Consider the following 144,179-nt stretch of genomic DNA (forward strand, 5'->3'; position numbering starts at 1 on the left):
ATATACAAACTTTGGCATACCTTTAATAAGTCATACATGGCCAAGAATTTCCATGCTATGACTACAACGTAGTAACGTAATAATGTACGTGTCTACAAAAATTGCTAATTGGAATCCTCCCAGTTTTTGCAGAGAAGGAGGCTCTGTTACCTCGTTGACAACGCCATTCAAACGCAGTAGCTCCCAGTTACATCTTGATTCGCCGCTGAGACAATATTTTGGGGCAGCATCATGTTATGTAACTCAGACCAAAGCAAAACAACAAGCTCTACATGTAAAATACAAAATTCTTACGCAAACATACTTAACTTAACATTACATTTTATTAGCTATCATGGAGTCACAGTGATGTAAGACCACTTTTACTGTTAGATGAATTTACCATTTGATTGTGAAAAATAGTAGGACGTAAGTTTTGCCGTTCTCATGCAAACACATCTTCATGTAACGTCATAACATCTCGATAAATAGGGGAAAACATTATTTTTATACTGTTACACTCTCAAACATGAGAAACACAAGTTGTAAGCCTAATTTTGTTTCTTGGTGTTGCAAATAAGAATTTTCGTTTAAATGATGTAAAATATTGTAATGTTCGTTTTCGCATCAATTTGACAAGGGTGGTCACTGATCCACAACACTTATATATCATATCTAAGTGGCCGGCCACGGTGGCCGTGCGGTTCTAGGCGCTTCATTCCGGAACAGCGGGACTCCTACGGTCTCAGGTTCGAATCCTGCCTCGGGCATGGATGTGTGTAATGTCCTTAGGTTAGTTATTTTTAAGTAGTTCTAAGTTCTAGGGGACTGATGACCTAAGATGTTAAGTCCCATAGTGCTCAGAGCCATTTGAACCATACCTAGATCTTTACATAATTCTTCAAACAGACTTCATAAAATTTTAATTCATTAACAATATGTCTATGAAACCAAGACTGCAGTGTCATTCCATGCTGAGAAATTAATCGGTTTCAATTTATTTTGTATGTGCGACGTAATTCTATGCGTACCTGTTGTTTCTGTTTTTTAAGTGCAATATCTGAGTTACTCTGATTATGTTCCTTGATAATATTCTGTTCGGGTGTGCATCCGGATCATAACGTCACCTTGGCACAATAATTCAGCGGTCCAACTGGCCGCCATCTTCAGGTCAGAGTGCTGGTACACGATCTCACCGGAACTGACTTCTCATCGGAAGCGGCAGCCCCTATACAGGCCGCAGAAGGCCCACAACGCGTGCGCGCGAAGTAGAGCCTGTATACAGAGAGAGTGGCCGAGGGTGAAGTTGCCCGTGATTTGTCGATTAGCTTTGGCGCCATTTTTCTGCCAAACGTCTGTCCCGCTTCCTATGTTCGCCGTGCTTTTGAGTTGAATTGAAGTTCAGAGAACTTTTGGAAACGATTAAAAGGTATCTGAATTATTGAGAGACTTGTTATGCGTTGTGCATGCATGTTTGATTTAGCTGTATACCGTTTTTAGTACGTAATTAGCGTTTGATATCTTAAATACGAGTTGAAATAATGATGCGTTTTGTGACGAATTCGGTAGGCCTACATGTTTGAAGTAAACACGTTAGTAATTGTACAGTATTGTTTTTGACATCTGTGATTCGTTCTGCAGACGTTCGTAATCGATGCCAGGTTGTGCTGCTTTTGGTTGTTCCAATAGAGGCGAAGGTGGATTTCGCATGTTAGCATTTCCACGCAATAAAGAAAGACGAAAGCAGTGGGCAGTCGCAGTCTACAGGGCTGACATAAATCAAACAAGAGCCTTGTGGAAGCCAACCAACTACTCTTATCTATGCGAAGTAAGTCGTTTTTGCTTTTTACTACATATAAAACTGTTGACACAGGCAAGTTGTAGGCACGTTTTCCGCAGTTGTCGTGGTTGCTGAAACATTATTCGTGGTAAATAATTGTAGGTCTTTTGAAGACAGTTTTTAATAAGCCTACTTACTGTGGGATAGAAGGAATACGGTAGTTTTCTTGCTACATTTGGTCGTTATTACAGTAGCCTACATTTAACATTACCTGATTTTTGTGATCTTTTTCGTTTGGTTACTTGTGACATGCAAATAGCTTGGTTTGAAGACGTGACAAGAAGTACTAATACGTCTCACACTTTTTGCATGTCACAAGTAAACAACTGCCTACGACTTTCATTCATCTGACGTAATACATGTGCGTTAAATCTTTAGCTTTATGCAATTCCGATACAAAACAAATGCTATACACTATTTTTTTAAAAATTTACGTTGCTTTCATTGCAATATGTCTAGTAAACGAACTTGAAAGGAGATAAACGCAAGTAATGAATAATTTTTACAGCCACTGTATCAAATTTTCCTGTGCTGTACGTAGTAGGCTACTATGAGTATATTATAACTGTAAAGAAAGGCATTTAACGAATGATTTCGCCATGTTTTGTGCTTTTGATTCGGTGAGTGTGTACTCCACTACTCCACTACTGCCCATTCAAAAGTCCCACCCACAGTTTGGCAGAAAAATGGAAGCTGTATCGTCCGGTTGGCCACTCTCTCCCTATACAGGCTCTCTAGCGAGAAGGTGCCGTAACTGCCCTCTGGCGCAAGTAAGCATAGCGTGCCGCCAGTGCTGGAAACAGGCGAAATTGAGATATCGCTATAAAAAATTAAAAATTACTCCGACGATAGAAACACAGACAGTTGTTTTTTAATGTCTGATAACACCGGGTTTCAAGTCTTCCTTAAAAGGTGATCCTTGACTCTATTAATAAGATTATCAGACAAACGAATCTCTATGGATTCATTTAAAACTCAATCCCAATAGCGAGATGCAGGGGTAACCATTTGTGTCTCGTCATACAGCATTCTATGTCTGTCGGTGAGACAGTGCTCCGCCACTGTGGATTTCTAACCATGTGTGCCGTTGGTGCTCAACACATCGGTCCTGAATGGTCCAGATTGTCTGACCAATATAAGCCTCGCCACAGTGGCAAGGGATCATGTACACACCGGGCTTCCTCAAACCCAAGTCATCCTTAATAGAGCCAAGAAGCGCTCTAATCTTGGCTGGCGGACGAAAAATACTTTTGATATGATATCTTTTTAGAATTCTTCCTATCTTCGAGGAAATGATCCCAGCAATAGGTAGAAAAGCCACCGATTTGGAGGTATCTTCTGGTGGTTCAGGCGAAGGTCCAAACTGGAAAGAACGACGAATCTGTTTATCTGTATAGCCATTCTGCTTGAACACAACCTTGAGATGGTCCAATTCTAATGTCCAGCTTTCTCCGTCTGAAATGGCTGCACCTGCATCTCGCTACTGGGACTGTGTTTTAAAAGAATCCATAGAGATTCGTTTATCTGATAATCTTATTAATAGAGACAAGGGTTACCTTTTAAGAAAGACTTGGAACCCAGTGATATCAGACATTAAAAAACAAAGGTCTGTGTTTCGATCGTCGGAATAATTTTTAATTTTTTATAGCGATTTCTCGATTTCTCCTGTTTCCACGACTGGTGGAGCGGTATGTTTACTAGCGCTAGAGGGCAGTTACGGGACCTCCTCGCGCATGCGTTGTGGGCCTTCTGTGGCCTATATAGGGGCCGCCGCTTGCGCTGAGAAGACAGTTCTGGCGAGATCGTGTACCAGCACTCTCACCTAGATATGGGGCCAGTTGGACCGCTGAAATACTGTGCAAAGGTGACGTTATGATCCGGCTGCACACCCGAGCAGAATATTATCAATTATTGCTCCGGGAAAGCCTTCGTAATCAAATTATGTTCCTTGTTACGTAAATGATGTAGTTAGACTCCTTGCCAGATCAAATACCTTTACTGTGCAAATGGTCCTTATCTCTACTTCATGTTAGATCTATCAGTCATTTTTTATCGACTTCGTGTTAGTTGTATCTGTTAGCTTTTTTTTCGAAGATGCCTAAGCGAAAGTCGAACGAATGTTGCTGTCTACGATGTGGCGTCACTGCTTTTTTTTCTTTACATGGACGAGAAAGTCGTGTAAAACGATTGTCAGATGTTACTTACGATTTAATTTCATCTCTGTTCAGTCACTCTGTACTTTATCATGTGAGTCAGGTACTTTTGCTGGGAGTGGAACGTTTTTCAAGCCCTGAGTGAGGCTGTATATCGGCGATTTACTGTTGTGTCAGCAGAAGACTTTCACAGTGCCTCAAAACCAGGGAACAGCAGCCGTTGGTTACCATTTTCACAGAAATGGTCTTGTTTCTTCTTATTTTTTCAGGTATTAGGGAAAATTGGTTGTTACAGTATAAGTCTTTGCTAACGTCTTCCTCTATCTCTTTTTCACAAGCCAACTCTTAGCCATTAAGAGGTGTCTCTTAGTCTTCATTCTTTCTAGGTATTACTTCTTTTTTCTTCCATAATCTAATGCTTTATCATTTAGACAAAACATTTTTAGTTCTTCTCTAACTTTTCGATTCCTGCGTCTGTCCTCTATCGTGCAGCCCTTAACTATTCTCAGGAATTTCAAATCTTGGGCCCGAATATGGCTTCATTGGTTTTTGATCATCACCCAGGCTTTGCTTCTCCAGGCCAGTGTGGACTAAAATAGACATCAATTTCAATATTTTTCGAAGTTTTCTCTTTAACTTTTCTGTTAATTGGTACACATATTTGGCTGAATTTACTGAGTTTAATTTCTATACCGTTGCTGTAGCCATGCGTCCTATCACACTGTATATAACTGAGATGACTTACTTGTTGTAAAATCTCCTGATCAATCACTATTTCGGTTCTAATGTGTTCTTTCCCCATGGAAGTCACTGTTTTAGTTTTTCCTGATGAGATATCCTTATCAAATTTAGCATTTCATTTCTTTCTTTCAGAAAGTAAATTCATTTCTGAAGATCCTTTTTTTTATCCTCCAGCATCACTGCACTGTCAGGATCTAGTAATTTATTTGAATGAATTCTCCTGCCTAGATATATACCTTTTTCAACTTCCGATTTCCATGTATGCATTATTCCATGTATGTAAACACCGAAAAAAGTTGTGGGGATACAGCAGCCTTGTCGTAATAACCTGTCAGTTGGCACTACATTAGTCATTTCTCGATTGAGGTCAAGAGTGAACATCGTGTTTTGATACAAGCAATGTATCGCATTTATTAGACGGTATTAATATCCGCGATTCGACATTATGTACTAAAATTTATGTCTATCGACATTCTCAAAAGCTTTTCCAAAATCAGTAAAAGCCTCGTATGTTTCTTTGTTACATTTCTGCGTTTTTGTATTAGCTGCTGTAGAGTAAGAACTCCCGTCTACCGTGGAGCGTCCTTCCTTAATATCCGTTTGCTCGCTGTGCAGTACTGCCTGCGTTATGTTTTTAAGTGATTGTTTAAAATCTTACCATGTATGTTGTATGATGAGTCCAGTAAACTTATTCTTCTGTAGTTACCGCAGAGACTCCTATCTCCTTTCTTAAAAACTGATACTATTCTATCAATCTTCCTGTGTTTGAGGATACTCTCACTCAACCAAAATTCGTTAAACCGATGTGACAATCATAGGTGTAGCATCATTTCTCCATATTTTAAGAATTCAGCATTCATATTCTCTCTTCCTGTCACTTTCCTGTACATAAGTGATTTTAATGCTGATGTTATCCGTTGGATTGTATATCATCCAATTCCTCGTAATGTATTGTTCAATTTCTGTTTCTTTGGCTGTATCATCATACCATATTCCTTTGAGCCCAATGTCACTCGTTAGTATTTTTTGTTATGTCGCCCCTTTATCATTTGTGTATAAGGGTTTTAAAGCGTTTCATTCTGTTTCCAGTCTCTCATGAACATCATTCTCGATATTACAAAACAAAGTTATCCCAATATTCCTGGTGTGCTTTTCTTACTACGTGTTTAGCGATATATCTTCTCCCTTCAAAATATTGCTGCCCACGAATAAGTATAGGCACAGTTTTCTGGAATCCTCGAAAAAATTGCGCAACTGTGATCAGAAGGTAGATGTTAAGAGACCGATGGACACATCGGATGGCTGGAGCTGGCGATGTTGATCTTAAGCCAACAATTCTGCGAAAGAGGTTTACGACACAACTTGCAGCTGAGGAATCACGGCGTGGTGGACTCTATTAACAAGTGTGGAGACCGAAGTAGAGTAATTGGGTGCAACAAGGGGCACTAATGTGCAATGGAAAGCCCGTACATGTCAGTTACAACAAACCTAGTAACCCGTAACTGAAGGAGACGGCGTAGCGGTTAGCACCATGGATTTACTTTCTGGAGAACTATGGGTCAGATCTGAATCCGGTCATCATGGTTTTCGTGACTTCCCTAAATCGTTCCAGGAAAATGCCCGGAATGTTCCTACGAAATGGCACGGCCGATTTCCTTCTCCCTTCTTGAAACAATCAGAGCTTGTACTCCATCTCTAACGATCTGGATGTCGGCGTTAAACTCAGACTTATCCCATTTCCTTTATTGACCTGTATGGACGTAACGTGAATCCAAAGGATATGTGGCCTGTAGTTGAAGAAGTGTCATCATGATCTCTCCATTGGCCAAAGATTCCGGAATAGTCCCCCATTCGGATCTCCGGGAGGAGACTGCCAAGGGCGAGGTTACCATGAGAAAAAGATTGAATAATCAACGAAAGGATAACGTTCTACGAGTCGGGGCGTGGAATGTCAGAAGCTTGAACGTGGTAGGGAAACTAGAAAATCTGAAAAGGGAAATGCAAAGGCTCAATCTAGATATAGTAGGGGTCAGTGAAGTGAAGTGGAAGGAAGACTAGGATTTCTGGTAAGATGAGTATCGGGTAATATCAACAGCAGCATAAAATGGCATAACAGGTGTAGGATTCGTTATGAATAGGAAGGTAGGGCAGGGGGTGTGTTACTGTGACCAGTTCAGTGACCGGGTTGTTCTAATCAGAATCGACAGCAAACCAACACCGACGTCGCAAGCTGAAGATGAACAGACAGAGAAAGTGTATGAGGATACTGAAAGGGTAATGCAGTATGTAAAGGGGGACGAAAATCTAATAGTCATGGGCGACTGGAATGCAGTTGTATGGAAGGAGTAGAAGAAAAGGTTACAGGAGAATATGGACTTGGGACAAGGATTGAAAGAGGAGAACGACTAATTGAGTTCTGTAACAAGTTTCAGCTAGTAACAGCGAATACCCTGTTCAAGAATCACAATAGGAGGAGGTATACTTGGAAAAGGCCGGGAGATACGGGAAGACTTCAATTAGATTACATCATGGTCAGACAGAGATTCCGAAATCAGATACTGGATTGTAAGACGTACCCAGGAGCAGATATAGACTCAGATCACAATATAGTAGTGATGAAGAGTAGGCTTAAATTCAAGACATTAGTCAGGAAGAATCAATTCGCAAAGAAGTGGGATACGGAAGTACTAAGGAATGACGAGATACGTTTGAAGTTCTCTAACGCTATAGATACAGCAATAAGGACTAGCGCAGTAGGCAGTACAGTTGAGGAGGAATGAACATCTCTAGAAAGGGCCATCACAGAAGTTGGGAAGGAAAACATAGGTACAAAGAAGGTGGCTGCGAAGAAACCGTGGGTAACAGAAGAAATACTTCACTTGATTGATGAAAGGAAGAAGTACAAACATGTTCCGGGAAAATCGGGAATACAGAAATACAAGTCGCTTAGGAATGAAATAAATACGAAGTGCAGGGACGCTAAGACGAAATGGCTGCAGGAAAAATGTGAAGACATCGAAAAAGATATGATTGTCGGAAGGACAGGCCCAGCATACAGGAAAGTCAAAACAACCTTTGGTGACATTAAAAGCAACGGTGGTAACATTAAGAGTGCAACGGGAATTCCACTATTAAATGCAGAGGAGAGAGCAGATAGGTGGAAAGAATACATTGAAAGCGTCTATGAGGGTGAAGATTTGTCTGATGTGATAGAAGAAGAAACAGGAGTCGATTTAGAAGAGATAGGGCATCCAGTATTAGAATCGGAATTTAAAAGAGCATTGGAGGACTTCCGGTCAAATAAGGCAGAAGGGATGGATAACATTCCATCAGAATTTCTAAAATCATTGGGGGAAGTGGCAACAAAACGACTATTCACATTGGTGTGTAGAATATATGAGTCTGGCGATATACCATCTGACTTTCGGAAAAGCATCATCCACACAATTCCGAAGACCGCAACAGCTGACAAGTGCGAGAATTATCGCACAATCAGCTTCACAGGTCATGGATCGAAGCTGCTTACAAGAATAATATACAGAAGAATGGGAAAGAAAATTGAGAATGCGCTAGGTGACGAACAGTTGGGCTTTAGGAAAAGTAAAGGGACGAGAGAGGCAATTCTGACGCTATGGCTAATAATGGAAGCAAGGCTAAAGAAAAATCAAGACACTTTCATAGGATTTGTTGACCTGGAAAAAGCGTTCGACCATATAAAATGGTGCAAGCTGTTCGAGATTCTGAAAAAAGTAGGGGTAAGCTATAGGGAGAGACGGGTCATATACAATATGTACAACAACCAAGAGGGAATAATAAGGGTGGACGATCAAGAACGAAGTGCTCGTATTAAGAAGGGTGTAAGACAAGGCTGTAGCCTTTCGCCCCTACTCTTCAATCTGTACATCGAGGAAGCAATGATGGAAATATAAGCAAGGTTCAGGAGTGGAATTAAAATACAAGGTGAAGGGATATCAATTATACGATTCGCTGATGACATTGCTATCCTGAGTGAAAGTGAAGAAGAATTAAATGATCTGCTGAACGAAATGAACAGTCTAATGAGTACACAGTATGGTTTGAGAGTAAATCGGAGAAAGACGAAGGTAATGAGAAGTAGTAGAAATGAGAACAGCGAGAAACTTAACATCAGGACTGATGGTCACGAAGTCAATGAAGTTAAGGAATTCTGCTACCTAGGCAGTAAAATAACCAATGACGTACGGAGCAAGGTGGACACCAAAAGCAGACTCGCTATGGCAAAAAAGGCATTTCTGGCCAAGAGAAGTCTACTAATATCAAATACCGGCCTTAATTTGAGGAAGAAATTTCTGAGGATGTACGTCTGGAGTACAGCATTGTATGGTAGTGAAACATGGACTGTGGGAAAACCAGAACAGAAGAGAATCGAAGCATTTGAGGTGTGGTGCTATAGACGAATGTTGAAAATTAGGTGGACTGATAAGGTAAGGAATGAGGCGGTTCTACGCATAATCGGAGAGGAAAGGAATATGTGGAAAACATTGATAAGGAGAAAGGACAGGATGATAGGACATCTGCAAAGACATGAGGGAATGACTTCCATGGTACTAGAGGGAGCTGTAGAGGGCAAAAACTGTAGAGGAAGACAGAGATTGGAATACGTCAAGCACATAATTGAGGACGTAGGTTGCAAGTGCTACTCTGAACTGAAGAGGTTAGCACAGGAAAGGAATTCGTGGCGGGCCGCATCAAACCCGTCAGTAGACTGATGACTAAAAAAAAAAAAAAGATGGAGGAGGGGGGGAAGGGCAAGCAGGCTATAGCTGACGCTATAATTATTAAGGAACTTCCATTCGTCCCTTTCAAGGGGTCTTCGTCAGAGGATTAGGAAAAGGGGTATACACTGATCAGCAAGAATGTAATGGCCACCTATCTAATACCCGTACCTATGGAAGAGATAATAGAGACGACGTGCTGTGGCATGAAAGCAATGAGGTCTCGGTAGGTCGCTTGAGGGAGTTGGCACCACATCTGCACACACAAGTCGCCTAATTTCCATAAATTCCGGGGAGGGGAAGCGATGAATGCTGACGTCCCGTTCACTCACATCAGAGATGTATTCTGTCGGATTCCGACCTTGCGAGTTGAAGCAGCCAACACATCAATTGTAACTAACCACTGCGTTTCCTCAAACACTCCATCACACTCCTGGCCTTGTGAATAGCGTGTTATCTTGCTGAAAAATGCCACTGCCGTCGGGAAACATGACTGTCATGAATGGGTGTTCGTTGTCTGCAAACAGTGTACGATATTTCTTGGCTGCCATGGTGCCTTACACGAAGTCCACTGGACCCATGGACGCCCACGTCAATGTTTCCCAAAGCGTATTGCGGCCGCCTCCAGCTTGTCTCTGTCCTGCAGTACAAGCGTCAGGGAACTGTACTTCTGGAAGACGACGGATTCGCGCCCTTCCTTAGGCAGGATGAAGAAGACATCGGGATTCATCAGACCATGCAACGCTCTGCCTCCATGCCAACGTCCGGTGCAGATTGTCACATGCCCATTTAAGTCGTAGTTGCCGATGTCATGGTGTTAACGTCGCCACATGCACAGTCGTTGGTTGCGGAGGCAGCTCCTAGATGTGTTCGGACACACTTGTACTCAGCCCAGCATTAGTCTGATGTTAGTACCAACAGAGCTCGCTGCCTGTCCTGGTTTACCAATCTGCCCAGCCTACGATGTCCGACATCTGTAATGAGGGGTGGCCGTCCAACCTCACGATGTCATGACACGGTTTCGCCACGTGTTGAAGACACTCACCACAGCACTTCTAGAATACCCGACAAGTCGTGGAGCTTCCGAAATGCTCGTGCTGAGCTTCCGGGCCACACAATCTGCTCTCTGTCCAACACAGATAGATCGCGCTTTCCGCATTCTACAGACGGATAACACGCTCACTGATACTACATGCGCCATGCGTTTATCTCATTAGTATGACGCTGTTGTCACCTGGACGGGTTTATGTCGATAGTAGGTCGATGGTCATAACGTTCAGTCCCAGATGCTCAAGGCAAGCATTTGTGTCGCCATTCTATCAGCGTCTGAAGCCTGAGACAATGACGATTGTTTAAATTGCACCCCTCTGAATCAACCGCTAGCTCTGCTGAACGGACGCGCTACAGCCCTGACGCAGCGGATGACAAATTTTCTCGCTGCGTGGATGCGGGCAGAAGGGGGACGGTCAGCTTGTGCTGTCTGGGTGCAAGATATCGTCTGCAAGGGCCAAGCCGGGACGCGATCTCGTGCCCTACCGGGTCCAAGCGTATCCTGAACAACCGACAGAGGCGCCATGGGGGTAACTGGAGCTGCTGAGGCTCTATTAAAAAAACGGTCGCTAATTGTTTCCCTTTGGCTCTCTTCTGAGTGACGACGTGCAGCGCCTGAGGAAATAGGCAGCCGCGCTACGGAGGGCAGGCGCACGGCTTCTGGCACGGACGGTACATGCTGTCGGCCACGCCTCCAGGCGAGAACAGGAGCCGTTACAGTCAGCAAAATTCTTCTGGGTTTGAGGCCGCATTGTCGACTATAAAATTCCGTCGCTTCGGTGGCTGTTGAAAGGCGCCTTCCTCATGGTATATTTTATAGTTGACAATGCGGCCTCAAATCCAGACTGTGCAGTAGTAGCGAATTCCCATGCTGGCGTTTGCGACGACATATACACACGTGCCGCGCCGCCGTCATCCGGATCAGCAGGGGCATTATGTACTCTTCGACGGAATAAAAAGTCAATGCCAAACTTACCTCTGTAACTCTGTACGCCCCGGCGTGATTCGTCACTCTCCCAAATCATGTCTGTCGGTCATCCTGGCGCATTACAACCACCGATGTCGGTGAGAGTGTGGGAACAACAACAACAACAACAACAACAACAACAACAATTTGGTACCAGAGTGGTCGTTTCACTTTCCAACACAAGTTGTGTCGAAATGTGTTCATCCACGTCCAGCACCACCGTTTGTAAGAGAACTGGTTTTGGTGAGTGCTGAGTGAGGCAGTGGCACATAGCGTCGGATCGGTTCTATCAGCTCAACACAATCTGGTGCGATGAGTCTAGTTTTATTTATGTTATTTTTGGTGTTTGCTCTCGGTTACACAGTTAATTGTGTGAGCTAGGATACGTGATGTTTAATGTTACTTTTGGAAGCCACAGGAACCCATGTAGTTATCTTTATTTAGAGGTAATGACGGACACGATAATTAAGTGCCACTGTGGGGTCCATTTTTTAATCAGTCTGGGCCACGATTTGCCGTGTAGCAGCTACTGGTGCCGTGCGTAAGCGAATTAGTCATGTAACTAGGAGCTGTAGATGGGCGATGATTCGCCAGAAGAATTAATTAATTGTTGGATTTTTGTGCGCTTGGGGTGGTTAAACGTGAGTTGCTGTTGTAAATCGGTTGAGTTAAGACAGAAGTAGAGCACCCAAAAAGGTACAAACACTTGCTAGTACTACCGCCGAAGCAGTTGTTGCTTTAACACAGTGAGTGCACGTGTTGAAAAAGGAACTGAAGTATGAGAGTCACAGAAATTTCATACTTAATCGTACTTTAGAAACTGGGAAAGCAAGTCAAATTCAGCTGCAATTGGAGTCACATGAGAATAAGTCAGGACTGAGAGTGCCTTCCGTTACGTACGACCTGACAGTGGTCACATTAATTCATCCCTTCTCCGACAAGGCAACGTAGGACGTGACAATTTTTATTTAGGATGTTTGCAGAAGCGCACGGGTGATCAGACGAGATAACCCTGCATGTTGCTAGTATGCGATTACCAGGCTACGGCAAAGCGTATTTTGTATACCATGATACCCAGAGTAAAGAACAAACGTTTCAGGAGGCGGCCGCTGCACTGTGCCGTCTGGGCTGTAGCGGAAGCAATATAGTGTGTGGTATTTTCTGAAGACACTAACTATTTGTACTTTGTCAATGCAGCGCAACGGTTCAGCGAAGCGTTCCGGAATAGAATCAGTAAACTGAATGTAGAGACACATATACAGGCCCAGAATGCTAAAGCTAATAAGGTGTTGCTGAAAGAGGCAGAAAATAGAGCAGTGGATGTTTTTCTGGGTGGTATGTTCTCAGAAATGTCACTGAGAAAAATCCAGAGGACTTAGCATCAGCTCTTAGGGTAGTAACACACGTAGAGGATGTGGATATTGCAACAAAGCAACGAGTTGATCACCGGATGTTCCTTTCTGAAATCAGCAGTTACAGATGTGGTCGGGAAGGGCACATAAGGAAGCAATGTTGACAACCAGAGAGCTACGTGTGTGGTGGAGTGAGTCACCGGGCAGCTGGCTGTAGTGGCAGGATAGGTGAGAAGCACCGACAAGAGTGCCAGCCTTTAAAGGCAAACGGGAAAGCTTCAACCGTCTGAAGGTATACCGACAGTTCGTAACACTGCACAAGTTAGTGCAGAGACGGAATGCTATCGAGTGCGCTTGGTGAGTGGCAGGAAACACAGACTTTTGGTGGACGCAGGGGCACATATATTCCTTATAAGTCCTAACAGTACTGCTTCTTCTCAGCTGTGGTGTTCTTTAAGTATTTTATACGTGCATCCTGTTTTTTTAACAGATTTCATTATATCCTTATGACAGCTTTTCTCTGAGAACTTCTGCTACTACCCTATATACCACAATAGTTAGATTTGGGAGCTCTGTGTTATCTTTGGTTCGAAAGTTTGCTACCTTTTTATATAATTTCCTTTACCAAAGAAGATCGATGTCCGTTTCAAGCAGCTGCACTTCGTAAACGCATTGAACTTGTAGATTATTTACATGTTTGCTCATTTTCTTCCACTTCGTGAAAGATTTAGTCTTAGAATGAATAAAAGATAATATGATCCTATATCTTGTTCTTTACAAACTATTGTGTTTCTTACTTGAGTAGCTATCTTCTCATGTACCAAGGTGTATTCAATTATAGACTTAAGAGCTCCATTGGCTCGCTCAGTAGAGAGAGACTGTTTAAAACTAGTACCAAACTCATTAATCCTTGCGCTGCATTATTTCTCAAAAAAAAAAAAAAAAGGTTGAAATGGCTCTGAGCACTATGGGACTTAACTTCTGAGGTCATCAGTCACCTAGAACTTAGAACTACTTAGACCTAACTAACCTACGGACATCACACACATCCATGCCTGAGGTAGAATTCGAACTTGCGACCAAAGCGGTCGCGCGGTTCCAGACTGAAGCGCCTAGAACCGCTTGGCCACACCAGCTGGCCATTTGTTTTAAGGTTTGGTGGAAGTATCTGTTATCTTCCCTGTCTTACATATAAAGGAGAGCATATTCTTTCGTCAGGTTGGCAGAAGCACCCGATCCCCTCTGCAAATGGAGCTTGGGAGTTGTGGCAGTTCCTGAAGGCGAACTTAGATTTTGCTGGAATTCGCTCCTGTTAATGCTGACGGATCCCCTTTTTCTGTACTTTAAGAATTTAAGCTCCGCTCAGGCAGTAGCGTGATCTATCTTCTGAGCAATCTGTAGTTAACTCAGGTGGCTATGCATCTCTAACACTCAGTTATCCATATGAAATAAATGTCAAATTCATCTAGTTTTTCCGAGCTGCACAAATATGGAAGTCTTATTAGTTTTTTCTGCCTACTGTCTTCAGTGGAGTTTATAGTCATTTTACAAGGGCTGTTCGGAAAGTAAGGTCAGATCGCTCGTAAAATGGAAACCACACAGCCGGCCGCTGTGGCCGAGTGGTTCTAGGCGCTTCAGTCGGGAACCGCGCGACTGCTACGGTCGCAGGTTCGATTCTTGCCTCGGGCATGGTTGTGTGTGATGTCCTTAGGTTTAAGTAGTTCTAAGTTCTAGGGGACTGATGACCTAAGATGTTAAGTCCCACAGTTCTCAGAGCCATTTGAACCATTTTGGAAACCACAGTGACAATCAGAATTTTTTTATTCGCAACAGTTAGCCACACATTCCAACTACCTCTCTAAATAGTCGCCGCCACGACGTAGACATTTGTCGTAGCGTTGTACAAACTTTCCAGTACCCTCGTCACAGATCGCAGACGCCTATGCTTTCCGCCAATTCTCTGTGCTGATCTGCCTTTCGTTGTTCATGACAAAATGTTGTCTTCAAAGCCAGTGGTTCATGTGAGCAGAGATGAACATCGGAGGACGCCAATTAGCGGCTGTATTCTGGGTGATCAAACACTTCCCATCGAAAACGCTACAGAAACTTCTTCATTGCCCATGCTGAATGCGGCTGAGAATTGTCTTGAAGAAAGAAATACATGATATATATGTTATATGGGCTGCATAGCTTCAGGCGAAATTTCTTAGATCCTCACATTAGCGGGAGACCCTGTTGTTTTCAGCTGAAAAGAGCGACGTGAATCGATCGACAGGCACTGTCCAACTTACGTGTGCAAAGATCCATCGGATTTTCACATTGGTTTCCATTTCAAACTAAATCAGACCTCACTTTCCGAATACGCCTCGCATTTTAGGTGCTACAGTCTTCAGAATATTTCTCAATATTATTCACGGTCATTAGATCCCTTAATTAGATTATATAATGATTTTGTGCTCCATCTGACATATTTTGAGATGCCATATGCCCTACAATTTTTATATTGTTAGGCAACCCTTAAATAGTGAACATAACCAATTGAATTAATGTGTGTGTTTGCTCCGTCGTGACGTGTTCTTTTGTGCGGAGTGGTCATGAACTCTTTTTAATGATATGATAGATGCATTGGTGTTAATTAGTGCTAAACGCTCATATAATATTAAGGCAGGCATAGTTGGCATACAGACTATTGTACCGTAGTTTTATTCTTAATCGTATAACCTTTACTTTTAATTTATACTTTAACTCACGAAGTGTGGTCTCTCAGACCGCGCGAAAATGTTAGAACTTGCTTTCCTGGGCCATTTGTAGTGGAATGCTTCTATACTCTCTGTACCATCCTTAAAATGCCAAATGTACGATCAGTGGTAACTATGGACTCTTTTGGACGTAATCAGAGGCTTTTTCCGAGACTGGTATCGTAACCAATAGCGTTCCTGAACCACAGAGAGCATGGCAGGTCACACACACACACACACACACACACACACACACACACACAGTATATACAGGGTGTTTCAAAAATTACCGGTATATTTGAAACGGCAATAAAAACTAAACGAGCAGCGATAGAAATACACCGTTTGTTGCAATATGCTTGGGACAACAGTACATTTTCAGGCGGACAAACTTTCGAAATTACAGTAGTTACAATTTTCAACAACCGATGGCGCTGCAAGTGATGTGAAAGATATAGAAGACAACGCAGTCTGTGGGTGCGCCATTCTGTACGTCGTCTTTCTGCTGTAAGCGTGTGATGTTCACAACGTGCAAGCGTGCTGTAGACAACATGGTTTATTCCTTAGAACAGAGGATTTTTCTGGTGTTGGAATTCCACCGCCTAGAACACAGTGTTGTTGCAACAAGACGAAGTTTTCAACGGAAGTCTAATGTAACCAAAGGACCGAAAAGCGATACAATAAAGGATCTGTTTGAAAAATTTCAACGGACTGGGAACGTGACGGATGAACGTGCTGGAAAGGTAGGGCGACCGCGTACGGCAACCACAGAGGGCAACGCGCAGCTAGCGCAGCAGGTGATCCAACAGCGGCCTCGGGTTTCCGTTCGCCGTGTTGCAGCTGCGGTCCAAATGACGCCAACGTCCACGTATCGTCTCATGCGCCAGAGTTTACACCTCTATCCATACAAAATTCAAACGCGGCAACCCCTCAGCGCCACTACCATTGCTGCACGAGAGACATTCGCTAACGATATAGTGCACAGGATTGATGACGGCGATATGCATGTGGGCAGCATTTGGTTTACTGACGGAGTTTATTTTTACCTGGACGGCTTCGTCAATAAACAGAACTGGCGCATATGAGGAACCGAAAAGCCCCATGTTGCAGTCCCATCGTCCCTGCATCCTCAAAAAGTACTTGTCTGGGCCGCCATTTCTTCCAAAGGAATCATTGGCCCATTTTTCAGATCCGAAACGATTACTGCATCACGCTATCTGGACATTCTTCGTGAATTTGTGGCGGTACAAACTGCCTTAGACGACACTGCGAACACCTCGTGGTTTATGCAAGATGGTGCCCGGCCACATCGCACGGCCGACGTCTTTAATTTCCTGAATGAATATTTCGATGATCATGTGATTGCTTTGGGCTATCCGAAACATACAGGAGGCGGCGTGGATTGGCCTCCCTATTCGCCAGACATGAACCCCTGTGACTTCTTTCTGTGGGGACACTTGAAAGACCATGTGTACCGCCAGAATCTAGAAACAATTGAACAGCTGAAGCAGTACATCTCATCTGCATGTGAAGCCATTCCGCCAGACACGTTGTCAAAGGTTTCGGGTAATTTCATTCAGAGACTACGACATTATTGCTACGCATGGTGGATATGTGGAAAATATCGTACTATAGAGTTTCCCAGACCGCAGCGCCATCTGTTGTTGAAAATTGTAACTACTGTAATTTCGAAAGTTTGTCTGCCTGAAAATGTACTGTTGTTCCAAGCATATTGCAACAAACGTTGTATTTCTATCGCTGCTCGTTTAGTTTTTATTGCCGTTTCAAATATACCGTTCATTTTTGAAACACCCTGTATATATATATATATATATATATATATATATATATATATATATATATATATATATTACCGCTGGAAGTATTTCGTAAACCACATCAAATACTGACGAATCGATTCCACAAACCGAACGTGAGGAGAGGGGCTAGTGTAATTGGTTAATACAAACCATAAAAAAAGGCACGGAAGTATGTTTTTAACACAAACCTACGTTTATTTTTAAATGGAACTGCGTTAGTTTTGTTAGCACATCTGAAAATATAAACAAATACGTAATCAGTGACGTTTGTTGCATTGTAAAATGTTAATTTCATCCGGAGATATTGTAACCTAAAGTTGACGCTTGAGTACCACTCCTCCGCTGTTCGATCGTGTGTATCGGAGAGCACCGAATTACGTAGGGATCCAAAGGGAACGGTGATGGACCTTAGGTACAGAAGGGACTGGAACAGCACATTATGTCCACATGCTAACACCTTTTTATTGGTCTTTTTCACTGACGCACATGTACATTACCATGAGGGGTGAGGTACACGTACACACGTGGTTTCCGTTTTCAATTACGGAGTGGAATAGAGTGTGTCCCGACATGTCAGGCCAATAGATGTTCAATGTGGTGGCCATCATTTGCTGCACACATTTGCAATCTCTGGCGTAATGAATGTCGTACACGCCGCAGTACATCTGGTGTAATGTCACCGCAGGCTGCCACAATACGTTGTTTCATATCCTCTGGGGTTGTAGGCACATCACGGTACACATTCTTCTTTAACGTACCCCACAGAAAGAAGTCCAGTGGTGAAAGATAAGGAGAACGGGCTGGCTAATTTATGCGTACTCCACGTCCTATGAAACGCCCGTCGAACATCCTGTCAAGGGTCATCCTAGTGTTAATTGCGGAATGTGCAGGTGCACCATCATGCTGATACCACATTTGTCGACGCGTTTCCAGTGGGACATTTTCGAGCAACGTTGGCAGATCATTCTCTAGAAATGCGATGTTTGTTGCAGCTGTTTGTGCATCTGCAATGAAGTGAGGACCAATGAGATGGTCGCCAATGATTCCGCACCACACATTTATAGTCCACGGTCGCTGTCGCTCTACCTGTCTGAGCCAGCAAGGATTGTCCACGGACCAGTAATGCATGTTCCGTAGATTCACTGCCCCGTGGTTTGTGAAACCCGCTTCATCGGTAAACAGGTAGAACTGCAACGCATTCTCTGTTAATGCCCATTGACAGAATTGCACTCGATGATTAAAGTCATCACCATGTAATTGCTGATGTAGCGACACATGAAACGGGTGAAAGCGGTGACGATGCAGTATGCGCATGACACTACTTTGACTCAGTCCACCATCTCTCGCAATGTCCCGTGTACTCATGTGTGGGTTCATGGCAACAGCAGCTAACACACCAACTGCACCCGCTTCACTTGTGACGGGCCTGTTACGGACCCGTTTGCGTGCTACGACCATACCTGTTGCATACAGTTGGCGGTAGATGTTTTACAATGTGCGGCACGTTGGATGCTCTCTGTCCGGGTACCGTTCTGCATACACCCTCCAGGCTTCAGCTGCATTTCGTCGACACTCGCCATATATGAGTATCATCTCCGCCTTTTCAGAGTTCTAATACACCATGGTCACAGTTCCTACAACACTACACTATCACAGACGTCTGGTAACACGGTGTACTACAGTTGGTCTGCGTGCGGAGACGAATGCAGAATAACAATAGCAGCAAGCGCTACATGCGGACACTGCGACAGCTAGACCAAACCACAACAGAGCACTACTCGTAAACACGGTCGTCATCGTAAACATGTCCCTGCAGATTTATGAAAATACAAAGTACAGTCTCCAACAAATTTTACATATTCACATGTACCTTTACCTTTAATCCAAATAAATACAGTTTCATTTAAAGATATTTTACGTCTATTACGTGTATACAAGGAAAAGGGTGAGGGTGACATATATGATGATTTGCCAAAGTCTTTATTTGCGTTTTCACAAATATGGTATGTGCGGTAGGCTATGACGTCACGGTCGACGAAGCTTTCCAGTCCTGATACATTGGGTACGCCTGTACCACCTCGTACAATTGCGACAGTTAGCCAACCATTACCATGGGAGAATGTATCATTAAGATCAATACTGAAGTTAAGTCTACATCCACAAAAGACAGCGCCGACCGTGACCCGTGTTTGTTACAACACGCAACTGAACGTCGGAGGTTTCAAGCGTCAACTTTAGGTTACAATATCTCCGGATGTAATTAACATTTTACAACGCAACAAACGGCACTGATTACGTATTTGTTTATATGTTCAGATGTGCTAACAAAACTAACGTTGTTCCATTTAAAAAAACGTAGGTTTGTGTTAAAAACATACTTCCGTGCCTTTTTTTATGGTTTGTATTAAACAATTACACTAGCCCCTCTCCTCACGTTCAGTCTGTGGAATCGGTTCGTCAGCATTTGATGTGGTTTACGAAATATATCCAGCGGTAGCGTTTGGTGACTCACCCTGTATACTTTATCATTGCCCCTGCTGATTGTGACAGACATTTTTTTATCGCTGGCATGTCAGGAGTCGCGCTGCGAAGCCCGAGTGCGCGAATTTGGCTTCACCGTATATATATACATATATATGCCAGCGATAAAAAAATGTCTCTCACAAAATTTCGTCTGGCGAATACAGCCTACAGAAAAGGGACGGTAAAGAGTGGCAGTCTGGCAACACTGTAACCACATATACAGTAACTATCTCTGTCAGCACGTAACAGTTGTGCTGTACAGTTGGTGCAGTGAACAGAGGTTTGGGTTAGCATGGAGGAGGTTGTGGATCCGATCTTAGGTTGGGTCGCATTTTTTTTATTTGGTTGTTTCGTTCTGACATTTCATACTGTACTATACACCGTTTCTTACGACACACATACCCTAAATTTGCAACATTTTGTTACGCTGCACATAACAAATGCGTGGTTAGACAATTGAGAAACAGAAAGTTGAGACAAATACCTACTAAAACCATATCAGTCTCAAGATGCTAAAGATGATAGCACAGTACAATAACACAAAGTATCATTTATACTGCATGTAATATGAGCACTCAGATGTCGCACTTTAGCAACCATTGACAATAATAATGTCCACATTAATGGCCGCTTGACCTTCACAACAGAATACGTTGTCCTCAGCTGCTCAAAGCGACCTCCTTGCACGTCCAAACATTGCGCAACCCACCGGATCATACAGCTCTAGACCCTTCACAGCAAAGCTGCATCCACAGTAACAAGAGCAGCATGAACACGTGCTGCCAATTCTTCCACATTCATCTGTGGAGTAGAGTACATGTGCTCCTTCAGGTGTCCCCACAGGAAGAAATCCAGGGTATTTAGGTCAGGTGAACGCGGTGGCCACACAACTGAACTCCATGTCCGAGCCATTTCCCTGTAAATGTTCTGTCCAAATACCGTCGGACATTAATTCCAGAGTGTGGACGTGGACCATCATGTTGTAACCATATCCTCTACCAAACATTTAGCGGAACATCTTCCAGCGCATCAGGCAGATTGTTGAGAGGAATGCATGATACCTTCGTGCAGTCAACCTGTAACGCATCTTGTAGGGGCCCAAACATAGGTCGCCCTATATTCCGCCCCAGATGTTGATATCCATGGCCGCGGTTGACTTGTGGGCTAACCTCACACCAATGGTGGACATTGTGCATAGTGAAGACACACTCACAGGTGAATGCTGCTTCACCCAAACATATTACGGTGTTCACGAAGTCATCGTTGGCTTCCTTTTGTTATTAGAACCATTCATAGAATTGCATCCGCTGATGGCGATCAGCAGAATGCAGATATTGCGTGAAAGCATAATGACAGGTGTGCAGCCCATGCTCGTGCAGCATGTTAACGACCGTGTGTTGCGAGACACGCTGCTGCCTTGCTACGCTACGTATACTTCACTGAGGGTCTTGATGTATGACCTCCAGAATAGCTTCCTCACTATCTGGGGTGTGGCGAGTCCGTGGACGACGTCACGCGATGATGGAAGATGAGAACCTGACTCCCGAAGGCCCAGTTCCAGAAGACGAAACACATTTTTATCTGGATGGCGTCGACGAGGATATTTACCAGCATATTCACGAGCGGCAACACCATCCCGGTTATCAGATGCATCAAGGACCAGAAGCATACCCGCATATTCATCGTTTGTGTATGCCATACGTCTGCCACACTGATTTAGTGGTTTACAATGATGAAATTCTTTACGTGTACACATATACATTGGATTCTGTCACTGGTGTGCTACTTCGCTGGCAACTAGTCCCATTTTGGTGGACAGCGCATACAATATAAACCACTGTCAGTCCTGCGCGCCGTTCCACCTAACGCACATTACCCCCCCTGACAGATATTGTTTTGCATGATTTATTCCAACACCACTAATTGTGAAATGTTCGGTTTTGAATTACACTGTTTCCCTAAAGGCAATAGACGTGATGTTTCCACAGTCGCATTGGTAGAAAAATACACTACTAGCCATTAAAACTGCTACAGGAAGAAGAAATGCAGATGATAAACGGGTATTGATTGGACAAATATATTATGCACGATGTGATTACATTTTCACGCAGTTCGGGTGCATAGATCCTGAGAAATCAGTACCCAGAACAACCACCTCTGGCCGTAATAACGGCCTTGATACGCCTGGGCATTGAGTCAAACATAGCTTGGATGGAACGTACATGTACAGCTGCCCATGCAGCTTCAACACGATACCACAGTTCATCAAGAGTAGTGACTGGCGTATAGTGACGAGAGAGTTGCTTGGCCACCATTGACCAGACGTTTTCAGTTGGTGAGAGATCTGGAGAATGTGCTGGCCAGGGCAGCAGTCGAACATTTTCTGTATTCAGAAAGGCCGGTACAGGACATGCAATATGCCGTCGTGCATTACCCTGCTGAGATGTAGGGTTTCGCAGAGATCGAATGAAGGGTAGAGCCACGGTCGTAACACATCTGAAATGTAACGTCCACTGTTCAAAGTGCCGCCAATGCAAAGAAGAGGTGACGGAGACACGTAACCACCCCATATCATTACGCCGGGTGATACGCCAGTATGGCGATGACGAATACATGCTTCCAATGTGCGTTCTCCGCGATGTCGCCAAACACGGATGCGACCATCATGATGCTGTAAACAGAGCCTGGATTCGTCCGAAAAAAATGATGTTTTGCCTTTCGTGCACCCAGGTTCGTCGTTGAGCGCACCATTGCAGGCGCTCCTGCCTGTGATGCAGCGTCAAGGGTATCCGCAGCCATGGTCTCCGAGCTGATAGTCCATGCTGCTGCAAACGTCGTCGAACTGTTGGTGCAGATGGTTGGCTTGCAAACGTCCCCATCTGTTGACTCAGGGATCGAGACGTGGCTGCACGATCCGTTACAGCCATGCGGATAAGATGCCTGTCAACTAGACTGATAGTGATACGAGACCTTTGGGATCCAGCACGGCGTTCCGTATTACCCTCCTGTACCCACCGATTCCATATTCTGCTAACAACCATTGGATCGCGACCAATGCGAGCAGCAACGTCTCGATACGATAAACCGAAATCGCGATAGGCTACAATCCGGCCTTTATCAAGTCGGAAACGTCATGGTACGCATTTCTCCTCCTTACACGCGGCATCAAAAGAGCGTTTGACCAGGCAACGCCGGTCAACTGCTGTTTGTGTATGAGAAATCGATTGGAAACTTTCCTCATGTCAGCACGTTGTAGGTGTCGCCACCGTCGAGAGCCTTGTGTGAATGCTCTGCAAAGCTAAGCATTTGCGTATCACAGCATCTTCTTCCTGTCGGTTAAATTTCGCGCCTGTAGCACGTCATCTTCGTGGTGTAGCAATTTTAATGGCCAGCAGCCTAATAATAATAATAATAATAATAATAATAATAATAATAATAACAATGCATTGAGATACGTACTAAACAGCATGCGGTTACCAGACTCAACATAACTAGGCCATGGTGATAATACATATATATAGTAACATTATTCGCAAAGCACGTTGCTAGTTCTACTGGTAACATAAGGGCCTCACGAAGTGTAGTAGACCTGAACGAGGCAAGGATAATAGTTGGTACTAATCTATGGTACACAAAAAATAGGTTTCGCATCTAGTAGATGAAGTGGTGCGACTACATTGATGCCTATGACGTGGAAAGGGCGTCTTTCACAGTTGACCAATCTCCCATTCCTACGATTGTAGTATGTAATTGCAAATGTTTTCTAGAGGACGATTAAGATGCCGGATACCTTTCCACCTGGACTACATTTACCAAATAAAAAACGTGTGTCTCAACACAGGATCGAACCTACGACCTCCTGCATGCCAACCCAAAACTCTACCCACTGCACTAACTGTGCAACGCAGTTAGCATGTGTTGACATGAGGTTACAGTGTTGCCAATTTCCCACTCTTTAACGTTCTTTTTTGCCGGATATACTCGCCGGCCGAAATTTAGCGACAGGAGTAATCCATCGAACTACAGACCTACATCATTGACGTCGGTTTGCAGTAGGGTTTTGGAGCATATACTGTATTCAAACATTATGAATCACCTCGAAGGGAACGATCTACTGATAAGTAATCAGCATGATTCCAGAAAACATCGTTCTTGTGCTACGCAGCTAGCTCTTTATTCGCACGAAGTAATGGCCGCTATCGACAGGGGATGTCAAGATGATTCCGTATTTCTAGATTTCCGGAAAGCTTTTGACACCGTTCCTCACAAGAGACTTCTAATTAAGCTGCGGGCCTATGGGGTATCGTCTCAGTTGTGCGACTGGATTCGTGATTTTCTGTTAGGAAGGTCGCAGTTCGTTGTAATAGACGGTAAATCATCGAGTAAAACTGAAGTGATATCAGGTGTTCCCCTAGGGAAGCGTCCTGGGACCTCTGCTATTCCTGATCTATATAAATGACCTGGGTGACAATCTGAGCAGTTCTCTTAGGTTGTTCGCAGATGATGCTGTAATTTACCGTCTAGTGAGGTCATCCGAAGACCAGTATCAGTTGCAAAGCGATTTAGAAGAGATTGCTGTATGGTGTGGCAGGTGGCAGTTGACGCTAAATAACGAAAGGTGTGAGGTCATTCACATGAGTTCCAAAAGTAATCCGTTGGACTTCGATTACTCGATAAATAGTGCAATTCTGAAGGCTGTCAATTAAAGTAAGTACCTGGGTGTTAAAATTACGAACAACTTCAGTTGGAAAGACCACATAGATAATATTGTGCGAAGGCGAGCCAAAGGTAGCGTTTCATTGGCAGGACACTTAGAAGATGCAACAAGTCCACTAAAGAGACAGCTTACACTACACTCGTTCGTCTTCTGTTAGAATATTGCTGCGCAGTGTGGGATCCTTACCAGGTGGGATTAACGGAGGACATCCAAAGGGTGCAAAAAAGGGCAGCTCGTTTTGTATTATCACGTAACAGGGGAGAGAGTGTGGCAGATATGATACGCGAGTTGGGATGGAAGTCATTAAAGCAAAGACGTTTTTCGTCGCGGCGAGATCTATTTACGAAATTTCGGTCACCAACTTCCGAATGCGAAAATATTTTGTTGAGCCCAACCTACATAGGTCGGAATGATCATCAAAATAAAATACGAGAAATCAGAGCTCGAACAGAAAGGTTTAGGTGTTCGTCTTTCCCGTGCGCTGTTCTGGAGTGGAATACTAGAGAGATAGTATGAATGTGGTTCGGTGAACCCTCTGCCAAGCGCTTAAATGTGAATTGCAGAGTAATTATGTAGATGTAGATGTATCGCTGACATGTGAGGAGTCGGGGCGCGAAGCCCGAGTGCGCGAATTTCGCCTCCTCCTGTATATTTTGCAGACTATAGGTTGTCAAATGTCTTGTGATTAAGCTTTAGAGGGATAAGTAGTCGTCTGTGACAACCTGTTACAGAATAATGCATAAATTATTGACGATAGTGAATGAGTAATAGTTACTCTTACGTTGAATAATACTGAAAACAATAACCTCTCCGTATAAAGGAGATCTATTTCATTCCTCCACGCAGCAGAACTGATAGGTCGCAATGAAGTGGCTCACATTCCACGAGTGTGGAACGTTAGCTTTAAAGGAATTCCAGGTGAAATTGCATCAATTACGGGCACTTAGCGTGAAGTTACTCCGCGGAGCATGTCATTAGGCCAGATGACTGTGTTGTAGACGCCCTCCTAGTGCTTGTTCACGGTCTGCGCCACTAATTAACGTGATGCGCGCCAGGTTCTAATTAGTGAACAAACGGTCGCTGCTCGACACAGCGGTACGAGGTGGAGCCGCTGCCGGCTGCCCTTCGCCCCTCCCAAGACAATGGGCTCAGGCACTCATTTGCGATTCGTTAAGAGAGCGAGCTCACAGAGAACTCGTCTGCAACTTAATACGAAGCGTTCGTCGTTCTAAACAAGTGGTACCCAGCCCTGAAAGGTAAGAACTGTCGTACAATACCCGGAGACAAGTTCAGCGTATACTTAAGCCGTAAGGGGAACAAAAAATATAACTTTATTAATGACTGAAAGCAAATAATACACTAGCCAGTATGACAAATATTGAACCATGAAAAACCACACCGATATTTAATTAAATGTGTAGAGATGTTCATCACGTGACCGCTACGGTCGCAGTTTCGACTCCTACATCGGGCATGGATGTGTGTGATGTCCTTAGGTTAGTTAGGTTTAAGTAGTTCTAAGTTCTAGGGGGCTGATGACCTCAGCACTTAAGTCCCATAGTGCTCAGAGCCCTTTGAACCATTTGTTCATCACATAAGAAGTATTAAGTGATAAAATTTTCAATCCAGTCGGGACTGCTGCTCATCTATAACATCAGCAGGACGAGGGAATCTCAGGGGCACTAGTAATCGTTTGTATGCTATGTGGCATGGATGCAAACAGCCCCCGAATGTCATCTTCAGCAATTTATCCCCATACCAGCAACAGATGATATTGTTAGTTCATAAAGTTACTAAATGGACGCTAGTTTGAAACTACGCGTTTCCTATCGCATCCGCAAGGTGGATACGACAAGTGGAAGAGAGAAAGACAGAGCGAGACGGATTTATGTGTGTGTGATAAATACCTTTCCTGGAAAATTTCTTTCCAACATACCTCCTCTGTGTCACCACAGATGACGTGTCACAGATCTCATTTGTACTAATACTGCAGTACATACGAAGGCCTAGTTTCTTCCACCGCCCACCGCCCTGAGTGGAACGCATACTTTCTGAATAATGTTCACCAACCCGCGGTCTTCTACACTTTGTTGTCTACTGCGCAGAAAACAGCAGGTAGCTCTTGAACTTTTCATTTTGAGGCTGTAATAAATTGTTGGAGAGGAACTGGTATTATATAAATAAATTTTGAATTGGTTTGTCCAAACGGGATTCGACTCAATTTTTATTAGCAGAATACGAGAAACTACACAATTATTGCCCATTTTCCGATTCACAAATAACTTCCGTTGTTCATAAATTCACAGAGAATAAACAAAATAATGAACTGCGTGTTTGCATAATTGCTACCAAACAGCCAGAGGTTTCTAATTAAGTTATTAACCAATGCTGACCGGGACAACATGTTTGTCCTTCTCAACTGCGATCGAGCTCTTATATTTAGAAAAGAGAGATTGCTAATGAAGTGTTCACTGATACCGACATCGGCAGACAACATGTCCGTCCTCCGACATTGTCTATCCAGCTCTTATCTGACAGCCGAATCATCTCGCTCTCCATCAGAACCAGGTGGGACCCAAAGATATCTGAAGTACTTCCATTGTTCGTTTAGGAATTATTATTCTTCTTGAAATTAACACTTCTGAAGTAATGGAATGATAGCCTGCTATTGAGAGATATATCTATACGAAATGGGAGTAATTTCATTGTTTAGTTTCTCTAATACATGGAGAAGAAGTAAAAACTTTGAGGTTCGCCGATGACATTGTAATTCTGTCAGAGACAGCAAAGGACTTGGAAGAGCAGTTGAACGGAATGGACAGTGTCTTGAAAGGAGGATATAAGATGAACATCAACAAAAGCAAAACGAGGATAATGGAATGTAGTCAAATTAAATCGGGTGATGCTGAGGGGATTAGATTAGGAAATGAGACACTTAAAGTAGTAAAGGAGTTTTGCTATTTAGGGAGTAAAATAACTGATGATGGTCGAAGTAGAGAGGATATAAAATGTAGACTGGCAATGGCCAGGAAATCGTTTCTGAAGAAGAGAAATTTGTTAACACCGGGTATAGATTTAAGTGTCAGGAAGTCGTTTCTGAAAGTATTTGTATGGAGTGCAGCCATGTATGGAAGTGAAACATGGACGATAACCAGTTTGGACAAGAAGAGAATAGAAGCATTCGAAATGTGGTGCTACAGAAGAATGCTGAAAATAAGGTGGGTAGATCACGTAACTAATGAGGAGGTATTGAATAGGATTGGGGAGAAGAGAAGTTTGTGGCACAACTTGACTAGAAGAAGGGATCGGTTGGCAGGACATGTTTTGAGGCATCAAGGGATCACAAATTTAGCATTGGAGGGCAGCGTGGAGGGTAAAAATCGTAGAGGGAGACCAAGAGATGAATACACTAAGCAGATTCAGAAGGATGTAGGTTGCAGTAGGTACTGGGAGATGAAGAAGCTTGCACAGGATAGAGTAGCATGGAGAGCTGCATCAAACCAGTCTCAGGACAGAAGACCACAACAACAACAACAACAATACTAATAACAGAAGTTTATCATTTTGGCACGGTACTTCCCAACACAGCACCCAATTGAGGAGAAGGACAATAATTTAGGTGGTCTATCTCACAATACTCGTACCGACTGAACCATGTGACACCGGTACCTCCCACCAGATTACGCTATCTTCCCACAGCTGCCTTCTCAAGTGCTCTAAGAAGAGCTACTAGCAACTGAATATGGTGGCTGTAAATCCAGAAATATTACAAGAGGACTGGTTAGGTAAGTGAAGGATCCCTGTATTTTTTCCCAATTGAAATAGGTCGTCAGCTGCATAATCCAAATATTCTACTGCATCTTCGGAAGTTTACAAAATTTAGGAAAATACAAATCAGTAGAACACGCCCATAAATTCGTGTAAACCACAAGACATGTTTCACAAATACTCATTACTGGACTATGACGTGCTTTCCGCATACGAAGAAAGCTCGCAAACAGCTGCTGATGTCTCGCACGCTTACAAGTCGGCGAATTGGACTTGCCGGCTCCGAAGCCTGAGTGCAGGAGAATTGCCTTATATTTCTGTAATCTCCAGGACGTCTGCGGATACAATGAATTTTGAAGAAAATGTCGGCAATATTTGCACATTACTGTTTATTAAAAAACACTACTGGTTCCGGCCTCCAAGGCTATTGTAAGTGGCATCTAAATAGCATCAAACATCTACAGAATTATTCAAATGATAACAATAAGGATCATCGACAGCAGGTCAAATTCATAAATGCTCAGAAAAAATGGTGCATGTAAAAACATAAGACAGTGTTATTTAAATTACACTGAAGAGCCAAAGAAACTGCTACACCTGCATAATATTGTGTAGGGTCCCCGCGAGCACGCAGAAGTGCCGCAACACAACGTGGCATGACCTGGCTAATGTCTGAAGTAGTGCCAGAGAGAATTGACACCATGAATCTTGCAGGGCTGTCCATAACCATAAGAGTAAGAGACGGTGAAGATCTCTTCTGAACAGCACGTTGCACGGCATCCCTGATATGCTCAATAATGTTCGTGGCACTATGGGACTTAACTTGTGAGGTCATCAGTCCCCTAGAATTTAGAACTGCTTAAACGTACCTAACCTAAGGACATCACACACATCCATGCCCGAGGCACGATTCGAACCTGCAACCGTAGCGGTCGCGCGGTTCCAGACTGTAGCGCCTAGAACCACTCGGCCACCACGGCCGGCAATAATGTTCATGTCTTTGGAGTTTGGTGGCCAGCGAAAGTGTTACTGGAGCCACTCTGTAGCAAGACGTGTGGGATGTCGCATTGTCTTGCTGGAATTGCCCAAGTCCGTCGGAATGCACAGTGGACATGAATGGATGCAAGTGATCAAACAGGATGCTTACGTACGTGTCAGCTGTCAGAGGCATCAGGGGTCCCATATCACCCCAACTGCACACGCCCCATACCATTACAGACCCTCCAACAGCTTGAACAGTCCCCTGCTGACATGCAGTGTCCATAGATTTATGAGGTTGTCTCCATACCCATATACGTCCATCAGCTCGATAAAATCTGAAAGGAGATTCGTCCGACCAGGCAACATGTTTCCAGTCATCAACAGTCCAGTGGCGTTGTAGACGCTTTATGTCGTGCAGTCATCAAGGGTATACGAGTGGGCCTTCGACCTCGAAAGCCCATATCAATGACGCTTCCTAAAATGGTTCCCACGCTCACATTTGTTGATGGTCCAGCATTGAAATCTGCAGCAATCTGTGGGAGGGTTGGACTTCTGTCACGCTGAACAATCCCCTTCACTTGTCGTTGGTCCTGTTCTTGCAGAATCTATTTCCTGCTTCAGCGACGTGGGAGATTTGACGTTTTACCGGATTCGTGATCTTCATACACTCGTGAAATGGTCGTACTGTAAAATCCCCACTTCATCGCTACCTCGCAGGTGCTGTGTTCCATAGCTCCTGTGCCAACTATAACACCACGTTCAAACTCACTTAAATCTAAATAACCAGCCGCTGTAGCGGCAGTAATAGCTCTAGCAACTGCGGCAGACACTTCTTGTCTTATATAGGCGCTGCCGATATCTACATCTGAATCTACATGGTTACTCAGCAATTCACACTTAAGTCTCTGGCAGAGGATTCATCGAACCATTTTCATACTACTTCTTCACCATTCCACTCTGGAATGGCGCGTGGGAGAAAGAAACACCTAAATCTTTCCGTTCGAGCTCTGATTTCTCTTATTTTGTTATGATTATCATTTCTCCCTACGTAGGTGGATATAAACAAAATATTTTTCCATTCGGAAGAAAGAGTTAGTGATAGAAATTTCGTAAATAGATTTCGCCGCAAAGAAAACCTCCTCTTGTATGAGTCACTGCCACCCCAACTCGCGTATCATATCAGTGACACTCTCACCCCTACTGCGCGATAACACGAAACGAGCTGCCCTTTTTTTTTGCACTTTTTCAATGTCCTCCGGCTATCCTACCTGGTAAGGATCCCACACCGCGCAGCAATATTCCAGCAGAGGACGGAAAAGTGTGAGGTAGGCTGTCTCTTTAATGGGTTTGTCGCATCTTGTAAGTGTTCTGCCAACAAAGCGCAGTCTTCGTTTCGCCTTCCCCACAATATTATCTACGTGGTCTTTCCAATTTGAGTTGCTCGTAGTTGTAATTCCTAGGTATTTAGTCGAACTGACAGCCCTCAGATTTGTGCGATTTATCGTATACCCAAAATTTATCGGATTTGTTTTAATACCCATGTGGATGAACTCGCATTTTTCTTTGTTTAGTGCCAATTGCCACTTTTCACACCATACATAAGTTCTCTCTAGGTCATTTTGTAATTGGAATTGATCGTCTGATGATTTTACTGGAAGGTAAATTACAGCGTCAGCTGCAATAAATCTAAGGGGGCTGCTCAGATTATCACCTAGATCATTTATGTAAGTCAGAAACAGCAGAGGGCCTATGACTCTACCTTGCGGAATGCCAGATATCACTTCTGTTCTACTCGATGATATACCGTCTATCACTATGAACTGTGACCTCTCTGAGAGGAAGTCACGAATCCAGTGACACAACTTAGACGATACTCCATATGCATGCAGTGTTATTAATAGTCGTTTGTGAGGAACGGTTTCAAAAGCCTCCTGGAAATCTAGCAATACGGAATAGATCTGAGATGCCTTGTCGACAGCACTCATTACTTCATGGGGATAAAGAGCTAGCTGCGTATTCTGCCTATTTACATATCTCTGTATTTGAATACGCATACCTACGCCACTTTCTTTGGCGCTTCGGCGTAAATAATGTTGATAAGACAACTTGTCAATAAACATCATAAAAACACCACAATAATATAAATTTCGCTAGAGGTCGGTTACAGTGTAGGTAACAGATATTTGTCCTCTGAACTTAGATGTCAGGCATTCTGGGACGACACAGGACAACTGCTGAGGCGTACCATGAGTGGCTCTTGAATAGGTGAGAGGGAAGTTACAAGTAGGGCCTGTCGGGAGCAGGTAGGTAAACAGGTGAAGGCAAGTCGTGAAATAAAAGCTTTTAAAGTGCTTTAAAAGTTAAACAAAATACAAAATAAACTAGAGCTGAATGACTGACAGAGATACCTAAAAAAAGACTGGTAAAAATTACTATTACGAAACGACAAAGCGCATCAGACTATGTTCAGTGTTCCTATGATGAACGAAAAGTAAACGATAGTAAACGAAAGGAAGCAGCAAAGTATATTTCAACATACAAACGACGTTAATACGACATATACGACATGTAGCCACAAGGAACCGAAGATGGTACGCAGATTTCAATAGATGGGCCTGCTGTGCTGTACAAAGAGAGATAACAGCGTTAAAAATAATTACATCATAATGCATCAAACACGTTCTGAAAGACATCTAAGAAAAAACAGTTTTTCCAGCTTTTTAGTTTGTTAAGTATACTGCTCTTAGTGGGGTGCACATGACTGTAGATTTTAGTTTACTCCAAAACGTCCTTAAGGATACGTTCCTCCATTTTATGAAAAATAGTGAGGTTATTGGCAACATTACTGACACTGCGTCGTTTTGAAATTAAGTGAGAAGAAATGATGGATCTCTCTGCTGTATTCTTCCTTCCTACTGCTGTATGCTCTTTGAACCTAGCAATAAAGTTCTCTACTGTTTGGTGAATATAAAAGGTGTTGCAGTTAGCTCAGCAGCTTTTATAAATACTGCCGCGACGCCGTCCGCCAATGGCGCCACCATCAAATTGTAGCTAGTCAACTTTTTTACCAGAATTTTTATGTCATCCTTTGAACAAAAATGATTGACGGTTGAGCTTGTTATCGAACGTACAACTTTCTCCCTACAGAACTTCAGGAAATTTTGTATTGTGGGAAACCATAGCTCCAAAACTTTATCATGATGAAAAAGACCGCTTCAGCTATATGATACATGCTTATCTATGATCCAGCTAGATACGTTGTGTTAGAGCCACATCTTCATGGGTACATATTTGTTTCTTAACATACTTCAAGCGATGGCCGGTATACGACCGAACATTCTCTGTCCAATTGTAACAAATTTTAACCGTCCAAGTCGTGAGTAAAATGAGGCAGCCAGATATGACTATGTAAGACACAAGGAGGAATTTCGTTTTTAGTTAAATTGTTCGAAAATCTGTCTGCATTCCAGTCAAATTCCACTAACACCATTTTCCTTCCAACACTAGGCCTATCTTCATATTAAGACAAAAATATGATTTTTGCGTGTATGTGTACGAACTTTGCTGACATATGAGAATGTGGTTGATAGCTGGCACAATAGATGTTTGTGGCAGTCAGATTTACGACTGCGGTACGACTCTGGATGAAGCACTGCCTTCAGTAGTTGGGTCTGGCACATCTCCAGGTCGTGATATACTGGAGGCGCCGTTCATTATCGTAATGCAGTAATTCAAACAATGGGCTCTTTCATTTTAAAAGTATCTCTTCGGCCATTTCTTAATTACGTCGTCAATCTAATAGCTCAGGCTTTCGTTTTTTCCTGTACCAAGCACTCTTTGAAGCATTCGTATGCATCGTATTTCTGAACTGCAACAAATAATTATACGACGTATAGGAACCATTCCGCTGAAAACTTCATGTCCAGAAAAGTATAGTTTCGGTGTTATTGAAACAAACACTTGGATGCTGCTGTAGAGAGAAAAGTTACAGTTTCTCGCGACTCTCGTAATTTTAGATTTTTATCAAGATATTTAATATTAGTAAGCCAAGATATACACAGAAACTGCAGTTTTCACGTCTAATATTAAACAGTCCATGCCTAATCGTTCCTCCTGCACCACTGCAACAGTGGTTAACGTTACACATTTACAAGTTAATTGGTAAAAATTGTACAATTATCAGAATCAGAGCCTAATACGCGTTTTCTTTTAACTTAACTGATGTAGTAGTGTATGTAAATTCTTCTGCATATAACTTGTTGCAGCTCAGTAATCGTAGGCTCACGAGCGTGATTGGCTACCACAAGCTCTCAAATTATGTAAAAAATGGTTCAAATGGCTCTGAGCACTATGGGACTTAACATCTATGGTCATCAGTCCCCTAGAACTTAGAACTACTTAAACCTAACTAACCTAAGGACAGAACACAACACCCAGCCATCACGAGGCAGAGAAAATCCCTGACCCCGCCGGGAATCGAACCCGGGAACCCGGGCGTGGGAAGCGAGAACGCTACCGCACGACCACGAGATGTGGGCCTCAAATTATGTAAGAGTATTTTATAAACGCGGTGTAGTTTATAAAGGAAACGTATGTTGACTCACGGAAGAATGCCGTACAGACACACAAGAGCAGTATGCAACATGAAGTTAAGATACTGAGAACACCAATAGATTTTCAATGTTCGAGATACTCCTAATGGACGGTAATGAATGTAACAACATGTGTCACACAATGTCGAGGCCAGTCTATTTGCCTCACAGAGTCCAGTTAACCCTCTTTTCAATTCATGAAGACGCTGTAGAAGCCAGTTTGACTCTTTACACTACAGGAATTAACACGTAATTCCTACTAATATCGAGTGACGACAGTGTGGAAGACCAATCATTAAGCAATTTGTTCGTGTGTTTTGTATTAAGTACGGATGTCTCCAATTGTTAGATTTATGCCATACATCCTGTTTAAGTAGCAATATCATTCCCAGTACCTCAAGGCCCTATTTATTGTCCGTTATGTTGCTGACGTCCATCTAAATAGGACCAAGTGATGACTCGTTTTACTACTGTTACAATGTGTAACCTTCAGCGACGGCCCTTAATAAATTCTGGTGGACTGAAGGCAGAACTCATTCTCATTCTTAGTGAAGCAAATAGCGTTCCGGAATCTCACACGGATTAATCTTGCTTCTTCCTTAAGATTTAATTATATTGTACTTCTTCGGTGGGATGCTAATTAGGGACCTGAGAAGGCCAGTCCGTAGAGACCGACTATTCTCTTTGACACGACTATGCATCTGTAATACTTCACTAGACGAACATTTTTTAAGGATTTCCTTCGACATGACAAAAACTTATTTCAAATTACAACTTTAAATTTTTCATTTTACTTACGTTTATACGTACTGTTATTTCAAGAATAACGCAACTAAGATAAAAAGTAGGTAACATTTGTATGACCATAGGTTAGGTAAAGTAATAGCTTTGTAGAATGAAGATGAAATTGTCACATGTAGGGTACGGACAACTACAGTGGCAAGGGCGGGTAGAGTTGCCACTTAGTTTTATTGCCTTACAAAGAGCTGCAGCCTAGCGGCGTACATTTAAAACTATTCAAAGACAGTCCTTTGGTTTGTTAGCGGGTTTCGTGGCGGTAGTGGCTTGCACTCGTCTGCAATGAAAATTTCGTTTTCTCTCTACGTCTGCTGTAGGGTTAGTGCTAAATTACATGTGCAAGTATTACAAAATTATCTATTGAAACAGTTAATTGCTACAATGCTGATTGCACTTTATATTCTACTTTTCAAAACAACATGTTTATTAATTGCATAGGTTATGTGATTTTGTAATCAGACACCATTTAGCGTAATGGCATGCAGTCATGCATAGTGGTCAGTGGCTTGACTGGAAAAAATGGCAAGTGCCTCAACATACACTAGTATTTTGTGATGCGTGTATCTTGTTTCAAGGCAACTGAATTGATAATGAGACAACTGTGTTTCACAAAACAACTACACAAAGTCATTAGCACGTAAACAACTTTGTGAAAAGCTGTGTTCTCTCAGCTGTATGTCAAGATACCATCAAACTATTTAAGAAAATCACGACAGCAAGTATGGGATTCCAACTCTACGCAACAAGCATTGGACGCTGCAATAAAAGAAAAGATACTGCTTTGCACAGCAGCCAAACTATTCAGTGTCTCAAGAAACCCATATAAAAAAGAGTTCTTACTAAGGAAAAAAAAAGGAGACTTGATGCTACTGGAGACAACAATATACTTAGTGACTTAATATATATTCAACCAGGAGCAACAAGAAGAACCCCTTAACGTGTTCTTGACATGGAACTAATATATTATGGCATATCAGTAACTGATTTATGGCACTTAGCATTTCAGCTTACTGAGAGGAATAACCTACTGCACCCATTCTACAAATGGAAAATGATGACAGGGAACGATTGAGCTACACAGTTTAGATATCCAAACATAGGCCTGAAAATACCAGATCCCACTTCATTTGTGTCTTATTTTTACTTTTCTATGTCTCTGCGTTTCACGAACTTCCCCTTAAGTTCACGTTTCTACTCCAAAACCAAGATTTCAATAATAATACAACAGTCGTACAGTTACAGAATGTATACAGTTTATGCAGATACATTTCATATTCTTACCTATGAGTGATGTCACAGAAAAACAACAGCTCCATTAGTGTGGCCACTTCAACCATTTTCCCCCTATGTCAAAATAAGTAATCAATATTTTGTTAGTTTCCAGATGCAGGAGACTGTTGATATAAACAAATATAAACTGCGTTCGTAAGCGTGTGTGGGCGTAGATAACCTCGTCGTTGAGCATCCCTGACCCAGAAACACAGACAAACACGTAAGGGTATTCACTGATGTGGATTTCTTGTTTAACGTCGTATCATTTGCTTACAGACGTTTGTACTTTTATACCAATAATTGTCTATAACAGAAAACTAGTAAAACATAAATTGGTTTTTCGGCAATAAATAGAATATATAATAACAATTTGGTTAGGGGAAGCACATCAGCCAGGGTAGCTAGCAGGGCCCAACGAGTGAGATACGTGTGTGAGTTGCGTAAGTTCTCCTTTTATGAAATGCGTGAGACGCAGATGCTTCGCTTATGTGCTTTGTTAACATTACCGGTGTTAGGGCTTCCAGCCGGGTGGCGGTGTCTTCAAACTGCGACGTTTCGACGAGTGACATACTCATCATCCTCTGGCGAAGTGCCGAGACTTTGCGGATGCCGGTCCCTTTATACCTGCGGTGTGCCCACCACCACCTGGCCGCTGGAGGCTGGGTCCAGAGGAGCCAGCGGGGGAGGTGGAGAGGGAAGCGGGTGCGCCGTTCGTGTCTCCGTCAGAGCATTCTGATCGCGTCTCGTGAGCTGGACGGTTCTTGTTGCGTTCCTGGCGTATTGCGGCTAATGCTGGATTCCAGGCCGCACTCAGTTGATAGCCTTCGTCCCTGTTCACAAGATTCTCGTGGACCCGTATTTCTATTGATTCTTTAATGACGCTATCCCAATAGCTCCCGGCTCGGCACAGCACCCTGGTGTTTTCGAAGTCAAAGGTGTGGTTTTCTTTGATGCTATGTTCAGCTATAGCAGATTTCTCTATCTGTCCAAGTCGAACATGCCTGATGTGTTCCTCGCACCTTTTAGAGATGCAGCGCTGCGTTTGACCAATGTACTGCACACCACATTCGCAGGCAATGTTGTATATACCAGGTGTGTTTAGTTTGAGTGGGTCTTTAGCTGAGCCCAGCAGCTCTTTCGTCTTCGGCGGTGGTCGGGTACAGTGAAACAGAGATTGGCAGGGCCTTCAAGAAGAGACAGGCTGACAAATTTCAGGAAGAGGAAGTTAACAAGAGACTCGCCTTTCGTCCATATTTGGGGCCCACATCAGCCAAAATCGGGAGGCTATTAAGAAAATCTAGCATAAATACCGTCTTCCGACCACCGCCGAAGAAGAAAGAGCTGCTCGGCTCAGCTAAAGACCCACTCAATGTCGTTCAGGTTTTACCTGCTACGCAGTGCAGCAAGTATGACGTTAATTTCATAAAAAAATTGTTTTGCGAAAGTAAGCTACAACGCAGTCAATAATGAGCTTCCGAAGTTACACCTTACACTATCTGGTACTACGATGGAGTGTCATTCTTGTGGTGATGATGATGATGATGATGATGATGATAATGAGGTCCCACACTCCGAGGAGCGTAGGGGAGATGCGGGAGACCCGCACCGCCTGCTAGGCAAGATCCTAGCGGTGGTAGTTTGCCATTGCCTTCCTCCGACCGTCATGGGAATGAATGATGATGAAGACGACACAACAACAGCCAATCATCTCGAGGCAGGAGCGTAGGGGAAGATGCGGTAGACCCGTACCGCATACTAGGCAAGATCCTAGCGGTGGTGGTTTGCTATTGCGTTCCTCCGACCGTAATCGGGATGAATGATGATGACACAAAAGCACCCAGTCATCTCGAGCCAGAGAAAAATACCTGAACCCGCCGGGAATACACCGTGTGCGGGAGCGAGAACGCTACCGCAAGAATACGAGCTGCGGACCGTTCTTGTGGTATTCAGTATTAATGTAACGACATTCCTAAAATGACGTTTCCCTGTGAAGACAATGCTGTAGTCGCTACAAGTAACCTTGTCTAGTACTTAGCAAGTGGAGTAACAGTGAGCAGTGCGCAATCCGAAGGTCACACAAATCTAAATATGATTCAAAATCGGCATCAAATACCTTTGCTTCCTCCCAAGAATCATTTACTTCGATAAGAAAATATATTGTTACAATTGCTGGAAGAAAGAAGGAATCGGCGTCCCCATTTAAGTTGTAAAGCCAGTTGAACATAATAGAAGAAAGAAAAGAACCTAAGAGGAAAGCATTTGATTCTGATCAAACAAACAAAATCAATTGTAATGACAAGTGCAGCTGCCAATCAACAAAAAACTGTACTTAATGTCTAAAGTGCAAAAAGTGGTGACATGAATTCTACATTGGTGACTCACATTCTGGACACTTTATTTGTGATCGCTGTTATTTCCTCTAATCGGACTGCTTTTGCAGAATTGTGTATTCTTTACTCTTACTTGGACAAAAGCCTGCAAACTGTCGTCAGAATAGCTTTTGTGTTATCGGTAACTGTAATGCGCCAAGGAGAAGGGTATACAGAAGAAGAAATGAACAGCTTATCTGTTTCACTCACTTTGACAGTATTGCACAGGTTTACCTCTCTAGAAATATAGGTTTACCTAAAGGTCGGATAAATAGCTCATTTGCAAACTTTTTGTACTATGTGTGTATAACAATTAAAACTTTAAATTATATTTCCGTACTCAGTAACACTAAAGGCAAAGGTCGGACTAAATGCCAGTGAAATATTATTATCACTATTCGTTAAGTGTCTTTGGGGATACCACCAATTAAACCTTAAGTGCGCATCTGAACCCAGTTTACGTACTCAGTGGCTCCAACCAGGACTGAAAGACTATATTTAATTAACAGATTCATTATATATAGTGACAATTTCTTAATTTTAGCTGAATAAAAGCGGTCACCATTATTCGCTCTTGTGGCTACTCCACGTTGCTTATTACTCGACACGTTATCTAATTCTCCATTTGAAATGTTGAGAAACACGTAAAATTCCAACAGATAACTACGCAATAGACTGCAAATTCATATAGACAGAATAATGCCGTGTATGTAGGTCAACTATTGAGTCAGTACTTCCCTCATAATTTTATCAGTATTGAAACTTTCTTGGGTTTTGCTTAGTAACTGAAAACAGTGTATGCCAAACCTCTCACCAGCCACGTGAAAGCAAGTATTTTTAAAATCGGGTTAGTGTCGCCCTTCTATTCGGAACTAGAATCGCCTTGCTACCCTACTTCTGAACAGGAACATTAACTATGTAACTTAGTTATAATGTGTTTGCTAACAATTAAGCTAATCTGGATCTTACTATCTGTAAATGAAACTGAATACAAAGAGTAGTTATCAACTCAGGATGTATTACTCGTCAAACAGTCACAAAACAGTGTCAAACGGTTAAGTACTTAAACCATGCCGTGTTTCAGAATTCATCTGCTAAATTAGATAAACATTTTGCAAATGAATACAATTCAGAATTCGATCTCAGATATTCCGTTTAGGCCCTACAGTTGTTTCTTACCTTACAACGGTTAGCTCGGGTCTGCTCTGTCTGGATACTGCAGGAATATAAAGTACTAATCTCCATAATCCTGAAATACAATGACGGAAAAAAATCTCAACACCAAGACGGAATTGCGCGACATAAACGAAAGTTGGTGTGTTTCTAGATCTGAAAGCTGGTGCGTATTCATATTTTGAGCCAGTCACATAAGAGTGGCGCTAGTAATGCCACTATGTGCACGCAAATCAGGTTTGCTTTCAATACACTCTGTAACGGTCGTCAGCGATAGTTACCTTTGAGATTGGACGTGGTGAGTTGATGTTAGTCAATAAAGCCTTAAAGGCGACAAAGACTCCGTTATCATCAACTCACTGTTTGGACGAAGTCGTATGACAGGACTACGAAAAGCTGGATGTTCCTTCTGCGATACTGCAGGAAGACTCCACATGATTGCTGGCGGCGGTGGTTAGGAGAATGTGCTGTCGCAAGAAGACCGGGCTGCGAGCGGCTATGTGGCACTATCGACGAGGAAGGTCGGTCTGGTGACACAACCTTTTTTGCAGTCATTCATGAACAGCATTCCAGATGGTGGTTTAAAAAAGGATTACGTTTGCCCACATATCGCAGTTGTAGCCCAACATGCTTTAGACAGTGTCGACATATTGCCTTGGACTGCTCGATCACCAGATCTGTTTCCAGTCGAGCACATATTGGACATCATCGGTCTTCAATTCCAGCGTCATTCACGAACAGCATTAACCGTCCCTGTACTGATCGACCAAGTGCAACAGTCATGGAGCTTCATCCCACAAACTGACATCCACCACATTTGCAACAAAACGCATGCATTCTTGCATGCTTGCATTCAACATTATTACGACACTTAGATCCGTTATTAATGTCCCAGAATTTCACATAGCTTGTCCCGTGTTTATATTATCCAGTGATCTCGCAATGGTAGTCACTTAAATATATAATCTAGACAAATATATTCCAGAAATTTCATTACTCTACATTAATAACATTTTTGTAAGATTTATTCCCTTTATTGTAAATCAGTGCACGAATATTTCCCTTACCTTACTATAGGCTGCTTTTACCAATCAGATCTGTTATTTTTATAAAAATGCACCCTACTGATCACGCGATAGTGCAAAGCGTGATAATGCAAATTTAGCTATTAACTGTGTGTATAAACTTCAGTGAAATGTTGAGAGGTGGCATGAGCCCCCTCTCATATTTCTATCTTACGATTCTCCTCTCTAATTGCATGCGGTGGAAAGTTGCTACTCCTTCACACGCGGACTTCCCACGCAGCGTCTCTCGTCACCCGGCTGGTCTGGTGACAGGCGGGTTCTGCTGATTTTGAAAGGGTAAGCCGACGGTAGTGAGGGAGTCGAGTGAACGCTTTCCAGACGCCGACATTGTCAAAAGACACGCCCGGAGGGGCCTGAAGTAGCAGCTGGGCTAGATGTTCCGTTACTTCGCAGAAACTTAGTGAAAACACTTTCTGGGGGGCTACCAGCGAGGCGTGGGAATGACTTGTGTACCCAGGCAGTTGTGGCGGGAAAATTCCCGCGGTTTCTGCAAAATAGTAACTGTGATTGGCTTGCTCAGGGCATAGCTCCGTGACGTAACAAAATCAGCACAGAAATTGGCGCCAATAATCTCCATTGGTGGAATGGTAGTGCTCCGGCAATGGAGTGGGATTTTCCGCCGGTTTTCGAGTTGCTGATTGGAACGTTTAACCACGGCCAGTGTCGTGGGGGCGGGAATGTTCTGTGTTTGGCCTGTACGGATGCTCAGGGGTAGTCGGCTTTCGCCTTTCTGTCGAAGTAGGTTACAAGACTGAGCTCTCGCTGCGCGGGTCAGCCTGCCTTCCGTTGGCTGTCTAATATACTTTTATTTAATTGTAACTGTTTGACGAAGTTGCTGAAGTTTCGAATTCAACGTAACTTTCCGAGTACAGTTGGCAATTGAGCGTTCTGTGTACAAGAGGCCTATGTTGTCTGTCTTGAGCAGTTGTGGCTAATGTTGACTGTATCGGAGTTACTGGGTGACTTCGCTTGTTAAAATCAATCACTGTATCGTCAGTGATTGTGTGGCGAGCCTTCTTCGTGTCCCTCAGAGGCGCATTTGTATTGCTAGGAAGTCTTTAGTCTGGAACAACCAGGCCAGGATAATTTGTTTCAGGCTATACTCGCGACATTATTATCACCACGACGGGACGTCGAAGCAACCAGCCATCGCTTCCAGTACGCCAGATAGTGTCCTTGCAGCTAAGAAGACAGCTTGGTAATGTACGTCCACAGCACCGGCAAAGCAGGCATTTTTCCTAGGCGATAATCAGAGCTCAGCAGAGCGCGCCTGTTCGTCTTTTCCAACTTTGTTCTATCTTGGGTGTTCATTGTCTGAGTTCTCACTAATGTAGCAGCAATTAATGATGGGTTAGCGGTGTGTCTCTCATAAGATTTGAGTGGCAAGGAATTGGCTCCACATACCACTTTGTCATAAATGTCACAATCTAGTTTAGGGACAACTTCACCTTCACAGCGTTTGTTTGAGTATCCAATTTGAGCCAATTTGATGTGTTGTAAATGTTTCATGTGTTTTTGTTTATTATTTTGTGTTTAGTCTTAATAATTCATATTGTTATTTTGGACAGAACTTTGATTCTGTTAATTGGTAAAGCAACCCTATCATTTCTCACCACGTTAATGAAACCTTCCTTTATTTAACTTATTTATCAAATTAAATTATTGCAGGTGCCAAACTCTTTTCTACTCCACTTGCAGGGTTGATTACAGTCAGTTCGCGTATCTTTTTAATCCATGTGCAGCAGCAAAATAAGGGGGGGGGGGCTTAGAGCATCATTTACATATGTAGATTCTAGAAGAATTTAGTGTTAAATACACTGCTAGCCCCGGCACCTCGCAATGTTTGCAAATGAATAAAATGAAGAATTATGAAACTAGATAAAAGTACTTTTAATAACACAAAAATAACTCGTACTAGCATGAACTATTGCCTTTCCTCAAGACTGTCATACACCACAAAAATTACATTTGCAGGCAGTATTTACTCTTTCCTTTCATAATAAAATAAACACATGAAATGGTTCAAATGGCTCTGAGCACTATGGAACTTAATATCTGCGGTCATCAGTCCCCTACAACTTAGAACTACTTAAACCTAACCTAAGGAAATCACACACATCCATGCCCGAAGCAGGATTTGAACCTGCGACCGTAGCGGTCGCGCGGTTCCAGACTGAAGCGCCTAGAACCGCTCAGCCACAGCGGCCGGCATACACACATCAAAAAAAGTTTTGCATCACCCCATTTCCCAGAACTCGTGAAGATAGAAGTTGACTGTGGATATTGTATCACAGACACAGTCCTTTGACGCCCAAAGATGTATACAACCTTGCATGAGCTGCGCCTATTAGACGGACGGGGTCCGACAGCCGATCAGTTCCAGTCATTCCAAAAGGAAGGAGGTATACGGCTCATGTTGTCTGTAGTTCAATCATGCTAGACGGTCAACACCGCGGTTCGATCGCGTCCGCATTGTTATTTTGTGCCAGGAAGGGCTGTCAACAACGGAAGTCTCCAGCGGTCTCTGAGTGAATCAAAGCGATGTTGTTCGGACATGGAGGAGATACAGAGAGACACAAAGTGTCGTTGACATTCCTTGCTACTTCTCCAGTGGATGACCGCTACCTACGGATTATGGCCCGACAGCAACACCACTATGTTTAATAATGCTTTTCGTGCAGCCAAAAGACGTTGTGTTACGACTCAAACTGTGCGCAATAGGCTGCATGATGCGCAACTTCACTCATGACGTCCATGGCGGGGTCAATCTTTGCAACCTCGACACCATGCAGCGCGGTACAGATGGGCCCAACAACATGCCGAATGGTCCGCTCAAGATTAGCGTCACATTCTCTTCACCGATGAATGTCGCATATGCCTTCAACCAAACAATTTTCGGAGACGTGGTTGGAGGAATCCCGGTCAGGCTGAACGCCTTAGACACACTGTCCAGCGAGTGCAGCATGGTGGAAGTTTCCTGCTGTTTTCGGGTGGCATTATGTAGGGCCGACGTACGCCACTGGTGGTCAATGAAGGCGCCGTAACGGCTGTACGATACGTGAATGCCATCCTCCGACCGATAGTGCAACCAAATCAGCAGCATATTGGCGAGGCATTTGTCTTCATGGACGACAATTCGCACCCCCATCGTGCACATCTTGTGAATGACTTCCTTCAGGTTAACGGCATCGCTCAACTAGAGTGGCCAGCATGTTCTCCAGGCATAAGCCCTAACGAACATCCCTGGGATAGATTGAAAAGAGCTGTTTATGGACGACGTGACCCACCAGCCACTGTGAAGGATCTAAGCCGAATCGTGGTTGGGGAGTGGGACAATCTGGGCCAACAGTGCGTTGTGGATAGAATGCCACAACGAATACAGGCATGCATCAATGTAGTAGGACGTGCTACTGTGTATTACAGGTACCGTTGTGTACAGTAGTGTGGACCACCACCACTGTATGATCGTACAAAACGGAATGTGTGGTTTTCATGAGCAGTAAAAAAGGCAGAAATGATGTTTTCCCGGAAATCTCGGGAACTGCGGTGATGCAAAACTTTTTCTGATGTGTATGCTTTTAAGTGAGAGTGGTAAGATAAATATAAATAAAATCCTGAATACATAACAGTTAATATCCTCTGAATATCAAAACGTTGATATTTGCTCAACAGAATGCTTCGCGGTAAGCACTTGCAGCAAGCATATTCTACGAGTTTATTCCTCTTGCCTGTTTCCAGGTGCGTCCTCTCCGTGAGAATATCTCTAAACCACTCTTTGTCATCAGTCACATAAGAGAGCATCTCAAAATTTCAAAATTCATTCTCCATGCCAGCAAAGCTCCATGCTCAGCGATGACTCTACTCTCCCTTAGTCTCTCCTCTCTCCTCTCTCTCTCTCTCTCTCTCTCTCTGTGTGTGATCCTGACTCCTTTGCTCGCCCTAGCTCAATAATGCAACCTCAAGAAGCAAAAGAATATGTTATCATTTATGTATTAAGGCATTAAAAGACACTTATAGTGACAAACATACCAAACAAACTGATATTTCCCATGATACATACATCGTTCAACGTGAATTATTGTATGATGAACCGTTCTCAGAAAACGCAACACGCGACCACAACAGAACTAACACTCGCTGAAAACCGGGACTTACATTCTGCCAACAAAACTTCGTTCTCTCGAGGGGGCAAACTTAATTACGATTTCTCCGTAAGCGGCTAAACGCTTTTCCCGCCCGTTCCAGCTGCCATGCATTTTCCGGTGCCGCTCGGTCCGGAGGGAAGGTTATTTCCCGGAGCGCCACGACCCCTGGTAGCACGCCGTATTTCACTCATTCCGGAAAATTGCCTCTCCGCGCGCGTGGCTCGGTCGGGCCATATCGTGGCCCCTGGCGCTGTCTTGGGCCTCCCGCCCCTTCAGAGCGCAGCCGGCAGGTGATTCAGCACCCCGCGACACCTTGCAGCCAGTGTCCCGCTCGCTCCCTACGATGTTTTAGTGCGTAGCAGGGGCTGCGCCGGGGACGGCCCACCCCTCTCCGGCGGTAGGCGCCTGCGCCGTCCTCGGTAGCCCTTCCTAATTGAGGGAACGGCCCGGAAATTCCGCACGCCAGCGCCCCGGCGATTCCACCACCGGCTGCAATACGTTAATGAATAATTTACACTGCAAGTTGGGACTCATCTATATTCTCTGTGTGCCGGCGCCCCGGTTTCACCGACGCGCCGTCCAGGCCGGCTCGCTCGTTTCTGTGACGTACGGCATTCGCAACGGAAAAGTATGCCTAAACGCAGCAGCTTTTGCTGCAGGGCCTAAAATACTGCGTCTGTTTACACGCGCAGTAAACGTATAGGACTTTTATTTTTATTTTTTTTTTCAAAAAAACAATTCAAAACCTAAGTTATAAAACTGTGTTTGATACATAAGCATCAGAAATTTTGTGAATTACTTGGGTGTCGACTGGTTGCACACTTAAATAAGTGCCCGAAGCTTCTGATGTCATTGAAATTGCTACTCTGGTACCGGATGGTTACAATTTAAATGCAGGTACTGACAGAGGTGCAGTCTGGGTTGTACTTATGGTATGGCATCGAAACATGGCAGAAATGTTACTGCGTTAATGCTGAACTGATTTACGTTGGAAAGAAGTTACTTCAACTTTTGGCCACGAGGTGCAACTTTGGCGCTGTGACTGCAAAAAATACGCATAGAAACGTTTCCGTGTGTAAGGATGAGAACGTGGGTTGGTTCGTTGGTTGATTCGGGGGAGGTGAATAAACAGCTAAGTTATCAGTCTCATGGGACTGGACAGGGTTTGGGAATGAAGTCGGCCGTGGCCATTCAAAGAAACCATCCAGGCATTTGCCTAAAGTGATTTAGGGAAAACCCGGAAAACCTAAATCAGGATGGCCGGACGAGGGTTTGAACCGTCGTCCTCCCCAATGCGAGTCAAGTGTGCTAACCACTGCGCCGCCTAGCTCAGTAGGCCATGGGGAGACAAGGCCTAGCAAGTGAGAAAGGTATAGCGCCGATATTATTATTAACCGCCTATTGCACAGTTTCTTCAATATGAGCACCGCAGACGTTGACGAGATGCTGCATCCGTAAAATTACGTGACCGTCAGTTGCTCGCAGCAGTTCCGGTGCATTTTGAGCAACCTATTCCTGTTTACTGGGCTTCAGATCAGATCAGAATGAGTCCTTGGCAAACGCTTTCATTTAGATATCCCCAGAGCCTAAAGTCATATGGATCTAGATCAGTTGATCTTGAAGTCCATATATATGGAAAATATCTGGAGATATCACGTTGCAGGAATGCTGCATTAAGAAGATCTTTCAGTGAGCGAGTGACATGAGATGCTGGACTATCTTGCATCTAAACAGAGGTTTGTTCACAGTTGCGCGCTTCCAAAGTAGGAACCAAATACTGTACAAGGAGGTATAGACAGTGTGCGTACCTCTCGGTACGCCTGTGGGTGTATTCTGTTCAGAGCTTGGTGAGCTGCAGCACCAGTAGCTTCTTCACTAACATTCACACCAAGCTGTCCCGCTTTTTCGGAGCATCTCCTCTGGGCTTCAATCGGCGATACTCTCTCAGTGCAATACGTTAATTGCTACTGTTCACATAAAACAGTTTCACTAACAGTACAATGTGTCTGTTTTCCATACACATAATGTTCAATCAGGGCTTGTGAAACTCATAGAAATAGAGAGCCATATACAGGGAGAGTGTGGTGAAGTCGCACGTAGTTGGCTGATCGGTTATGACACCATTTTTTCTGGCAAGGGTCTTCCTCGATTCGTATGTTGCAGTGCTTTCTGGACTTCGATTATTGTTCTGAAAACTTTTGAAAAATTCAGTCTGCAACATTTTTCGTCTACAGATTTCTTCTGTTTGGAAGAAAGAAATTTAGTGCGAACATTTCTGGGAATTATTGTATACAAATGTACATTTCGCCTGCTTGTCATTATGTCTCGTGGAGCTCAATAAGAAGCAGCCAACGTCATAAATCGAACCGTCGGCAGTTCGATTATCGCTGTCACCAAATAACCTTTTTATTTGTATTGCATTTATTGAACTGTCTCGCTTCCCACGCCCGGGTTCCCGGGTTCGATTCCCGGCGGGGTCAGGGATTTTCTCTGCCTCGTGATGACTGGGTGTTGTGTGCTGTCCTTAGGTTAGTTAGGTTTAAGTAGTTCTAAGTTCTAGGGGGCTGATGACCATAGCTGTTAAGCCCCATAGTGCTCAGAGCCATTTATTGAACTGAAATGTCAATTAACAAACCCTGAATGGGAGTATCTGTAATAACAGAAACTTCGTTTTAAAAAATCAGCTACTTTGAAATTGTTTTAATTTGCTTTCATTATTTAGCTTTTCAAACATCATTATAGAAATATGTCTTTTTGTTTTTCGGGTATAGGGCGTAGTTCCTAGATCTACAATTATCTTGTCTAAAATATATTACCGTGGAAGGGAAAAGAAATTGTAAAGCTTACGATTAGAGGCTACTAATTACAGCAATGAATATTCAAGCAACGTACACTGAAATCGTTCGAGAGGGACTAAAATAAAACAAAGAAACTCTTTTTTTCCTGGTCGGTTTTTATTTCTTCCACCGCGTTATAATAAATGACTTAATACACTGTATCAAACCAAACGTTAAAGGTGCAGTAGTCATTTACAAAATAATAAGGTAGAACATTTGCCATTTGAGTGTCAAATTCGTTCTTGTGACAATCAACAGGTGACAGTGTTTCCCGCGCGATATCTGGCAAGAAAATAGCTGCTGCCTATGTATAATATCTATGGTCTGAGGAGCAACAGAAACTCTCTCTCTCTCTCTCTCTCTCTCTCTCCCCCTCTGTTACACATAATCAGAGGACAGCGCCGGATTTGCACCTGGTAGCCGAAACTGGAACTATTTTTTTACAACGTAAATTGGTACCGCTTTAAGGTGTTAGCACATGTAACACGTGTCACTGCCACACGTTAATTACAGCCCACACTGGACCGCCGTGAGTAACTGAATTCTAACTATAACCACCCTGTACTTACAATGACCATCCCCCCTATTATTTTGAAAAAAAATGAAAATATTCGAATTTGAAGAATGTCAAGTCAAGTGCACATTTTTTAAAAATTGCAACGCTAGTATTGAGCTGCTAATAAATGTCTGACACAGAAGTTCATGAAATAATAATTACCTTCTACTAATCTGCTTCTTGTGGATCGTCATGGAATATAAGACTCGCTCAAAGAAGGTTATATGATACTGGTTTTTGACTTTTTATAAGAATGGAGCATGATTAAATTGTGCCCATCCGTTGGTTCATTCTTTCATCTGAGATTTAATATTTTTATGTTTTCACAAAGATAAAATCACAACACTTCAAGTGGTAGTATGCGCCAACAACAACCATAGTTCGCTTTAGTCAAGTACATCAACTTCAAGCTACAGCAGAGCGGAACGGACTTCTCTTTAACACGCGCCAAAACATGTTAGGCCAAGAAGACCACAGGTGCAAAAACTAACAGAATAGAGATCTTACATGCTTGTTTGGAGGAAGAGACGAAACAGCGTGGTCATCGGTCTCATCGGATTAGAGAGGGACGAGGAAGGAAGTCGGCCGTGCCCTTTCAAAGGAACCATCCCGGCATTTGCCTGGAGCGATTTAGGGAAATCACGGAAAACCTAAATCAGGACGGCCGGACGCGGGATTGAACCGTCGTCCTCCCGAATGCGAGTCCAGTGTGCTAACCACTGCGCCACCTCGCTCGGTAGAGATCTTACAGGATACCGACTTCTTACACCCAGAGAAATTCATATATAATTAAATATTTCTTTTACGATTGCTTCCAAATTATTACCCAGTATAAATTACAGAAACCACAATAATGACAACAATAAATATTGATTTGTATCACCAGTTTACTGCGTGACACTGTCAAATGTGCCATGCATAGTGTGCGCGTAAAGTCTTGGTAACTGAGGCCTGCTCCCGAAACCGTTATTATAAATTGCTTTAACTGTGATCTATTCTGTGTATCTTTCTTTAAACCTCATGGTAGATCGTTCATTTTCATAGTTTCTGGGTAGTATCGGTTTCAGGCAATTAAGTACTTTTATTTAATAAATACTTCTTTGGCCTGCAACTTCCAGTTCCATCTCCTCTATCTCAACCTTCCATGTTGCTGCATTACACTCTAAATGTGAACTAACTCGTTATTAGGAGCGGTAATCCTCGCCGCGTCCGTGGTACTTTTGATAAAGCCGCATGTCCAATCTCTTGGTGTGATATATGCCAACAGGATGCATGAGTATTGATGCGGAACAGCGTTAGCGAGTAGCCTCTGGGGGTACCAGCCTCACCTCATGTGTGTAAGGCCTACTCAGACAAGTGGGGCTCTGTCTAGACAGACCAGTATGTCCTATGTCCTTAGCTACTGCTGGGGACATCATGGCGAATCATCTAAAAATCAACAATCATCCGCGGTAGGAGTACGTCTGGGAGTATTTGCAAAAGATCCATATATGCAAAAGACAGGGAGGTTATTCCTGCTCATAGGATAGTTTTCCGTAACGTAGCTCAGGAAGTCATAAATTAGCATGTGTTTGAAGTGATCAAGTGGGTGAGCGGGGCGGGGGGGGGGCATAAATCAGAATGTATTTCTAGAAATCATGTGGAGAGGGGGGAGGGGACATCTAGAAATGTGTCCGCTTTCTGTATTACTAAAAATTAGGGATTACTGGTACATTAAATTCCTCTACAAGGTAGCGGAATGGCCCTTTCCTGATAGTAACTATCAGGGCAAAGAGGGCACAGTTTGTGAGGAAGGCTAAACAATTACGTGCATGATAACTAGTAGATGAGATGCGCAACTCAAGCAAAGGTGTGGTCACTTGCCGCAGTATCATTGACATCGATATTTCATAGCTTTATTTTTGTGTCGTCAGTCTTCAACTGGTTTGACGCAGCCCGTCACGAATTTCTCTCCTGTGCTAACCTATTCATGTCAGAGTAGCAGTTGCAACCTGCGTCCTCAATTATTTACTGGATGTATTCCAATCTCTGTCTTCCGCTACAGCGTTTTCTCTCTCCAGCTCCCTCTAATACCATGGAATTCATTCACTTACGTCTGAACAGATGTCCTATCGTCCTGTCCCTTCTCCTTGTCAGTATTTTCTACACATTCCCTTCCTCTCCTATTCTACGCGGAACCTCCTCATTCCTCACTTTATCAGTCCACCTAATTTTCAACATACGTCTATAGCACCACATCTTGTGTGTTCCGGTTCTCCCGTAGTATGCGTGTGACTACCATACAATGCTGTGCTAAAAACGCACGTTCTCGGAAATTTCTTCCTCAAACTAAGGCCTATGATTGATACTAGTAGACTTCTCTTGGCCAGTAAATCCCTTTTGTCAGTGATAATCTGCTTTTGTCGTCCTCCTTGCTCCGTTCATTATTCGTTATTTATAGGCAATAAAGTTCCTTAACTTCATCTACTTCGTGACCATTAATCCTGATGTTAAGTTTCTTGCTGTTCTCATTTCTGCTACTTCTCATTATTTTCATCTTCCTTCGACTTACTTTCAGTCAATATTCTGTACTCATTAGACTTTTTATTCCAGTCAGCAAATAATGTAATTCTTCTTCACTTTCACTCAGGATACCAATATCACCAGCAAATCGTATAACTGATATCCTTTCACGTTGAATTTTAATTCCACTCCTGAACCTTTCTTTTAATTCCATCATTGCTTCTTCGATGAACAGATTGAGCAGTAGGGCGAAAGACTACGTTTTTGTCATACACGACTTTTAATACGAGCACTCCGTTCTTGGTCGTTCACTCCTATTATTCCCTCTTGGCTCTTGTACACATTGCATATTACCCTTCTCTCCCTATAGCTGACCGCTATTTTCCTCAGAATGTCGAACATCTTGCAACATTTTACATTATCGAATGCTTTTTTCAGGTCGACAAATCCTATGAATGTGTCTTGATTTTTGTTTAATCTTGCTTCCATTATCAACCGCAGCGTCAGAATTGCCTCTCTGATGCCCTTACCTTTCCTGAAGCCAAACTGATCGTTATCTCAATACATTCCTTTCTTCTGTATATTATTCTTCTAAGCAACTTGGATGCATGAGCTGTTAAGCAGATTGTGCGATAATTCTCGAACTTGTCGGCTCTGGCATTCTTCGAAATTGTGTGGATGATATTTATCTGGAAGTAAGGTAGTATGTCACCAGACTCGTACATTGTACATACTAACGTGAATATTCGTTTTGTTGTCACTTCCCCCAATTTTTTTTTTAGAAATTCTGATCAAATGTTATCTATCCTTTCTGCCTTATTTAGTCTTCAGTTGTCCAAAGCTCTCTTAAATTCTGATTCTGATACTGGATCCCCTATCTCTTCTATATCGACTACTGTTTCTTCTTCTATCACATCAGACAAATCTTCCCCCTCATAGAGACCTTCAACGTACTGTGTCCACCTATCCGCTCTCTCCTCTCCTTTTTAGTGTGGGATTCCTGTAGGATTCTTAAAGTTACCACCCTCTCTTTTACTTTCACTGAAGGTTGTTTTGACTTTTCTGTATACTGAGTCAGTCCTTCCGACAATCATTTCTTTCTCAATTTCTTGATATTTTTCAAGGAGTCACTTTGTCTTAACTTCCCTGCACTTCCTACTTAATTCATTCCTCGCTAACTTGTATTTGTGTATTCCTGAATTTCACTGAACATTTTTGTACTTCCTTCTTTCGTCGATCAACTGAAAACTATCTCTTCTGTTACTCAGGGCTTCTTCACAGTTATCTTCTTTGCCACTTTATCTACTTCCTTAGTGAAGACGCCTGTCACTAACGTAAATATTTCGACGGGAACATTGTGCATTGAAACTAAATCAGCCACCACCAAAATCACCGCCACTACCACCTGTACCTGCAAAAGGGAACAGAATAAAGGTACAGCAGGCCAGGCACCCAAGACGAAAACAACCACAAAACTGTAATACTGAGCAGGGAGAGAGGATCCCAAAAGTGTCGTTAGTCTTTTCTCACCAACCGCGAGGCGAAACGAACAGGGAAAGGGGATCGTTTGAGTCAGCTATCCTGGGCACTGTAAAATATCATGCACTTCTCGCTGATGAGGGCATCAAGGAGTTAGAATACTCGTTACCAAACCCAGACAGCTCCTCGACTCCTCATTGCTCTACAGGAGTCTCACCGTCCTGGCACAAAGATAAGCATGCATAAATTGAAACTACGACAGTAAAATGGCTTCATACGTCAGTAGAATGTGAGTGGATACAGGACCCGTCTGGAGGAGAGGCGGACAGAATGGACGTTTGCCCGTTTTTTTTTTTTTTTTTTTTTTTTTTTTTTTTTTTTTAAAGGGACACCTCTACTTACATGAGGGATCTCGTCTCCATATGAATGTCTTCCCTGTTTGTGACAGGGCGAAATGTGTTGTAGGGGTGTTCGTCAAGGACGCGCTGCACTCTGCAGCTGCGGCATTAACCACCACGCTACAAGCGGTGGCAGTTATAATGAAGACACAAGTTAATGTCACGTTGTGTTCCTTGTACCTGCCGTCCCATGAGCCCGCTGACGGTGAAAAACTCAGGTTATTGCTGAACTGTCATATTCACTTTACTTTCTTAGGAGATTCTGCTGCATACAGAGCTCTATGGGGACCGAATACCACTTGCCCCACGGGTCAAGTACATGAGGATCTCACACAAACTGAAAACATCATACTGATGAACATGCGTCAATCTACCCATTACAGCACTTCCATTGACTTCTCCTGGTCACCTACCCCTGCAGGCACTGCTCAGTGGGAAGTAAATGACGACATACATGGAAGCGACCGCTACCCTATCGAACTTCATCTGGCAAATGCTGAAATGAGGCCACCAACAACTTTCTAATTGGATACGTTAAAGTAAATCACGGCCCTAGTGTGACGCACCCTGTCCTGGACGGATTCACTGTTAATCTCCCCTCTTTTTCAATTGCCCTCGTGCTCTTCTAGGCGTTTTTGACAGTTCTTTTTGTAGTTCTCACCTACACTTCCCAAAAACTATACAGAATCCTATAAATTCCACCTCTTTCCAACAGTTGGCGGGCATCCTTGGCCGACTTTAGGTGATCTTGTGTCTTGGTTTTCAAATTTATTCTTAATTTGTAATAGAGTTTCGCCATCCTTGTCTGCTTATTTCATGGAAGCACTGGTGATCTCATCGTTTAGCTCCCTGAAACTCTAATAACATCATACAATTAAGCATGTTGTCTTAATGCTTTGGTCCATCTGTATATTTATTTGTAATAATCACTTTCTTTTCAGACGCTCTTTATCGTCATGTTGTTGTTGTTGTGGTCTTCAGTCCTGAGACTGGTTTGATGCAGCTCTCCATGCTACTCTATCCTGTGCAAGCTTCTTCATCTCCCAGTACCTACTGCAACCTACATCCCTCTGAATCTGCTTAGTGTATTCATCTCTTGGTCTCCCTCTACGATTTTTACCCTCCACGCTGCCCTCCAATGCTAAATTTGTGATCCCTTGATGCCTCAAAACATGTCCTACCAACCGATCCCTTCTTCTAGTCAAGTTGTGCCACAAACTTCTCTTCTCCCCAATCCTATTCAATACCTCCTCATTAGTTACGTGATCTACCCACCTCGTCTTCAGCATTCTTCTGTAGCACCACATTTCGAAAGCTTCTATTCTCTTCTTGTCCAAACTGGTTATCGTCCATGTTTCACTTCCATACATGGCTACACTCCATACAAATACTTTCAGAAACGACTTCCTGACACTTAAATCTATACTCGATGTTAACAAATTTCTCTTCTTCAGAAACGATTTCCTTGCCATTGCCAGTCTACATTTTATATCCTCTCTACTTCGACCATCATCAGTTATTTTGCTCCCCAAATAGCAAAACTCCTTTACTACTTTAAGTGTCTCATTTCCTAATCTAATCCCCTCGGCATCACCCGATTTAATTTGACTACATTCCATTATCCTCGTTTTGCTTTTGTTGATGTTCATCTTATATCCTCCTTTCAAGACACTGTCCATTCCGTTCAACTGCTCTTCCAAGTCCTTTGCTGTGTCTGACAGAATTACAATGTCATCGGCGAACCTCAAAGTTTTTACTTCTTCTCCATGAATTTTAATACCTACTCCGAACTTTTCTTTTGTTTCCTTTACTGCTTGCTCAATATACAGATTGAATAACATCGGGGAGAGACTACAACCCTGTCTCACAACATTCCCAACCACTGCTTCCCTTTCATGTCCCTCGACTCTTATAACTGCCATCTGGTTTCTGTACAAATTGTAAATAGCCTTTCGCTCCCTGTATTTTACCCCTGCCACCTTCAGAATTTGAAAGAGAGTATTCCAGTTAACGTTGTCAAAAGCTTTCTCCAAGTCTACAAATGCTAGAAACGTAGGTTTGCCTTTTCTTAATCTTTCTTCTAAGATAAGTCGTAAGTTCAGTATTGCCTCACGTGTTCCAATATTTCTACGGAATCCAAACAGATCTTCCCCGAGGTCCGCTTCTACCAGTTTTTCCATTCGTCTGTACAGAATTCGTGTTAGTACTTTGCAGCTGTGACTTATTAAACTAATAGTTCGGTAATTTTCACATCTGTCAACACCTGCTTTGTTTGGGATTGGAATAATTATATTCTTCTTGAAGTCTGTGGGTATTTCGCCTGTCTCATACATCTTGCTCACCAGATGGTGGAGTTTTGTCATGACTGGCTCTCCCAAGGCCATCAGTAGTTCTAATGGAATGTTGTCTACTCCCGGGGCCTTGTTTCGTCTCAGGTCTTTCAGTGCTCTGTCAAACTCTTCACTCAGTATCGTATCTTCCATTCCATCTTCATCTACATCCTCTTCCATTTCCATAATATTGTCCTCAAGTACATCGCCCTTGTATAGGCCCTCTATATACTCCTTCCACCTTTCTCCTTTCCCTTCTTTGCTTAGAACTGGGTTTCCATCAGAGCTCTTGATATTCATACAAGTGGTTCTCTTCTCTCCAAAGGTCTCTTTAATTTTCCTGTAGGCAGTATCTATCTTACCCCTAGTGAGATAAGCCTCTACATCCTTACATTTGTCCTCTAGCCATCCCTGCTTAGCCATTTTGCATTTCCTGTCGATCTCATTTTTGAGACGTTTGTATTCCTTTTTGCCTGCTTCTTTTACTGCATTTTTATATTTTCTCCTTTCGTCAATTAAATTCAATATTTCTTCTGTTATCCAAGCATTTCTATTAGCCCTCGTCTTTTTACCTACTTGATCCTCTGCTGCCTTCACTACTTCATCCCTCAAAGCTACCCATTCTTCTTCTACTGTATTTCTTTCCCCCATTCCTGTCAATTGTTCCCTTATGCTCTCCCTGAAACTCTCTACAACCTCTGGTTCTTTCAGTTTATCCGGGTCTAATCTCCTTAAATTCCCGCCTTTTTGCAGTTTCTTCAGTTTCAATCTGCAGTTCATAACCAATAGATTGTGGTCGGAATCCACATCTGCCCCTGGAAATGTCTTACAATTTAAAACCTGGTTCCTAAATCTCTGTCTTACCATTATGTAATCTATCTGATACCTTTTACTATCTCCAGGATTCTTCCAGGTATACAACCTTCTTTCATGATTATTGAACCAAGTGTTAGCTATGATTAAGTTATGCTCTGTGCAAAATTCTACAAGGCGGCTTCCTCTTTCATTTCTTCCCCCCAATCCATATTCACCTACTATGTTTCCTTCTCTCCCTTTTCCTACTGACGAATTCAAGTCACCCATGACTATTAAATTTTCGTCTCCCTTCACTACCTGAATAATTTCTTTTATCTCGTCATACATTTCATCAATTTCTTCATCATCTGTAGAGCTAGTTGGCATATAAACTTGTACTACTGTAGTAGGCATGGGCTTTGTGTCTATCTTGGCCACAATAATGCGTTCACTATGCTGTTTGTAGTAGCTAACCCGCACTCCTATTTTTTTATTCATTATTAAACCTACTCCTGCATTACCCCTATATGATTTTGTATCTATAACCCTGTAATCACCTGACCAAAAGTCTTGTTCCTCCTGCCACCGAACTTCACTAATTCCCACTATATCTAACTTTAACCTATCCATTTCCCTTTTTAAATTTTCTAACCTACCTGCCCGATTAAGGGATCTGACATTCCACGCTCCGATCCGTAGAATGCCAATTTTCTTTCTCCTGATAACGACGTCCTCTTGAGTAGTCCCCGCCCGGAGATCCGAATGGGGGACTATTTTACCTCCGGAATATTTTATCCAAGAGGACGCCATCATCATTTAATCATACAGTAAAGCTGCATGTCCTCGGGAAAAATTACGGCTGTAGTTTCCCCTTGCTTTCAGCCGTTCGCAGTACCAGCACAGCAAGGCCGTTTTGGTTAATGTTACAAGGCCAGATCAGTCAATTATCCAGACTGTTGCCCCTGCAACTACTGAAAGGGCTGCTGCCCCTCTTCAGGAACCACATGTTTGTCTGGCCTCTCAACAGATACCCCTCCGTTGTGGTTGCAGGTACGGTACGGCCATCTGTATCGCTGAGGCACGCAAGCCTCCCCACCAACGGCAAGGTCCATGGTTCATCGTCATACAGCTCCTAAAATCGTAAATAGGCCGAAAACGTGGAAATGAAAACATTCCAACAAAGTAATTCATTTTTATCGTATTGTACCTACCAATAAACATTTTAATGTAATCACAGTTACTCGAAATCTTTAAAACTAATGGGAATGTCTTATGTTCCCCGCTATAGGAGCGCCATATCTTTCAAAACTGAGGAAGAAAAGAATTCTGATACAAGTTTCATAAAATTTCGTGCTTCGAAAGTATGATGCCGTGGACTGATTAAGTAAATGCTCATATGCATTTCGTTTTGATTATTATGTAATAAATGGATTATCGAGCTGCGCATAATTAATACCTAAAATCTGTGGTTTTCGTTAACAAACATAACGTAAAATTTTCTCATTCAAAATTTATTAGTACCTCAGTCAGGTTAGTGAAGTTTTTTCAGGAAACTAATTTTTGTGACTTGGTACCAAGAAGTACTTGTAACATAATTAGTTTCTACGTCATTAATTGTCTTCAAAAGGCGACAAAATCTTCCGGAATTTGGAATCGAATCCATCAGATCCATTTCGTATGTTCGCATCACGTAGTTGACTTTGTTTCTGAGTTCTTGAATCCTCTGGCTTCCTGTCTGTGATGGAAGCGAACCTAAAGGTAGGAAAAGAGCTTGGTTTTTAGTTTCTTGTTCAATAATTTCATGTATCTTTTGTTATTCTAATTCATTATACCGCATGTGTTATTATTCTGTATGTCTAGTGTGAGAGTGTGAGGCAAGTGTACATTCGACATGTATGAAGGGAGTTTTCTACTCTGCAATGGCAGTCTGGCCAACATACGGTAGTTGGGCAGAAGGGCAGAGTGTTTCCCAGCAGGTAGGGATAAGTGCTTTTCTATGAGAGTTTACGAAAGGGTTGGTATCGGTTAGAAAGTGTCTGTGATCCCACCCCCCCTCCCCTCGCCCCGTCTGTGGCTTCTAGTGGAGATTAGCGCTGGACACCTGAATCCCATCCCAGGGCTGCCAAGGTGGTTTCAGCTACACTGCAGAAGTTTCACAGGGAAATCATGTAACATCTTCGATACAGTCCCGATCCCTCTCCGTGTGTTTTCGATATTTTTGTAGCGTTGAAGAGAGAACTCGTGGCCGTCGATTTGCTTCGGACGAAGACATGCATACAGTACCTAGGTAAATAATAAGCAGTTTACTTGCATAAACAGTTGACTTGTGCTACCCCTTAGGTAATGAACCTGTACCGGTATGTAGATGCCCAACGAAGACTGTGAACTGTGATTCGTTACACAAGGATTTTTTTACTTGCGCTAAATGAAGGCCCTACAGACTTAAAAACGGGGGTAGACTGGTGACACTGTAATTTAATTTTGTGACCAGATGGGATACGTATGTAATGAAAGACAAAGTAACCGTAAGTTCTATTGTTTATCACAAATCCTCACACGAAACGTGTACAGTAGTTGCACTGAAGTATAACATCAACACGTTTAATAGCGTGCTTGACGAATTATCACTATAACATGAAACAGTTACAAGTAACTAAGGTTGGCGGAGATTCAAGACTATGAACCAATTGGTAGGAGACTACATTATTAACACACTGATACATTTCCGCGACCTGACGTCAGGGACTGCTGAAATTTAAGTTCGTAAAATTATACATGCCAGAAGGGCGTCATCCTCCCACTCATTATCACTCTCACTTTTACTGAGTACATTGTGATCCGTACAGGCTGAAGCCGATTTCAGATCTTATTATTCTTTTTAACAGCGTCGTTGTGTTGTCTGCCGGTGCTGCTATTAGCGATCACTGTGTCGAACGATGCATGTGAATACCTAATGCAAACTTTACATCATGCTCTTGCTGGAGCTGCAAAGTGATATTACTACTTATCACAACAAATTTCGAGAGCATAATTCCAAGTGGTTCTCTCACTAGCAGCAGATGATATGTCACCTTACTTCCTCCTGTTTTCCCTCATAACATTCGTCCCTTTTTCAAGAACCTGTCCCAGCCCCTCATGAGCAATCATCCAATGACAAGTGTCTGTTTCCTGGATTGTATTACAACTTTTCAATAAATTTCGAAATCTCCTACATCAGACCATGCTGCCCGATTAAATTCCCACATTTTCGCGTGGTCTGGAACCGTGCGACCGCCACGGTCGCAGGTTCGAATCCTGCCTCGGGCATGGATGTGTGTGATGTCCTTAGATTAGTTAGGTTTAAGTAGTTCTACGTTTTAGGGGACTGATGGCCTTGGAAGTTAAGTCCCATAGTGCTCAGAGCCATTTGAGCCATTTTGTCTCGGCGCTGTTCTGTTGGGGAATCAAACGAGCACTTTTTTTTGCTACGACCCTCCTAAGCTTCCTATCAGCTTCATATAAGTTAGAGCCAAGCTGCAGGTATTTTTGGGACGAGAAACGTGCAGTGTGACACTTGCAGAGCCGTCTCACCTCACCTGCCACGTTGTGCTCATAGCATACATCCATAAATACCTTCCACTGACCCTGCATAGTGTCCACCGGTATATTGCTCTGCTATCTACAGACTGGCGCCATCTTCTCTGCCTGACTTCCAAGACTTTTACTGTACATTAGAACGCCCTCGCTACAGAAAAATGCTTTAGGAACGTCGGCGTGGTCATCACCTCTAGCAGGTTTGCAACGACTCATCTGCGGCCATCCAGACGGCTGCAGTGTTACCTGCTGTCCGCGTTGTATCGACTCATGACGGGCATTCCTTCATCCTGTCCACACAACAGCCTTTAGTGAATGTTGTCCTACATGGAGTCTGTGTCATCTTTTACAACTTGTGTTAAGTTAATGGTTCCCTTCGGCCAACTTTCATCTCTGTCTATGAAACTGTCAGCCCAGCCAAAAGAATTCTCAAGAAATAAATCGCTTGTACAAGTGCTTCGCTTATTAACAGTCACTATCTGATAAAAATAAAGGAATACGCTTTGTTTCGATAATATGAAAGTCAATGGAACCGTCCGTTGTTACGTCATTTACACTTTTTTTCCATCTGTCGCGTTTTTATTTGACTACCTCTTATACCCGTTTTCTTCCCTGGCCGCCCGTTACAGTACAATGTTCCCAGCTTCTGTTTGTAGTTACGGTTAGTCTTATAATTGTCTTACATAAAGTAACGTTTGCCTCATGTCAGTTTTGTTTTCTAATCTACTGGAAAATGAATTTAATTTATGAAATGTTAAAAAAAAAGTTTGGCCCTCTGTTTTGCAAAACACGTCTTATCTGATCCACTGAGATGCTATTATTTCATTGCCTAAATTAAATTTTGCCGGCCGTTGTGGCCAAGCGGTTCTAGGCTCTTCAGTCCGGAACCGAGGGACTGCTACGGTCGCAGGTTCGAATCCTTCCTCGGGCATGGATGTGTGTGATGTCCTTAGGTTAGTTTGGTTTAATTAGTTCTAAGTTCTAGGGGACTGATGACCTCAGATGTTAAGTACCATAGTGCTCAGAGCCATTTGAACCATTAAATTAAATTTTTTTTGTCGATCTACCTTGATTTGTAATCAGAGAAAGTGAATTTTCCCCAAAGTAGTTACCAACCAAGAGCACACTTTCAAAGGGCTTCCCTTTCCAAGGATGAAATACAGCAGTTACACAATAGTTAACTTCCATTAGCCTGTCCTTGCGAAGTTCGTTTCTTCTCAAATAGCATCCAAAGTACTTTAACCAAGTATTTGCCGCATTCGTTCTTGCAACTTTTCCTTTTATCACTTTTGTCACTTTCTCCTCTAGAGGTCTTTCATTTATTTTTACTGTACCTGAATCTTTAACTGCCATAAATTAATCAAACAGTACACAACACAGAGTTAAGATACTGTTGTTGTATACGGCTTACAAAGCTTTATTGATCTGTTCGCTAATTATGGAGCTCAGTGAATTACAAAAAAGAGATAGACACTCTGTATATTCACCAAAGACAAACAGCAGAAAACCCTGAGACAGGGCCACAATGTCATCAGTGTTCCCCCGTTAACTTTCGCCTGTAAACTACTTTCAGTTTTTGAACAGTATTAAGATGAATAAGGCATTAAGATACTCATAAAACCATGTACTTTACCTGTTAGACCACAAAAATTTGTGATGAATGTCTCGAAAATTATAACACCATACCCGATGTAGACAATTATTATGCAAGACACAGACTGGCGGTAGTGGAAACACTGCGCGAGTTTTTGAGATTTCTTTATATAGTAGTATGAACACGTTCTAAATGATTAGTCATCTAGCTCTGCTTGTAAACTTAAACCGGTCACCCCTACATTCTTCGCGTACTGTAATTAAAGTAAACTTTATTTTCTTAGCTATAACCTAATGTTTCTTATTTTTCTCGAGTTCACTAAAGAAACAAAATTTGAGTTCTTAATTTTAAGAGGCTGGAAAACTCATATAACAGCCTTGTGAAAAATGTAACAAACGGCTCTGAACTCGAGATGGTGAAGACAGTATTTGCTTAGTCCCTGACGGTGTATAAGAGCGCCCGTCCGCTGCAGAAGGGCGAATGCAAGGAGAAGAGAATGTGAAGTGAAGGTGCAACAGCCCCACAGGGAGTTCAGACTCTGCCGGCACGACTGTTTCTGTTCTTCAATCCGAGCCTTAAAGAGTCCTTTCTACTATGTACTCGTTCTACCAATTACATTTTATGCAGTGGCTATTTTACGATTTCACTCGTAATGTGAACTGCACAACTCATAATCACTGACCGAGAGCTAGAATACAGTTGAGTGTCCTAACATTAATACGTATAATTAGTTGCTATTCAGTAGGTTAATAGGATATTTTCTGTTTTATGACAACCTCAATCTTCTTATGTCTGTGCTAATCTCAAGACCTTCAGATATTTGTTAAACACCACAACCTCTCAAGACGTATTTTATTATTTTTTGCATAAAATAAAGCCTTTATGCTGTGTACTTCTCTACGCATCACTATCCTATTACGCAAACCACATACTTCTTCCCTTGCCGCTTCTTGTAGGCTCTTTGAATTCAAACTTTCTTCCTTCGCATCCACCTGCAGTAAAGCATTTCCAGTGCTTTCAGTTACCTTTCTCTCTGTTATTTTTGCACAGTCTCTGGAGTAGCAGTCCTACTACAGAATCGGTTTGATACAACAGGAGAAGTACTTCATTGATGGAACTCTCCTGATCTATGCGAACCTCTTTCTCATATCTTCCTTGATAAAGCCATCTTATTCAACATTGCCTCTAAGAGAATGTAATTATCTTGTCATTTACCGCATGCTCTTGAATTTAATGTTTATTACGCAATGCAACAAACTGGAACGTCACAAAAGCTTTTTTCTCGAAAATATAGCCGTTCTTTATGTATTTTGACCTTCTGATTTGGAAAGTAGTACTCAGACACCATAGCACCCACAGTTTTTTCACAAGTCACATACGTTTGCAGAAATGATATTACACTCGAAAACAGCGTATGAAGCTCAGAAGCGGCGCATCGGTTTCATCCGTTCAACATTTGCGACCCTAGTAGCAGACAGCAAAGTGTCACAACGCGAATCGCACTGCCTTTCTGTCACTGTTGTAAGAGGTCCGAGCAGATGTAATACAGATGTAATTTTATGTAAGAGGTCCCAGCAGATGTAATTTCGATGTATTGCTCATGCGCTGCCTGCGATATGCAAGGTATAAAAGAATCGCTGACCAGAGAGCAGTGTTGACTGTACGAACTGTGTAGCAGTAGCAGTAAGTTGTTGCCAGTGTGTGTGTCTGCTCTGGTCTGGTCTGGTGTATCATGTTGGCTGGGCCGGTCGTGGTGCAGCGATTCCGGAGCCTGAGTATTATTGTATAAGGTAAAAAAGCAGCCTCGCGCATATCTAGTAATATTATGTAAACTCACACTTAAATCTTTTAAAAATGTCCTAATAATAATCTTTGTCTAATTTCTAACAAGCATTCATTTCAATTTAAAGAATTTAATATTTTTTTTCAATGCATGATCATTCCGATTGTTGCAAAAGAAAAATCATTTACTTCCTTTCATAAATAACCAATGTATACGCCAGCATTGCGCAGAGCTGTGCCGGAAAAAGCTATTGTAAGAGCAGGTAGTTGCCCACTTTATCGAGGTGAGAATTTTTGCTTTTTTATTCAGAATGATCTTACATGGCCATGACGAAGCACTGCTGTCGTCCAAATTTTACCAGGTTACTGAATATTTTTTTTATTACGAGTTTTAGGAATTTTTCAGTTTCGAGCTTACATTAAATGGGAAACAAATTTTGTGTGGAGGTTAAATGTGCATGAATTCCTGTAGGGAGGTTATAAACGAAAAAGAATTTCTGTAGAGAGGTTACACTAAATAAGAATCACATTAATTATTCATTAATTTTTCTGTGGGGAGGTTGCACTGTGTTATGCTTGCGGAGAAATGTGTGTGAATCCGTAAGGGACCATATTCTGAGGTCATCGGTCCCTAGACTTACACACTACTTAAAGTAACTTATGCTAAGAACAACACGCACACCCTTGCTCGAGGAAGAGCTCCAACCTCCGGCGGGAGACGCCGTGCAATCCATGACATGGCGCCTCTAACCGCGCGGCCACTCCGCACGGCAAATGTTCGTGGAAGCAAATACATGTTACTGTTAATATAAAATGTCTATCCGAGGCTGCAGGAACTCTCCTAACTGTTTTTGTTATATTTGTGGTGAATGTGTGGTGAAAAAAGATCGAAAAAAGGTTACCGCTATCGTGAGAAATGTGTACCACGCATATTCCGGAGTGAAACTAGGAGTCTCCAGTAAAGCATAGGCTCCACATGCCGTGTGTGTTGTGTTTATAGAACTAATTCTTTTGTTCACTCAGGCAGGGCTAGTCACAAGGTGTCACCTGAGTAAGAATAGGAACATATCAGTCCCAAAATTGCCCAAGTTGGCTGTTTGTGATGTGATTGAAAATGAGAAGTGGGAGGAAACAACCACAACTAAATCACGTCGAGGAAGACAACGTGTACTAATGGACAGGGACCATCGAGCGACACTTGAGGTGGTGTCAAGAGCGACGGATGGCTGTAAACTATTGATATGGAGTGATGAATCACCTTATACCCCGTGACAGGCCACTGGAGGGGGTTGGGTTTACGTATTGCCTAGATAACCTTACATACTGTCATGTGTAGAGCCAACATTGAAGTATGAAGGAGGCGTGTTGCGGTACGGGACTGTTTTTCATACTTTGGCTCTGCTCCCCTTCTCGGCTTACGAAAACGCTGAATGCGGAAGGCTATGAGCATGTTTTACAGCTTTTTGTACTGGGTAGAGTAGGGCGACAGACCTGAGAAGATTACTGCCTTCATTAGCATAACAACGAATCATGTCATACAGCAGCATCTGTGAGGCAATTATTTGTCCTGAAAGGACTGACCTGCCCAGAGTCCCCACCTGAACTCAATGCAAGACCACTAGGGCGAGTTAGAATATCGACTTCGCTCCAGGTCTCCGCATCCAACATTACTATATAAGGTGTTGCAGAATGACTTAAAAAAAAATTTGGAGACAGGCTCCTCACACCAAAATAAGAAAAAAAGAACAGTAAACAGGGCTCTAAAATACATTCCTTAACACTCAGCTGTGAACACTTTGCTCATCCTTGATATTGGAAACCACAGCTCTTCCACGGCAAGGTCTTTGATTTCCATATTTTGGGAGGTGGTAGCACGGACCAAAATGAGAAAAAGTCCAGTAACCATGGGCTCCGAAATCCATACCTCAAGATTTTTTTTTTTTTTGAGTCATCAGACTTCTGACTGGTTTGATGCTTCCCGCCACCAATTTCTCTCCTGTGCCAACCTCATCTTCTCAGAGTAGCACTTGCAACCTACGTCCTCAATTATTTGCTGTATGAATTCTAATCTCTGTCTTTCTCTAGAGTTTTTGCCGTTTAAAGCTCCCTCTGGTACCATGGAAGTCATTCCCTGCTGCCTTAAACGATATCGTATCATCCTGTCCCTCCTCCATTGCTGTGTTTTCCACATATTCCTTTCCCCTCCGATTCTGCGCACAACCTCCTCATATCTCACGTTATCAGTCCACCTAACATTCATCTATAGCACCACATCTCAAATGCTTCGATTCTCTTCTGTTCGGGTTTTGCCACAGCCCATGTTACACTATCATACAATGTGCGAGGTGCCGGGGCTAGCAGTGTATTTCACACTAAATTCTTCTAGAATCTTCACATGGAAGTGATGCTCTAAGCCCCCCCTTCTCTAACTCAGACTTTTCCTGTTGCACATGGATTAAGAAGAAATGTGTAATGACTGTAATCGACCCTGCAAGTGGAGTAGAAAAAGAGTTTGGCACCTGCAATAATTTAATTAGCTAGAAATTAATTTGATAAAGGAAAGTTTCATTATCATAGTGAGAAATGAAGGGGTTGCTTTACCGATCCACAGAATGAAAGTTCTGTCCAAAATAACAATTTGATTTATCATGACTAAACTCAAAATAATAAACAAAACACATGAAATATTTACAATATGTCAAATTGGATACTCAAATAAATACTGTGAAGGTGAAGTTGTCCATAAACCAGCTTGTGACGCATATGACCAAGTGGAGCTAATTCCTTGCAACTCAGATCTTAAGAGAAACACCCAGCCAACCCAACATTAATTGCTGCTACAATAGTGAGAAATCAGACAATGAACATCCAAGACATAGCCGCATGAGAAAAGACGGGAACAGGTGCGCTCTTCTGAGGTCTGATTATCACAGAGCAAAATTCCCTAACCTGCTGGTGCTGCAGACATACATTATCAAGCTGTCTTCTTAACTGCAAGGACACGATCTGGCGTACCGGAGGCGATGGCTGGTTGCTTCGACATCCCGTAGTGGTGATGATAATGTCGCGAGTATAGCCTGAAACAAATTAACCTGGTGTGGTTGTTCCAGACTAAAGACTGCCTATCAATACAAATGCGCCTCTCAGGGAGACAAAGAAGGCTCGCCACACAATCACTGACGGTACAGTGGTTGATTTTAGCCAGCGAAGTCACACAGTAACTCCGCTACAGTCAACTTTAGCCAAAACTGCTCAAGACGGACAACATAGGCCGCTTGTATGCAGAACGCTCAATTACCAACTGTACTCGGAAAGTTACAGCAACTTCGTCAAATAGTTACACTTAAATGAAAGTATATTAGACAGCTACCGGAAGGCAGGCTGTCCAGAGCAGAGAGAACTCCGTCCGGAAACTACCCCGACCGAAAGGCGATAGCCGCTCCTCTCTAGAGCACCCATACAAGCCGAACACAGAACATTCCCACCCCCACGACAGTGGCCATGGTTAAACGTACCAATCAGCAACTTGAAACCCGGTGGAAAATTCCACTCTTTTGCCGACACACTACTATTCCACCAATGGAGATACTTGGCGCCAATTTCTGCTCCGATTTTGCTATGTCACGGAGCTATCCCCTGAGCAAGCCAATCACAGTTATGATTTTGCAGAAAACGCGGGAATTTGCCCGCCAAGACTGCCTGGGAACACAAGTCATTCCCAAGCCTCACTGGTAGTCGGCCAGAAAGTGTTTTCACTAAGTTTCTGTAAAGGAACGCTATCTCTAGCCCTGCCGCTCCGTCAGGCCCCTGTGGGAGTGTCGCACCCGATCTTATGACAATGTCGGCGTCTGGAAAGCATCCACTCGACTCCCTCACACCGATCGACTTAACCCTTTCAAAATCAGAAGAGACGCTCCATGGGAAGTTCGCATGTGAGGGAATAGAAACTTTTCACCGCATGAAATGAGTAAGATAGAAATATGAGAGGGGGCTCATGCCACCTCTCAAATGTTGTGCTCCAAACGTACATTCTTAGAAATTTCTTCCTCAAGTTACGGCCTATATCTGATATTAGTATACTTGTCCATGCCAGAAATGCCCTTTTTGTCACTGCTAGTCTGCTTTTGATAGCCTCCTTGCTGCGACTGTCATTTTTTATTTTCCTGCTTAGGTAGTAGAATTCCTTAACTTAACCTGCTTCATGACCATCAATCCTAATGTTAAGTTTTCACTTATCTCATTTGTGTTACTTCTCATTACTTTCATCTTTGTTCGATTTGCTCTCAGTTCATATTCTGTACTCATTAGCCTATTCATTCCAGTCATCAGATCATGTAACTATTCTTCACTTTCACTCAGGACAACAATGTCATTGGCAAATTGTATCATTGATATTCTTTCAATTTTAATCCTACAGCTGAACCTTTCTTTTATTTCCATCTTTGTTTCTTCCATGTATAGACTGAACAATAGGGTCGAAAGACTACATCCCTAACTTACACCCTTTTTAGTCAGAGCACTTCGTTCTTGGTCGGTGACTCTTATTATTCCCTCTTGGCTCTTTTACATAATGTTTATTACCCTTTTCCACGTCGACAAAACCTATGAATCTCCTTGCTCCATTATCAACTGCATCAAAATTGCCTCTTTGGTGCCTTTACCTTCCCTAAAGTCAATATGATACTCATCTAACACATCCTCAATTCTCTTTTCCAGTCTTCTGTATGTAATTCTTGTAAGCAACTTGGATGCCATGAGCTTTTAAGGTGACTACGAGATAATCTTGGAGTATGTGTGGATGATATTTGTCTCCAAAAGTATTACAGTTAAAATTAGACTTATATGTACTAAGTACTGCTTGATATTCTGCGCAATTATTCTTTGAAATTGGTCATCAATATACCTTTTGTAAGGGTTGAATTTTTAATTACCATTGTTTCTATAATGAACCTTTTCTCGTAAACTATTCATGCAATAAAATTCGTTTATGGTTGTAGTTACTTTGAAATTCATTTTGCAATTTTATGTTACCAGGGACTGCTCTACTTTTTTTTTTAATTTTAAAGGAAAACTTTTCTCACAGAAAAGATAACGGTAAAGTGCTGTGCAGGATTATTCAGTAAGTAAATCTTAGGATCATTGCCAAATTTCAGGATGTTAGCTTTGACAGTTGCTGATAAAAGGTATATTCCAGCTAAAGATGTCGGTTTACAGTAATTCACTTTTTAAGTTTTTATTTCAATTTTTGAATATATTGCTATACCTCTAGTGACTAACGTTGCTCATTTCCGTAATATTTCTTCTCTTCCTCGTCTTTCTGGAGCAATCTCTTCCCCTGACTCCTTTGTCTAGCCAACTTTTGCACATTTTCCTCTGCTGACTGAGCTATGTCCAGTAGCACTTAATCTATGCTTCTGAGTGTGTTCAGTCTGAATGCACCTGGATGAAAGTCTATTCTCAGCAGAAGCTTAATCCTACCTACATTTTCACTACTGAACACCAGACAGACATCACATGCAGCTATCTTCACAACTGGAAGCACAAACACTCTTTGTGGGAAAAGCATCCACATAAGGTGATTGTAGCTCTCATTTGTATTCTGCGTTTTCCCATACACACATTTGTTCAGCAGCTCAGGATTGGGTAAGTAACTGAAAGTTGGTTTTATAACATCTAAACTAGCAAGTGGCAAACCATGTTTGCGGGCGTGTGGCTTTCCACTGGCTTCCGTCTGAAGATATTGGCTCCACGATATCTCACAAAGGGAAAGCTGAGGATTACCATCTGTGGCAAGTATGTAAAATTATATTGCCAACACAGTTTGCTGCATTGTTTTTGCATTATATAAGTTATCCCTGATAGCTTTTCCAAAGTAAATTTGTAAAGTGTAAATTTCCTTGTCCCTCAGTCTGTTAACACTTCCCAGTGGCTATCCACCATGTAATCACATTGTAAACAAAGGAACAAGCAAAGAAAATCTTCTTCAGAGCCTTCTAGAATCATCTGCAGTTCGTTTCAATTAACGATTAACGTGCAAAATTTCTAACGCAGAGAAGATGTGGATCACAGCATAGAAAGAGAAGCGTGTGGCAGGCGCAGGCACCAGGAACAAGTTTTTTTAAAATATATTTCTATCCAGAAGTCGATTAGGAAACTATGCAAATATATTCTTCAAGATTCAATCTATTAAACTACGCTAAAAAATCAAATTTTTCCGCAAATTTTCCCAAAATCCGCCTTTAAGTAACTCGTTGTAGTGTCCGAGTTTACTGGAACATTTATCTTACTTTGGCCCATACTATCTGATCCCCAAATATGGAACTCAAAGAGCTTGCATTAGAAGAGATGCAGATCACAGAAATGAGGATGAACAAGTGCTCATAGCACTTACGGTATGCATTTTAGAGTCCATGTTTACTGGATGTTTTTACTAACTTTGGTGTAAGGAACCTGTCCTCAGATATTTTTAAAAGTCATTGTGAAACATCCTGTGTACTTCTCTGAGGTTTCGGATTTTGAGGAAGAATGGGCGGCCATTTCTCCACAGATACATCAATGAAAGTGGGCCCTGCAGAGTTCATGCCGTCACAAAGGCGAAGCAGGCACACACCCTACATTAATGTACAGTTACAAATGTCGGAATACTTTCGATCAGATACTGTGTCACGTAATGTCCAAAAATAGCACATATTCCGAAATCTTCCTGCAAATCTATATAATTGATATGGATTTGTAATTGAGTGGCCTACTTCCATTTCCTTTACCGCATTACCTATAAGATTGTGTAACTTTACAGTCTTTATGTACAAATCTTTCAATATTATTCCATTCGATTATGGTTTGGTTTTAAAACATCCAGTTTAAAATTATTTCAGGATAAAAACAGTCTTGGTTGCGAAATTATTTAACATGAATCACCTGTTTCACCCTTCTGGGGTATCACCAGATTGTTTACCCAACTACACCTTCATCTACATCTACACATACATGAATTTCTGCAAATCACATTTAAGTGCCTGGCAGAGGGTTCATCGAACCACCTTCACAGTTCTCTATTATTCCGATCTCATACAGCGCGCCGAAAGAAGGAACACATATATCTTTCCGTACGGGATCTGATTTCCCTTATTTTATCGTGGTGATCGTTTCTCCCTATGCAGGTCGGTGTCAAAAAAATGTTTTTTGCATTCAGAGGAGAAAGTTGGTGATTGGCATTTCGTGACGAGATTCCGTCGCAACGAAGAACGCCTTTCTTTTAATGATGTCCAGCCCAAATGCTGCATCATTTATGTGACACTCTCTCCCATATTTCCCGATGATACAAAACGTGCTGCCCTTCTTTGAACTTTTTCGATGTACTCCGTCAGTCGTATCAGGTAAGGATCCCACACCGCGCAGCAGTAATGTAAAAGAGGACGGACAAGAGAAGTGTAGGCAGTCTCCTTAGTAGGTCTGTTACATTTTCTAAGTGTCCTGCCAATAAAACGCAGTCTTTGGTTAACCTTCCCCACAACATTTTATATGTGTTCCTTCCAATTTAAGTTGTTCGTAATTGTAATACTTACGTATCTAGTTGTATTTGCGGCTTTTAGATTTGACTGATTTATCGTGTAACCGAAATTTAACGATTTCCTTTTAGCACTCATGTGGATGACCTCACTCTTTTCGTTATTTGCGCTCAACTGCTACTTTTCGCACCATTCAGATATCTTTTCTAATTCGTTTTGCAGTTTGTTTTGATCTTCTGATGACTTTATTAGTCGATAAAAGATAGCGTCATCTGAAAACAACCCAAGACGGCTGCTGAGATTGTCTCCAAAATCGTTTATATAGATAAGGAACAGCAAATGCCGTATAACACTACCTTGGGGAACGCCAGAAATTACTTCTCTTTTACTCGATGACTTTCCGTCAATTACTACGAACTGTGACATCTCTGACAGCAAATCACAAATCGAGTCACACAACTGAGACGGTATTCCATAAGCACTTTTACACAATCTGATGGTGCCCCAGAAGGGTGAAACGTGTTGTAATGCCACTTCCTCGGACGAGAAATAAAAATCAAAAATTAGCTCCCAACACCCCAAAGATTCCCCCCCAAGTCCCAAATTCTCAGGAAAGTGAGTAAACGAACCAAGTTCCATTTATCACTATTATTAGGGCAATAACAAGTAAATAAATCAGGAATCTAAGACTTGACAATTTAGCACTCTACGAAAGAAAGATTAAATTTCAGTAAAATTAGAATCAAAATCGTAATAAATCGCAAAACTTGCATAAATTAACATTCGCAAAGTAGAACCAACTAACCCAAAGAATACTCCGTGTGAGTACTCTTTGAGAATCGTGAGTAATGACTAAGTATAATTCAATGCATTGTCACTACGTTACGAGACTTAGCCGAAGCAGGTCATATATTTGAATGCTCGTACATGTAGGCGCGCTTAGATTCTTTTTGAGATTGAATAATTGCGATCTATTATGACGCAGTAATACGATCTTCTGACTTCAAATATCACGGCATTAGAATTCGAACGGAGGACTTTTACCTACTAGAATAAATTGAACTTTTAACTAGATTATTGAGCTAAACATTACTTAGACGGTGATTTAGGCAAGGAACACTGATAGACAATTTTCATTCATAATAGCCAGTGGTTTATGGAACTTCAGTGATGGGTCCGAAGCATATAATTTAAATCCCCCCAACACCTGGGAAAGATTTATTCTCAAGGCTCGGTTAGGAAGTGACTGATATCGTGCAATAAAACACCCTCTGGTTATCACTGTTAGCATTCAACCGCAATTCTTACACATATATTTTAACAACGCGTTTCAAGAGACAATGCTCTAATCATCAGGTCCAACTTGATGATGAGAGCATTGTCTCTTGAAACGCGTTGTTAAAATATATGTAGAAGAATCGCGATTGAATGCTAACAGTGATAACCAGTATAACGACAAATGCTACCTCGACGCCATAATGGATTATATTAAAACACCCTCTCGTGCCAAATCATGCATTTGTGATTTAAAATTCTATCAAATTATTGACATGAAGCTCCCGAGTAATAATTACGAGCAGCGATAATATTTGACTCTAGCGCTCGGCGCTTGTGTAGAATCTTTGACTCAAATAACAAGCCCACTGTTACGATTTCTTAGATACTCGAAATTACGACCAGCTTGTAGGGAAGTTGTTGTGGATGTGACTGTATTGGTTTTATCATTAATATTTCATCATTAATCGGTTAAACATCGATTACGAACGATTAATTACGATTCTTGGTGAAGTAAATATCTCACGCACGTCGACATTTCGGTTCAGCACTGTTATTTTGTGTAACGTCGTCTTCGTAACTTGATAACAATCTCAACACTCTACCGACTGTCGCCGAGTTTTAGCCGAGGCCAAGTACAAATTAAACCAAATCATCAACAAGAAGAGGTGTTATAGTGTCATCGATACTAAATAATTTCACAAGCAAGACTATTTTTATTTGAAATACTGATCTTTGGTTGGGCGAGCGCCTATATTTACTGCTAAAAAATGGACCTGTATAATCGGCATACTGGATAGTTTCCACGAATTTTCCGAGTCCGCTCTGTTAGATTTTATCCAGAAGTTAGCCTGCGTTTAGTACATGTTAGGCCGACGCGGACAGCAGGTATTAGCTGTTTAATTTAGCGGGCAGGGGAGCTGTAGCGGTGGGCGGTTGGCCGACAACTGGCCGCAGCGCTGACGGCGGCGGTGGCCGGCAATTAGGTCGTAGGCCAGGGCGGCAGCCACCCCGCATCCCCACCCCCACCCCCACCCTTACCGTACCCCACCCCCACCACCCCCGCCGGCGGCGCGTGTCCATCCGGCCCAGAAGCAACAGCAGCAGCGGCAGCAGCAGGAGCCAGGCCACCCCAGTTCTGATTGCCCGCCTCCGGGCGACGTGACCCGCATCACAGCTGCCCCTGCTGCGCCTAGTGTGTGTGTGTGTGTGTGTGTGTGTGTGTGTGTGGGTAGTCGTGAGGCAGTTTGGCGAGGATCGGGAAAAATTCACGTCTCACTCGTTACGGACGTTTCACGCGCGCTCGTTACGGCGACATTCATTTTTTCTCGTAACGCGATTACAGAAGACGCATTAACGTAAACGGTTCACTGCTTGTTCAAGGATGAGGAGATACTGCGCTTCAGATATGGCGAGAAGCGCTCAGCAGCTGACTGATAGATTTGAGAGAACGTATGACGTTTCCCCTCACGCCAAACGCTCCAAATAATTAGTTACTTTCCATAATTGCCAGCGAAATTCTCTGACCGAATAGAAAGTGTCAGGCCATGAAGCACTAGTCCAATATTCATGCAACTTGGTGGAAATGTTTATCACATAAATGCTATTGACTCCGTAAACTTTCACTGAACATGAAATTCAAAAATGGTTCAAATGGCTCTGAGCACTATGGGACTTAACTTCTGTGGTCATCAGTCCCCTAGAACTTAGAACTACTTAAACCTAACTAACCTAAGGACATCACACACATCCATGCCCGAGGCAGGATTCGAACCTGCGACCGTAGCAGTCACGCGGTTCCGGAGTGAGCGCCTTAACCGCGAGACCACCGCGGCTGGCGAACATGAAATTGACGCTCATTATTGATATCAGTATAAAGTACACCGCCAGAGGCACCAGTATGTCATATACGTTGAAACGAGAGGGGTGAGTTGACGGCAATGGAACAAGCCAATAATCATAATATTATTAAGTGAACATCGAAAATTAGAATACCGACTTTCAATATTAATTATAAGAGGAGGCCAAAGAAACATATAATTCGATAGGTACTTTGTCATAAAAAGGTTCAAATGGCTCTAAGCACTATGGGACTTAACATCTGAGGTCGTCGGTCCCGTAGACTTAGAACTACGTAAACCTAACTAACCTAAGGACATCACACAGATCCATGGCCGAGACAGGATTAGAACCGGCGACCGTAGCAGCCACGTGGTATCAGACTGAAGCGCCTAGAACAGCTCGGCCACTGCGACCGGCACAAAAAAATAAAAGAAAAATAAGTGTTGTGCGTATGTAACCGTTAGGGGAGGTAAAAAGGAAGTAGCGTACAGACCTGAGAATCATTTTGCTCTTTCTCCCACACTTCTACCAATTTCTACCCCGCCAGATGCTGTGGAAGAAATCGCATACGGAAGTAAAAACAGTTTAATTGCGTTCAAGGGACGTTCATGTGTAATGATGCAGTGGGCTCATTTGCAGTAACACATGCGTACGGGGCAGCTACGGTGCTACTGTGCCACAACTGATAGGTCGCTCACGTAGGTTGCAGTGGATATTTCAGGCATTACCTCTCACAACGCAGTGCCCGACGTCCTTCACTTAAACATGGAGAGCAGCGGAATTTGTATAGAGTTGTTCGTGTTAACAGAAAACCAACTCTGCCGGAAATAAACACAGATATAAGGTGAGGCGTATGACGAACGTATGCGTTTGGACAGTGGGGCGAAATTTGTCGTTAATTCCAAACGACCGACGCGAGTGTCTTTGCTAGCAACACCATCGCCTGCATTGTCTCTCCTGGGCCGGCCTCGCTTGCCGAGCGGTTCTAGGCGCTTCAGTCCGGAACCACGAGGCTGCTACGGTCGCAGGTTCGAATCCTGCCTCGGGCATGGGTGTGTGAGAAATCCTTAGGTTAGTTAGGTTTACTTAGTTCTAAGTCTAGGGTACTGATAACCTCAGATGTAAAGTCCCACAGTGCTTAGAGCTATTTTTTATTTTTTGGTCTCTCCTGGGCTCGTGATCATATTGGTTGGTTTTGAAAACAAACATAATGTCTGATGGGATAGCAGCAATCAGTGATTGTATAATCTTACTTATAATCCGTCTTGATTGCAGTTTTTTTTTTTTTTTTTTTTTTTTTTTTTTTGACGCAGCATGTGAAAGTTGCTGGATTTGGACGGGTTACTCCTGTAACTGATATATCAGATCTGAAGAAGGTTCTGAATGAACCGAAACCGGTCATATGAAAAAAATTGCAATCTTGACGGATTATAAGTAACATTATGTTGGTAGGACTCTAGATGACTGGAAAACCGTGACCAGGTCAGAGTCCCTATTTCTACTGGCACGAGTGTGGTGCAGGGGACCCACATTGTCAACAAGGCCAACAGCACTCCTTGCACGCTGGTGTTGGCTCCTTAATGGTGAGGGCAGTGTTTACATGCAATTTGAATGAGTTCTTTGGTCCATCCGAACAGAATGACTATGAATGGTCACGTACGGGTACTTGAGGACCATTTGCAGCCTCACATGGACTTCACGTTACTAAAACAACGATGTCATATCACCAGGCTACAATTGTTCACGATTGGTTTGAAGAACTGAATGATATGGTCACCCCAGATCACCCTACATGAATCGGACTGAACGTTTCTATGACATAAGCGGAGATCAGTTCGCGCAGAATATCCTGAACAAGCAACACATACGCAATTATGGACGACTGTAAAGGCAGCATTGCTCAACTTTTATGCAAGTGACTTTCAAGAATTTTTGAGTGCCTGCCACGTCAACCTTTTCACGACGCCGGGCAGATATTACGAGATATTCCGTGACTTTTGTCATCTCAGTATAATGTTCAACAAATTGTATTTATGACTATTTTCACAAAAAGCATGAAAGGGGAAAACAAATGAAAATTTATGATTGCAAATAGGTTTCAAAAAAGGATTGTACTTGCATGGTCCACAAAGACTCTGCAAACACCTTATTGTAATTAAAGCATAACGTACTTTGTATTCCCGTAGATTAATTTTGACCTTCCAACAGCTTTCGGCGGCTGTTACTTCATCAAAAGGTTCGGCGGCTGCACTACATCAAAAGGTTACCATGTCATGGCATGTGGTCTTCAGTCCTGAGACTGGTTTGATGCAGTTCTCCATGCTACTCTATCCTGTGCAAGCTTCTTCATCTCCCAGTACCTACTGCAACCTACATCCTTCTGAATCTGCTTAGTGTATTCATCTCTTGGTCTCCCTCTACGATTTGTACCTTCCACGCTGCCCTCCAATACTAAATTGGTGATCCCTTGATGCCTCAACACATGTCCTACCAACCGATCCCTTCCTCTAGTAGAGTTCTGCCACAAACTTCTCATCTCCCCAATCCTATTCAATACTTCCTCATTAGTTACGTGATCTACCCATCTAATTTTCAGCATTCTTCTGTAGCACCACATTTCAAAAGCTTGTATTCTCTTCTGGTCCAAACTATTTATCATCCATGTTTCACTTCCATACAGGGCTACATTCCATACAAATACTTTCAGAAATGACTTCCTGACACGTAAATCTAAACTCGATGTTAACAAATTTCTCTTCTTCAGAAACGCTTTCCTTGCCATTGCCAGTCTACATCTTATATCCTCTCTACTTCGACCATCATCAGTTATTCTGCTCCCCAAATGGCAAAACTCCTTTACTACTTTAAGTGTCTCATTTCCTAATCCAATTCCCTCAGCATCACCCGACTTAATTCAGCTACATTCCCTTATCCTCGTTTTGCTTTTGTTGATGTTCATCTTATACCCTCCTTTCAAGACACTATCCATTCCATTCAACTGCTCTTCCAAGTCCTTTGCTGTCTCTGACAGAATTACAATGTCATCGGCGAATCTCATAGTTTTTATTTCTTCTCCATGGATTTTAATACCTACTCCAAATTTTTCTTTTGTTTCCTTCACTGCTTGCTCAATATACAGATTGAATAACATCGGGGAGAGACTACAACCCTATCTCACTCCCTTCCTAACCACTGCTTCCCTTTCATACCCCTCGACTCCTATAACTGCCATCTGGTTTGTGTACAAATTGTACATAGCCTTTCGCTCCCTGTATTTTACCCCTGCCATCTTCAGAATTTGAAAGAACGTATTCCAGTCAACATTGTCAAAAGCTTTCTCTAAGTCTACAAATGCTAGAAGCGTAGGTTTGCCTTCCCTTAATCTAGCTTCTAAGATAAGTCGTAGGGTCAGTATTGCCTCACGTGTTCCAACATTTCTACGGAATCCAAACTGATCTTCCCCGAGGTCGGCTTTTACTAGTTTTTCCATTCGTCTGTAAATAATCCGCGTTAGTATTTTGCAGCCGTGACTTATTAAACTGAAGTTTCGGTAATTTTCACATTTGTCAACACCTGTTTTCTTTGGGATTGGAATTATTATATTCTTCTTGAAGTCTGAGGGTATTTCGCCTGCTTCATATATCTTGCTCACCAGATGGTAGAGTTTCGTCAGGACTGGCTCTCCCAAGGCTGTCAGTAGTTGTAATGGAATGTTGTCTACTCCCAGGGCCTTGTTTCGACTCAGGTCTTTCAGTGCTCTGTCAAACTCTTCACGCAGTATTATATCTTCCATTTCATCTTCATCAACGTCCTCTTCCATTTCCATAATATTGTCCTCAAGTACATCGCCCTTGTATAGACCCTCTATATACTCCTTCCACCTTTCTGCTTTCCCTTCTTTGCTTAGAACTGGGTTTCCATCTGACCTTTTGATATTCATACAAGTGGCTCTCTTTTCTCCAAAGGTCTCTTTAATTTTCCTGTAGGCTGTATCTATCTTACCCCTACTGAGATAAGCCTCTACATCCTTACATTTGTCCTCTAGCCATCCCTGCTTAGCCATTTTGCACTTCCTATCGATCTCATTTTTGCCTGCTTCATTTACTGCATTTTTATATTTTCTCCTTTCATCAATTAAATTCAGTATTTCTTCTGTCACCCAAGGATTTCTAGGAGCCCTCGTCTTTTTTACCTACTTGATCCTCAGCTGTCTTCACTACTTCATTCCTCAAAGCTACCCATTCTTCTTCTACTGTATTTCTTTCCCCCATTCCTGTCAATTGTTCCTTTATGCTCTCCCTGAAACTCTGTACAACCTCTTTTTTAGTCAGATTATCCAGGTCCCATCTCCTTAAATTCCCACCTTTTTGCAGTTTCTTCAGTTTTAATCTACAGGTCATAACCAATAGATTGTGGTCAGAATCCACATCTGCCCCTGGCAATGTCTTACAATTTAAAACCTGGTTCCTAAATCTCTGTCCTACCATTATATAATCTATTTGATACCTTTTAGTATTTCCAGGGTTCTTACATGTATACAACCTTGTTTCATGATTCTTGAACTAAGTGTTAGCTATGACTAATTTGTGCTCTGTGCAAAATTCTACCAGGCGGCTTCCTCTTTCATTTCTTACCCCCAGTCGATATTCACCTACTACGTTTCCTTCTCTCCCTTTTCCTGCTGCCGAATTCCATTCACCCATGACTATTAAATTTTCGTCTCCCTTGACCATCTGAATAATTTCTTTTATTTAATCATACATTTCTTCAATTTTTTCATCATCTGCAGAGCTAGTTGGCATATTAACTTGTACTACTGTAGTAGGTGTGGGCTTCGTATCTATCTTGGCCACAATAATGCGTTCACTATGCTGTTTGTAGTAGCTTACCCGCATTCCTATTTTCCTATTCATTAGTAAACCTACTCCTGCATTACCCCTATTTGATTTTGTGTTTATAACCCTGTAGTCACCTCACCAGAAGTCTTGTTCCTCCTTCCACCGAACTGCACTAATCCCCACTATATCTATCTTTAACCTATCCATTTCCCTTTTTAAATTTTCTAAGCTACCTGCCCGATTAAGGGATCTGACATTCCACGCCCCGATCCGTAGAACGCCAGTTTTCTTCCTCCTGATAATGACATCCTCTTGAGTAGTCCCAGCCCGAAGATCCGAATGGGGGGCTATTTTACCTCCGGAATATTTTACCCAAGAGCACGCCATCATCATTTAACCATAAAGTAAAGCTGCATGCCCTCGGGAAAAATTACGGCCGTAGTTTCCCCTTGCTTTCAGCCGTTCGCAGTACCAGCACAGCAAGGCCGTTTTGGTTAGTGTTACAAGGCCAGATCAGTCAATCATCCAGACTGTTGCCCTTGCAACTACTGAAAAGGCTGCTGCCCCTCTTCAGGAACCACACGTTTGTCTGGCCTCTCAACAGATACCCCTCCGTTGTGGTATCACTGAGGCAAGCAGCCTCCCCACCAACGGCAAGGTCCATGGTTCATGGGGGGAATAGGTTACCAGTGCATGTAAATGTCATCCATCAAGATAGAAGAAGAAATCACATCCCGAGAAGACTGCATAAAAATACATTGCATTGTGCATTACTAGCTATCCTCGCCAATATTTGGCGAAACAATAACCTGTGCGCGGTTTCGTTCCAAATCGTGTAGCGATAGAGAACGTTTTATGAACGTAAAATTAGTTTCATTTTTCTCCTACTGGAGTTTTAAAACTCCCATGTAATTGTAAAATTGCGGCGATTGCAGTATGTCCAAGATCCCAAGACAATTATTGCTACCTCTGCTTTTACGATTAATGTCACCCCAACGAGGGTAAATTGTCAACTGAAAATTAATAAAATACTTTTGGCAATTTGTGGTAAGGTCTTATGGGACCAAACTGCTGAGGTCATCGGTCCCTAAGCTTACGCACTGCTTCATCTAACTTAAACTGTCTTACGCTAAGGTCTTATGGGACCAAACTGCTGAGGTCATCGGTCCCTAAGCTTACGCACTGCTTCATCTAACTTAAACTGTCTTACGCTAAGGACAACACACACGCACACACACACACACACACACACACACACGCACACACACATGCCCCGAGGGAGGACTCTAACCTCCGGAGGGTGGGAAGGTGGGAAGAGGGGGGGGGGGGGGGGGGGAGCCGCGCGGACCGTAAGACGGCGCCTTAGACCGCGCGGCTATTCAGTGCGGCCGATAAAATATTTAATTTTATGTATGAATTTCTCATGAATGCGTTACAAGTCCTTCCTGGAAATTTATTTGCGGTCCCAAACATTCCTTTACCTTTCCTTTTCATTATTTTTTTTCAAATTATTAGTAAAAACTGTATACTAAGCATCCTTTCGGTTTATCTGCAGTGTAAAAAGAACGTAAAAATTGAAAATAGTTTCTGCGTAGGGATTGCTGTTCCCAATGCGTCAACCGCTATGCTAATATATCTAAATTGCCCCTGCCCCTGCCAACGCAAGCCGAAAGTGCTATATTCTCCCAACGCTTGGTCGTCTGGAGTTTCCTCTTATGCTAATTTCATTTCTTGCCAACAGCTGCATATATCATACATTTGGACGATATCGTTGATGACAAGTAGGCACTGATCCCTTGTCAGCTTAAATTCTGTATCGAACAAGTGGATAAGAAAGTGATGACATGATCCCAAACAGCAACTATGCTGCAACAGAAACCAGCGCCAAGGTTTGCAGACTTTCTGGGCGCAGTTAACGATACCTTAGGCTTGCTAATATTGAAACACGTCCGCCAACTTTCTGGTTGACTCGTTTCGTGAGGCGTTAATTTCCGAAACTCTGATGACAGCAATGAATGTAGTAAATTTAAAGAGTTAAAAGAAACAATTATGAGAGAAAACAGTTTAGCACCTTTCACATCCTGATTTCTTCTAGTAATTAGGGGCTGTCCTTGTAGAGGCAACGTTTGAGCAATTTTGAATTTTATTATAGTAGTAATTGTCTTCCGAGAATAACTGCAAACTGCAGTCGCCACTACACGCCGTGGATGAGGGTACGGGTCGGCGCCTCTCCTGGCGATTGACGGTAGGTGGTCCTTCGCTCCTTTCACAAGGGCGTCTAGTTGGCTATGTTTCTCATTTTCTTGGGTGAGTAATTCCTGAATGCTGTCACCTCCCACTCCCTGAGTGGTGGCACCTCACCTAGCAGCTGTCACTTCAAGGTGCACTTCTCGTGTTGATGATGAGGACTTTTTGGTTAGATTTGAAGCTTTCTGGGTGGAGGGACTTTGCGACAATGTGGTGTCTCGCCTTTCCTTTACTAGTGAGGCTGTCTTTTTCTTTGAAGAGGCTCTGGATTTTTTATTTCGAATTTTCTGTTAAGAGTATTGCAACGGTGGTGTCATCTCATGGCATTGGCGTACATCAGGTCACGGGCTTCGATTGGCTGATGTTAGCGTTGGCCCACTCTTTTTTCGCAGGGAGATGAGAACTTTCTGGTGGTTCTGTTGCGGGAATTCTGCGGTTTACTCTGCAGGTTTGTTACAGCAAGAGATACTCTGTTTGAATAGTTGACTTTAACCGGAGTCAGAAACTACGTAGTTTAGACCAGGCGCCATTTGATTTTAATGTGCTCACGATGAGTTTGGATTGTTATGCAATGCACTGACGTTTTTCTTACTTTTGTCGATCCGCAACGAAACTTCGTCTTAACGAATCCCTTTATACAAGTTTCCATATGATTTTCTTTACGGTGCCAAGTGCGTATCAGTGACTTTCTTGCACGCCAAACTGGCACTCTCTCTCTCCTTCTGTTACCACATTGTCGATGCAGTTACTTCTCTAGTTAGATTCGAACATGAGTCCCGGAGAAAATATTTTTCGTTTCATTTCCCCTGTACCTTGAGGTCCGCTCACAAGTGTCCGAAATATGATCAGTATAACTTAATACTTTCCCATTTACTCTGATGATCTGTTCATAATTTAGTTTTCTTTACATCCAGTTTCCCATATGCGTTCTTCTTAAAGGTCAATTATATCAGTGTATGACTGGACAGATTTTTTATAAATTCTGTAGGCAGACAATCCCTACCCTTATCAGTTAATAATTTTCGAAGACCGCCATCCATTATTCACTTTTGAAATGCCTATTTCCGTTTAATCCATATCTCAAACTTACAACTATATTTCTGAATAAATAGGAAGCGCTTTGACTGCCTGAAAGTCCTGCCTCCATTGGGCACTAAACTGAGAAATTACGTCGAGGCTCACGACCGGCATCCTAGAAGACATTTTCATTTATTACTAACTTTAAGCCCCGCTTACGGAAATCTATTGTTGCGACACAACTTCTTTTCGCGAGATCTAAATTTTGATCTAATGATGACAGCTGCAGTCTCATTTGAAGAATGTGAATGCCATTGGATGCCACACTCCACGCAGAGTATGAGGAAAACAGGCATGAATGTTATGAAGAGTAGTGGAAAGTAGAATATAAAAAAAATGGTTCAAATGGCTCTGAACACTATGGGACTTAACTTCTGAGGTCGTCAGTCCCCTAGAACTTAGAACTACTTAAACCTAACTAACCTAAGGACACCATACACATCCATGCTCGAGGCAGGATTCGAACTTGCGACCGTAGCGGTCGTGGGGTTCCAGACTGGAGCGCCTAGAACCCCTCGGCCATCCCGGCCTGTGGTAGAATATCAATGAGATTTCCGTGAAGACACTGAATACGTTCGTTTAGGGTGTATAATTTTGTAGAAGTAATACCTGGACCCGACAAAACCAGAGAGGGACGATACTAAAATTAAACGTGTTGCTGTAGAAGAACCTACAGATAATGTACAGAATGGAGAAATACAATGTCAGAAAATCTAAAATAAAGTCACAACTCACAGAAATCGTTATCGGTCACCCACAGCATTCCGCTGTTACAAAAACTAAAGATGGTCACGTCCTCCGTTCAGAGAGGACCCGTAAAACTGAGCACAGTGTAGAAGGAAGCAACGAAGGCTTATTAAGCAGGCTCAGCAGCCCCTAGAAGCTGCAGCTCAATTTAAGGCACAACTTAGATAACAGGCGCATGTCTTTGCGTTCACCGACCGGTACAACGAGGTAGCTTGAGAGATTTAAATTGCATAAGCATAAAGAAGTCATTTGTATTCCGCAGGGTACCTGGGAACTTCATTATGCCAAGAAAAGAAATACTCACACTTGCAAATAAGAGGATGCGATAAATCCTGTGTCGTTTCTCGCCAGTCTGAGTAATTTGTTTCCCCTGATTCTGATTACAGATAGCATTCGCATTGTGCATCTTCATGATTTCGAGGCGTAATAATTCATGTATTACGTTTCTGGAGTGCTGCCGCATAAACTTTATTTTCTCTTTTTCTTACATATATGCCGTGTATCTTGCGGCCATTTTCAGAGTGAGCCGACCGAGGCTACAGGACGCTACAGCACTTGTTCCGCCGTTTTAAACCACCAAAAACTGTAGCGCCAGAGACTTTGGTCGACGGTGAAGACTATACATGTACTGAGTACGTGGTTGATCTACACTGGGATATTGTAATGTCATTAGTAGCTACACCACAGCGACTGCGTTTCTTAGGGGAGACGTTCATGAAAAAACACACACTACTTGAATCAAATCCACAACTTTGAATACACGGAAATGAAATTTGTGTACCATGATTTACATAAAATTAACTCATTTGTTGCTACGTTCCTTGTTTTATGTATGTTTAACCCTTTTAAGAAATTAAAAAAAATGATTTCTATAAATAATGTGTATACGCTTTTCTCAGAAGCTATTCTAGAGATTTCTCCCGAATTTCTTTTCTTTAATCTCTTTGGATACATTAATCTTCTCTCACGATGTCTTTGAATATAGCGAAAAGGACAATTTTAATAATTTTTGGATATAGCAAAATGGACAATATTAATATATATATATATATATATATTTTTTTTTTTTCTGTTTTTTGTCATCAGTCTACTGACTGGTTTGATGCGGCCCGCCACGAATTCCTTTCCTGTGCTAACGTCTTCATCTCAGAGTAGCACTTGCAACCTACGTCCTCAATTATTTGCTTGACGTATTCCAATCTCTGTCTTCCTCTACAGATTTTGCCCTCTACAGCTCCCTCTAGTACCATGGAAGTCATTCCCTCATGTCTTAGCAGATGTCCTATCATCCTGTCCCTTCTCCTTATCAGTGTTTTCCACATATTCCTTTCCTCTCCGATTCTGCGTAGAACCTCCTTATTCCTTACCTTATCAGTCCACCTAATTTTCAACATTCGTCTATAGCACTACATCTCAAATGCTTCGATTCTCTTCTGTTCCGGTTTTCCCACAGTCCATGTTTCACTACCATACAATGCTGTACTCCAGACGTGCATCCTCAGAAATTTCTTCCTCAAATTAAGGCCGGTATTTGATATTAGTAGACTTCTCTTGGCCAGAAATGCCTTTTTTTCCATAGCGAGTCTGCTTTTGATGTCCTCCTTGCTCCGTCCGTCATTTGTTATTTTACTGCCTAGGTAGCAGAATTCCTTAACTTCATTGACTTCGTGACCATCAATCCTGATGTTAAGTTTCTCGCTGTTCTCATTCCTACTACTTCTCATTACCTTCGTCTTTCTCCGATTTACTCTCAAACCATACTGTGTACTCATTATACTGTTCATTCCGTTGAGCAGATCGTTTAACTCTTCTTCACTTTCACTCAGGATAGCAATGTCGGACTGATGACCATTGATGTTAAGTCCCATAGTGCTCAGAGCCATTTGGTAGCAATGTCATCTGCGAATCGTATCATTGATATCCTTTCACTTTGTATTTTAATTCCACTCCTGAACCTTTCTTTTATTTCTATCATTGCTTCCTCGATGTACAGATAGAAGAGTAGAGGCGAAAGGCTACAGCCTTGTCATACACCATTCTTAATACGAGCACTTCCTTCTTGATCGTCCACTCTTATTATTCCCTCTTGGTTGTCGTACATATTGTATATGACCCACCTCTCCCTATAGCTTACCCCTACTTTTTTCAGAATCTCGAACAGCTTGCACCATTTTATATTGTCGAACACTTTTTCCAGGTCGACAAATCCTATGAAAGTGTCTTCATTTTTTTTTAGCCTTGCTTCCATTATTAGCCGTAACGTCAGAATTGCCTCTCTCGTCCCTTTACTTTTCCTAACGCCAAACTGATCGTCACCTAGCGCATTCTCAAATTTCTTTTCCATTCTTCTGTATATTATTCTTGTAAGCAACTTCGATGCATGAGCTGTTAACCTGATAATTCTCGCACTTGTCAGCTCTTGCCGTTTTCGGAATTGTGTGGATGATGCTTTTCCGAAAGTCAGATGGTATGTCGCCAGACTCATATGTTCTACACACCAACGTGAATAGTCGTTTTGTTGCCACTTCCCCCAATGATATTAGAAATTCTGATGGAATGTTATCTATACCTTCTGCCTTATTTGACCGTAAGTCCTCCAAAGCTCTTTTAAATTACGATTCTAATACTGGATCCCCTATCTCTTCTAAATCGACTCCTGTTTCTTCTTCTATCACATCAGACAAATCTTCACCCTCATAGAGGCTTTCAATGTATTCTTTCCACCTATCTGCTCTCTCCTTTGCATTTAACAGTGGAATTCCCGTTGCACTCTTAATGTTACCGCCGTTGCTTTTAATGTCACCAAAGGATTGTTTTGACTTTCCTGTATGCTGAGTCTGTCCTTCCGACAATCATATCTTTTTCGATGTTTTCACATTTTTCCTGCAGCCATTTCGTCCTAGCTTCACTGCACTTCCTATTAATTTCATTCCTCAGCGACTTGTATTTCTGTATTCCTGGTTTTCCCGGAACATGTTTGTACTTCCTCCTTTCATCAATCAACTGAAGTATTTCTTCTGTTACCCATGGTTTCTTCGCAGCTGCCTTCTTTGTACCTATGTTTTCCTTCTGTGATGGCCCTTTTTAGAGATGTCCATTCCCTTCAACTGTACTGCCTACTGCGCTATTCCTTATTGCTGTATCTACAGCGTTAGAGAACTTCAAACGTATCTCGTCATTCCTTAGTACTTCCGTATTCCACTTCTTTGCGTATTGACTCATCCTGACTAATGTCTTGAATTTCAGCCTACTCTTCATCACTACTATATTGTGATCTGAGTCTATATCTGCTCCTGGGTACGCCTTAAAATCCAGTAACTGATTTCGGAATCTCTGTCTGACCATGATGTAATCTAATTGAAATCTTCCCGTATCTCCCGGCCTTTTCCAAGTATACCTCCTCCTCTTGAGATTCTTGAACTGGGTATTCGCTATTACTAGCTGAAACTTGTTACAGAACTCAGTCTTTCTCCTCTTTCATTCGTTGTCCCCAGCCCATATTCTCCTGTAACCTTTTCTTCTACTCCTTCCCCTACAACTGCATTCCAGTCGCCCATGACTATTAGATTTTCGTCCCCCTTTACATACTGCATTACCCTTTCAGTATACTCATACACTTTCTCTATCTGTTCATCTTCAGCTTGCGACGTCGGCATGTGTACCTGAACTGTTGTTGTCGGTGTTGGTCTGCTGTCGATTCTGATTAGAACAACCCGGTCACTTAACTGATGACAGTAACACACCCTCTGCCGTACCTTCCTATTCATAACGAATCCTACACCTGTTATACCATTTTCTGCTGCTGTTGAAATTACCCGATACTCATCTGACCAGAAATCCTTGTCTTCCTTCCACTTCAGTTCACTGATTCCCACTGTATCTAGGTTGAGCCTTTGCATTTCCCTTTTCAGATTTTCTAGTTTCCCTACCACGTTCAAGCTTCTGACATTCCACGTCCCGACTCGTAGAACGTTATCCTTTCGTTGATTATTCAATCTTTTTCTCATGGTCACCCCCCCCCCCCCCTCTCTGCAGTCCCGTCCCGGAGATCCGAATGGGGGACTATTCCGGAATCTTTTGCCAATGGAGAGATCATCATGACACTTCTTCAATTACAGGCCACATGTCCTGTGGATACACGTTACGTGTCTTTAATGCAGTGGTTTCCATTGCCTTCTGCATCCTCATGTCGTTGATCATTGCTGATTCTTCCGCCTTTAGGGGCAATTTCCCACCCCTAGGACAAGAGAGTGCCCTGAACCTCTATCCGCTCCTCCGCCCTCTTTGACAAGGCCGTTGGCAGCATGAGGCTGACTTCTTATGCCGGAAGTATTCGGCCGCCAATGCTGATTATTTATCAAAATTTAGGCAGTGGTGCGGATCGAACCCGTAACCGAAGAGGTTTTGATTATGAATCAAAGACGCTACCCCCAGACCACAGGTCCTTTTTAATTGTAAGTAAGTAACATAAAATTCATGCATATTTCAAAGCATTTTACCCCATACCTCAGCTTACACGCAGAATTTCACAATTTGCTCTAGAGACAATATTTCTTCCGTTCATAAAAACTAAATTTCAATTCTGACCTTCATAGGTTCTGAGAAAAAGGTACTATTGACGGGCCTAGTGGATGACGCCTCTGCACGATGTCATGAATCATCTGAAAGCGCTCTTGGCGCTATGAAAACATGATTATTCAGTAAATAGTTTATTGTGCCAACTTTACAAAGGTTGGTGCACTGTTGGCCGTACTTGCCTTCTGCTCTGGTCATGGACCGACTCTCGGTGTCGATAGGGATGCTTAGACCAGCCTGGTGCAGCATGGATAGCTGCTACCGCCTGAGGGAGTGTACTCAATCGCACTGCGTGCCTCTTCTTCTCTGGGACACCACATCCACGGTATGGTGTAGCGGCAGGTGTTTAACCCAGTACTGCTGGCCTGCTCTTCCGTCCCACGCTGAGAGAGTGCAGAACTTGCTACTGCACTGCTGCTGTTAAATCATCAGCTCTCCCATCAGTAGTGGTTGGTGTGACACAGCAGGAAGTTCGTCAGTGGAGTTCAGCTCTGCGGCGCTCCACGGCTGGCTGGTACTGTGCTGAATGATACGAGACAGGACTTACTAAAACCACATGTTCATAGAACGGAATGTCGTCGGCACATTCTGGGCTGGGGCTCCGGTATTGAAAGAGCTCTCCGCGGTTCTGTGACGTGTGAATTATTAACGATGAGCGCAAGTGGCCTCATTATTCTCCCACCCTCGCTTTAATTCTCTTTTAGCAGCTTGTTAAACTGGACTATGAGTGTTTTCCCTAGCCGTGGCTATTGCTTCTTGTGGCATTCCACCGCATGAATCAGCGTGCGTGTTATTTTGCTTAGTCGCTGTCCTTCTCTGTTTTCCCGCTGCGTGTGCTCTCCCTCACTCAGCTACTGCAGAGTTGCAGACTGTGTTGCCCGTCTGTCTTGCACCACTGTGCTTCCTGGTCCACCGCTATTAAAATGATATAACTTGGAACCCGTATTACTCTGTTCCATAACAGAGCATAAACATTAAAAACACAATTTTGAGGAAGTGCTATGTGATGTTCAACCTAACAATTTTTCATATGTCACTTCTTAAGAAGGCCCCAGATTTGTATTCACGATATTCTTTTCCTGCAGTGCTTCTCTTCTGGTTGTTTGTTTTCTGCTTTCTTTCCTTGACCAGGTCTTCAACTGACTTTTCAGTTTCAGAGAGCCGGCCGGGGTGGCCGAGAGTTAGGTTTAAGTAATTCTAAGTTCTAAGGGACTGATGACCTTAGAAGTTGAGTCCCATAGTGCTTAGAGCCATTTGAAGTTGCAGAGAAACGCTATACACCTGTTTGTATTAAGAAGCCTTAGGTGATGTTTCCTAACTTAAAGCTCATTCTGTGTAATGCCCGCATCCTCCCTGTGTTCCAATCATAAATACAGAATGATGAAAGAACCGAAAACTTCTGCGATTCTCCGTCAGTAGCGCAAGCAAAACGAAAATTGATCCTTCATTAACACAGCAGTTGGTCTGTTATTGTTTCTGAGATATCGAATAGAGACAGGTGATCTATACAAAAATGGTTCAAATGGCTCTGAGCACTATGGGACTCAACTGCTGTGGTCATAAGTCCCCTAGAACTTAGAACTACTTAAACCTAACTAACCTAAGGACAGCACACAACACCCAGCCATCACGAGGCAGAGAAAATCCCTGACCCCGCCGGGAATCGAACCCGGGAACCCGGGCGTGGGAAGCGAGAACGCTACCGCACGACCACGAGATGCGGGCGGTGATCTATACAACCAAACAGTATATATCACAGAATTCTAGGCGCATCCTGTACATGTTTGCTTGAAGTAATTCACCGAATCGTTGTCCACCGATCTTATAGTGAAGTCTTGCTTCAAAATGTGGGATTGGCAGAAAGTTAGTTGTTTTCAGACAGTTCGGATGCTATTTTATCATAGAAACTTTGGAAACTTATTGTCGATGAGTTCTAATAATAAATAAAACATAAATTGTTTCGAGTACGTCTCCCATAAAGAAAGCGTCAGATTCCTTGATTTGTCTAGAGTGAAACATCTACCTTTTGTTAATTAAATATTGCCTGTTCTTATTTCTCCACTAAGTCCCAAAAAGATGAAGTCGAAGCAAAAATTCCGATATTTTTGTACTGCACTGAGCGACCGGTATCGATGTAGTGCTCTGCACAGCCGATTTATTGGGCTGTAGGTGTCGGATGTATCTGCGGTATTCCATTCATCTTTCCTAAATTGTACAAGTCGACTGACCCATTAAATGCCGCTCTCGCAGGGTATGCTGACAACGCCAGTCTTACAGAATATCATGTTTGAGGAAACACCAAGCTGCTGCTTCAGGTGGAGCGCGAAAAATTATATTAACTTCGTGTTTGATCAGAACGAAGAAGAAGAAGACACTGAAATATTTAAATATATAGCTTTCTTGTCATATATGGGAACCCTGCCATTAACAGCTGGTCGAAGCTAACCAAACACAAAATTAAAGTGATTTTTTCCCCACCCGTTGAAGACAGCAGCACTTTGGACTCTGTCAAGATCTGATGCTCCGTAAGGCTGGAGTTGACAACACCCCTGTGAACGTGGCCTTTCGCGACTTGTACAGACTGGGGCAAATAAAAGTGTCCCGGAGAACAGAGTTCTAGGGTACAAAAACACACAGCAGAGCGAAAGGAAATACGGTGCTAATCTGACTATATCAGAAGTCGAAAGTGGGAAGCATTCATCTCTTGTCACTTCAGCCCCTGGTCAGAAAGTTACTATACGAAGATTGCAGCTGAACTTCTAGAGTTTCTGCAGTCTCATCCAAAATGTTCTGCTGCAGTTCTTAAAGACAATGAGGGATGCTGTAATATATCTTAGCTCTACTGACAACTCTCTCAGGCTTGAAGACGGTGTAAATGTGCTCCAAGTTTCGGCCGGCTCTATAGTCAGTTGCACCGTCCTGCAGGAAGTAGCCGCAGGTGTTTTCTTACTCCGTTAATGCTGCCACAAATGGTTACAAAATGTTGGCAATGTAGCGCGCCGAAGGCAGTGTCTGATCGAAAAAGATGGGACAAGTAATGCGGTGTGCAGACACTGCACATTAAACCCCGATCTTCTAATAATGCACTGGTGTTTCGTGGAAGTTATGCAGATTCTCCACTGCCCAGAACCCGTGATTCTCTGAGTTGGCATAACAACTCTGGCGAAACCGTGCCTTTGATATAAAGAATAGATCCATGTCCAAGTAATTCATTGATATCTCACTAAGTGGAGATGCTTAAGAGCATCTTCCGTTTTTAGTGTATGGCAAACAGACGCTCGTAGGATTCAGGTCGAGTAGTATTCGTTCGCATGATCGACATGACACGCCAGTCTCTTGCGACAGGCGTCGCGTTGATTTGGTAGGACTCTGAACCATTTTATGGTGAACTGCAGCCACATTTTCCGGTGTGCTGGCATGTTTCGGAATGTGTTTTCACTTGTTCAAAATAGATCCTGTCCCTTGCCATTTTCGGACTAAGCCTTGCATGACATTTCTTGTTTGCACTTTGACACCATTCAACTTCTCAGAGCCGGCCGCAGTGGCTGAGCGGTTCTAGGTGGTTCAGTCCGAAACCGCGCTGCTGCTACGGTGGCAGGTTCGAATTCTGCCTCGGGCATCGATGTGTGTGATGTCCTTAGATTAGTTAGGTTTAAGCAGTTCCACGTCTAGAGGACTGATGACCTCAGATGTTCAGTCCCATAGCGCTTAGAGCCATTTGAACCAAACTTCCCAGCAAGCAACTGACCTAACGTTTCCACGATTTTGTTGTCACGTACCTATCCATGAATCCTGCCTCGGGCATGGATATTTGTGATGTTCTTAGTTGGGTTTAAGTAGTTCTACGTTCTCGGGGATTGATGACCTCAGAAGTTAAGTCCCATAGTGCTCAGAGCCATTTGAACACCGTGGATACATATGATTCTTACACCCCAATAAATCGGTTGTGGCGGGGCACTGTATGGATATCGGTAACTCATTAAAGTATAAAAATGTGGAAATTAGCGTCGACTTCATCTTGTTGGGATTCGGTGGTGAAAGAAGCAGCAGAAATTTGTTTTGCGAAGAATGAAATTAACAAAGATAGTGGTGTCAATCTAGATAAATCGTGGGATATGAGTCGTAAAGGTGTCTCTACAGGGCAGCTACTAATGACACTCCGATGAAATTTTGTCGCCGATGGCGCTCGTGTTTTCTGTAGTTAAACATGGCGGAGAAGTGCTGTAGCGTTCGGTAGCTTCCATCGACTCACTCTGAAAACGGACGGATGATATATGGCCGATGTACAAGGAAAAGAAGAAATAAAATTTGTGCGGCTACACTCCCAACATTTAAAGGATGATTATTCGCATTCTTAGTACTCTTACACTTAAATAGCGAGCCGTCATGGAAGATTCTGAAACAAACTGACGTTATGTGTGCACCATAGTTCAGCTACTTTACATTGATATCTGATGAGGAACGAGAGCTACAGGATAAAACTAATGGCCGAAAGTTATAACTTAATTAATTGTATTTCTTTTTTAGTTCATTACTGGTGTTATTCTATTTAAGGGAGCAATGTGATGTCATACGAAACATTGCCCACACATATTGAATTGCAGCAGTCCTATTCTGTACTATTTTATAAACTCACCGTAGTTGCACATCTGCTATATTTTATTGCAACGACTGCTTTCGGCTGAATTATTTATTCTTCGAATTTAAAACGTAGAGATGACGATGGCTGTCATCGGCATCAATTGACGCATGTCATCTTAACTGGGAGAGTTTGAGCGAATCTTACCATCGCTGGCACAAGTAATTGTGATCAACGAAAATTTAAACACAAACGCCAAGGATTATAGGTTTCGGAACAATATTCTGTGCAGCGAGGATTCCCCCCCCCCCCTTCCTCTCTGCCGAATGGAAGGAAAACTGTGAATTACAGCTGTGGCGAGAAGATCCACAAGTATGTGATGCCTGTGGCATACAGCTGAGCACTAGCCATGTTTTAATAGAGAGCATTTTGTATTGAAACCAGATGCTGTGGATAAATAAGCACCATCAGCAGCAGCAGCTTATGAACCGCCCCTCTTTGGGTCACAAACACTACACCAAAACGATATGTCACTACGCTCGACATTCATCTTTATCTCTATGCTGCCCTTTGTTATAGCTAATGATGAGAAGCGTATTACAGAACTAGTGCTTTTTCCGGACTCCAAACTAACGTCTTGGTGTGGAGGATTTAACACACACATCAAAAAAGGTTTGCAGCACCTCAGTTTCGAGAGTTCCGGAACCTGTACAGAGAATAGGAATAGAGATCAACAATACATCATTTCCGCCCTTTTTATTGCTCATGAAAACCACACATTGCATGTTGTACCACCTTACAGCGAGACCTTCAGAGGTGGTAGTCAGATTGCTGTACACACTCAGTAGCACGTCTTCTGGCATTGATGCATGCCTGTATTCGTCGTGGCATACTATCCACAAGTTCATCAAGGCACTGTTGGTCCAGAGTGGTAGGTCGGTCACGTCGTCCATAAACAGTCCTTTTCAATCTATCCCAGGCAGGTTCCATAGGGCTCGTGTCGGGAGAACGTGCTGGTCATTAGAGACGAGCGATGTATTTATCGTGAAGGAAGTCATTCACAAGATGTGAACGATGGGTGCGCGAATTGTCGTCCATGAAGACAAATGCCTCTGCAATATACTGCCGATATGGTTGCACTATCGGTCGGAGGATGGCATTCACGTATCGTACAGCCGTTACGGCGCCTCCCATGACCAACATCGGCGTACGTCGACCACATACAATGCCGCTCCAAAACAGCAGGGAATATCCACCTTGCTGCACTCGCTGGACAGTGTGTCTAAGGCGTTAAGCCTGACCGCGCTCCCTCCAAACATGTCATATGCGACACTCGTCGGTGAAGAGAACGTGATGCCAATCCCGAGCGGTCCATTCGGCATGTTGTTAGGCCCATCTGTACCGCGCTGCATGGTTTCGTGGTTGCAAAGATGGACGTCGCCATGGATGTTAGGAACGAAGTTGCGCATCATGCAGTCTATTGCGCACAGTTTGAGTCGTAACATGACGTCCTGTAGCTGGACGAAAAGCATTATTCAACATGGTGGCATTGCTGTCAGGGTTCCTCCGAGCCATAATCCGTAGTTAGCGGTCATCTACTGCAGTAGTAGACCTTTGGCCGCTGTGCGAGGCATGTCGTCGACAGTTCCTGCCTCTCTGTATGTCCTCCATGGCCGAACATCGCTTTGGTTCATTCCGAGACGCCTGGACACTTCCCTTATCGAGAGCCCTTCCTGGCACAAAGGAACAATGTGGACGCGATCGAACCACGATGTTGACCGTCTAGGCATAGTTGAACTAGAGACAACACGAGCCGTCTACCTCCTTCCTTGTGAAATAACTGGAACTGATCGGCTGTCGGACCCCCTCCGTTTAATAGGCGCCGCACATGTATGGTTGCTTACGTCTTTGGGTGGGAAGAGTGACATCTCTGTACAGTCAAAGGATCTGTGTCTGTGATACAACATCCATAGTCAGAGTCAATCTTCAGGAGTTCTGGGCAGCGGGATGATGCAAAACTTTTTTCATGTGTGTATGTCGCGGAGAGCTGGTTCACCCTTTTCTTATCTGGTGATCAGTTGTCCCCATATGTCATTCATAATTTTTATTCACATAATTAGTGTATCTGGATTTTCAGCTAATCGTTTAAGAACAGACACAGGAAGAAGTTTCATTTTAAGTGTGCATGTGTGTGTGTGTGTGGTTGCGTGTGTGTGTTGTACGTCTGCCCAAATAAACGATATTGCTTGTATTTCAGTTTAGATTTTTGTGAAAATGTAAGCTATTTTAATCGCACCGATTGCATTACTTTTTAATATGGGAGTTAAAAACCTCCACGCTGGGGTGCCCATACAACGGTATCCTCATCAATACACCTTGAATATAATTTCTAATCACTACTGTTCTGCAGCGAACGGTATACTGAAAATGTGTTACATAATTAACTTTAAATGCTACAGTGTTAGGAATGCAGAGATTTACTTACTTCTTCACAATGCTGACAGCGTATTGCCCAAACAGGACAGTAACATCGTTCGAATAATCACAGAATGAGAAGATATTAATTTGTACCTGATATCAAACTTTGCGGAGCATTGTGTAATGATGGTTGATTAAACTGTCTCTGTTTGTTGCCTTCACTTTGGTTTTATCCTCTCGCGAAACATCTTTATTTACAACGTAAAAGATCGCTGCAGAGATTTATATTGATCTCATTTTATCTCTAACGGAAATACTTCCCACCGTGGCTGTGTCAGACATTAAGACAACACATTTTAAATCCTGTAAGTACAGCTTCAAAGTTATCTGAAACGTTCTTCTGCGTCAGTAATTGAAGCGCCAATGACTTTTCGCAACCTGGTACGTAATCAATATAGCAATCAGCAAAAGGGAATTTCCGGAGTGCCCGACAGTCTAGATAGCGAGAACTACAAAAAGACCTAATGCTACCGTTTTATTAAGGCTATAATTATGATTTGTTACTTTAAAAGACAAAGTCGTGGAGTGATTGTATGTCGAACAAAGGTAAGATACAGTTCATGGCCCTCACATGCATTCTTACGCTCTGTATCTCTCTTTGTCTCTCTTTCTCTTCATCCTACCTCCAATGTTACCACGGTGTTCACGGTACTGGCTTCATTTCGACTGAAAGTGCATTGTGCATAGGTGTACCAGTGGAACTTAACAGTCGACTAAAGCCACAAATTGTGATCTGGTGTTCCCAGAGCATTGAAAGGCGAGACAATGGACCTTCATCAGGTACTGTTGGGTGAAATGGACTGTGTCTTTAGAATCAGACAGATCATGGAGTGACACAATAAAGATTTCCAAATGGAAATCTTTAATATTACTAGCGAATTTAACATTCCTTAAAATAACAAAGGAAAAATGGTTCAAATGGCTCTAAGCACTATGGGACTTAACGTCTGAGGTCATCAGTCCCCTAGACTTACAGTTACTTAAACCTAACTAACCTAAGGACATCACACACATCCATGCCCGAGGCAGGCTTCGAACCTCCGACCGTAGCAGCAGCGCGGTTCCGAACTGAAGCCCCTAAAACCGCTCGGCCACATCGGCCGGCAATGACAAAAGAAAGTCGCATTCTCACATCGATAGGCGACCTTCAAATGCAAATCCGTAGTATACGCCACTTGCCATTCTTATGCTAATGAATAGTGGATAAAAACATTAGTAGCATGTAATTAGTATGCATTGCTTTCAAACTCGTCAGATGAGATACTTAGTGACAGTCTGCCTACCAAATCTGATAGCCAACTGCGTAGCCCGTCAATACTGAAGTTTACTGGAGTTTGGCATTTCTTGAACTCTCTACGACCAGCGTGGATCACTCCAGTAGGACTTCGTAACACCACCACAACGCATGAAATGTTTCGGGCTGCTCATAAAATTTTGTTTCTCTTAAATATAGCTGTCAAGCGATTTTCATTCGCACTTTCTAATGGCTATATTATTGGGAGACCTTTTATACTTACACATTGTCAGGAGGTAGTAAATAATGAAATTATAAATACTGTTGCGCTTGCAGTACCGCAGCAGACAATCAAAGCATATGACTAATAAATACAGTTCCCCAACCAACTATTGTATTATGTGCACGATACGTGAGTTGCGTTTTAAGATGGCATACACAGATCAGAAGTTTCTAATGAAATCAGCTGTTTCCTACTGCACGTAGGACGCTTTGAATACTATTGAAGTAATCACGGAGGAAGGAAAGAAAGAAAAGCTACCTGGTAGAATTTTCCACAGAGCATAATTTAATGATGGATGACGGTTTAAGAATTATGAAAGAAGGTTACATACGCGGAAGAGATCTGGAGGCACAGGACGTTTTCAGGTGGATTATATAATGGTAAGACAGAGATTTCGGTACCAGATTTTAAACTGTAAGACATTTCCAGGGGCGGATGTTATCTCTGACCACAATTTGTTGAATACGAACAGTAGATTAAAACTGAAGAAAGATAGTAAACAGAAAGATGGAAAAGTAAGGAGATGGGCTCTGGATAAGTGCAAAGACCCAGAGGTTGCTGAGAGATGCAGATGGAGCATTAGGCAACGGTTGACTAGAACCGGGAAGTTGAATGGATAGCTTTGAGAGACGAAATAGTGAAGGCAGCAAGGGATCAAATAGGTAAAAAGACAAGACGTAACTGAAATATTTGGATAACACAAGAGGTATTGAATTTAACTTATGAAAGGAGAAAATGTAAAAATTCAGCAAATGAAGCAGGCGAGAGGGAATACAAACGTGTAAAGAATTAGATTTATATAACATGCTGACTAAGCAGGAATGGCTAGAGGACAAATGGATTTAGCAGCATGTATCACTAGGGGCTAGATAGATACCACGCACATGAAAAGTAAAGGGGCGAATAAAGAAAAGAGAAGCAGCTGTGTGAATATGAAGAGATCAGATGGAAAACCAATCCTAAGCAAAGAAGGGAAAACGGAAAGACTGAAGAAGCATATAGAGAGTCTATATAAGGGAGATTCACTTGACGACAATGTTATACTGATAGCCTTCGGAGAGGTACCTGTAACAAAACTCTTCCGTCTACTGTGCAATGTGTATGAGACAGGCGAAATACCTTCATACTTGAAGGAGAGCACAATAATTCAAATTCTGAAGAAGGCAGTTGCTGACAGGTGTGAATATTAACGAACTGTATTAACGAACTCTCAGTGTAATAAGTAGTGGATACAGAATACTAACACTACGTCCTTACAGAATAATGGAAAAACTGGTACAAGACGACCTCGGAAAAGATCAGATTGGATTACGTAGTAATGTAGCATCACACGAGGTAATACTAACCCTACCACTTGTCTTAAAGTATATGTTAAGGTGAGCCAAACCTATGTATACACCATTGTAGGACGGGAGAAAGCTTGTGATGCTGTTGACTTGAATATTCTCTTTGAAATCCTGAAGATACCCAGGTTACAATACAGGGAGTGGAAGGCCAATTACAGCTTGTACAGAAACCAGTGCTATTGACAAGGAATTTCAGATCGGTTTCGTATTTCTGGGTTTTCGGAAGGCTTTTTGCACTGTACCACAGAAGCGGCTCGTAGTGAAATTGCGTGCTTATGGAATGTAGTCTCTGTTATGTGACTGGATTTGTGATTTCCTGTCAGAGAGGTCACAGTTCGCAGTAATTGACGGAAAGTCATCGAGTAAAAGAGAAGTAATTTCTGGCGTTCCCCAAGGTAGTGTTATACGCCCTTTGCTGTTCCTTATCTATATAAACGGTTTTGGAGACAATCTTAGCAGCCGTCTTCGGTTGTTTTCAGATGACACTATCGTTTATCGACTAATAACGTCATCAGAAGATCAAAACAGACTGAAAAACGAATTAGAAAAGATATCTGAATGGTGCGAAAAGTGGCAGTTGAGCACAAATAACGAAAAGTGTGAGGTCATCCACATGAGTGCTAGAAGGAAATCGTTAAACTTCGGTTACACGATAAATCAGTCTAATCTAAAATCCGTAAATACAACTAGATACGTAAGTATTACAATTACGAACAACTTAAATTGGAAGGAACTCACATAAAATGTTGTAGGGAAGGCTAACCAAAGACTGCGTTTTATTGGCAGGACACTTAGAAAATGTCACAGGCCTACTAAGGAGACTGCCTACACTACGCTTGTTCGTCTTCTCTTAGAACAGGGCTTCATAACATACGTGCTCGCGGAGCAAGCAGTGAGCAGCAAGGCGCGAGCACGGAGCAGCACGAGCACGCTACCCCCACTACGGGACCAGAGGGGAGAGTGGGGAGAGTCACGTGGGGTAGACAACAGCTGCCGCCAGTCGATGTAAATCCGCAGCCACCTGCAGGGATATCACTCACGAATTATTACTGCCACAAATGAAACAAATAAAGGAGAATGTACACGTGCCACATAATTTTATTAGCTTAGTGTATGGCTCTACCATCTGTAGACACTGAAACTAAAGAATTCCACGACAATCCTATATTTTCAACACTTTCTTCAACACTACTTAAAATATCACCTCCGGTTGTAGTGTTCTTCATGGCTACTACATCGAGGAGCTCCTCCCTCACCTGAAGATCTCTATTAACACCTCTAATAAATATGGGAAGCTGCGCTGTTCCAGTGATATCAACACTTTCGTCCAGAGCTTGAGAATACGCCATAAAATCTTTACAGATATTTGCAAGCTGGCTCTGGACGTCGTCTGCCATGTCCTGTATGCGACGCATAATGGTCATGTTAGATAATGGCACAATCCGAAACTGTTCAACTTGAGATGGACACAAATGTTCCGCTGCAACTACCATACATTCTTTCATTAAATCGCCATCAGTTAAGGGGCGCAGGGATTTTGCTAAAAGCAAAGCAATTTTGTAACCCACTCTGAGAGCTGCCTCAGTTGATGTTTCTTCGTCGTCCAGATCTTCTTTGGATAGCGTCCTTTTAAGTTTAATAACTTCCTGTGCACGATCTGGTCAATCACATTTTCCACGTCCGTAGTCTTTTGCGTAGTACGACATATAATGTCGCTGCAAATTAAATTTCGTAAAAGAATTCAGCGTTTTGTGACATACTAAACATATTGCAACACCACCTTTTTCATTAAACAGATACAATTCCTCCCAATGGGGGTTGAACTGCGAAAGCATGGTTGGGGTTACACCACGGCGACTTCACATGATTATTAACCAGCGAAGTGACTGTTAAGAGCTGATCGTAGTACTTTAAACGTTACACAGTCGGCGCGAATTCAATAGGCACGCTGCGGCCCTATTCAAACGTGCGCGCGCATTTCCCCTCCCTCCCCACTCCGCGACCGTGCACCTGCTCGCGAGCACGTGCCTGAGCAGACGCGAGTACTCGCGCTCAAAACCGGCCAGTTGTTAAGCCCTGTCTTAGAATACTGCTGCGCGGTGTGGGATCCTTACCAGATAGGACTGACGGAGTACATCTAAAAAGTTTAAGGAAAGGCAGGACGTTTTGTATTATCGCGAAATATGGGAGAGAGTGTCACAGAAATGATACAAGATTTGGGATGGACATCATTAAAAGAAGGGCATTTTTTGTTGAGACGGAATCTTCTCACTGATTTCCAAACACCAACTTTCTCCTCCGAATGCGAAAATATTTTTTTGACGCCGTCTTACATAGGGAGGAACGATCACCACGATAAAATAAGGGAAATTATAACTCGTACGGAAAGATACAGGTGTTCATTCTTTTCGCGGGCTGTACGAGATTGGAATAATAGAGAATTGTGAAGGTGGTTCCATGAACTCTCTGCCGGGCACTTGAATGTGATTTGCAGAGTATCCATGTAGATGTATATGTAGATGCAGACGGCAGTTCTGAGAGTAAAGAGGCTTGAAATAGAAGCAGTGGATGAGAAGGGAGTGAGACAGGATTGTAGGCTACCACCGATGTTATTCGGTGTACAGTAAAGGTTATAGTAAAGGAAACGAAAGATAAATTTGCTGTAAGAATTAAAGTTCATGGAGAAGAAATAAAACTATGAGGTATAGCGATGACATGGAAATTCTGTCAGATACAGCAAAGGACTTCAAAGTACAGCTGAACGAAATGGACACTGTCTTTAAAGGAGTATACAGTGTGTTACAAAAAGGTACGGCCAAAGTTTCGGGAAACATTCCTCACACACAAATAAAGAAAAGATGTTATGTGGACATGTGTCCGGAAACGCTTCATTTCCATGTTAAAGCTCATTTTAGTTTCGTCAGTATGTACTGTACTTCCTCGATTCACCGCCATGATTTCATACGGGATACTCTACCTGTGCTGCTAGAGCATGTGCCATTAGAAGTACGACACAACATGTGGTTCATGCACGATGGAGCTCCTGCACATTTCAGTCGAAGTGTTCGTACGCTTCTCAACAACAGATTCGGTGACCGATGGATTGGTAGAGGCGGACCAATTCCATGGCCTCCACGCTCTCCTGACCTCAACCCTCTTGACTTTCATTTATGGGGGCATTTGAAAGCTCTTGTCTACGCAACCCCGGTACCAAATGTAGAGACTCCTCGTGCTCGTATTGTGGACGGCTGTGATACAATACGTCATTCTCCAGGGCTGCATCAGCGCATCAGGGACTCCATGCGACGGATGGTGGATGCATGTATCCTCGCTAACGGAGGACATTTTGAACTTTTCCTGTAACGAAGTGTTTGAAGTCACGGTGGTACGTTCTGTTGCTGTGTGTTTCCATTCCATGATTAAGGTGATCTGAAGGGAAGTAATAAAATGACCTCTAACATGGAAAATAAGCGTTTCCGGACACATGTCCACATAACATATTTTCTTTCTTTGTGTGTGAGGAATGTTTCCTGAAAGTTTAGCCGTACCTTTTTGTAACACCCTGTATAAGATAAACATCAACAAAAGTAAAACAAGGATAATGGAATGTAGTCAAATTAAAACAGATGATGCCGAAGAAATTAGATTAGGAAACGAGACGCATAAAGCAGCAGATGAGTTCTGTTACTTGCGCTGCAAAATAAATGATGGCCGAATTAGGGAGGACTGGCAATGGCAAGAAAATCATTTCTGAACAAGAGAAATTTGTTAACATCGAATATAGATTTAAGTGTTAGGAAGTCTATTCCGAAGATATGTGTGTACTCTGTAACCAAGTATGTAAGTGAAACATGGACGATAAAGAGTTTAGACCAGAAGAGAATAGAAGCTTTCAAAACGTGGTGCTGTAGAAGAATGCTGAAGATTGGATGGGTAGATCACGTAACTAATATACAAGTTCTGAACAGAATTGGAGAGAAAAGAAGTTTCTGGCGTAACCAGACTAGAAAAAGGAACCGGTTGCTAGGACTCGTGAAGGGATAACAAATTTAATATTGGAGGGAAGTGTAGAGGATAAAATTCTTTGAGGGCACCAAAAGGCGAATATAGTAAGCAGATTGAGAAGGATGTCTCAGTGGTTATTCGGAGATGGTGTGGCTTTCACAGGAAACGTTAGCATGGAGAGCTGCATTAGACCAGTCTTTTGACCGAAGAGGGCAACATCATGTATGCAACAGCAAAACATGTTCATTAGGTGAGTAAGTAGAGCCTGGTGATCTAATGGTGAAAGCCGTGACAGGAAACAGAAAGTGTAGGACCGAATCACGGGAGGACGACATAGCTTTTTTTTGATTTCCTTTAATCTAACCTTCACCTCTCAGTGTCGTGAAAATTCTCGAGGAACGACACGTAGTTTGGATTCCATCTTAAATTGTAGGTACCCTTTCTTCCGTACGTTTCTACTACACTGTGATTCATTTGCAGCCCACAAACAGGTACTGCAGTCCTAAGGAGATCTGCGTACTCAGGTTGCATTCACGTCGGTCAGAAAAAGATTTTGACGATTTTTTTCATCATTATTTTGAACTGTCGATCATAGAAAAAAAAGCTTGAAATATAACATTTCCACAAACCTTATCTGACAGAGAACACGGTATACGAAAAACAAATACCATCAGTGAGCTGGTATCGAGCACTTGTGTTGATCCTGTAAAAAATACAGGTACAGATCCACTGGAGGCGATGACCAGGGATCGAATTCACCAGCACAGATCAGTATAAAAGTTCATTGCTTGTATTTAGGAAGACCATATCCCACAGACTATCAGTCTCAAGATAGGGCCCCTATTTTTTTGTCAAATACATTGTTTTTGGAATGAGATTTTCACTCTGCAGCGGAGTGTGCGCTGATATGAAACTTCCTGGCAGATTAAAACTGTGTGAGGGACCGAGACTCAAACTCGGGACCTTTGCCTTTCGCGAGCAAGTGCTCCACCAACTGAGCTATCCAAGCACGACATATGTGGCGGCAGCCCGTACGAACATGGCCAACGTGGAACATTCGGTTGTGGACACAATTTCCAACGCCTTGGACGACGACCAAGTGACGCCAATGGAAACTTCCACCACAGAGGACATCACTGATGTAACCCCTGAGGTTCCAACGGAAACTAACGACCCAGTGGGTACGAATTTGGCCAGCCTTCACTGTGATGTACAATCCCAAGGAAACATCAACGATTCGGACACTGGCAACAAACAGATGCCTGTCTCAGCGCAAACGGCAGGACTAACTGGTGGGCAAGATAGCGTTTCATCTCCAGAGGCTGACGAAAATGGAAGGCGAGGCAGTTCGCCGAAGAAACATAAGAAAAGGAGGATAGCCCACAAGAATGCCGAGCAAACTGCTCCAAGTTTGCGTGAGAAAGGTTTGCAAATTGCCCGCGACCTTACCGATGCCCTACATGGAAACCCTGATGAGAAGCAACAGAGTGGCACCAGCGATGTGGCAGACACCACGAAGCCCCAGTCAGAGGTCGGAGACCACGCTCTCGCCGAAGGGGAAAAGACTACACGACGGGTCTTCAGGTATAGCTCCACACACCTCCGTCTCGCTGAGACAGCCTCACACACCAAGAGGGGACTGAGTTAATGTTGGTGACTGGGCAGATGACGTAGAAGGCATGTCAGTGGACACTGAAACGGATAAGGTAGGCTCGGCGAAAGGTGCTTCCTCAGCTGTGAGGGATGAAGATCTCAGAAGGACAGGACCTGCTTCAACAACTCCGACAGGGGACGGTGATTACTTTTCTGATACTTATTAATGGTTCCCACCGACGTGTCCCTTCCATACTTGGATTTAGACTTCGCACCACTAGCGCGAAATGCCTCCTCCGTTTCAGGACTATACGTTTGCCACGTTAAATATCAATAAAATTTCCTCAACTAAGAAGCTGTACAGTCTTCGCGACTACCTTTACGGCTGTGACGCGGATATTGTGATGCTGCAGGAGATGGACGACAACCTTCACCTAGACATTCCTGGCTACGAAGTGGTAAAAAACACCACTCCGGATAGCTCCTCCGGTACGGCTTTCCTAATCAAAGAGGGAGTGACCATCTCTGACGTCGAACTACTGGAAAACGGGAGAGGCATTTCGTGTCTAATTCACGGTATACGATTTATAAACATCTACGCCCCTTCTGGTAATCAAAATAGAGTGCGCAGAGCCCAGTTCTTTGCTACTGATCTGTTATATCCGTTACGACGGAATCCAGAAGACGTGGTACTTGGCGGTGACAACAACTGCGTTTTAAAGCCTAAAGATCAAAGGCCGAATTTTAGTGGTTGTCCAACTCTCGCAGAAACAGTGCGTCAGCTCGAACTGGAGGATACATGAGAAATACTACATGGGGACCAAAGCTGCTTTACGTATTACACCGCACAAACTGCCAGCCGCATCGATAGGATCTATGTGGGGAAACTCTGAGGGGGCAAATATCGGCAACGGAAACGCGGCCAATATGTTTCTCAGACCACTTGGCCTAACACTGTACCATTCGTATGACCAGACAGAAAACATTCCGTGGCAAAACAGGATGAAAATTAAATGTAGACATCCTCCGAGAGCAAGGGCTATGAGAATAGTTGCAGGAAGTCTGGGAATCGAGTCTACACAGACAGGCTACTTTTCCGTCTGTCACGATGTGGTGGTGCCACTATACGAAGCCTCGACTTATTAGGTGCTTGAAGGCCTATAGCTATGCCAGGAGCCGCTTCCAAAAGGAGGCCTTTGAATTTTACTTTAGATGCTTACGTGATTTACACTCCGAAACGTCTGTCACGCACGAAAACATCGCACAAAATAAAAGGATTAAGGTAAAGTTGTTACTACTGAAACGGAAATAAATGGAAGGTCCCAAAATCCGCTCTAGAGACACCAACAGTACTTCCGATGAACAATCATCCTCGTTCCACCTCGGGAGAGAGAAACGACGAGCAAGACAAAAACTGATCAGTAAATTGAAAACGGAAGATGGCAGCTTCCTGACGACTCAGATGGAAATAAAGGATTATATCACTGACTATTACCGGAGACTCTGTATGGCAGACCCGACAGATGATGAGATCATCTCCGCCATGCAAGATCTTCTAACAGCGAAACTAGCCGAGGCTAACAGGGAGTCACTTACGAGTGAAGTCACTGCGTGAAATTAAGATGGCCTTGAGGAAGGCTCAGCCTAATAAATCCCCCGGCGCGGATGGACTTCCCATTGAATTTTATAAGGAATACTGTTATCTACTGGAAAATTGTTTTGTGCATATATGTAACGAAATTAGAGCAGGTCTGCAACTACCAGAAGACTTCAATGGCAGTTTAATTGTACTTGTTCCGAAACAACACCCACACGAAGACATCAATCATTTTCGACCAATCTCCCTCCTGAATTCCGACTATAAGATTGTGCCCCGCGTGTTTGAAAATAGAATTAAAAACGTCCTAGGTACGATAATCCATCACAGCCAGTCAGCAGCAGTACCTGGACGCACTATCTTCAAAAGTCTTGCGGATTACAGAGAGATCATCTCGTTGAGTGCAATTACACGGCCGACTGCAGCAATTCTTGCTTTAGACCGATGTAAGGCTTTTGACCGGGTTTCGCACCGCTATCTGTTCCAAATTATGAAACATCTTGGATTCGCTGACGACTTCATTACAGTGATTCAAAATATGTACACCGCTGCCACTTCTAAGGTCATTGTTAATGGTCAGTTCACCCGACCGATTCCTATTGAAAGATCAGTAAGATAAGGATGCCCCATGTCTATGCCTCTCTACGTAATAGCAATTGAGCCACTTCTACGGATGCTCCATTGCAGACTTCAGGGCTTAACTGTCTACTCATGCAACATAAAATGTATTGCCTACGCGGACGACGTGAGTGCTGTCATACGGTCGGAACAGGAGCTACGGAGATCACTGACAGTATCACTGAATACGAACGAGCATCAGGCTCCAAATTAAATTATACGAAGACCAGATTACTGCCGATTGGGGGAGGCTTTCCGACAGATGTAACTTGTCCCTACAGGTTGTGCGAGACTGTCAAACTGCTAGGTATAAAAATGAGCAGTTGCCCTATACGAACAACGGCAGTCAATTGGAAAGAACTCTTGGCCATCACGAAAGCCTGCCTTACACAAAATAAAAGCAGAGAACAGAATCTGCTTCAACGAGTTCAATTCATCAATACCAAGATCCTTTCCAAAATCTGGTATGTTGGGCAGGTTCTCCCGGTGGTAGACACTATTGCCAGGGGCATAATGTCGGCAGTCGGATGGTATGTTTGGAGGGGTGAGATATTCAAGGTGGGGATCAACGTCGTCATTCTCCCTCCGGCGGAAGGGGCCCTGGGTCTAATAGATGTCCCAACGAAATGCAAGGCTCTCCTCGTACGTAATACACTGCAGCTGTGCCACCAATATCCCGACAGCGCACTTCGTATGGCCATAAGGACATATCAACCATACAACATGCTAATACCAATAAACCTGGGGGAAGTGCACAATAAGGCGAATCATATCAGGATGTTTCTCTTAGAAGCCAGCTACCTGGAGTCGAGATCGAGTGCTCCATTAAGTGATCTAACATCTGCTCAACTATATCGGCTGATGAACGAAACTGGAAGAGCTAACCGCATGGTGACGAAGCACCCCTCTACGGATTGGACTAGAATCTGGACAAACATCAATAACAGTGTTCTAGGCACTGACGTCCTAACCACTTGGTACAAAATTGTCAATCAGACAATACCAACTAGAGAGCGACTCCATAAAATACATCTGTCGGTGTCAGACAAGTGTCGAGAATGTAATGTCATCGACACCTTACAACACCGTTGTGCCAGTGGTGAGAACGGCCATATATTGAACTGGTGTCGTAGGACCATGGCATCGATCTGCAGGACAACAATGCAGAACATCTCTCTAACATCGATTCTCCAACCGGATGGAACTTACTATCCGGTAACCAAAAAGAACACGTGGACGTGGTTGGCAGCGCACACACTGCACTACATCATTAATGCCCAGGAAGACCGGACATACATGGGCTAGAGAGTATACCTAGCCACACAGGCTAAGTTACTGATGAGTGACCCAAAATATAAGAGAAAGTTTGCCAATTATATCGCGGCATTACAACTAGTGACGATATGACACACATACGATAAAGAGACTTATAAGAGGATGCTAGACGGACAGATGGATGAACGAACAGGTTTTCAGTTTTTAAAACCCAAGTTCAAAATTATTGTACCTGTACTTTTTTTTTCGTTGCTTACATTTGTACTATCATCGATAGTCGAGAGAAAGTTTTCAGTTTGTGACTTACGTTGTGAATGTCACTTTATCCAAAGGAACATTGCCTAACATCACACTCCAGCACACCATAGGACGGTCTGCGGACTTCAGCGACGTCTGCCCTCACAACTACAAGAAGGAAACCTGGGCGAAAAAGACAGGATCACTTAACGAACGGGGCCAAGCTTTAATGCTTGGGGTGTATAAAGTGAAGGCTTATTAATTTCGAGAAGACGAGTTTTGAGGATCGCGTGTCAGCTGAGTCAGTGCCACCTTGTTGGAGGACGAGCATGGGAATATTTTCAAGGAAAATACTATTCTTTTCTTTACAGAAGAAGTCTTTTTATTTTGTCATGATGAAGAACATTACGCAGGGGAATGATTTAAAGGAAAAGAAGTTTCTTTTCTTTACAGAAGAAGTATTTTATTTCATCGTGAAGAAGAACAATTTCTTTTAATGGCGATGAAGCCAGGCCGAGAAGACAACTTCTGGCGAGAGTAGGGATGGGTTGAAAGGGAGGAAGGAGACCGCACCCCCCCCCCCCCCCCCCAAAAAAAAAGTTGGTAGAGCACTTGCCCGCGAAATGCAAAGGTCCCGAGTTCGAGTCTCGGTCCGGCACACAGTTTTAATCTGCCAGGAAGATTCACATCAGCGCACACTCCGCTGCAGAGTGACAATCTCATCCTAGAAACATCCCCCAGGCTGTGGCTAAGCCATGTCTTCGTAATATCCTTTCTTTCAGGAGTGCTAGTTCAGCAGGTTCGCAGGAGAGCTTCTGTAAAGTTTGGAAGGTAGGAGACGAGGTACTGGCAGAAGTAAAGCTATGAGGACGGGCCGTGAGTCGTGCTTGGGTAGCTCAGTTGGTAGAACAGTTGCCTACGAAGGGCAAAGGTTCCGAGTTCGAGTCTCGGTCCGGCACACAGTTTTAATCTGCCAGTAAGTTTCACACTGTTTTTTTTTCTGCTGTAACATGGCTGTGCAATGTATGACTACAGCCTTGTGCAGCACCATATTTTTTTTTCCACCACAAACCTCCACATCTGTGTCAAGTTCTAAACTGACACTAACACGTTTTGGCCCATTTGATCTGATAGAAAACTGGACAATGCACAGTATAAATTACGCTCCTGCTCCCACAGGATGATTGTAATGAAAGACTGGGATGGTATTTTTTGTTGACAAAAATGCAGAAAGCATCACAACATATGGAAGCTGGAAGAGCTTTGTGGCGTTATGGAGCATTTCCATACAGTTACCCAAAGGTGACTCACCTCCACATTTAAACTCATCTTTCACGGTGACAGGGTAGCCGAAGGCTTGGTGTTCCGCTTTGACTGACGACTCACATTGCAGTCATTTACAAGATAACTGTTTCGGTGTTAGCTATCCCTGGGAGGTTTTGCCTCCACCAAAGCTCTTTCTCCACGTCAAACAAGTGATGGACGTCTGTCATTACATGGTAATCAACAGCGCACCAGTGGACAGATGTGATGGAGAGGACACTTTCTGTATACTGTAGTAAGCGTTACAGTTTGTAGTGCGATCAATTTTGGCAATTTTACCGTAATTTGAACGCCGACCAGTGACACGGCAGCATGCTTTGCATTTTCTGTATCATCTCTAAATAACCCCTACATTAATCTGCGAGTACCATTTAGAATGTAGACACATGGCTGCGTTGCATATCCATTCTTTGTTAATTCTTAAGCATTTGTCCTCGTGCTGACTGGGTGTTGTGTGATGTCTGATGTCCTTAGTTAGGTTTAAGTAGTTCTAAGTTCTAGGGGACTGATGACCATAGATGTTAAGTCCTATAGTGCTCAGAGCCATTTTGTTTTTCTTAAGCATTTGCAAGTCTCCAAGTCCAGGGCTTGTGTTTTGAATTGTTCCATGAAGAAGTTGGCCACCACTGGACTTAGGTGTGGTACAGATACGTCGATGATACTTTCGTCGTATGGGGGCATGGTGAAGAACAGCTCGGTGACTTCCTAAGACACAAGAGCAGCCTCCATGCCAACATAAACTTTACCATGGAAGTAGAAAAGGACAAAAAACTGGCATTTCTAGATATGTTTCTCACAAGGGATGGCGAAAACCTGGGACACATCATGTATCGAAAACCGACACACACGGACCGATACCTGCACAAGCTATCAAACCAACACCCGAGCCAGAAAAGAGGCTCGTAACGCGAGCAGGACGAATATGTGAGCCTCAGCACCTCATACGCGAAATGCAACACCTTGAAAGTGTTCTGAGGAGGAATGGGTACTTCACAAATTATATTAGAAGTGTAACAGAGCCAAACACTCGGCGAAGTAAGGTATCAGAAAAAGAAATGTCGGGTACGGACTTTCTTCCATATATTCCCAGAGTGACGGACAGCATCGGCCGTAAATTGCACAATCATGGCGTAAAGAAGATTTTCAAACCGACAAGGAAGGTCAAAGAGTGTCTTAGATCGGCAAAGGAAAAAAGGGACCCACTTGCAATGTCGGGAATATACCGTATACCATGCACATGCGGAAAAGTTTATGTCGGAATGACTGGACGATCGATCAACACCAGGATCAAAGAACATAGGCAACATTGCAGGTGGGGCCAGGTGGAGAAATCGGCCGTGGCAGAGCACACACTGAGTGAGACCGACCACGTAATAAAATTCGCCGACACGGAATTACTATCTGTAGAGAAGCACTATCACCCGCGCTTGTTCATAGAAGCTGTAGAAATACAAAAACAGGCGAATATTTTCAACAAGAAAGAGGAAAGCCTTAAGGCAAACTGATCCTTGCTTTCCGTACTCCAGCGAACGACCGTCGCAGGTAGCAAGAGGATAACCGCATCGGAAATGACAGCAGAGAAGACCTCGGACGTTGGCGATCCAGGTACATATAGTCTGCGGCCACGAGCTCGGCTCCAGTTCACCACCGGCAGTGGAGGGTGAAGCTTTGACAATGCCAGCCACTCGTGCTGGCGAAACGTCAGTAAAATCATCAGATGAACGTCGGCCGAAGAACCCGAGACAAAAGCCCATAGGCAGTTTGTCAACAAGCGGCCAAGAAAGCCTTAACTATTTTGACATTTGAGAAGATTCAATAGGTAGTGTGTTTGCGGTGGACAGTTATCCCCCCCTCACCCCCCCCCCCCTTTCACCCAGGTAATACAGATTGACCGGCTGACTGCTTCTACACATTTCCCATCTTCATTTGGTTAAGAAAACATCGGTTGTGATGTCTGTTGTGTGCATCTAGATGGTGAAAAACACCTGAAAGACACGTTTGCTGGTTCTCTAGACATGAAAAAACCTTTGTTGGCTTTGTAAAGTAGAAGGATGATTTGGAATCTGTCTATCGTTGACATCGATATTCGCTAAAAAGTACGAGTGGGACTACGAGTTTGATATATTTTTTTGAGTTTTAACGTACAGATCTTTGCAGACGAGGTAAGTTTCTAGTTTCTCAGTATCTCCAACCTTGCTGCGCCTTGATAAAGATTTGGGTTTCTAGAGATATAATTTCCACACTTTATCTTCGTAATTATACTGTACAAGCGATTGGTAGCATACTGCTAAGTGCTTGATATCGGGAACTATTGCTTAAATGGTATGACATTCTGGCAAACCATGTGAAAATACATATGTTCTTCTAATGACAGAGTCTGGAGGTGGCTGTAGAAAGCAAGGCAACAAGCAAGCAAGTAGATTGGGGCCAGGAACAGTAATTCCTTTCATAGTATGAAGGCTTTCACGACCGGATGACATATCTTCTGGTAAACCTTGCGGGATGTAAGGTCGTGATCCATGAAACTCTTCAGCTCCTAACGTTTCGTCCAGTGCTTCGCTGGACATCTTCAGAGGGGTGTTTCTCCTCCGGTGAGTCTTGCCGACTGACGGGTCGGACGTCTGAGAGCGACTTATGTATCGTAGAAGCAATTGAAATATATGAACATAGGGATAATTTTAATCGGAAAGAAGAGACCATGAAACTTAGTGATATTTGGACAGTAGCACTACAGAATTGCTAGACAGTTTTATCCGTGACAAGATTACGATCGATAGTTAAGTTTTATCTCTGACAAAGGTTATCTCTGCATATCACGTGTAACTCTGGTCACGCCCACTTTCTACGATACATAAGTCGCTCTCAGACGTCCGACCCGTCAGTCGGCAAGACTCACCGGAGGAGAAACACCCCTCTGAAGATGTCCAGCGAAGCACTGGACGAAACGTTAGGAGCTGACGAGTTTCATGGACCACGACCTTACATCCCGCAAGGTTTACCAGAAGATAAGTAATTCCTTTGTTCCGAGGGGAACCAGTCCAGCCTTTGTACACCAGTTCAGAGAGTAACTCCTGTATGCTACTGGAAGTCGCACATCAGAGAAGCGCGTGCGAGGATTACTGACTAGTGACCATTCGCCACTATGGATGACCGAACGACCTCTTGGGAAATATCTGGTGCTGCGAGGACTGTATATGGTGCATGTGCTTATATATATTTTTGGGACCTGTCTGTCTCCGCGGTATAAGTCAGAATACCTTGTGACGGAAGTGATGATATTTTATGGTGCAGTAAATGAACCGCGTTTACTATATCGATATGGTAAGTGGTGATACAGCCAATTTGGAGATCTGTTCCACGTTGAAAAATTTAAGCTTTCTTCAACAGCCGGCCAGGGTGGCCGAGCGGTTCTAGGCGCTACAGTCTGGAACCGCGTGACCGTTACGGTCGCAGGTTCGAATCCTGCCGGGCATGGATGTGTGTGATGTCCTTACGTTAGTTAGGTTTAAGTTGTTCTAAGTTCTAGGGGAGTGATGACCTCAGAAGTTAAGTCCCATAGTGCTCAGAGCCATTTTTTTTTCTTCAGCACTATCAGAGCAGTGTAACTGAGTAAGTGTCTTTAGCGATAGTTTCCATATTTCATGATGTGTTGACCACTTTTGCAGGGTTTAACTGCCTGTGCCGTATGAGTGCTGTATTTTTTTTCGATCTGTAAAAAATTTTGCCACTGAAAGTCTCGTAATTGGTCCGTCTGCATAAAATGGCAGTCAGTGCTCCTACACCAATAGATGTAGCAGCTTGGTGGGCAAATTCAGTAAGAACCAATCAGAATGCTCCATTCAGAAGATGCTCCATGATGTCTGAGAGTCACAAAACATCCTTTGGGCGAGGCATAGAAGAATCTACAGACTGGTTCGAAGAAGGCGGGGCCGCGGTTTCTATGGAAAGCTCTGTGACGTTTGATTACTTGATGGCTTGTCTGTTTGAGTGTTCTGAGACTCCTCTGGTTTAGAGGGGCGGATGCTGTCCCTCTCCCGCCATTGTAGCTTTAGAGCATTGCCAGACCACGAGCTGTAGGTCATCGAAAACCAAGCGAAATAATTCCAGCCGTTTTTGTAGCCTGTAGGACAGTGATTTGAAATCTGTTTGTCTAATTGTTCTGATTTTCACGTCTCTGCTTTGAAACTAGAGTGTGCTTCGAGAAGTGAGGAAAATAACATCCCTCACTCCAGCAGCATCAAATGCAAACTAAGTCCACTCACCATTTCGAAAAGCAATAGGCACTACAGCAATAGTAGCACTCATAAATTTTACTCTCCCTGGCAGTACCCTCAAACAAGCAGCTAAGTATCGAAAGGCGGTGAGCGTCCTATTTTTGGAGTTATTTTATTGTTAATTGTTTAAATATTCCTGAGTCACCTGGAGAGCTCTCTCTTCCTCTTTGTGCAGTGGTAAATTTACTTCCTGTGATATCTTCGAGTTATGTAAGAGACAGTATTCCGCACATTCCGTAAAAACCAGATTCAATAACTGCCAAAGCAGTTCCTGTTCTGTGACGATGGGTATCCGTACACCGGGGATGGGTAGGAGGAAGGCTGATGGTATTTCCAACGCGACTGGAAGTACGGGCCCATTCTTGCAGCTACCACATGGGGTGCCCTGAGCCCAGTGAGTTGTTTCTCTTCCAGTGGACGTGGAGACTCTGGGGAGAACGTCTTGCCTCCTGCGCTTTGGAAGGCTGACAGGACTTTTATCGAATGATCTACAGTTACAGCCAACACATTTGTCAGCATGAGTTGCGAAGTGTAACTTAGGCTCCTTGGGATGCATCTTCATTATTTGATGAAGCCTATTCATCTTCACCAAATATCACTGCTATCTTCACAGTCCTCAACTGCATAGTTACAGCTAATATACCGATTAAACTCCTCTTTCTCCAGCAGAGACATCTCATCTATTGAACAGAAGATACACAATCAGATCTGTCCTGTCTGTGCAGCACCTAGAAACAGATTGACCTAAATTCCCGCCATTTCTCCCAAGTTCGCAATCTTGAATTACATAACAGGTAGGGAGAGGGGGCGCCCCAAGAGCACCCTCTGGTGGTGGTGTTGTGAACTAGGTCAGTTGTATTCCAGACCTCTTGGATGGACCTACCGCCTGTGACAACTCAAATTGTTTAAATAGACAGTGCACACAAAATGAAGATTTGCATCCATCCTGTGCAGCAGCCCAGCACACACTGAGTCCTTTTTTGGCCAATTTCTAGATGGGGGAGAGGAGGGAATGGGACAGGGGCTTGTCTAAGTAAACAAAGCATACATATGTCTGTCATATGCAGCAACTCTGTAGGGACTGAGTCCTTTTCCCCACCAGTTCCCAAATGGGGGAGGGGAAGGGGGAATGGGAGGGAAGGGATGGGGTTAGGTTAGTGGAAGCACCCCAGTTGATCTATTTTACTGCCAAACTTTGAACTTCCTGCCATGACGTCACTGCAATGTTGCCACATCTATAGCCACCATTTAGAATCCGCTGTCTTGAATACATTTGGTAACAATGCAGAATACGCTGTCGCCAGCGGTGCTCCACAACTTCCCTTTGCCTCTCTCTAAGTTTACACAAATTTGGCGAAATTGCCGTGTAGCGGAAAACAGTTTTACCGGCCACCAACCATTATGAGACCCCAATACACAGATGCATTCATTTACTCTATTGTTAAACAAATTGAGGAATGGGAATGAAGGGGTGGGAGTGATGCAATAAGAGAGCGTAATCAAGTGTTGGGAAGGTAGAGGAATCACAGCTACTTAAATAAGTCGATATATACATGTGTAAAACAGAGAACAAATATAAATCCAGAGACTGTATGTAGTTGGGTCTAATGAGGACATATCCAGCTGCTTACGCTTTCTCTTGGCATGACTTATTACATGCAGCGAAAGTATAAGATGCTAATGTCGCAGAAAACGAAGTAAAATTTTAAGCAAACATCATCAAATGGCTCATATAGAGACCTTTAACAGCACTCTCCACAAAATTCCCAAAGTTCTTACCTGATCTGTTCATCTAATTTTCAACTTTTTTCTACAGAACCACATCTCAGACGTTTTGAATCTCTTCCTCTACCGTTTCCTCATTATCCATGATTCACTTCCGTACAGTGCTGTGTTCCATACCTACCGCCTCAGTAATATCCTTCTCAAACAATTGGTAATGTCTGATACAAGTAGAGTGAAATCTGGTTTCGCAGGACAGAGTGGATCGGGTTGTTGAAAGGGGCTTAATCACACATGCCATTAAAAGGATTCCATACCAATACGACTGAAGGTCAGAACACAAGTTATTAAAATTTCTTTATTGAATACACATGGCAGAAGGCCTTAGTTAACCAAAAGAAAAAAATACATAAATACATGGCTGAAGGCCACACACTGGACATTGAAGAACTGAAGGCTTAAGCCCTGAATAAAAAAAATTTGAAACAGCAAAATATTCCTTTTTAAAATGAGTTTTCAACAATTTTGTTTTCAAACCTTAATTAAAGTCGGCTGCAGGCCTTATTTTAAAATTAAAACAAACTAAATTAATAGACAGCTGAAGGCCTCGCACAGTACTTGAGACAAAAGAATATCACAATCTAAAAACAACAGAATAGTGGTGCTCAGAAATGTTCCAAGGGTCGGCCTGAGGAGGTAACTGTAACGTAAGGTTAGGTAAGACAGGTAGCCAAAACTAAGATCAAATAATCAGATGGTAACGCAACCCAGGGACGACTGAAAGGCCGACCAACAACCTAATCAATTCCCTTCCTCCGAACAACGGCACGGCAAGGGAAAAATATCAGCAGCACTATGTCTTCAAAATTGGCTTCTAAAAAAAACCAAGGCACAAAAACCACTCAAAAATTTGAACAACACCAAAGTCTGTCGAACTACACGTGGTACCAGACAGCATCAACATGGCGAAGGGAAACACACTGTGGAACACTACGCTAATGACCTCACCTCGGAGATTTGAAAGACGATTACTGTTAATGGAATAAAGATCCACGCAGTGGACACCATGTGAAAAAACTACTCCTTATGTTTCTGATCTTGACTGCCATAAAAATGCGAAGGCACTGTCAATCAGAACTCAGGGAGAAGTTGTAGTCTAATTCACAATCGATTTATTGATCTTAAACAAGATAAGACAACAAAATTATTAAAGAATCATCATACAACAAAATATTTATTTAACAGAAGCCTTACTAAAATGGGATCTATGGTGGAAAAAGTGATCTGCTGGGGATCGACACACGACACTAACCAGAACACTACTCGCTTTATCTCACTTCATACACGTAAATCCAGGTTATGGCATCAAACTACGCTACCACCAAGCATTTATAATCTACCATACAAAAAAAAAAAAAGGAAAAATATGGTTCGAAAGAACAGGAGCTGAGAAATAGATATTTAGCCCTACGTCACAGCAGCGAATACTTTACCTTCCTACTGGTCAAGGTGGCACACTACGATGCATTCGGCGACTGAAGTCATGGACGGCAGAAATCTGTTATTAAATAGGCATTCCCAAAAAATGAAAGTATGCGGTCTCGCGTTTGATTAACTCAGAATGCAGGTACTTCCCTAAGAGCCTCTGAAACCCCGATGGATTCCTGTGTGCAGGTGGACCCATTTGATGGTCTGCCAAACCAATTTACTCCGTGCCACGTCTGTGCGTGTCGGAATACGTCAAATGTTTTGACGGCCGACTCAAGACAAATAAGTACACCCACGCGCCACTCTTTGTGACCTCTGTTGGTTCAGATGGTGACTGGCACAGGCTGTAAGTCGCACCTAGTCTCACTGTTTATGTAGAGACCTGCAGTTCTTTACTAGCGAAGCACCAGTACAAGAGACTTGTACAAGAGTGCCGATCTCCCCTTCTCTGTGTTGCCTCCTCAGCTCAGTTCAAAAGGCACATTTCTCATTTTTGACTTCCTCCAATTTCGCACAAGCCAATCACGAGCTGGAGCCCGGCATTCTAAGCTTGGTGAATGGTCTTTGCACTGTAAACCGATTTGACCAATCAGGCACTTACAGTTAATGTGCAGAAAACGGAAAAAAATCATCTTCGCGGCCTCTTTCGCACTTGTTTGCATTGTCTTTTACTAACGCAATAAAGGGTGGAAGCACAGCCCTCCATAAACAGCATGTTGTCACCCCTGTCGCGTCCACTTCAATGTTTGCAAAGAACAGCCGTAAACTACCATTGACAAAACATGTTTTGAAAGAGAGTCTGCACGTCTTGGCGCCAGTTTTCTAGTCCCATGGAAATTTGCAGAACGTTTACATTTCTTTAGGTGGCTTGCTCGCTAACAAGGCCTACAATGCGCTGTTGGCGACGTTTCGGGGCTAGGCTGTATACCTGGACGTCTGCCCCTGTTCGTGGCGCCAAGCTTAATGCGTTTCTGCACGTTACGACCGAAGCATTGGGCCGTCTGGAAATGTCTCTTCATCGTTCTCCAGAAAAAACGCGCGATTGTCGCCCCACCAACGCCGTGCTTTTGCTGCAGTCGTTTAAGTCGGCATCCTATTCCTTTGAACGCAGGTAAAGCTTACTGTATGTCTTTCTCTAGAGCAGGGAAACAGGACCATAACTGCTGCCCACTATTTCATCACAATGTATGAAGTCAAATCGCCGTAGATCGTATTCCCTACACCAAGTCAAAAGTGAGAGTGGCCTACAATCTCTCAGACTTCCTCGCTGCTCTGTCCCAACCGACCGACTGCCTACTCCAAGGTAACTACGAAAACGCCTGTGTCTGATGTGCATAATAGTCATGTTTGTCTGTACTAAGGGCTCGGCAGTGATGGAGCAGGTACCTCGAATGGTACCCAGAGCTTTGCAGTTCGTGTATGGAGGAGATTGCAATCCATCGGAATGCATGCTGACTGCGTTCGGTGCCGCTGCCGCGACCGCAAACATGCCTATCGCCCCAAAGCGGCTTAAAGCCGAACAACTAGCCATCTCCTGCTTCAGGCAAGTATTCTGTGCCGGAATGATCCCACGGTGAACAGCCAGGAGCCCTCCTTAGAAGCACTCACTTGTGGTAAAAAGATCAAGAAAATATAACGGTAAGCTCGTGTGTGGAAAAGTGTATTCAACGAGGGCTTCAACGGGTACTAAATCGCATCTTCCTATTACTTCCTACTTTCCATATCTCTCACCCGATCCATAAATCTTATTACAGTGCCGGTACTTAAATGCACCAGAAACCACCAGAACTTTCTGCTCTCAGTATATCTGACTGGTAGTGTAAATACATGTAATTAACAGCATTAAATAATTAAAATACCTGGATCAAATTAGAATTGATTCATACGAGATTGTCAAAAAACGTTCAAATGGCTCTGAGCACTATAGGACTTAACATCTGAAGTTATCAGTCCCTTGAACTTATAACTACTTAAACCTAACTAACCTAAGGACAGCACACACATCCATGCCCAAGGCAGGATTCGAACCTATGACCGTAGCTGTCGCGTGGTTCCAGATTGAAGCTCATAGAACCGCTCGGCCATACCGGCCGTCTACGAGATTCTCGTTCCGTATGTTTTAACCTATACAAGCACTGCGTAGATCTCGAAACTTTTACTATCGCTAATAAATCATTTAACGAATTTCACAAAGGCGCCCTATTTGTGACTTGAATGTCATCTGATGAATTAGTCGCACCACCTCAGATATGCACATCATTATAGCTCAATTGCCGGCCGAAGTGGCCGTGCGGTTAAAGGCGCTGTAGTCTGGAACCGCAAGACCGCTACGGTCGCAGGTTCGAATCCTGCCTCGGGCATGGATGTTTGTGATGTCCTTAGGTTAGTTAGGTTTAACTAGTTCTAAGTTCTAGGGGACTAATGACCTCAGCAGTTGAGTCCCATAGTGCTCAGAGCCATTTGAACCATTTTTATAGCTCAATTTGTGTACACTGAAGGAGGAGTTGTGCCTGTTGTTGCAATGAAATCAAGTCATTCCATCTTCATCACATCTTCATTCATCTCTTTTCCAATTTTAATCACTTGCTCCTCTCTAAATACTAATTCATCTCTCAGCTTGCCTCATGCTAACAATTGTAACATACGCTACACTTCTATACATAAAATGTGGGTCCCAGTCCTATAATCCATGCTTAGCTACAAAACCCTACCCATCTCCAAAAGCTACAGCCTTTCTATCGATGTTGTCTCGCACGCACTTCCCATATAATTTATTCAGTAAATATTCCAGTAGTTTAAGCTCCACCATAGCTTTCTAACCATAAATAAAATAGCTCACATTACACAATTCTATTCAGTCATTGCAAAATAGTCTCTCTATAACTAAAAGTGCTGTTTTTAATTTTGCTTACCGAACACTACAGAGTGGTTTTTTGGCTTCATCCACCTCATTTTAATATCGGGGAGCAAATAAGACGTTAAAATAACTGGAAAAACCTTGGGTGGCAGGTGAGTTCACAGAATGGAGATACCTTAACAGATATCTTCTGCAAATGTTACATTACAGTGGGATTTCAAACGAATAACAAACTTGTTAAATTGCTGTGACATAAAACACCGAATTTATATGATTTTCTGCAGTTCTTTTTTTTTTTTTTTTTTTTTTTTCGTCATCAGTCTACTGATTGGTTTGATGCGGCCCGCCACGAATTCCTTTCCTGTGCTAACCTCTTCATCTCAGAGTAGCACTTGCAACATACGTCCTCAATTATTTGCTTGACGTTTCCAATCTCTGTCTTCCTCTACAGTTTTTGCCCTCTACAGCTCCCTCTAGTACCATGGAAGCCATTCCCTCATGTCTTAGCAAATGTCCTATCATCCTGTCCCTTCTCCTTATCAGTGTTTTCCACATATTCCTTTCCTCTGCGATTCTGCATAGAACCTCCTCATTCCTTACCTTATCAGTCCACCTAATTTTCAACATTCGTCTATAGCACCACATCTCAAATGCTTCGATTATCTTCTGTTCCGGTTTTCCCACAGTCCATGTTTCACTACCATACAATGCTGTACTCCAGACGTAAATCTTCAGAAATTTCTTCCTCAAATTAAGGCCGGTATTTGATATTAGTACACTTCTCTTGGCCAGAAATGCCTTTTTATGCCATAGCGAGTCTGCTTTTGATGTCCTCCCCTTTCCGTCCGTCATTGGTTATTTTACTGCCTAGGTAGCAGAATTCCTTAACTTCATTGACTTCGTGGCCATCAGTCCTGATGTTAAGTTTCTCGCTGTTCTCTTTTCTACTATTTCTCATTACCTTCGTCTTTCTCCGATTTACTCTCAAACCATACTGTGTACTCATTAGACTGTTCATTCCGTTGAGCAGATCATTTAACTCTTCTTCACTTTCACTCAGGATAGCAATGTCGGACTGATGACCATAAATGTTAAGTCCCATAGTGCTCAGAGCCATTTGATAGCAACGTCATCAGCGAATCGTATCATTGACATCCTTTCACCTTGTATTTTTATTCCACTCCTGAACCTTTCTTTTATTTCCATCATTGCTTCCTCGATGTACAGATTGAAGAGTAGGGACGAAAGGCTACAGCCTTGTCTTACACCCTTCTTAATACGAGCACTTCGTTCATGATCGTCCACTCTTATTATTCCCTCTTGGTTGTTGTACATATTGTATATGACCCGTCTCTCCCTATAGCTTACCCCAACTTTTTTCAGAATCTCGAACAGCTTGCACCATTTTATATTGTCGAACGCTTTTTCCAGGTCGACAAATCTTATTAGCCGTAACGTCAGCATTGCCTCTCTCGTCCCTTTACTTTTCCTAAAGCCAAACTGATCGTCACCTAGCGCATTCTCAATTTTCTTTTCCATTCTTCTGTATATTATTCTTGTAAGCAGCTTCGATGCATGAGCTGTTAAGCTGATTGTGCGATAATTCTCGCACTTGTCAGCTCTTGCCGTCTTCGGAATTGTGTGGATGATGCTTTTCCGAAAGTCAGATGGTATGTCGCCAGACTCATATATTCTACACACCAACGTGAATAGTCGTATTGTTGCCACTTCCCCCAATGATTTTAGAAATTCTGATGGAATGTTATCTATCCCTTCTGCCTTATTTGACCGTAAGTCCTCCCAAAGCTCTTTTAAATTACGATTCTAATACTGGATACCCTATCTCTTCTAAATCGACTCCTGTTTCTTCTTCTATCACATCAGACAAATCTTCACCCTCATAGAGGCTTTCAGTGTATTCTTTAGACCTATCTGCTCTCTCCTCTGCATTTAACAGTGAAATTCCCGTTGCACTTTTAATGTTACCACCGTTGCTTTTAATGTCATCAAACGTTGTTCTGACTTTCCTGTATGCTGAGTCTGTCCTTCCAACAATCATATCTTTTTCGATGTCTTCACATTTTTCCTGCAGCCATTTCGTCTTAGCTTCCCTGCACTTCCTATTTCTTTCATTCCTCAGTGACTTGTATTTCTGTATTCCTGATTTTCTCGTAACATGTTTGTACTTCCTCCTTTCATCAATCAACTGAAGTATTTCTTCTGTTACCCATGGTTTCTTCGCAGCTACCTTCTTTGTACGTATGTTTTCCTTCCCAACTTCTGTGATGGCCCTTTTTAGAGATGTCCATTCCTCTTCAACTGTACTGCCTACTGGGCTATTCCTTATTGCTGTATCTATAGCGTTAGAGAACTTTAAACGTACCTCGTCATTCCTTAGTACTTCCGTATCCCACTTCTTTGGGTATTGATTCTTCCTGACTGATGTCTTGAACTTAACCTACTCTTTATCACTACTATATTGTGATCTGAGTCCATATCTGCTCCTGGGTACGCCTTACAAACTAGTATCACATTTCGGAATCTCTGTCTGACCATGATGTAATCTAATTGAAATCTTCCCGTATCTCCCGGCCTTTTCCAAGTATACCTGCTCCTCTTGTGATTCTTGAACTGGGTATTCGCTATTACTAGCTGAAACTCGTTACAGAACTCAATTAGTCTTTCTCCTCTTTCATTCCTTGTCCCAAGCCCATATTCTCCTGTAACTTTTTCTTCTACTCCTTCCCCTACAACTGCATTCCAGTCGCTCATGACTATTAGATTTTCGTCCCCCTTTACATACTGCATTACCCTTTCAATATCCTCATACACTTTCTCTATCTGTTCATCTTCAGCTTGCGACCTCGGAATGTATACCTGAACTATCGTTGTCGGTGGTCTGGTGTCGATTCTGATTAGAATAACCCGGTCATTGAACTGTTCACAGTAATACACCCTCTGCCCTACCTTCCTATTCATAACGAATCCTACACCTGTTATACCATTTTCTGCTGCTGTTAATATTACCCGATACTCATCTGACCAGAAATCCTTGTCTTCCTTCCACTTCACTTCACTGACCCCTACTATATCTAGATTGAGCCTTTGCATTTCCCTTTTCGGATTTTCTAGTTTCCCTACCACGTTCAAGCTTCTGACATTCCACGCCCCGACTCGTAGAACGTTATCCTTTCGTTGATTATTCAATCTTTTTCTCATGGTAACCTCGCCCTTGGCAGTCCCCTCCCGGAGATCCGAATGGGGGACTATTCCGGAATATTTTGCCAATGGAGAGATCATCATGACACTTCTTCAATTACAGGCCACATGTCCTGTGGGTACACGTTACGTGTCTTCAATGCAGTGGTTTCCATTGCCTTCTGCACCCTCATGTCGTTGATCGTTGCTGATTCTTCCACCTTTAGGGGCAATTTCCCACCCCTGTGACCAGAGAGTACCCTGAACCTCTATCCGCTCCTCTGTCCTCTTTGACAAGGCCGTTGGCAGAATGAGGCTGACTTCTTATGCCGGAAGTGCTGATTATGTATCAAAATTTAGGCAGTGGCGGGTATCGAACCCGGGACCGAAGATGCTTTCATTATTAATCAAAGACGCTACCCCTAGACCACGCGTACCTTCTGCAGTTCATCTAAGAAATAGTATATTGGGCAAACTGGAAGGGGATTTCACAGTACGAGGGTAAGTCAATTATTAATCCGCAATTTAGTTATATTTTTGTTTATTTTTGTAGTACTGTCGTATTACGTTGATGACGCATGCTTTGTTAATTTGTTGTTATATTTTTGCAATTTTCAAGCTGCTAGGTTACCTACATTATCGCTGCCGTGCTGTTAATCGTGGCTGCTCCGCTGTCTATTTGCTCCAAAGAAGAGTAACGTTCACTGGTCTGTTTTTCGTGTTCGGAAGGAGTGTAAGGGACCGAAATTCATTGCAGACTTTAGGTACACTACATGAACAGTGTTTTGCCTCAACGGAGAGTCTACAAAATTCCGAAATGGTCGCACAAGTGTTACGCACGATGAAGGAGCCGGACGACCGTTTACCGCCACAAATGAAGAAACCATTGAGCGTTCATGTGAATTGTTTCCCTTAGACAGACTATTAACTATTGACAAAGTGGCACATCATCTGCAAATCAGTCAAGGTTCTGCCTACGAAATGATCCACAACTGACTTTGGTTTCATAAAGTTTGTGCAACGTGGGTCCCAAAACAACTTACACAGTTGCATAGACAAATGCTCTTGGACATCTGCAAAAAACATTTTGATCGCTATGGTAACGAAATTGTCAACTTCTTATACAGGGTCATTACTGGTGGTGAAACATGGATCCATCATTATGAGCCGGGAAGTAAACGGCGGAGTATGGAATGAAAACATCCAAATTCACCGTGCAAGAAAAAGTTCAATACCCAGCTGTCATCAGGAAAACTGATGCTTAGGTTTTTTGGGACGCACAAGGTCCAGTACTGGAACATTGTGGGGAAAGGGGCACAACAATAAACAGTGTACGTTACAGTGAGATGCTTACTGCCAGGTTAAAGCCTGCAATTCGAAGCAAACGCCGAGGATTGCTGTCAAGATTTGTTGTGTTCTTGCATGACAGTGCACATCTGCATACTGTTGCCCACACTGCTGAAACGCTTCAGAAACTGGATCATTCTCCATATAGTCCCGATCACTTCTATCACTTGTTTGGTCCACTCAAACAGGCATTAAGGGGCCATCGATTTGCCTCGCACGAAGCAGTGAAAGAAACGGTGCATTCCTGGCTCGCAGCTCAACCGAGAACCTTCTTTTATGAGGGCATTCAGAAGGTTGTACAGCGATGGACCAACTGCGTTGAAACGCAAGGAGGCTATGCCGAAAATGATTTTCTTGTAGGTTTCCTATTTCATTACAATAAAGTTTTACAACTACTTTGTGGATAATAACTGACTTACCCTCTTAGATTTCGTGAACATGGATACGCAAGCAGTGGAAGAACCAACATCAGCTTAAAAGCACCGAGAAACTACATGTCCATTTTGCACATTGGAAATAATGTTATAGTATTTGATATTTTCTATGAAACTGAAATATATGTGAGTAATCAGGTAGACTCAAAACTTATAACAAATGCGCAGATTTAAAGCAGTGATAGTGGTTCTTTGACTTTCTTCAATGATTTAGTTTCTTTTTTTTTGGGGGGGGGGGGGGGGGGGGAAGGACCAATATGAGTTCCCATCCAGCTATTCTTTCTTTTAACTTTCTGTACGTTTTGTGGGTTCCGTAATGGAGACACCTAATTTTATTTGTGAAATATTTTCTTAATTCATAATGTAAACGTAGAGGTAACATGTAGCACTATGTTTGTTTTATGAAACTTGCACTACTGCAACATGTTTTATAGTTGACTTTCTTACTAAAATGTGGCAGTAATAACGAAATAAATATTTTAATTTTTTTTCTTGAAAATAAGATCACACAGATTAGTTTTTAAGTTTAGTTTCATCTCCAGCAATTCCCAAAGTGCACTAACCCTTCTTCGCGTACATTCACAGCATATCCACTACATCGGAGCAGCCAGTGAAGAGCTCAGAGCCGGCCGGGGTGGCCGAGCGGTTCTAGGTGTTACAGTCTGGAACCGCGCGACCGCTACAGTCGCAGGTTCGAATGCTGTCTCGGGCATGGATGTGAGTGTTAGTTAGGTTTAAGTAGTTCTATGGGGACTGATGACCTTAGAAGTTAAGTCCCATAGTTAAAAAAAAAAAAGAAAAAAAAAGAAGCTCACGAAAGCTCTATTGACCACGCTGCTCCGCTGCTCAGTCAGAAAGAGGCTCATCTGATGAGTGCTTGCTTCAACACAGGAGACCCCACAGAACAGATGGCACGGTACTTAGATTTCATTTCCTGAGAAGTTTCAGTTGGCTGATGCATCTCAGAAGTGAACATAGTTCACTTACACTAAAGGAGAATACTGCCCCACCATAAGTGTATGTTTTTTTTTCCTATATTGTAATTTTAATCACCTATACAGGCGGGCTGGCAGCAGCACATTACGCTGCTCTTCAGCCTTAAGTGGAACAAGAACATGATATAGAGGGGTACAGACAATACAAAAAACGGCGGGCAAAAAATGGAGTTACAAGAAAACAATAAACATGAAGCCGTTCACGTTGGACGATAAAAACACTAACACTTGTGGACACGGCGCACAAAACGCGGAGAACGGCGATGGCACATGTGAACAGTGGAGTCGTAACTGCACGAAACACAAAACGAAGCACACACACGAGATACTGATGTCGATGATCTCCGGCGAGCGAATGTTCACTATGCGTGTGCGAGTCTGGGGACCTGCAAAGATAGGAGGAGGAGGAAGGGGAGTGGGAGAGCGAGAGGGGAGAGCAGAGATGCCACGGGTTGGGGAGAAAGGGGGGAGGGAGGAAGGGGGAGGGGAAACCCGGGGGAAGAGGAGTGGAGGGAGGGGACGTGGGAAAAGGAAAGTGAAGGGAAGGGAAGAGAAGGGAGAGAGGGTGCCCAAAGGAAAGGACACCGGAAGTGGGGGGTGGGGCAGGGTCAAAGTTGATAGGAGGGGTAAATGGAGGGGAGGAGGACATCACCAGGGAGGGGGAGCTGGCGGAAGCCACCTTTGGAGAGGGTAAGGAGGGTGGAGAGATGGAGACCAGGTGGGAGGTGCGAAAACAGGCGCGGCAGCAGGCGGGGGTGGGAGAGGATCGGGGAGACGAGCGGGTGAGGAGGATCGAGTTTGCGGGAGGTGTACAGGATCCGTATCCTTTCAAGGAAAAGGAGGAGGTGGGGGAAGGGGATGAGATTGTACGGGATCCGCGTGGGGGGGGGGGGGGGGGAGACGGATGCGATAGGCGAGGCGGAGAGCATGACGTTCAAGGATTTGGAGGGATTTATAAAAGGTAGGTGGGGCGGAGATCCAAGCCGGATGGGCATAACAAAGGATAGGGCGGATGAGGGACTTATAGGTGTGGAGGATGGTGGAGGGGTCCAGACCCCACGTACGGCCAGAGAGGAGCTTGAGGAGACTGAGGCGGGAGCGAGCCTTGGCTTGGATTGTCCGGAGGTGGGGAGTCAAGGAGAGGCGACGGTCGAGGGTGACGCCAAGGTACTTAAGGGTGGGAGTGAGAGCGATTGGACGGCCATAGATGGTGAGATAGAAATCAAGGAGGCGGAAGGAAGGGGTGGTTTTGCCTACAATGATCGCCTGGGTTTTGGAGGGATTGACCTTGAGGAACCACTGGTAGCACCAAGCGGTGAACCGGTCAAGATGGGATTGGAGAAGGTGTTGGGAGCGCTGTAGGGTGGGGGCAAGGGCAAGGAAAGCGGTGTCATCGGCATACTGGAGAAGGTGGACGGGGGCTGACGGCGGCGGCATGTCCGCTGTGTACAAAAGGTACAGAAGGGGGGAGAGGACGGAGCCTTGGGGCACACCGGCAGAGGGGAAAATGGTGTAGGAATCTGTGTTTTGGATGGTGACATAGGAAGGACGGCGGGAGAGAAAGGAGCCGATCAGACGGACGTAGTTAATGGGAAGGGCGAAGGTTTGGAGCTTGAAGAGGAGACCGGAATGCCATTTGCAGTCATATGCACGTTCGAGGTCCAGGGAGAGGAAGATTGCGGCGCGACGGGAAGTAAGCTGTTCGGAAAGGAGATGAGTGAGGTGAAGGACAAGGTCGTCAGAAGAGAAGGACAGCCGGAAGCCACACTGGGTAACGGGAAGGAGGCGGTGCTGGCGGAGATGCTGGTGGATACGTCGGGTGAGGATAGATTCCAGGACCTTGCTGAAGACTGAGGTAAGGCTGATGGGATGGTAGGAGGAGACGGCGGACGGCGGTTTGCCAGGTTTAAGGAACATGAGGATATGGGAGGTTTTCCACAGGTCGGGGAAGTAACCGGTGGACAGAACTACATTGTGAGCCTGGCCAGGGTGGAGAGGAAAGAGACAGGAGATTCACAAAGTTGATGGTAGGTGACACGATCGTGACCAGGAACGGTGTTGCGTTTTGTGTGGAGTGTAGCAATGAGATCCTGTGTAGTGATAGGGGCATTGAGTTCCGTGTGTGCAATGTTGTCCAAGTACTGGAAACCAGGAGCGAGGGGAGGGACGGAGGTGTCAGTTCGATCGCGGACATCAGGGAAGAGGGAGTAATCGAAATGGGGATCATCGGGGATGGAAAATACATCGGAGAGGTAGGAGGCAAAGTGATTGGCATTACTAAGGGTGTTCGGGAAAGGGTGATCGTCATGGAGAAGAGGATAATAGGGGGAGGGTTTAGTTCCGGTAAGGCGACGGAAGGCCGACCAGAACTTGGACGAGTTGATTGGTAGGGTAGCATTTAAATGGGTGCATGTCTGTCGCCAGTACCGGTGTTTCTTAGCCGCGAGCAAATTACGAATGTGTCGCTGGAGTTGCCGGTGGCGTCGTAGTGTGTCCGGGTCACGCGTGCGGAGGAAGGCACGGTAGAGACGACGGGATTCACGGAGGACGAGAACAGCCTGTGGGGGTAAGGTAGGACGGTGGGGGTGGATGGCGACTGTAGGGACGTGGGCCTCCACGGCCTCAGACAAGGTCTGCTGGAGAAAGGAGGCGGCATGGGTGACATCGTCAGGGTGGTGGTAGGTGAAGGGGTGGCTATCGACCTGGGTGGAAAGGGTATCCCGGTAGGCATTCCAGTCGGCACGGGAATAGTCATGGACAGACTTAGGGGGAGGGTCAATACGAGGGTCGGGGCGAGGGCGACGACCATCTGAAATGGTGAGGAGGACAGGAAGAGGGTCGCTACCAATAGGCTCCAGGAGGAAGGCGTCCACGAGGTTGGTGGCAAGGGTGTGTAGGAAGAGGTTCTTGTTGGTGGGAAGGGAGTGGATGTTGTTGAAAAGGATACGGTGCTGCCGTGCCATGATAGGGATTTAGACGAGGGTGTCAAGACGAGAGAATGTGAAATGGGCGTGGTTGTTCGAGTAGGTGGCGTACATTTTGAGGTGGAAAACGGAATGGGCGGTGAGGGAGATCTGTTGTAGGGTGTGTGGGCGCTGAAAAGGATGAACATTCTGCAGGACAATGGTGAGGAATCTGATGATGTCCTCAGCGGTAGGGGGTGGGCGAAGGGAGTTGTCGGGGGGGGGGGGGGGGGGACGGGGGGCGTCCAGAGAGCGGACAGGAACTGTGAGTTGAGGTGTGGTAGGAGGGGGTCGGGCCTTACACTTCTGGGAGTAGGTGGGATGAGGGAGGTTACAGGTATTACAGGAGGGGGGGGGGACTGGAGATTGGGGCACTGCTGTAAAAAGTGGGCTTGCCTACAGTGCAGGCAGGTGGGGGCCTCGCGGCTCTCAGATGTTGGGTGCGCATTATACCGCAAGCACCTTTGGCAGCGGAGGGATTGAGGAGGGGAACGGGAGGGGTCAACCTTATAACGCTGGTTAAAAAGGAGGGCACCCTCCTTCAGGAGACGGTCTATGGAGGGGGTGTCCTCAGAAAAAACCAGCATAAGGCGGGTGGGGCTGGCAGCGTTATGGATCCGGCGAACCGCACGCACGTCCAGATGGGGATGGGCCTGAAGCTCTGCAAACACCTCTTCTTCCGTGATCACTGGACTGAGCCGAGTGATCACGGCGGTGAGCGTCGGCGGGCGATGCGGAGGTTGGGGTTGGCGGGAGGGAGGTGGCGAGGGAGCAGGGGTGAGAGAGGCATGAGGGCCAAAGCGCACAAGTGTATGTTCACTATCTCTCTTTTACTTTACTTTTCACCACTTACATTGCAGTTTTTTTTTTTGCTGTATTAATTACTGTATGAACTTCGAATGACACGACGAACCGTCTCCTTCTGCATATGGATTCAAACCCAGTTTATGCAGACTAAGCAAAGATTTCGTGACTAACGGAAACTACGAGGTGCATCCGATTTTTTTTCTCAGGACTGGAAAGAGATAGAAACATGTGCATTGTTTTAAAATGAGGCTGCGTTCATTGTCAATACGTCCCAGAGATGGCAGCACCGTACAGCAGATGGAATTTTACCGCCAGCGGCGAGAATGAGAACTGTTTTAAATACTTAAAATGGTGACGTTTTCCTTACTTGAACAGCGTGCAATCATTCGTTTTCTGAATTTGCGTGGTGTGAAACCAATTGATATTCATCGACAGTTGAAGGAGGTGATGGAGTTATGGATGTGTCGAAACTGCGTTCGTGGCTGCGACAGTTTACTGAAGGCAGAACATCGTGTGACAACAAACCGAAACAACCTCGGGCTCGCACAAGCCGGTCTGACGACGTGATCGAAAAAGTGAAGAGAATTGATTTGGGGGATCACCGAATGACTGTTGAACAGATCGCCTCCAGAGTTGGCATTTCTGTGGGTTCTGTGCACACAATCCCGCATGACGACCTGAAAATGCGAAAAGTGTCATCCAGGTGGGTGCCACGAATGCTGACGGACGACCACATGGCTGCCTGTGTGGCATGTTGCCAAGCAATGTTGACGCTCAACGAAAGCATGAATGGGACTTTCTTTTCGTCGGTTGTGACAATGGATGAGACGTGGATGCCATTTTTCATTCCAGAAACAAAGCGCCAGTCAGCTGAATGAAAGCACACAGATTCACCGCCAGCAAAAAAATTTCGGGTAACCGCCAGTGCTGAAAAAATGATGGTGTCCATGTTCTGGGACAGCGAGGGCGTAATCCCATTGCGTTCCAAAGGGCACTACGGTAACAGGTGCATCCTACGAAAATGTTCCGAAGTACAAATTCCTCTCCTGCACTGCAACAAAAACGTCCGGAAAGGGCTACGCGTGTTCTGTTTCACCAAGACAACGCACCCGCACATCGAGCTAACGTTACGCAACAGTTTCTTCGTGATAACAACTTTGAAGTGATTCCTCATGCTCCCTACTCACGTTACCTGGCTCCTAGTGACTTTTGGCTTTTTCCAACAATGAAAGACACTCTTCGTGGCCGCACATTCACCAGCCGTGCTGCTATTGCCTAAGCGATTTTCCAGTGGTCAAAACAGACTCCTAAAGAAGCCTTCGCCACTGCCATGGAATCACGGCGTCAGCGTTGTGAGAAATGTGTACGTCTGCAGGGCGATTACGTCGAGAAGTAACGCCAGTTTCAACGATTTCGGGTGAGTAGTTATTTAGAAAAAAAATCGGGGGGCCTTAGAACTTGAATGCACCTCGTAACTGACGGAAACTAACAGTCATTCCTGACCAGGCATACAGAGAGTGATATACCTCGATTTTAGACAGTATCAACTTTAAACAGTATCAACTTTAAATTACATAACGTAAACATTTTTAACGGAAGCCAATTCCTACCCATCATCTGTTGTCCCTGTTAACGAACTACGAGAGACGTTAAATATTGCTTCTTCACTAGTAACTTACTTGAAATGCCGTGAGGTAAAGCTTTGTGCTGGACATTGATTCGAACCCAGAACGTAATAGGATTGTTATCGAAGCACAATCAACTGTGACATGTCGGATTTTGTCGGCAGTAGCAAGATGTTTTAACTGAAATGACGAGACGAAACACTAATTTTTTCCTTCCCAGAACTCCAACCCGGCACCTATCGCCGTTATATCCTAGAGAAAACGAACGTTAAATATAGGTTTGTTACACCAGCCGCGACATGTGAGCATGTTTGAACTAGAAATAATACGACGAAGAGTTCAGTGCTGACTGGTAATTAGACCCCAGCACATATCGTTGTTGACTACACTCAAAGAGACGTAAGCTACCGAATTTTTCTCCACCAGCAGTTCGGAATAACATCCTTGAACTTACAGTGATCTCGCAAATAGTTCTGTGCCTCACTGGGAGTCAAAAACGTCAGATATCGTTAGTGTTGCCAACGAAAGAAAATACATTAAAAATCAAAATTATTATCCACCAGCAGATAGGTTTTCTCATGCTAGAGCTTTATAATACATAATGAAAACTTTAGTGCTGGGCCAGGATTCGAACACATTCACGAAAACATGTGGAGATGATGAGGAATCTGCAGTTTTGCGTTAAGGGCGGTCTGAGTTGCATTCCCAGTTCAGAACCAATTTTATCGACGTACAGAAGATCAATTTAAAGGTGGAATAAGTGTCCTGTGGCCCTACATAGCGTTTGTTTCGTCACTAGAAATAAATAACTAGTGTAAGAAAGGTTACTGGTGACAGAGTTTTACATGTCGCCACTCCTGACTTTATTGTGGTTCGACCTAATGTCTCCCTGGTAAAGAAGGAATATCATGTTTGATGTGAATTTCGGACCACAATGCCATTACATCTTCTTCATTTGGCGTAGCCAGAAGAGAATAGAATTTGTCTCTCCCTATCAAAAATCATCGGCAGAAGTTGGTTCAAATGGCTCTGAGCACTATGGGACTCAACTGCTGTAGTCATCAGTCTCCTAGAACTTAGAACTACTTAAACCTAACTAACCTAAGGACATCACACAACACCCAGTCATCACGAGGCAGAGAAAATCCCTGACCCCGCCGGGAATCGAACCCGGGAACCCGGGCGCGGGAAGCGAGAACGCTACCGCGCGACCACGAGCTGCGGACGGCAGAAGTTGGAATCGGACCAAGACCACGATCATATGAATCTATCATAAATCCTACAGACCACCAAATCCTCTACTATGTGACTAATTTTTCTATTGTAACGCCGTTGGGCCACACTGGATGAGAATTCGAACATACAGGCTCCCTGTAGTGATCTGCAACATGTGCAGTACATGTATTTACTTGGTTGGCCGAATCGCCATGAACTAGCTGCCTCGGCTACCCAGTACATACATTCGACTCTATTTTGTAATCACCGATATAAAATCAAGTAACTGCCACCAACGCAGAGCTGCCAACAGTGTAGGATGCAGAAATTTAAATAGGAAGTGTTCCTTTCCACTTGAGCTACTCTATTGAGCTATCTGTTTGTTGAAAACGTCGTCCAGTGGAAAAAGAAAAGCTGTAACTGCCTGTCTCTCAGAAGTCTACATCCTTCCATATGCACTATCTCACAACACTGTGGAATGCTTAAGTTCTAGAGGTATTGTTGTTGACTTCTGGAGGTGATGTCGCTACGGCTCAGATAGTAGTGTAAAGATAAGGGTAGTGCAGCGTAGACAAAACGTCGCGAGTTCAAATACATTCTTTATACATTTTTTAAACGCATTTATGCTGTCTGCTGAAGTTATCAGTCTAATGGATCTTTGAACATGATTCCCTTCACTTCTCAACCCAACATAGTTCCATGTGGAGAAAGGGCCAACTACTGCGACATTTTGTTCTTTCCACGTTTAATAGACGGCTAGGCAGCAGATGCATCTCGAAACTTTTGTATTATGTATGGGGAAAGCGCATCGTGCCAAAATACGTCAGAAAATTATTTTCTACATTAGCTGCCGTGTGGTACTGTCATTTTATTCTTCTTCAAACCTTGTTTGACAGCTTTAACACAGAACAAGTTTTCTACAGGTAATCAATAAACTGCATGTGCGTTGTCAGACTGTTATAGATAACATCAGAGAATTCGCATGTATCGCTGATGATTAATTTATCTGTCATGTCTACTATTGTTTAAACAACACTAAAAGGAAACCAAAGAAAATTGTGCACTGTATTATAAGAACTGAAATAAAACGACCGACGATAACCTTAGGACGAAAGCCTGTTTTAGTAAAGCTGAGTGCCTCTATCCGACCGAATTAGTAAAACATGCCAGCCGGGATGGCCGTGCGGTTCTAGGCGCTACAGTATGGAGCCAAGCGACCGTTACGGTGGCAGGTTCGAATCCTGCCTCGGGCATGGATGTGTGTGACGTCCTTAGGTTAGTTAGGTTTAATTAGTTCCATGGTCTAGGCGACTGATGACTCCAGAAGTTAAGTCACATAGTGCACAGAGCCAGTAAATTCAACTCACTTAGACTTCGATTGGGTCTGTGTTTAATTGATATGCTGTATCATACTCAAGAGGTATGCAAATGTAGCATTTCATAATTAAAATAATGTATTCCTAGAAAGCCAAAATTTGCTTGTCAGCAACGGAAAGAGTCATTACCTGTTGCGCAGCATTGTAAGTTTTTAGCATTGCACTATGAGCCGAAAGTATTTTCTTGTGTGTTCCTTATCGATGTTTGATCTGAATGCTTGTAGCTCTTTCACTGAAGGGATAAAAACGTCACAGTTGGCGAGACTGGAGCCGCGAGCCACAACAGGCGCATTGTAGCACGTCAGCATGATACCACAGAGCTAAAGAAAACGTATGTGTCTGGTATTCCTATTACAAGGCTAAGAGTGGCTAGAACTCGTAAATCACTATTTAAAGGACAAGATTAGTTGCGATGTCCACGTCCAGCGACTTTCCTGGACTGAAAACCGTAAATTTACAATCTTTTATTACACATCAAGCGATAATAACTCAGATTATTCAATGGAAATGACAGGAAAAATTAAGTGAACTTTGAGGCTTAATTCCGTGCACATCAGGAAGTAAATCTACGATCACAGAGTTGCCAAACATACCTTGCCTAGATGCCAAATCTCAGTTACAGTACCAAGAGGAGGAAGACGAACCGATGTGTTCCTAGAGAGGGCTGGGAAGTGACCATAGCTGGTATCTCAAAGACGTGGCTGGCACAGCCGGGAATACGTAATGCGTCTGTTTCGAATTTCTGTAACTAGGTTTAGGGACTGGAGCGTAGTTACTAATATTACTCAGAACTGACTGCAAACTAAGCATCATAAATCAGTAACTCTCATAGTTGTTTTTATATTTCTTTCGTAAGTGTACTCATAACTATGAAACTCATTCATGGACGTTTTCGTGCCTGGCCGATAGTCAAGCATAACAAACAAATATAAATAAAAAACAAAAGTTTGTGTGTGTGTGTGTGTGTGTGTGTGTGTGTGTGTGTGTGTGTGTGTGTGTGTGTGTGTGAGTGAGTGTGTGTGTGCGCTTGTGTCTGTGTATCTGTGTGTGTGTGTGTGTGTGTGTGAGAGAGAGAGAGAGAGAGAGTGAGAGAGAGAGAGAGAGAGAGAGATAGAGATAAATATAAAAAAGAATGAGAGAGACAGGGTAAATAATTGTCGTAAAGAAATTGCATCATGAATGGTAAAACAAATCTTTCATTAAAATGACATGTTCCACATCATTACGAAATGTAGTCTTCATGATCTATGGAACAGATATTAATCGAATCAAATCTAATCTAATCTAATCAGTGCTGACTAGCCATGAACTGTCACGAATTACCAACCAAATATAAACTTGAAAGTAAAAGACCACACTTTTTCTAATGAACTGGGACACCTATCAAGACCCGTTCGTCGCTGTTAACTAACCACGAGAGATGTGTGATATACCTCCATTCAGAAATAACAAAGTGTGCATGCATTTGAAGATGAAGCGAGAGATGTGAAGTTTTGTCATGGAGATACGAACCCAACAAGTAATCGGATTGTTAACTAAGTAAAATCAAATGTTATCTATCGGTTTTTCTTACCAGCTGCTAGGTGTTGGAATCTAAAATAAGGATACAAATTTTTGTGACCGAGCGACAATCGGACCGCACACCTACCGTCCTTCTTTATCATCCTCGAATATTGCTTAAGTATCAATTGGTTACTCACCAACAGTAAGATGTGTGCGTGTTTGACGAGTAATAACGTCACCTATTGCGAATGTTGGCAACACATAACAGACATTAAAAATGCATGTCAATTTTCACTACCAGGCCAGTGTGCACGTGATAGGGCTTGAATGAAATTGTGAATATTTTTGTACTGGATCAGTATTCGGACCCACATACTTACCTTTGGAGGCGACCTAGAGAAGATTGCAGTCTTGGGAAAAGGAACGAAGTGACTGAACTATACTGTACCGAGAGGTTCAGATCCTCGAGAGAGGAGATACGAAAACCAATCACAGTACAGCACGAAACTGTTCAACGTCTGTAGATCAATCAAGTACAAGTAAAAAATAAGAGCCCTGTTCCTCTAAATGGCTATCGGTTCATCAAATAAAATAAAGCTTTCTAATGCAAGTAAGCTTACACTCATGAAGGTATTTCTGTTTACCATGACTTCCGCCAATGTTATTTCCCAACGTTAACCGGCTGTGCCCAGTTGGTAATGAAGGAACGCGATGTTTAATGCGCATTCTAAATTATAACGTCTTTCTCTTGAGGTTACCAGAGGTAAAGTGAATCTGTTTGTGCCTCTTAAAAGTAAATGCCTGCACTCACGCATTGGACCTGTGATAGTTTGTTCCACCAGATCATTGTGGCCACATTTCTGTACCCCAGGAGTGTGCTCTAACGGATCATATGGATAGCTTACAAAATTAGTCACGGTGGAAAAAATGCGAGTCTATTCAATGGTTAAGTAAAAGCCAGATTCTGACCCGGAGATTATGCTATTCTCATGTCAGCACGATGTAAAGACTCTTCTAGACATCACAGCCTCTGTGTGAACCCATTTGATATTTCACTAACTCAGTAAATTTCTTAGTTAGAGAAAATCCAATGTGAAGCTTGAAGTTACCGGATAATTCGAGAATCACCGCCATTATCATTTGCTTCATACCGCTGCTGGAACACATGTGCTTGAACATCATTTAATGCCTTTTGGTCATTATAGAAGTAGTTGTCCAAGAACAGGTTCTTTCCCTGTCTACGGAATTCTTTTCATGTTAATATCAAACATCAGCAATTACTCGTAGATTACATGAAAACTGAAGTAATTGATGAAGACGTCACTTGATAACAAAAACGCCCTGTCTTTCTTCATTTACTTGCGCCTAGAAATCACTGCCGAATACTGCCAAACCAAAAGCCAAGGGATCTTACTGCCTTCCAATATACGTCGCTGTCAGTTCTTCCATATGATTTGGTCTACGTGACCTGTTTCAAATTGTGTATGACACAGAATGTTTTAGAAAATCAGTTGTTTTCCTTTGCAATAAACAGGAAGAGTTTCATTCTAAGCTATCCAAGTTAAAAATTTTCGCAATATTAGTTCAAATTTAATATTCGCTTCTGTAATGTGGGAAAGTATTTCACGGTTGCAAAACCCGCATCCAACCCATTGACCTTACACTTAGTCGCTGACCATAAATTCTAGCTCAGACTGACACCAGTTTAAGGAACCTAATGCAGCGAAAACTGTTTGCCAGTGCTCTTTCTCACCGGAAAATACGCAGTTAACCCATTGGGCTCCATATGTACACAGTAACAGTAATTTCTGTGTATGCAACGCATGCGGATTGTAGAATTTAGTGGTGTTCTCTCTTCCACTTCTGTATTTAATATGCCTGATCTAAACGGGTCATTTATCATTACAGGCATTGGGCAGTTCAGTATCATACCGACAACAGTAATGTGCTTTTACTGATTACCTTACTGTTCGTTTTACCTGAATTTATAATCATTTAAATTAAACAATATGACCTTCCAGTGGGAGGCATTTCATCCCCCTTAGCCTTCTGTGAAATTTGTCCTTAAGGTTTTTGCCTTCGAACCAGCGAAATGTGGCAGAGTACGGCTGTTAAACGATTCACAAACCACGATTTAGTGCCTTTAAGACGATTTCTTTAAGTATTGTCGTAGCTGAAGGAATTTAGTTTCTTCTTAAATCGTCTTATGCAGCAACGTTCACAGATATCTCAAATAGTAATAGCTCTTTATCCACGTACGAAGGTTGTGTAACAAACATCACACAGTTTGTGTAACGTTTATCTTTTCGTCTGTTAGCACTGCGTAAGTACTTTGTCTAAGAGGTATCACAAGTAGTGCTCCCGTTGCAGTGGGAATCATTGGTTGTAAACGAGTCTAACACCAATGGGTACAGTACTGCTAAATATTCAAAATGATTATCAATGTAAGCCTGAGTTCATTCACAAACTGAGGCGTATTTATAATATTGAAGCTAGATTGTGTAACCTTGTCTCCCTTGAGTGGGCATTGGAAGGCGTTGACACACACGTATACAATACTATGAATTCTTCAAAAGCTATAGTTAACGTTGCTCTCATAAACTAATTTTGTTTTTTTAATTCTTCTGGGTCTTCAGCGTGTTGCAGATACAGCTTCAGACAAAAAAATTGACCGCCGTGTCTTTCACGTAAGGAGGACAATACAGTCGTGCTCCCCTCATAATTCTACGTCCGACAATAATCTCGATCTGGCAACATTGTAGACTACGGCACTTCCCGGAGGAAGTCTTGACTGCAGTCTGAGTGCATCAGGCTTGACTACGACCCGTAGTCTTGAGGTAAAACACGAGATTAGCTAATACGGTGATAACTGACGACTCATTGAGCCGTTGCCACACGAGGTGGGTGGCCGAGGCTACGGACACACTGCTGCCAGCACACCACTCTCATCAAGGTGTTGGTCGCTCAGCCTCACAACGCATCGTGAACGATAATAGAAGTTGTCACTTATGTGAAGAATAGCATTTCTTTAGCCAAAAAATTTAATTTTCTGTCTCAGTGTCTAGGAGTTATATAGCACGAGTCATTCAAATGGAAAGGGAATATCAAGTGAATTTAGGAAGTCAATTCAGAACCATACGTGGAAGTGATTGCACTGTCACAGTGTTGCCTAATTTTTTGTAACGATGTTGCCAATTCTCAGTTGTGCTAGGAACAGCTCTGTAGCGGTATGAGAGGAGAACCCCGTACTCGTGTCATACGAGGATACGGAGAGGATGCGCGGGGTTTGGTTAATATGCAGCTTTTTCTCCTACCAGTTGTGTCAAACATTCAGGTATATAAACTTCCATCACGATTACAGTATCCCACAAAATATATACTAATAAAACACTTACTCTGTTACTTTGTGACAAAATGTTATTTCTGTACAATAAAAAGTCTTTGGAAATCAACTTCGCCCACCTGTCACGAAAATAACAAACACTTTGCACCTCGAAATCGATTGCATCTATGTGCAGTCTTGTGATCTTACAAGTAGAAATTCATGAATTGCACGAGAATGTAGAAATATGTTGGTCAGGAATGGAAGCTATAAGAAACACGGTTAACTAATTATTCTGTGCCACGTAATAATCAATAAATTTAAAATTCAGAAGAGAAGAAACTATAAATTATGTCCATTAAGACAGAAACTAAAGTGCAGTTGGGGGCACTGTGCAGATCTGCGCTTTTTCATCTTCAGATCTATACAAATAATGTATACTAACCAGCGTATTCATTGCTTTCGTAATGTTTCCCTCTTGTTTAGACTTCTAATGATGAACTAGATCCACACCCATGAGTTTGATTGTTTCTTTGTATCCTTCCATCTACTATCTTTGTGTGTTATTGCTCGGTGTTCAAAAAGCAAAATGTTATGCCTGCTCCCACGAGGTATTAGAACGAGGTAGCAAGAAGGCTAACGAAGTATAATCAAAATACGTTGGGATGCCAATATGTCTGTCGTCATGGTGTTAAGTCGACAGAAATAGTTGGGTATTATTGCCTGCATCACCGGCATCCCATTGTTGTCTTCTCTTACTGAGATTTTCATATTGCCCTGAGCACAAGAAGCCGAGATAAATGTTTGTATTCTCCGTGACGAAATATACCACATTCCATTGATCCTGATCCATTCGTTACATGCATCGGCAGCAATGAGTGATAGGAAAGGTGTTGCGAGGTGACGAATAACAATAAGAGAGTAGCAACAAATCAGTAATCAAGGATGTTTACTGCATTACAGACTATTGTTAACGATTACCAAAATAACCAAGAAAGGCTGAGTGTTTAATTGGCGCATTGCTTAGTTGTTCTTACTACTTTGCTACTGAATTCTGTTCTAGTTGTTTGCAGAGGGAAAAGAGATAACCCTGTAGCCATACATATCGCTAGTACAACGAGATATTACCTATGAACTGTCCTTGTTTTACATCACGTGACGAACATGGCGTCACCGAGCTGATATTTGAAAAACAAATCTGTTTTCTCTCTCTGTCTCTCTGTCTCACTTTTTATTTTTATTTTTATTTTTATTTTTTGAGGAAAGCTTCAAGAAACGCGAGCAATAAGCAGTTAGGCATATAATCTATTTACTGTTATTTTCATCGGTTTATGTAATGCAAAAATACACCTTTTAAGTGTATTATTGCGTAATTCAAATTATTGATAGTCTATTCGTGAGCTTGGGTGCATGCAGTGGGGTGAAACCTATCACAGAGGCAATCAAAACACAAATATTTCTTGCACCATGCGCAACACACAAACGAAATCTCGCTGCACTGACGTATTGTCTCATATATTGTTCGGAAAACATATCAGATTCATGTTGCTAAATACAGCTCTATCAGATATCAATGTGGATGGGTACCAAGTGTATAAAAGTATATCTTGAAATACACAGAAAGGCACAAAGGGGTATTCGACTGAAACATAGCCATGAACAAGATTGTAACTGGGGTCGACAGCATCATCGTCTACATCTTGACAACTCGAACGGTGACAGTGCTCGGCCGGTTACTTACGTTTACTGGTTTCAAAGCTACAACATGAAAACAGAAAAATTTTAATAACCTGAAGATCATTAACTTTGGAACCCATAGTAAAGTAAAGCAGTCGTCAGTTAGAAGATTGGTTTGAACACCACAGTGCTTTAACAGGCACGGCCCTGTTGTAGGTGGTATGCCGTTGCTTTCCTTCGACCTTTAAGTTGACTTGCCTAGACAGTTTATAGGGGAACCTACAGTTTAACGTGGCTTTTGGACCACAATGCAACTCGGTGCAACATCAACAAACACTGCCCGAGGGGAAATAAGTGTAAAATGGGAGATAAAACTCGTGGGACTAACCAGGGATTGAACCTGAGGCCTTCGTACTCGTAGCCGCGCGATTTATCACTTTGCCGCCATGTAGCCACCACTGTGGCTTCTGCTTGGCAATAAAATAAAGCATCTCATGTTTGTGCCTGCGTTGGCACTTTGGCGTCACTGCACCAAAGTAAAGAGAACTGAATTGAATGTAGTGCCTTCAAGTTGGCATAAACAGAAAACGAGAAAAATTAAATAACATAAATGGTCTCTCTATGATGCCTCAGTCTTCATTGCCATTATGCGTCTTATGAGAAAATACGTTCAGTGGAAGGTCATGTTGTGTTATTTAATTGATTATAAAATCAGGTAAAACGAGCAGTAAGGTTGTCAGTAAGAGCACATAACTGTTGTCAGTATGATGTTGCACTGCCCAGGGCCTGTAATGATAAAGGTTCCGTTTAGATCAGGCACTAAATTCTACAATCCATATGCATTGCACACACAGAAATTACTGTTACAGTGTACTTATGAAGCCCAATGGGTTAATTGCGTATTTTCCGGTGAGAGAGAGCACCGGCAAACAGTCTTCGCTACATTAGGTTACTTAAACTGGTGTCACTCTGAGCTAGAATTTATGGTCGGCGACTAAGTGTAAGGTCAGTGGGTCGGATGCGGGTTTTGCAACTGTGAAATACTTTCCCACATTACAGGAGCGAATATTAAATTTGAACTGTTGTTGTTGTTGTGGTCTTCAGTCCTGAGACTGGTTTGATGCAGCTCTGAACTAATATTGCGAAAATTTTTAACTTGGATAGCTTAGAATGAAAATCTTTGTGTTTATTGCAAAGGAAAACAACTGATTTTCAAAAACATTCTGTGTCATACACAATTTGAAACAGGTCACGTCGACCAAATCATATGGAAGAACTGGCAGCGACGTATATTGGAAGGCAGTAAAATACCTTGGCTTTTGGTTTGGCAGTATTCGGCAGTGATTTCTAGGCGCAAGTAAATGAAGAAAGACAGGGCGTTTCTGTTATCAAGTGACGTCTTCATCAATTACTTCAGTTTTCATGTAATCTACGAGTAATTGCTGATGTTTGATATTAACATGAAAAGAATTCCGTAGACAGGAAAAGAACCTGTTCTTGGGCAACAACCTCTACAATGACCAAAAGGCATTAAATGATGTTCAAGCACATGTGTTCCAGCAGCGGTATGAAGCAAATGATAATGACGGTGATTCTCGAATTATCCGGTAACTTCAAGCTTTACATTGGATTTTCTCTAACTAAGAAATTTACTGAGTTAGTGAAATATCAAATGGGTTCACACAGAGGCTGTGATGTCTAGAAGAGTCTTTACATCGTGCTGACATGAGAATAGCATAATCTCCGGGTCAGAATCTTGCTTTTACTTAACCATTGAATAGACTCGCATTTTTTCCACCGTGACTAATTTTGTAAGCTAAGCATATGATCCGTTAGAGCACACTCCTGGGGTACAGAAATGTGGCCACAATGATCTGGTGGAACGAACTATCACAGGTCCAATGCGTGAGTGCAGGCATTTACTTTTAAGAGCCACAAACAGATTTACTTTACCTCTGGTAACCTCAAGAGAAAGACGTTATAATTTAGAATGCGCATTAAACATCACGTTCCTTCATTACCAACTGGGCACAGCCGGTTTACGTTGGGAAATGACATTGGCGGAAGTCATGGTAAACAGAAATACTGTCATGAGTGTAAGCTTACTTGCATTAGAAAGCTTTATTTTATTTGATGAACCGATAGCCATTTTGAGGAACAGGGCTCTTATTTTTTACTTGTACTTGATTGATCTACAGATGTTGAACAATTTCGTGCTGTACTGTGATTGGTATTCGTATCTCCTCTCTCGAGGATCTGAACCTCTCGGAACAGTATAGTTCAGTCATTTCGTTCCTTTTCCCAAGACTGCAATCTTCTCTAGGTCTCCTCAAATGGTAAGTATGTGGGTCCGAATACTGATCCAGTACAAAAATATTCACAATTTCATTCAAGCCCTATCACGTGCACACTGGCCTGGTAGTGAAAATTAACATGCATTTTTAATGTCTGTTATGTGTTGCCAACATTCGCAATAGGTGACGTTATTACTCGTCAAACACGCACACATCTTACTGTTGGTGAGTAACCAATTGATACTTAAGCAATATTCGAGGATGATAAAGAAGGACGGTAGGTGTGCGGTCCGATTGTCGCTCGGTCACAAAAATTTGTATCCTTATTTTAGATTCCAACACCTAGCAGCTGGTAAGAAAAACCGATAGATAACATTTGATTTTACTTAGTTAACAATCCGATTACTTGTTGGGTTCGTATCTCCATGACAAAACTTCACATCTCTCGCTTCATCTTCAAATGCATGCACACTTTGTTATTTCTGAATGGAGGTATATCACACATCTCTCGTGGTTAGTTAACAGCGACGAAAGGGTCTTGATAAGAGTCCCAGTTCATTAGAAAAAGTGTGGTCTTTTACTTTCAAGTTTATATTTGGCAGGTAATTCAGGACAGTTCATGGTTAGTTAGCACAGTGATCAGATTTGATTACATTTGATTCGATTAGTATTTGTTCAATAGATCATGAAGACGACATTTCATAATGATGTGGAACATGTCATTTTAATGAAAGATTTTTTTACAAACTGTGATGTAATTTCTTTACAACAATTATTTACTCTGTCTCTCTCATTCTTTTTTATATTTATCGCTATCTCTCTCTCTCTCTCTCTCTCTCTCTCACACACACACAATACAATATATGACATAGCTCCATTCAATAATACTAAACAGTCAGTCAACGATTTAACAATTGCAAATTTCAGGGAAAGCCTACAGCAGTTATACTGGGATGAGGTGTACCGTGAACCTGATGCCAATTTAAAATATAATTTATTTCATGACATTTTTGTAAATGCATTTGAAAACTGCTTCCCCAAGAAAATAGTTAAATATACTCGTAAGAAACCTTGTAACAAACCATGGCTTACTAAGGGTATAAAAATATCTTGTAACCGGAAAAGGGAAATGTATCTGACAGCAAGAAAGAGTAGTGACCCAGAAACTATCAAAAATTATAAAAACTACTGTGTTATATTAAGAAAAGTTATTAAACAATCCAGGAGTATGTGTATCATGTCTGAAATCAGCAATTCTGATAATAAAATTAAAACAATTTGGAATATTATTAAAAGAGAAACAAGTCAACCAAGAGCAGAGGAAGACAGTATTACCATCAAATTGAATGAAAACTTTATGAACAAAAAGTCAGAAATTGAAAATATTTTTAATAATCATTTCCTAAATGTTGTGGATATAGTAGGATCCAGGTGCTCATTAGAAGATGCTAGGCTGTTAATGGAAGAGGCCATACCTATGCAATTTGATACAATTGAAATCTCACCCACTTTTCCCTCTGAAATTAGGAAAATAATAAACTTGCTTAAAAGCAAAAACTCACATGGAATTGATGGCATTTCCAGCAAATTACTAAAAGCTTGTTCTCAACAGATGAGTAAGATTCTCAGCCACCTGTGTAATAGCTCTCTGGAACAGGGCATTTTCCCTGATAGACTGAAATATGCTATTGTTATACCTTTGCATAAAAAGGGGGATAGATCTGATGTCAACAACCTCCCTTCTAACAGATTTATCCAAAATTTTTGAGAAAGTAATGTATTCAAGAGCAGCTTCACATATCTGTAAAAATGAAGTACTAACAAAATGTCAGTTTGGTTTCCAGAAAGGTTTTTCAAGCGAAAATGCCATATATGCCTTCACCAGTCAAATTTTGAATGATCTGAATAACCGAACACCACCCATTGGGATTTTTTGTGATCTCTCAAAGGCTTTTGATTGTGTAAATCATGAAATTCTGCTAGACAAGCTCAAGTATTGTGGCATGAGTGGGACAGTGCACAAATGGTTTAATTCGTACCTAACTGGAAGAGTGCAGAAAGTTGAAATAAGCAGTTCTCGTAACATGCAAAGATCAACACATTCCTCAAACTGGGGAACTTACAGGAATGGGGTTCCACAAGGGTCAGTCTTGGGTCCTTTGTTGTTCTTATTATATATTAATGACTTGCCATTCTATATTCATGAAGAGGCAAAGTTAGTTCCCTTTGCTGATGATACAAGTATAGTAATCACACCTGACAAACAAGAATTAACTGATGAAATTGTCAATACTGTCTTTCAGAAAATTACTAAGTGGTTCCTTGTAAACGGACTGTCACTGAATTTTGATAAGACACAGTACATACAGTTCCGTACAGGGAATGGTATGATGCCATTAATAAATATAGACCTTAATCAGAAGCATATAGCTAAGGTAGAATATTCCAAATTTTTAGGTGTGTCCATTGATGAGAGATTAAATTGGAAGAAACACATTGATGATCTTCTGAAACGTTTGAGTTCAGCTACTTATGCAATAAGGGCCATTGCAAATTTTGGTGATAAACATCTTAGTAAATTAGCTTACTACGCCTATTTTCACTCATTGCTTTCATATGGCATCATATTTTGGGGGAATTCATCACTGAGGAATAAAGTATTTATTGCACAAAAGCGTGTAATCAGAATAATAGCTGGAGTCCACCCAAGATGATCCTGCAGACATTTATTTAAGGATCGAGGGATATTCACAGTAGCTTCTCAGTATATATACTCTCTTATGAAATTTGTTATTAACAACCAAACCCAATTCAAAAGTAATAGCAGTGTGCATAACTACAATACTAGGAGAAAGGATGATCGTCACTATTCAAGATTACATCTAACTTTGGCACAGAAAGGGGTGAATTATACTGGCACTAAAGTCTTTGGTCACTTACCAAATAGTATCAAAAGTCTGACAGATAACCAACAAGTATTTAAGAAGAAATTAAAAGAATATCTGAATGACAACTCCTTCTACTCCATAGAGGAATTTTTAGACATATATTAAGAACAAAAAAGAAAAAAAATATTTAAAAAATAAAAAAAAATAAAAATAAAAATAAAGAAAAACAAAAAACACAAAAAATAAAGTTGTTATATTAACTTAAGTATGTTGTTAAATTATCCTAATTATTTCGTGTATTAGAAAATTCAACTAGTTCCACATCATTACGAAATATCGTATTCATGATCCATGGAACTAGTATTAATCTAATCTAATCTAATCTAATCTACACACACATATACACACAGACACACACACACACACACACACACACACACACACACACACACACACACACACAAACTTTTGTTTTTTATTTATGTTTGTTTGTTGTGCTTGACTATCGGCCAGGCACGAAAACGTCCATGAATGAGTTTCTTAGTTATGAGTACACTTACGAAAGAAATAAAAAACAACTATGAGAGTTACTGATTTATGATTCTTAGTTTACAGTCGGTTCTGCGTATTATTAGTAACTACGCTCCAGTCCCTAAACCTAGTTACAGAAATGCGAAACAGACGCATTACGTATTCCCGGCTGTACCAGCCACGTCTTTGAGATAGCAGCTATGGTTACTTCCCAGCCCTCTCTAGGAACACATCGGTACGTCTTCCTCCTCTTGGTACTGTAACTGAGATTTGGCATCTAGGCAAGGTATGTTTGGCAACTCTGTGATCGTAGAGTTACTTCC

The sequence above is a fragment of the Schistocerca serialis genome, chromosome 2, assembly GCF_023864345.2.
Source record: "Schistocerca serialis cubense isolate TAMUIC-IGC-003099 chromosome 2, iqSchSeri2.2, whole genome shotgun sequence".
Taxonomy (NCBI): Eukaryota; Metazoa; Arthropoda; class Insecta; order Orthoptera; family Acrididae; genus Schistocerca; species Schistocerca serialis.